At 40.6% G+C, this 121,896-nt stretch overlaps 1 long non-coding RNA gene and 1 pseudogene across 2 annotated transcripts; one reads left to right on the forward strand and one right to left on the reverse strand.

The window, feature by feature from the left end:
• Positions 1–48,452: 48,452 nt before the first annotated feature.
• On the reverse strand, positions 48,453–119,318 carry LOC139029652 (uncharacterized). Of its 2 annotated transcripts, none has more exons than XR_011491445.1 (5): positions 119,185–119,318; positions 104,731–104,848; positions 58,720–58,896; positions 53,614–53,688; positions 48,453–49,377 (listed from the first exon to the last, which is right to left on the reverse strand). It is a non-coding gene; the product is annotated as an uncharacterized lncRNA (long non-coding RNA). The 2 variants fall into 2 exon arrangements; XR_011491444.1 differs by having other exon boundaries at positions 58,720–58,899.
• On the forward strand, positions 86,430–86,608 carry LOC139038534 (U2 spliceosomal RNA; annotated as a pseudogene).
• Positions 119,319–121,896: the final 2,578 nt, after the last annotated feature.

A 121,896-nucleotide genomic window follows, 5' to 3' on the forward strand; every position in this document is an offset into this window, starting at 1 on the left:
TAACTTGAAGACTTCAAGAGCTGATTTAAACTTTTGATAATTTTGCTTGGGATGTGTTATTATATGGAAAGATTTCCTCAAGCTGTCATTTGCAAATACATAGTCTAAGATACTGCAAATATATTAAAAGTAGCAAAAATACAATAACCACAAATAAAAAGGTGGAAAATAAACACAATAATGTGTTTGCCAAATCCTTTTATCTTATTTTCCTTTCACCCTGGCATCTTTTACATATGGCAATGCTAATGTGAAAACAAAGGCTCTTGCCGATAAACCTCTTTAATTTTGCTGTTGCTGTTGTTGTCTCTAAGTCTTGACCAACTCTTTATGACCCCATGGACTACAGCACACTAGGCTCCTCAGTCCTCCATTATCTGCTGGAGTTTGCTCAAATTCATGTCCATCGAGTCAGTGATGCTATCTAACCATGTCATCCTGTGTCACCCTTCTCCTCCTGCCTTCAGTCTTTCCCAGCCTCAGGGTCTTATCCATTGAGTCAGTTCTTCGCATCAGTTGGCCAAGTATTGGAGCTTCAGCTTCAGCATCAGTCCTTCCAATGAATGTTCAGGATTGATTTCCTTTAGGATTGACTAATTTGATCTCCTTGCTGTACAAGGGACTCTCAAGAATCTTCTCCAGCACTATAATTTAAAATCATCAATTCTTTGGTGCTCAGCCTTCTGAATGGTCCAATTCTCACATCCTTACATGCCTCTTGGAACTACCTGCTGTAGTCTGTATAAAATATTTAACCTCTCTAATCTATTCAGTTCAGTTCAGTCACTCTGTCATGTCTGACTCTTTACAGCCCCATGGACTGCAGCACGCCAGGCTTCCCTGTCCATCACTATCTCCCAGAGATTACTCAAACTCATGTCCATCGAGTCAGTGATGCCATCCAACCATCTCATCCTCTGTCGTCCCTTTCTCCTCCCACCTTCAATATTTCCCAGCACCAGAATCTTTTCCAATGAGTCAACTCTTCGCATGAGGTGGCCAAAGTATTGGAGTTTCAGCTTCAGCATCAGTCCTTCCAGTGAACATCCAGGACTGATCTCCTTTAGGATGGACTGGTTGGATCTCCTTGCAGTCCAGGGGACTCTCAAGAGTCTTCTCCAAAAGCGTCAATTTTTCGGCACTCAGCTTTCTTCACAGTCCAACTCTCACATCCATACATGACCACTGGAAAAACCATAGCCTTGACTAGATGGACCTTTGTTGGCAAAGTAATGTCTCTGCTTTTTAATATGCTATCTAGGTTGGTCATCACTTTCCTTCCAAGGAGTAAGCGTCTTTTCATTTCATAGCTACAATCACCATCTGCACTGATTTTGGAGCCCCCCAAAATAAAGTCTGACACTATTTCCACTGTTTCCCCATTTATTTCCCATGAAGTGATGGGACCAAATGCCATGATCTTAGTTTTCTGAATGTTGAGCTTTAAGCCAACTTTTTCACTCTCCTCTTTCACTTTCATCAAAAGGCTTTTTAGTTCCTCTTCACTTTCTGCCATAAGGGTGGTGTCATCCTCATATCTGAGGTTATTGATATTTCTCCCAGCGATCTTGATTCCAGCTTGTGCTTCTTCCAGCCCAGCATTTCGCATGACAAGACAACCTCTAATACCACTTTTTAAATATTTTATTCAGATTAGAGCAGGCAGTTCCTATGCAGGGCTGTGAATAGTTCTGAAACCTTTCCTTCACAGAAACTCATCCCACACCCATCTCTAATATTTCACATTAATCACTCTTTAGGCAAAAACTTTCAAATGTGCCTGAGATGCCTGAGAGGAAACTAGGAAGGAAGACTAGACTAATTCATCAATCCTAAGATTCATTTAAAGGATCATAGGGTTTATGAAAAATGTTTATTCATAAAGTTTGGCCAAATGTGTTTGATTAATCATTTATTTAAGACCCAGTTTAATTCCACATCCACATATTCACTCACTCCATGACTGCTGTTCCTGCCGTGTACCAGGCACTGACCCTACTACAGTAACGGTTGAGGTACATTCTCCAGAAATGCATCTTCTTTTGCTCAATGCCATGGGACATCTTGGTTTTTTCTGCAGTCCTCACAATGCATGCTTCCTGCTGGTCACTTAGCCTGCACTGACCCACATTGTATATTCCATGTGGAGTCCACCTCTTCTACCTGAACTGTCAGCCCCCGGAGGGTGGTGGTCTTATTCAGTACACAGCAGGGTTCCCAAACTCTGGGATCTAATGCCTGATGATCTGAGGTGGAGCTGATATAATAATAACAGAATCAATGTGTGTGTTAAGTCACTTCAGTCATGCCTGACTCTTTGCAACCCTATGGACTGTAGCCCACCCGGCTACTCTGTCCATGGGATTCTTCAGGCAAGAATACTAGAGTGGGTTGCCATGCCCTCCTTCAGGGGATCTTCTCGACCCAGGGATTGAACCCATGTCTCTTTTGTCTCCTGCATTTGCTGACAGGTTCTTTACCATCAGTGCCACCTGGGAAACCCAAACAGAAGTGTACAATAAATGTAATGTGCTTGAATCATCCCCACTCTTGGTCCCTGGAAAAGGGGTCTTCCAAGAAACCAGTCCCTGGTGCCAAAAAAGTTGGGGACCACTGAATACAGCACTGATCAGCATCTGTGAAGATGCTGGGGATGCTGTTAGCCTAGAAGTTGAAAATGTGTTATCTATGTGTATGTTCTTCAGCTTTCAACTATTATACAGTGTCTTCCTGCTCTATTTCCCAATTCCCTACTTGGGCTGACTGGCTTGTTGCATGCATACTCAGTTGCTTCAGTCGTGTCTGACTCTTGCGACCCCATGGACTGTAGCCTGCCAGACTCCTCTGTCCATGGGATTCTCCAGGCAAGAATACTGGAGTGGGTTGCCATTCCTGTCTCCAAGGGATCTTTCCAACCCAGGGATTGAACCCCATCTCCTGAGGATCCTGCATTGCAGGTGGGTTCTTTACCACTGGGAAGCCCGCCACTGACAATTTGAACCTATTCCAGAATATCCTGAAAAATTAACAAATAGGGCAATATTTCAAAATCTATTTTCCAATTCCAATCATGACAGAAATTTTTCATAATATATTTACATCAGAGACTTTTAAAATATTGATTAGGGGAGGAAAATTCATTTAGAAGGAGTATAGTCTCTAGTATATTGTCACCCTGCTTATTTAACTTATATGCAGAGTACATCATGAGAAACGCTGGGCTGGATGAAGTACAAGCTGGAATCAAGATTGCCGGGAGAAATATCAATCACCTCAGATATGCAGATGACACCACCCTTATGGCAGAAAGTGAAGAGGAACTAAAAAGCCTCTTGATGAAAGTGAAAGAGGAGAGTGAAAAAGTTGGCTTAAAGCTTAACATTCAGAAAACTAAGATCATGGCATCTGGTCCCATCACTTCATGGGAAATAGATGGGGAGACAGTGGAAACAGTGTCAGACTTTATTTTTGGGAGCTCCAAAATCACTGCAGATGGTGACTGCAGCCATGAAATTAAAAGACGCTTACTCCTTGGAAGGAAAGTGATGACCAACCCAGATAGCATATTAAAAAGCAGAGACTTTACTTTGCCAACAAAGGTCCATCTGGTCAAGGCTATGGTTTTTCCAGTGGTCATGTATGGATGTGAGAGCTGGACTATGAAGAAAGCTGAGTGCCTGAAAAATTGATGCTTTTGAACTGTGGTGTTGGAGAAGACTCTTGAGAGTCCCTTGGACTGCTAGGAGATCCAACCAGTCCATCCTAAAGGAGATCAGTCCTGGGTGTTCATTGGAAGGACTGATGCTGAAGCTGAAACTCCAGTACTTTGGCCACCTCATGCGAAGAGTTGACTCATTGGAAAAGACCCTGATACTGGGAGGGATTGGGGGCAGGAGGAGAAGGGGACGACAGAGGATGAGATGGCTGGATGGCATCACCAATTAGATGGGCATGGGTTTGGGTAGACTCTGGGAGTTTGTGATGGACAGGGAGGCCTGGCGTGCTGCGATTCATGAGGTTGCAAAGAGTCAGACACGACTGAGTGACTGAACTGAACTGAACTGAGAGACTCTAGAGTGAAAAATTATTGCATTTAAGCTCTAGTTACATGGCTTTACACACAAAGTATCTTCAGCTAACAATGTTTACTTAGTATGTACTGTGTTCAAGTTTGTATCTCATTATGGTTTTGATCCTTTATATATCTTTTTTGGATACAATGTCTAGTCAGGTATTTTGCCCACTTTTTCAGTTGGGTTATTTGATTCTTTTACTATTAAGTCATAGGATTTCCTTGTATATTTGGATATTAACCTCTTATTGGATTATTCTTATAAATATTAAATTAATTAAATTTAATTATTAAATATTTTTGTAAGTTAAATGTTAATTAATATTCTTATAAATATTCTCTCACAATCTATAGATGTTGATTGTTTCCATTGCTATGGAAAAACATTGAAGTTTGATGTAGTCCTGTTTGTTTATTTTTGCTTTCTTTGCCTGTGCTTTTGGTGTCAAATACAAAAACTCAGGGCCAAGATTAGTGTCAATGAGCAGTTACCCTACATTCTCTTCTTTCTGGACACCTTAAATATGTACAATATTTACACATGATCATACTCCAACCAGGCTGGGGAAAGTAAAGAAAAATTATTCAACAAAATTGAAAACAAAGTGCAAAACATAGATGTTATCATTGTAAAAAGTACAGCACCCTTGTCAGTACACTAAGGGTCTAGGAACAGCTAAATAAACCATTACAACAATGACATTAAGGACTGTCTTGAGGCTTGTGTGGAAAGCAAAGGAAACACATGGGAAGCACATCTATTCTATTTTGTAGGATTCTTTGGAGAAAGACAGCAAGAAATTAGCTGAGAAGAGGGAGGTAAAGGGCAAGCGTGGTGTCTCAGGAGGAATAAACGGAAAGTCCATCAATGAGAAGGACTAGAGTTTATTGATTAAGCTCATGGGCATGTCCATATTCCATCTTAAAGCAGAGGAGATAAGACTTATGTATGCATCGCCCTCAGGGGTTTTGCTTGTAAAGATCAAATCCAATGAAAGTATGAGTGTGCGTGAGCTTATGGGTCTTTCTAACTTCACTAAGGCAATTTCTATTTATAATAAAGACTTATTTTTAAATTATTATTCAATTTACTTAATTTATAGAAATACAAGTGAACATAATTTTAAGTTATTAAATCTAGTTTATAAATATCACTCTATTTATAAATATAGTACAATTTATCAAGTCATTTATAAGGATTTTATATCTTAGATAATTAAAATCCTTTATACATTGTAAACATTATAAATTTAACATATCCAATTTCCTAAATACTTAATTGTCTATCTAACAAGCAAAATGCTTCCAATTATTAAGTAAGTCTTATAAATCTAATGAGTTATGCTCATAAAGTTGATATATTACAAGTTCTTCTAAATATTACAAAACTGCTTAAAATCTTTGTGAACATTCCTTTATAGTTTTCAATCATAAGTGTTAAGGTAATTAATCTTGTTACACATTTCAAATAGAAAAATAAAGTTTACCTGTTAGGCCTCTAACATTCCAAGTTCTTTAAAGCATAAGTGGGATATGGTGTGCATGCTCAGTCATGTCCACCTCTTTGTGACCCCATGGACTGTAGCCCACCAGGCTCCTCTGTCCATGGGATTTTCCAGGCAAGAATACTGGAGTGGGTAGCTGTTTACTACTCCAGGAGATAATAAATAAAGCAATACTAAATGTTTTCAGTTGTTCTAAACAGAACACAAAATTATTCAGAAAATGGGCTTAATTTTCTTCATGTTTCATATTTCATTTCAGTTACTCTGGAATTCATATTCAATGTGCTTACCCACTGACAATTATTTACCATTCCAAAGAAGTCAAAATTTCCTTTTCAGTATTTTTATATCACCCTCAGACATATTTGACCAGGATGATGGCTTGATTCTTGCTCTAGACACTGGTTGAGAGCAGGAAGCCCAGTGGTTATAAGAACAAAACTCCCTAACCACCGAGGACCACAGTGTCTACAGACTTATTTGACTTTTATCTGAAACTTACCAACCGAAGCATGCCATCCATTGATTGAATTAAACAAGTCTATTTACTGCTTAACTGTGTCCTGAAGTAATATTCCTCTTCTTCCCATCTGGTTGGACCACAAGTTCTTTAGCCAGTTCCTGACACCCCCACTGGGCTCCCTTCAATCCTGGAGAGTCCATCATCTCAGCCACATCACTGATGTGTAGTCCTGCCAGGCACTGCCCTGAAGACTGAGTACAGCTGACAAATGCAGGACTTTCTTCCATGAGGCTTATGTGCTAGTGGGTTAGTGTCCCGCTAGGAGTTAGAAAATTAAATGAGATCATAGAACAGTAACTAGTGACTCCTTTCATCAGCTGGTCAGGTAAGCCCTTTTCAAAAAAAAAAAAAAAGCCAGATCTGTTAAAATCAGAGCATAGAGCTACCTGGAGAGAGGGAGAAGCTAGTAATTTGGGGTTGAACATACCATACTTCAGCGTCTGAAAGTAAATCAGTCAGTCAGGCCGGGACACAGTAAATTAGAGAGAGAAAGGTTAGAGAGAACCACAGCCAGGTCTTGCAGACACTTTTAGGCAAAGATAAATTTGGGACAAAAGCCATCAGGCTGTGACCAAGTGTGGTGTGATCACATTTTAGAAAAATCTCTGCATTGATGACTGTGTGAAAAATGGGTATTAAAGATTTAGAATGGAAGTAGTGAGACAAGGATGCAATTAATCAGGCGGTGGATGGTGGTGAAATAAACATGGATGGTGAGACACGCGGACTCAGGCTGTCTCCTGGGCACAGAATAAGTTAAGACATGCTGACGGCCTGAGTCTGAGCACTGGCCAACAGGAAGAAATCAATTACTGCTGGGGTATTACTTCAAAACTTATGCTTTGAGAAGCACCATTGTGGGAGCTCTACCTGGAGAGTGTTGAGTTTGAAATGCTTATTTAACACCCAACTGGAATTGTTAACCGGCTATACCCCAATACTGTGGTGTTGGAGAAGACTCTTGAGAGTGCCTTGGACAGCAAGAAGATCCAACCAGTCAATCCTAAAGGAAATCAGTCCTGAATATTCGTTGGAAGGACTGATGCTGAAGCTGAAGCTCCAATACTTTGGCCACCTGATGCAAAGAACTGACTCATTAGAAAAGACCCTGTTGCTGAGGAAGATTGAAGGCAGGAGGAGAAGGGGACGACAGGGGATGAGATGGTCGGATGGCATCACTTGACTCAATGGACATGAGTTTGCGCAAGCTTTGGGAGTTGGTGATGGACAGGAAAGCAGTCCATAGGGTCACAAAGAGTCAGACATGACTGAGCGACTGAACTGCTACCTCAACACAAAATAAAAAGTTTAAAGTTTGGGGGGGAAAAAACACCCAATTGCAGACATCAAGGGCACAAGCTGATATACAGGTCCAGGATGTACAGAAACGTGTCAGGACTTGGGGATATATTGGAGAGTCACAACCTATAGGTGTATTTAAGCCATGAAACAGTTGAGATCACAGACAGAGCAAGTGGATGGCCAAGATAAATGTGCCCAAGAGCCAGAGCAGCTACATTTTAAAGACAAGAAGAAAATGGTGAAAACAAACAAGGGAAAAGAAAAGAAAGGAAATCCATGGGAAAATTGTATAAGAGGAAAAACTGAATTTTTCTTTGGACAGAATCTCAGGGGAAAAATGGGTTCAAGATGGAAGACACAGTGAAGTGTGTCAAATACTGAAAAGCATCTGGGTGAGCTGTAAACAGAGAAGCAAGTGCTGGATTCGTGAGGACACAAGGTGAGGCCAGAGCCTGGCCAGGGAGGGTCTGGGAGTGTGCAGGGATAGACGAAGACATTATTTTGACCTGATTCAGGAATCAAGATCAGTGTCTAAAATCCCTCGAGAACGTGGCCCACACTGATTAGGTGATCACTTGAGCCGTGTGCATGGGCATCCACTTCCCTGGTGCTATTGCTGAAACCAGCTGAGCCCAAACTGTTGTGTCTTCCATTAGCCTGTCAATTCAGTGTAATGACCTGTCAAATGGGCTTTCCCGGTGGCTCAGTAGTAAAGAATCAGCCTGCAATGCAGAAGCCATAGGAGATACAGTTTCAATCCCTAAGTTGTGAGGATTCCCTGGAGGAGGAAATGGCAACCCACTCCAGTATTCTTGCCTAGATAATCCCATGGACAGAGGAGCCTGGTGGGCTATAGTCCATGGGGTTGTGAAGAGCACCTCTCAAATACGTCTCCACTGAGGAACACCATGAAACGACCTCAGAACTTCTTTGCGGTCTTTGTGAGAGGACTCATCACTAACACTGGGTCACCAGGACACAGACTGAAAACCCCAGAGAAGTGACTGGGCTAAAGGAGGTATTTCCCTCAGGCCAGAAAATTTCCATTTCTGATTTCCCTGCAGGTGTCTCATTCCCAGACAGAGTCTTTCATACAATAGAGCTAATCCGGTCCTTACGTGCTACTTCATGTCATACACAGCTGATGCCCCAGCAACAGAACATCTTGATTCACAGCCACATGGAATGTGACAGCTCTACCATGTGGCCTTTTCTCCCGAGATGGTGGTGGCATTTCTCTAGGTCCCTGGGAGAGAACTAGGATCATACACATGCCCTGGAAGCCAGAAACTGGGAGCATGTGGTCAGTTACCCAAAGGATGAATCAGGAGCATCTCATCACTTCTTTTCAGCAGATTATCCAGGCGGAGTATTTAGGCAGTAGAAAAATTCCTCTCCCATGATGAAACAGAGATTTCTCCCTGTGCTGGCTTTCATTCGGCACCAGGTCCAAGAAGGTCAGCTCAGTGTATTGCTCCCTGGTGCTGAGTTACTCTCATGGAAACCTGCGGTCACATACTCCTGGGACCATGACTGGTGTGTGAGTCACTGTCTGTTTGCCATGGTCTTCCCTCGTGCTTTTGTTGTCTGTCTCAACCCCATCCTTGGCCAGAAGGGGTCGTTTATCCACTTCTAACATAGAGCTTAACCAGTGGGCCTGCAACAGTCAGGGCCTCATAAGAAGCCTTGACCCCATGCTGAGGAGGGGTCCTAGGATTCAGCAGTTACAGAGTTTCAGCGTGTGCTCAGTCCTGTCCAACTCTTCATGACCGCATGGACTGTAGCCCCCCAGACTCCTCTCTCCATAGGATTTCCCAGCCAAGAATACTGGTGGGTTGCCGTTTCCTCCTCCAGGGGATCTTCCCAACCCAGAGATCCAACTCAAGCTTCCTGGGGCTTCTGTACTGTTAGTTGGATTCACTACCACTGAGCCACCTGGCAAGCCCCACAGAGTCACAGTCCTGCCTAGTGAGTTGCTTACTGTTGGAGCCATTTTCACAATTACCTGTAAACTGGTGACGTTATGACCTCTCTGATATAGCTTTAGGAAATTCAAAGGAAGTCATTTAATATCAAATATAGAGTTGAGTGTCGTATGCGTCAACTGCCAGCACCTTCCACACATACGTGCAAGTTTAACCACAAACCCAGGGCCACTGAATCAGGCAGAATGAAAGGAATATTTTGAGGGGAAATAAAGATGTATACAACTGCATCCTTCCCCGAGTTTCCATCCAGAACACGGAGTCCATATCTCACACCCCCTCACATTCATCACAAAGACTCGGTCAGCTGTGAGTCACCAGCCCTGGGAACCGGTTTCCACTCTGTTTATGTAACAAGTCTTCACATGGCTCAGTGCAATTTTCAATGTGACAGCTGCTCTGAGGGTGACACAGAGTGTGGTCTGTTCATGGCATTATGTGTTATTGCCTTTTCCTTTTGTCTTAGACAACTGCAGATTGACTAGATGGAGAATTTGCTGTTTTCTAACCTTTTGCTGCATTCTCCAGGGAGGCTCGTGTTATGAGTAAAGAATAGGTCAGAATAAATGTGCATTTCAGTCAACACCGCTTGTCACCCCCACACAAAGCAGTTTAAAGGCTGGCCATACACTCACACCTCTTTTTGGGGGCCTCCATCTACAACATTGATGATGGAGGCTATTGCTACCACATCAATTGTTTCCTCTTGCCTGAGTCCACGTGTCTATAACACCACAGACTAGCGGGCTTGCAAATATCAGAAATTATTCTCACACTTATGGAGGCCAAGTTCAAATTCAATCACCAGCCTGATCAGATGTGGTGATGACCCTCTTCCCATGTCACAGCCAAGACTCCCCACTGGGTCCTCACAGGGCGCAAGAAGCAAGGGACCACCATGGGGTCTTTTTGTAAGAACACTCATCCCATTCACATGGTCTCCAACCTCAGGACCTCATTGTGCTCCCAGGGGCTCCACCTCCTGACACCAGCATCTTCGAGGGCTAGGATATCAACATTGGGATTTGAGGGGGACTCAAACATTCAGACCTCAGCACCTTGGATACAAGAAATGAGTGGTCTCCCCATGCAGGGTGAGTGAATGAAATGCCTGTCAGCCTGCATATCCCATGAACTAAGAAATGAACTATGCAACTTCCTTCATGTTGCAAACCCCCCCTGAGCTAGTAACTGGGCTTTTTTTTTTTGAGCAGGGTATTGGAGGGTAGACAACTACATGATCTAGTTGAATTGTCATACCATGGCTAATTCATTTCAATGTATGACAAAAACCACTGCAATGTTGTAAAGTAATTAGCCTCCAACTAATAAAAATAAATGGAAGAAAAAAAAAGAATTGTCATAGATGCTTACACGCATGGAACCCCATATTTTCCTGCCAGTGTATGCTTGATGTCTAGATGTAACCAGAAGACAAACTTACAATGCTTATGTTATTAATATTGTTCTTCTGTTGCTGTTCAGTCACTAAGTCCTGTCTGACTCTTTGCACCCCCATTGAACTTCAGCATGCCAGCCTCCCCATCCTTCACTATTTGTGCCACAGATTTAATGCAATATACCTATAAATATTTAAATCCCTCACTAGCCAGCAGAAATAAATACACTTCAACTTCAAAACCATTATAATATTCAGTCTCTCATCCTATAGAGAAAAGCATTTACTAGTTTAACATCAACAAAATATAAGTTCTGCCCTAGAGACTTGTGATCTCCACCACTTTCTCTGTTTTTGTTTTGTTTTTTTGGTTACTTCTTTGTTTTTACAAAATATTTCTTCCCCTTAAAGGATCTAAGGCATTTGGTTACATTATATAGCTGGCCTTAAGGTACTTTTAATAAAATTCCCCATTAAATGATCCTGATACATCTCTCTTAAATATGGAGTCTTCTGAAAATATTCCAAGGAAATTAACATGAGGAAACACAGAAGCTGCTCCTTTTAACAGGATGAAAATTGGGTAAAAAAAGAAATACCAATGAAGCATCAATACTTGTGCAATAAGAGAAAAATAATGAGATGGCAAGTGAATCCTGCAGAATACTAATGTCATGTGACATCTCTCTCAAGTCAAAGATGGGCTGATATGACTGACAGGCTCAGTCTTTGCTCTCCAAGCTCAGCAAGTACCAGTCTTCAGGAATCAGTCTGCAGAGGCAGGCAGCAGGCACAGGACTTCTTTGGCAATGCCGACATCTGTAAGAAGCCAGAAGAAATATTTTTGTCTAAAGCCTGACAAGTATGAGTTTCACAAAATTTAATTTAAAAAATCTATGCATGCCAATCTTTAAAAATAATAATAAAAAGATGATAGACTTGTGAAATAATCTCAAAAATACATCATTATTTCCAGGACAGATAAAAATGCCAAATTGGGTATAAATAAATTGCAAAAGGATTATGTCTAATCAGAAGAACTGAACCATCAAAAGAACCATCAAAAGAACTGAATATCATTAAGATTAGTGTGACTTTTTATTATCTGTATTAGAATTAATTAGAAGAATACAGGGGAAGCATCATTGAGATCAAGTTAGACTTCACATATCTGGGAACCAAAATAACCATGGTTTATGCAAGATAGTGATTTCTTTCTCTCATAAAGAATTTGAAAGTTGGACATCCAATCATATCGAGGGAGATTCCTGACTGTCATCCTAGAAGCAGTCTCCAAACCTGTATTCTATCAGCCTCAGCACAAACAGCATCCCCAAATTACCTCAAGCTCCAACATGGGTACCAGGAACTCGGTCATCCTGTGAGTTTAACAGGCTGTGAAAAGGAGAGATGATGCAGGAAAACGGACCTTAGGAAGAAAGGTTGAAATCTCGCAGAAAAATGTCACTTCAGTACATCACCTGGTTAACAAGGCCACATCTAGGAGCAAGGATGAAACCTTTTAATAAAATAGCAATATGTCAACACTAGGGTTTTACAACTAAAGAAGGAGGAGAGAAAATAATATTTTGGCAACTGGCAATTTAGGCCATAAAAAGGAAAATAAGGAATGTATGTTATTATTATAATTGCTAAGGAGACAAATTTTTGTTTGGAGTCAGACACCCTAGATTGAATGCAGGTTTTGCCAATTTCAAGGTTATAGACATGAACTAGTTATGCGTACACTCAGGCCATAACTACCAACTGTGAAATGGAAATAAATAGTGATAGTACTTCCCACAGGACAAAATAAATTAATGTATTAATGAATTGCTGGATTTGATTTGCTAATACTTGGTTGAGGGTTTTGTATCTTATTTCAAAAATAAGATATTGATCTGCATTTTTGGTGGGATTTTTTTGTACTCTGTCTAGTTTGCATGCATGTCTGCTAAGTTACTTCAGTCGTGTCCAACTCTTTGCAGCCTCGTGGACTGGAACCAGCCAGCCTCCCCTGTCTACGGGATTTTCCAGGCAAGAATACCGGGGTAATATTAACCTCATAAAATGAGTCGGTAAATCTTTATTTTTCTTCTATTTTGTGTTTGTAAAATTGGTCTTAATTCTTTAAAATTTTAGCAGAATTCTTCAGTAAAACCATGTGAGCCTGAAGAATTCTTTCTTAGGAACTTTTAAATTACAAATTCAATTTCTTCTACCATTATAGCAAGATTCAGCTATTTTGCCTTGGTTGAATAATTGTAGTTCACGGTTTTTGAGGAACTGATCCATTTCAGCTAAGTTGGCAATTTATGGAGAGAAAAAGCTGTCTGCAGAATTTCTTTATTACCTTTTAATGGCTACAGAACCTGAAGAGATCTGGCTTCATTCTTGATATTGGCAATGTTTGTCTTATCTCCTTTTATCTTTGTCAGTCTTGCTAGAGTTTTCAAACTTTGTTGATTTTCTCAAAGAAATAATTCTTTATTTCATTTTATTTTCTCTATACTTTTCCTGTTTTCAATTTTATTGAAATCGATGTTTTGTCATTTCAAGAGGAAATCTCATTCCACTTAGGTTTCTGAAATCTCCCCACATCTTAATTATACTTTTCTTAAATATTTCTTTTGCATTCAGTCAACATCCTGTCATCCTGGTGGTTATCATATTTGCTTCAAGTATAAAGTATCATTTGAGAACTTAAAAGAAAAAGAAGGGTCAATCATAGTTATCCTTATTTCCACTCATTCCCATGTTTTCTTCCATTTCTAAAGTTCTAACCCTTCCTCTGTTCAGAGAACTTCTTTAGCCATTCTTTAAGGGTAGGCTTGTTAGTAATAAATGTTCTAATTCTGCTCTGCTGAGAATGTCTTGATTTCCCTTTATACTTAGAGATATCTTTGCTGGATGGAAATCAGAGCTGGCAGCTCCCTCTTTCAGGGTTTAACACGTGAGCTGCTACATTTATGCCTCCATGGTTCAGATGAATCATCTGTTAACCTTCAAATTGCTGTTCCTGCAGGTAAAGGGCCATTTCTCCTAAGATGCATCCAAGTTTTGCTTTATTTTTGCCTTTATCATTCAGAAGGTTTAGTTATGATCTGTCAGCATGAATTTCATTGTGTTCATCATTTCTGGGGTTTATTCAGCTAGCTAACTATAAAAGGGGTCAGAATAGGCCACCCCAAAATATGCCACTTTGGGAGAAGGATTATTTTGAGCTGAGTGTTTTTGAGATGCAACAATAGATGTGGAAGGAAGCCTCCCCAGAGGTTCCCTCATCTGACTGAAAGCAGAGACTTCTGACAAAAGAGGACTGCCATAAACCCCTCCCTCAGGGAAGTTTTAGGGTCACAAAGAAGACAGGAAGCTGGCACCAGGATAAAGCTTCACAAGCAAACCTTGTGAAGAGAGTCTTTATCCTGCATATATTTTTCCTAATATAGCTACTTATCCACAGTTTACAGCCTCTATGGTGGCTTAGTTTCTCAGTCGTGTCCAAATCTTGTGACCTCACGCTCTTCAGTCCATGAGATTTTCCAGGCAAGAATTCTGGAATGGGTTGACATTCCCTTCTGCAGGGGATCTTCCTGACCCAGCAATTGAACTGGAGTCTCCTGCATTGGCAGGCGGGTTCTTTACTACTTTGCTACCTGGGAAGCCCTTTTTAGGCTCCTGGGTCAGGAAGATCCCCTGGAGAAGAAAATGGCAAACCACTCCAATACTCTTGCCTGGAGAATCCCCATGGACAGAGGAGTCTGGAGTGCTGCCGTCCTTGGGGTCACAAAGAGTCAGACACAACTGAACCCACATGCACATTCAGAAGCCTAAAAACCCTTTTCCTTTGTCAAGTCACATCTTTACAATTTATCACTCCATATTAAAAAGGGTATACAAGCTCTCAGACCTTTTCTAGGAAGTTCCCTGTGTCATGTAAAAATTAGTATTAAGTAAAATGCATACTTTTTTTCCAAATACCTGTTCTATCTGTCCATCTTCTTCCACTTATTGATTCATACATGCACACATCTTTTATTCATATTTATCTCAGTTATTTTGAAAACTATTTCCAGTGAAAAATAATATGATGAATTATTAAATGCAGCACATATTCCTCAAGGCTGAAGATCTAAATTTTCTTATCGGGGAGTGCTTTAAGCACGAGTTTTCACAAACCAATCACCTACTTTCTTTGTCTTTGCCTTTTTTATATATGTCATTGTTTTTGAAGATGCCAATCTCATCCGTGGTTTTTTTACAGAACTTTTTGAAATATTTGCTTCAGGTGAGAGTTGTTATTTTGACAGAGTCCTTTTATATCCTTGGCCTGATGACAATATAGCAATTTAAAGCAGCCAAAAATTCTCTTTTGTCATTTTCAAAAGAATAATCTCCACTTGCATTGTACTACCTACCAGTGTATCAAAACAATTCACTTTATTGTATGAAGGAATATGTCAGAATCCACAACATGAAATATACAAGTTTAAGGAAAGATTTTATTTGACTTTATTCTACATATAGAATAATTAATAGCCAGAATACAAAACTAAACACTCACTTGTACTTTCTGAGGAAACACATTTTCTCTGTCTTCTCTTCACATTGAGAATTTTTATTTATTGAAGTCAAATCCTTAAAAATACCTTGGAGTCCTCAAAATTTTCCTGGATGGCACTCGACATTGCTGATGTTCTCAGCTCATTGCCTGCAGCTTACGCTGAGGCCTCACTTTGGCACCCTCAGTCACTCTGGTTTCCTTTGGTTGGATCAGGTTAGGTTAGGTAAAGATAGGGTCAGCAAGATTAGGTTAGGTTAGGACTGGTTAGGTCAAGTTAGGTCAGGTTAGGTTAAGTTAGCTAGGATAAATTAGGTTAGGTTAGTTTAAGTTAGGTTGGGATTGGTTAGGTTAGGATTGGTTAGTTTAAGTTAGGTTGGGATTGGTTAGGTTAGGATTGGTTAGTTTAAGTTAGGATTGGTTTCAGTGTGAGTTTCGACCTAATGAAGGGACTACACTGCACATCTCTTCCATACAGACTTGTCCTCTTCTCTGTGGTTTACACAGTAGATATTCATCATCTCTAAAATTCAGTGATCTATTTTTTCAGCGACTAATTTGTCACTCGCGGAACTCATCACTGAACACCTAAATCTGATACTAAACAGTTGCTGGTTTGAAATATTCTACTTAGAAAAGTAATTAAGTTCATTTTGTTCCAGATATTGTTGTTGAGTCACTAAGTCATATCCGACTCTTTGCGACCCCATGGACTGCATCACACCTGGCTTCCCTGTCCTTCAGTATCTCCCGGGTTTGCTCAAACTCATACCCATTGAGTCAATGATACCCTCTGACCACCTCATCCTCTGTCACCCCCTTCTCCTGCCCTCAATCTGTCTCAGCATCAGGGTTTATTCCAGAGTAATGTTATCACTCACAGGTGTGTAAGACCTTTTTCTACAGAATTCCAGTAAAACACGCATAATGGACCTGCTCTTCCTCGTGAATAAAGCAATGGCCTGCCCTCTGGGGAGCATCTTTCTCTGCAGAGCCAGCAGTAAGGATGCACTCGAGCACCCACAGGTGCAGGAGGTCAGCAGGTCTAGCTGCAGCAACAGCCTGTGATCTGACCCACACCGTTTTGCGTTCCCAAATAACAAACAAACCCTGATAGCAATTCATACCAAAGGGAATTCATACCATCCGTTCATAAAAATAAATGAACACACCAAAAACATTTGGTGTTTCTCCCGTCTACAGTGAAAGAAGTGTTAGTTGCTAAGTTGTGTCAGACTCTTTGTGATCCTGTGGACTGTAGCCCATCAGGCTCTTCTGTCCATGGGATTCTCTAGGCAAGAACACTGGAGTGGGTTGCCATTTCCTTTGCCAGGGGATCTTGCCTACCGAGGGTTCAAACCTCCATCTCCTGCATTGGCAGGCAGATTTTTTGCCTCCTGAGCCACCAAGGAAACCCTTATTTGAAAATAAATGGTGTATATGTACCACAGCTTCCTTATCCATTCCAACTAATAAAAATAAATGAAGAAAAAAAAAAAAAGAAATGGGGCTTCCCTGGTGGCTCAGAAGTTAAAGCATCTGCCTGCAATGCAGGAGACCTGGGTTTGATCCCTGGGTCAGGAAGATCCCTTGGAGAATAATCTAATTCTAAAATATGAGCATTTATTTAGAAATAAATAAGCAGTGTAGCAATAATGTGAAATTAGGTGCTCATTTTGTAATCACTAAATCCATATTATTGAGTCTTAGAACTCTACTGTGAAATTTTTTTTAATTAAAAACTTTTATGTCCTTAAAAACACTCTTTAAAATTTTCAGGAAAAGGTATTCTATATGTGTTCCTTATTCTTACACAGTATAAAGATTTTAGGCAACTGAGGTTCCTGTTATAGGGAAAACTCACCTAATAGCCTTGTTTAGTAAACTGCAGGTGAATATGTTTTATGCTACAATCTATATACTTTTTAATTAAGTCAGTTTGTAACTGGGTCAGCAAGTATTGTGAGATGTCTACTAAGGAAATGGGCAGTAGGTAAGACCAAAGGTAGATAAAGATAAAAGGGAGTGTTTATTAGCACAAAGATGACAGTCTCTTGCAGGAGAAAGGTATGGAAAAATGATTACAAGGTTACAAACCTGTGAGAGCTGATGTCGCCTTAGGAACAGTGAGCTGCAAACCCACCTGTGCGTCTCACCTGAGTATGTGAACAGAATGGAGGTGTGAGAAACATGGTTATCCAGGGTGGGTTTTAATGGGCCTTTAGATAGTATCATAGTCGACTAATGTTTATTCAACTTCTCTCTTAAGGAGAATTTCCGCTGATACACGTTGAAAATCTCTTTTCTTTTTTTTTCCTACTATGTATCAAAGCCATTATGATGACCACAGATGAGCCTTTATGGTCACTCACAGAAGAAAACTGTTTCACTTCTGGCATTGTATGACATTTCTTATCTTTGCTGCCTAATAAGCAAGAGTGAAAGCTCTGTATGAGACTGAAGGAGAAGCAAGACTATCCCCACCAGGTAGAGAGGAAGCAGCAGCCCTGCTGGGGCAGCTGTGATGTTAGAAAGAATTCATCCACCCATAGAAGCCACATGCCAAGGGTCTCCTGGAATAAGGATGTGTACGGGCTTCAAAACTAAGATCAACCCACTTAACTGTTTCAGTGCTGTCACTATAGAAATTTCCAGATTAAAGCATACAAACATTTTTAAAGAAAAGTCCATTGCAAGAATTGGCTAATATTTGGAGGGATCTCTCTGAAAGTTCTGTTGGTAAAGAATCTGCATGCAATGCAAGAAACCCCAGTTCAATTCCTTGGTCAGAAGATAACTGGAGAAGGGATAGGCTACCCACTCCAATATCCTGGGTTTTCCTTGTGGCTCAGCTGGTAAAGAATTCACCTGCAATTCAGGAGACCTGGGTTCAATCCCTGGGTTGGGAAGATCCCCTGGAGAAAGGAAAGTGATAACTCCAGTATTCTGACCTGGAGAATGCCATGGACTGTGTAGTCTGTGCAGTTGCAAAGAGTTGGACACAACTGAGGAAATATCACTTCACTTCACTTTGTTTTTATGGCACATAAATGTCTCTTTCACTGAATTATAAATAGGTGACTTTTAATCTTCTTCCTTCAATGTCTTGTTTTTACTTCATACAATCATTTCATATCCATTGGGAAAAAATGACTATTTGGACAGAGACTAAACAAGTGATAGACTTAAAATATATATTGGTAATTAAATTTACTGCTTATACATAGCAAGTTTTTCTCATCATACTTCTTTCAGTTACTTACTTACTGAAAATCACTTGACCGGTTACACCTTTTGAGACTTCACAATAGAATCGCTAGTTATGATGTTTGCCAAATGGGCCGTTGCACCGTAACCTGGAGGTGAAGGTGACTTGGGTCTGCAGACGTGAGGGGGCACAGGGCTGGGCCTCTGCTGAGCCTCCGGGCAGCTCAGCAGCCTGGGTCGGCGCCTGCAGCACATCTGGGTGAAAGAAGTCAGGTCACCTTCTTAGATGTGCTGTCTGTGAAACTCCCAGCTCCAGCTGAAACATCTGTGGTTTTTTAAGTTGTAAGCTCCCTCTGTGATATCAAACTTGCTCATCTGTTAGTTTTCTGCTCTTTATTTTGAAGTGGATATTCAGTAAATACATGTCAGCAGAGATACACAATTTGTCATTTCTCCTATCTCGTAACATCTATATCAACAACGTGTCAATCCCATTAACAGCCCTGTTGATCCCACATCCGTGATCCTGTTGTCCAGATATGAGAAGATGTTGTTAATGAGACCAAGACAGTGTGTGTGATTCTTCCAGAGAATGAATGGAGATGCTAGTTTGACCTTGACTCTCTCAAAAAATGTCCTGTTTGAACTAAAGTGGAGACAAATATGGGATTGAGAATGAATTGGTAAAATTACAGCTCCAGTGCCGTTAAAACAAAAACAAACTCGTTTTTAGTAAATGTACTGGATTCATTATTTTGGTAGACTCTATTTCAGGAGATTCATTATTTCATCCCCACATCCATTTTGGTGACTGAAGCTGATTTGAAAGTTTATTTCACCCGATTTTATAAGTTTTCCAACATGTTATGTGGCATTTTTTCTCTCTTCTCTACTGGACCAAAGAGTTTTTGCTCTTCTTCCGAATAACCCAAAGTTTTTCATTAAATATTCTAGCACAATCAGCATTTCCTGCACTCCTTTCACACATATTCACACACATATTTTTGGCTAATTCATAATTTAGGATGATTTGTAATTCTCCCAGACATTGCAATGATTCACCTAGTGCTGTGCTTGCTGTGTGCATGCTTAGTCATTCAGTCATATCCAACTCTTTGTGTACTGAAAACTAAGTTAAAAACATTAAATTATTCCAACTTCAGTTATGAATTTTATCGAGATGGAATTTCTTCTTAGAACATTTCTACAAATTGAGATTAATGTTAAATGAGATATTTGAATCACTTATTAATAGTCTATAAATACAAACCTTAGAATTAGCTGACTTGAGGTACTGGCCGTTCCCCTTTTTAGCTATACATTTGCTTAAGTCTCTTGTGCATGCTAATTCTCATAGTTGTGTCCAACGCTTTGCGATCCCATGGACCATAGCCTACCAGGCTCCTCTGTTCATGAAATTTTCCAGGCAAGAGTCATTTCCTACTGCAGAGGATCTTCCTGACCCCAGGATTGAATCTCAGTCTCTTTGGTCTGCTGCATTGGCAGGCAGATTCTTTACCGCTAGTGCCATCCGGGAGGTCTTAAGTAAAAGATGTCATTTGTAAACCAGGTGCACGGTTGGCACTCACCTCCCTGGGATATGAATATTAAAGACAGTTGAGTTAGGATCAGAGTATAGGTGACTATCACAGAACACTAGGTAAAGCCTGAAAAAAAAAATGGCAGTTGTAGTCATAATGAGAGCAGTAGAGACAGGAGAAGTAGTGGTCTTGCCAATTTACTTCTAAAGTCCAGATGAACATTGAGGAGGGACCAGTGTGGTGGTTGGTGAGGATGCAACACTGAATAAGGCTACCCAAGGAGAAATGACGAGTAAGCAGAGAGTGAGGTGAGGCTGAACCTGAAACAACTCCCACAGTTGAGAGAAAAGTGAAGGAAGAGGACCCAGCATCAAAAAACACCAACGACAAGATGTAAGTCCAGGAGGAAGGAACAGTGAACCTTGCCAGATTCTGAAGGAAGTTACAATAACAACCCTGGAAAAGTGTGGAATGGACTGAAAAAGTATATATACATCCTCCAAATTGTGAGGGTGGAACCCAGATGATAATGGACTTTAAAAAAAAAAAAAAACTAAAATAGAGGCAGTAAAAATAATATATCTTGAGATGTTTCATGGTAAAAGAGAAAGCAAAGATAAATATGAGTATTGGGAGATTTGGAGATGAGCTACTTTGCGACTAAAGTTTTACTGAAACACACCTTTGAGTGGGTCTTCCTGACTATCTCGTGGGGACAGAGCTGAGAAGTTGTGACAAACATGACCTACACAGCCTAAACCATCAACTACCTGGCTTCCTACAGAAACAGTTTACTGGCCTTTACTCTAAGTGGTCCTGGAAATATTGACTTCGGAACTCATAGAAAGAAACGTGTTCTTCCTTGATCATATGTATTTTAAGATAAAATACTTATGCAGATTTATTACTTTATTTGTGTAGCTACTCACTCTCCCTTCTTGACTAATTAGCATCTAAAATCCGTGAAGAATACACTCTGTACTCTGATAATATATTTTTAGTGTCTCACAAAACAACAAAAACTAATGTTATTCCTTCAACTGTATAAAAATAAATGTAATTTGAAAGTAAAAGTACTTTCATCAAAATATACTTAAAAAAAAAAAACCTTATGAAGGTACAATGGCTTCTCTTACCTCCTACCATTTGGAGTTTCTTTTTAGAGTATTGACAAATGATTGAATTTAAGTCATGTATGATAAATCACAATTAATCAGTAAGTATGTTTAATCACTCCTATATTGATTTTTAACATTGAGTTATTCAATAAATTATCATTCAGACAGGTAAAAAACTATTTTAAAATGTATTTTTCATGCAGATGTGTATAATGTGTTGAGCATACAAATCAACAAACTTGGTTCTGTAAACACCATCTTGGTGAGTTACAGTTTCTATGGTGCCCAATAAAAACATATGCCAAATTCAATTCCATTTAATTGCAAATTCCTAAGGATGTGTTGGAACATATTGGATTCTAGAAGTGCTAAAAAAATTACTTATTGGCTCCAGGCACAAACATTAGCTATTTCTTAAATCTTTTAGGAAGTGAAAAATAATATCTGACCTCTCAAATAATTGCACAAGAAGCAAAATTGAATGTGCTGTTAAAAATCTTAATGGTGTATGTGCCTCAGATGCCAAATACTGAAATTTCTGTTTGATGAGTATGCAATGAAGATTATAATAATAGAGCAAAATAATTAAGAATGAAGCATACATATGGCTTCCATGGTTTTAATGAGGCTTTTAGTCCTTGCAAAGACTAAACCTGTAGCATTACTGTCATTGAGAAAGTTTTCTTTTTTATTACTGTCCTTCAGACAGTCTGGATGTTCTCTATAAAAAAGGAGAGTCATATATTTCCAAAGTGAAATGGGTGCAAGTGATTTGCAAGTGTATATATATATATACATATATATATATACACACACACAGGCAAATGTAACCCGCATGCCCAAAGTTTAGAATGTTTTGAATCTCTAAATAGAACAGAAATATTTGGATATTTGGAAACAATTACGAATCTTAAGTGGGCTTCCCTGGTGGTGCAGATGGTAAAGAATCTGCTGCAATGAGGAAGACCCGTTCAATCCCTGGGTTGGGAAGATCCCCTGGAGAAGGAAATGGTAACCTGCTCAGTATTCTTGCCTGGAAAATACCATGGACAGAGGAGCCTGGTGGGCTACAGTCCATGGGATCACAAACAATCAGACACAACTGAGCAACTAACTCTTTCTTTTCTTTCTAAGCATGTAAACTTCCTTATGAAAGTATTTTTAAAAATCATTTTTGAAATGTAATCTACACTTTAGCCAAAATCACTCTTCAAATTATTGATTCTCCAGTAGACTATAAAGTATTTTTTAAATTGACCTAAAAATCAAAAGTTTATCTATTTGTGTATTTTGTAATGCAGTTAAATGTACTACTATTTAAAAAAATTCATAAAAAGAATTCATTTGAATCAGTTCTAATGAAACTGGAGCCAATTATACAGAGTGAAGTAAGCCAGAAAGTTAAAGACCAATACAGTATACCAACGCATATATATGGAATTTAAAAAGATGGTAATGATAACCCTATATGCAAAACAGAAAAAGAGACACAGATGTACAGAACAGGCTTTTAAACTCTGTGGGAGAAGGTGAGGGTGGGATGTTCTAAGAGAACAGCATTGAAACAAGTATACTATCAAGGGTGAAACGGATCACCAGCCCAGGTTGGATGCATGAGACAAGTGCTCGGGGCTGGTGCACTGAGAAGACCCAGAGGGATGGGATGGAGAGGGAGGCGGGAGGGGGGATCGGGATGGGGAACACACGTAAATCCATGGCTGATTCATGTCAATGTATGGCCAAAACCACTACAATATTGTAAAGTAATTAGCCTCCAACTAATAAAAATAAATGGGAAAAAAAAAAGAAAAGACCATGCACAGCAACAAAGACCAAGTGTAGTCAGCAATAAATAAATAAATAAAAACTAATAAGTATAAAATAAATAAATAAATGTACTACTATTATCTTCATCAAGCTCTTTAGAAGTCCTGTTTTTCCAATTTTACATCAATATATTTTTATAGATTTATCAGAATTCCCAGCATCTAACAAACTTGTTAAGAATTTTTTTTTTAATGATCAAATATGACTTGGCTTTCATTGATATATCTGCCCCTGGAAACACGAGAAAAACCGTCCTGGGTGATAACACAGAATTTTTTTTTTCTTTGGAATTTGGAAAAGGTCTTAAGAGGTAAGTGGTTGATGTATCTGAGCTGCTGATCATGTTTCCACGTCCTGGTTGCAGGAACTTATTAACTCTTGTTCAGAGACCTTCTCAAGGGCACAGAACTTCTGGCTCATCTATGGCACCTGCATCAAGGACAAGCCAGCCTCAAACAAGACATTTGCTACTCAGGCTATGTTGTTCCTGGGAATGTGAGTCTCCAAAGCAGATACTTCAGAAGGTTTGTTATTGTTGTTGTCACTCTCTTTGCAACCTCATGGACTGCATGCAGCACAACAGGCTTCCCTGCACTTCGCTATTTTCCAGAGTTTGCACAAACTCATGTCCATTGAGTCAGTAATGCCATTCAACCATCTCATCCTCTGTCACTCCCTTCTCCTCCTGTAGTCCATCTTTCTCAGCATCAGGGTCTTTTCCAATGAGCCGACTCTTTGCATCAGGTGGCCAAAGAATTGAAGCTTCAGCTTCAGCATCAGTCCTTCCAGTGAACATTCAGGGTTGGTTTCCTTTAGGATTGACTGGTTTGACCTTCTTGCAACCCAAGAGACTACAAGTCTTATTCTTACTGAATAAGAAAAAGAGAATCTCTGGGTTTTGTCAGTAGCTTGATTAAGAGGGTCCAGGCTGAGTGGGTACAGGTCCTCTGAGCCAGGCAGGCTAAGACAGCGTGAACCCAGGTCCATAGTTTTTAGCCCACCACCCAGGCCAGTTCATGGGCAAGAAAGCCTAGAATTCAGTAAAAGCTTTAAAACAGAAAAGGGACTGTGCTAGAAGGAAAGAATGTTGGTGTGCCCTTCTCACACATTCCCTCATAAGCACCCAGAGACGGGACTTCAGACGGGTCTGTCCCCCATCGGGACTGATGGACACAGGGGAGACTCCTGACAGCTGAGTCCAGGTGGGGATCAGAGAGAGCAGAGCACTGAGTGTGCTTCCCAAAAGTCAAATATGGAAACCTCATGGTGGGACCCACTTGAGCACCCCAGACAGATACCAGGGTGTCCAGGAGGCCAGGAGACCCCAAGCTGCCAAATCTAGGCTAAGTTCTGGGTTACGTGCTTCCCCCAGAAAGTCTCTCCTGATCAGACCATGATCAGCTGTCTGCTGGGAAGACTGAGAAGGGTTGTTTCCACTTCTCTTGGAGATCCATCAAAGTACCAAGAACACCACTGTAAAACTGACAGAGCCTCTACTCCTGACACCCTCTTATCCTTACTTTCATCTCAGTGGAATATCTTTATTTCCCACTATTAAAATTAATCATTCCCCCTGTGTGTCCATCATCTCAGTGACCTTCTTCCTAATATGCCCATCCACTCCCAATTCCAGGCCTTCCTTTGCTCTCTCCCCCAACCCCCATTATGCTCCCAAGGATCAGCAAACATTCAGTAGTCTCCTCGTAAACCTTACAAACAGAAACAGATGAAAGCTTGTTTAACCTGTTTTCTCCTCCTAAATTTGAAGGGATTTTTCATTTCTCTATTTCAATCATAAAGCAAACGGTCTACACCCATCGCTTCTGGCTCCTCACCAATGACTCAATTTTTTATGTAGAAACTATGTTCTTTCTTACACTCTTACTTTGTTCAACTCACAGATTTGGGGATTAACATATACAAACAACTGCACATAAAATAATCAACAAGGACCTACTATTTAACACAATAAACTCTGTTCATCATTGCGTAATAACCTAATGGGAAAAGAACGTGAAAAAAGACTAGATACATATATATGTATAACTGAATCACTGAGCTCTACACCTGAAATTAACTCAACAATGCAAATCAACTATACTCCCATATAACATAAAAAAGTTTTGGAAAATGTGTTCTTTCTTACTCTGTCAAAATCACCTTTCAAAGACTTTTCACCATTTGCAGTTGTACCTTTAAAAAGGCCCACATTGGGTACTCTTTTGCCCCCTTCTGATGCCTATATCAGAAGCTTTCTCTATCTTCTTTATACTTTAATAAAACTTTATCACACAAAAGCTCTGAGCGATCCAGCCTCGTCTCTGGCCCCGGATTGAATTCGTCTCCTCCGGAGGCCAAGAACCCTGCATCTTATCGTTCAGCAACAACCTTTCATCTTGGGGGCTCGTCCGGGATCCTTCAGGACAAGATGGGCCTGACAATCTATGTGAGCCTACTTCTGCTGACTCCAGAAATCCTGAGTCTGCCGTTTGATCCTCAAGACAATGCCTTCCTGTCCTGGGCTCACTCCTATGCTGCATTCCACAATCAGTCTAACTGCTGGGTCTGCGGAGCACTCCCCTCTTCATCAGTGGAAGGCTTCCCGTGGTGGACATATCCATTTCAAGGAAAAGACTTTCTCCAAGTCTGCAAATACCTTCAACAATCGCATGTGATGCCTCTTCTTAAACTGATGACATCTAACAACCTTAAGATGGACTGATGTAACTATGGACATAATGTGACTTTTCATTTTGATTTTAACTTGGTTTAATGACTATTTTGCCTTACATCTATCACTGTATAATTGGGTTTTCTAACCGTCTAAAAGCTTTTAATTTACAAATAGTTGTCCGAGCTCCTATGAGTACCACAGCCTCCTCCAACGATTACTTGGAGCCCCTGGATCAGACATCCTCACTATGAGGATTAGGAGAATATGTTGCCTCACCAATTTAGGGACAACGCCCCTTGTCAGCTGGGAAGCAGTTATGGAATGAGAACGACGCCCCTTTTCCCTAGGCAACATAATTCTCCTAAAAGAAAAGGGGGGAATGAGAGAGTCATTTCCTAGGCAGGTTGATAAGAAGTCTAGGGGTCCCCAAGGAGAAGGAGGTCTGGGATATTCAAGGAGGAAGAAAGGACAAACTTTTTTACTTTTTTTCCTCTACATTCCTTAGGATTATATAACAATAATGTATCCTGCCTGAGGGCAGTCTTTGGATTAAACCCTCTGGCTAATTCTGTTATTTTAAAACATAAATTATGGGAGTAGGTCTGGTCTTTACAAGGATGTATCCTGCCTGAGGACAATCTTTGGATTAAACCTTCTGGCCAACTCTGTTATCTTAAAATGTAAATTATGGGAGTGGGTCTGGTGAGGTCTTTGCAGCCTCCAGACATTCTTTGGATTCATTGGAGAGTATATAACTCCATTGCTAATACTAGCAAAGGGGTACTCTTTTGCCCCCTTCTGATGCCTATGTCAGAAGCTTTCTCTATCTCCTTTATACTTTAATAAAACTTTATTATACACACACACAAAAAAAGGCCTACATTCTTTAAAAAATTATTCTTGATCACTTCTTAGTGGTACCTCTGTAGTGGATATTGAGAGTCAGAAATATTGAGCAAAGTCTCATTTCTTCTAGGATAGGTCTATTTCACCCAATTTTAACACAGAGAAATAGAAAAATAATGATTTAGAGCAATACACACACACACACCCACACATGCACATATGATACTTTGGCCACCTGACGTGAAGAGCCAACTCATTGGAAATGACCCTGATGCTGGGAAAGACTGAAGGCAGGAGGAGAAGGGGACGACAGAGGATGAGATGGTTGGATGGCATCACCAATTCAGTGGACATGAGTTTTGAGCAAACTCCAGCGGAGAGTGAAGGACAGGAAAGCCTGGTGTGCTGCAGTCCATTGGGTTGCAAAGGGGTGGACACGGCAGAGAGACTAAAAAACAACACACACACACACACACACACACACACACACACACACACACACATATACACTTGAGCTCTAGTTTAGGGATTCTTCTGAATTTCTAAAATTGGCTGAAATACTGGCAGGCTAGCCTTTATGGGGGCTTCCCAGGTGGCACAGTGGTGAAGAATCTACCTGTCAGTGCAGGAGACACAAGAGACACAGGTTCAATCCCTGGGCCAGGAAGATAACCTGGAGTAGGAAATGGCAACCCACTCAGTATAAGAGCCTGAAGAATCCCATGGACAGAGGAGATCAGTGGTCCATGGGGTCACAAAGAGTCAGACATCTCTGGGTGACTGAGCATAGCACAGCACAGCCTTAATGAATCACTTCCCTTGATTTAATTCTGACCTGAATCTCCAGTGTGAGCCAGAATTCCTGGGGCCCAGAGAACCTGGGAAGCAGACTGAGGGCAGGACACCCAGAAGATGAATATAAACCCTGGAAAGTAGCAGAGTGCTCCCTGGGGGAGAGGCTGATTTGTTTATTCCCAGGCCCTAAAGGAGTAGTTACTGTCATTAAAGTGAGACTATACTTGGTTCCTAATGTTTGCTAAGTATCCTTTTGCATTTAATTTGGGTTGATCAATATTCAATCTAAGTTTCCAGATATTTAATTGTATCCTGCTCAACCATTAAGTAACTGTTGTGATGGATTATCAGGGTAGATCCGATCCTGTCGTACATTATGTGTTTGTGTCAAGGAGTTATTTTCAGTGGTTTTCCCACTCACTTTTTCAGGATGCAGAAGCATAAATAACTTCGACATGAATAATGCATCGAACAAAGTTTGGCTCGATAGCACTAATCTACTTTTATATAAAAATCAATTGCTCCTTTTTTGGCATTCAATTCCAGTTTACTGCCTCATCAATATCTGCTCGTTTGACATTCTTGAGGGAAAAAAAACAACCAAGACGGCTGAAACGTACCGCTATTTCTGTAATAAAGAGATGAGATACACATATATCTGTCAGGATACATCTTCTCAATATAACAAAGGGACACTCAAAAGCCAGAATAATTGGTTTAACTTGTACACCTGATCGATTCTTGGCTGGAAATATTCAGTAGGACCCAATCTCTTCAATAATTTCTTCACCAATTTCATAATAACTGTGATCCATGGAAGAAGCTCATGTGGCCATGACAGACACTGAAGGTCCTCTGACTAGCACTCACCCCCAACCTCTTTCTCCCAGGCATCTGTTCCCACCAAGAAACCAAGAAGGCTGACCAGCATTTCCCAAGGTTCCCCTGCTGGTGTGGGTCAGCTGGCATGCCGCCAGCCAACATGGTCAGAAATCCGCTGAAAACAGGGGCCTCTGGGCTAGTCCTAATTTTCTATTAAAAAGGGCAAAAAGCTTTGAGCACAGGAGTCTCCTGGTATCAGCACAGTTTTACCAAGACCCTGAGACAACAGACAGGAGGGGCAGAGAGGGTGGCCTTGTCACTACACCAGTGCCAACAGCCACCACATCCACAGTCCTTGTTTTTAAAGTGTTTTTAATCAAGGCTATGGGCTTCCCAGGTGGCTCAGTGGTAGAGAATACACCTGCAATGCAGAAAATGCAGATTCAATCCCTAGGTCGGGAAGATCCCCTGGAGGAGGAAGGGCAACTCCAATATCCTTGCCTGGAGAATCCCATGGACAGAGAAGCCTGGAGGCTGCAAAGAGTTGGACACGACTGACTGACTGAGCATGTTTGCCTAATGGCTCCACGATATCAGGCCGTGACTGTATGTACAAGGTATTTAATATAAAACAGGCACTCACGGTGTGACCATCATTCTCTCCTCTGATTTTGAAAGACACCATTTCAAGTTCTTTGTCATTCACAACAGCAGTAACACGTCAATAGACAGGTCTAGTCCAAGACCATTAGCAATTAGAAAAGTGTACTTAAGTGGGTCCCACCACTGTGTTGCTCAAATCTCGCCTAATTTTGTCTGCTTGATGTTCCCAAGTTTCTGAGAGAAGTGAATGAAAATCTGAAGAAGGAGGAATTACAGTTCATAAATTTCATCCTGTAAATCTGGCAGTTTTTAACGTGAACATTATGATGTTTCATGCATATTCAGGTACAGGATTGCCGTATATTTCTGATGAATTGTATTTTCTTCCCTACTAAATGACCATATTTGCCCCGTATTATTTTTCAATGGCAGTTGTAATAGAGTTCTGTATTTCTCCTTCTGTATTTTGTTCCTTCTTTGGAATTGACCATGCTTTTGTGAATGAAAATCATACATATCTATTATTCCAGTCATTACACTTAAGTTTCTGAACACATGCTCAATTTAGAAAATATCATTAATCAATACTTCTATACACTTTACAAAAAAAAATAAGAACTTTGGAATTCTTCCACTCTGAATGCCTCTCACATGGTTATGTTATATTCTTTAATTCATTAGTTTTACCCTGTTTAAAAGTAGTCAAAAAGTAGTCATTATTATTGTTATATTGTAAAATCTCTTTAACATTTTCTAACTCTATCATGCCCTGTTGCATTCTGCACAATTCCCTTTCATCTATATTACAGTTAAAAATGTTCTTAAGCATTGTCTAAATCTTCTGGTTAAGCCAACTGATATTTATTTTGATCATTATATTTTCATTTTTATACACCGTATTTGTTTCTTTCAAAATCTGTCTCAAATTTATTGTGTCCTATTTGACTACAGCTCTGTTCCTCCTCTTCTTTATTTAAACCTTTAAAGTTGGCATTGTTCACTCTCTTCCAGAATGTTCTATCATCTCAGATCCTCGGGGGCACTAATCCTTATGTTTGAGAAACTGTTCCCCACTCTTTGATGAGCTGTTTATAGCATGGTTGGTGATGTCTCTATTGGAAAAAACCAAGGGTTTTCATGCATTTCTTGGTCTGGGGTGTCATCACAGGTTGGACTCCACTTCTTCATAGGGTCTTCAACCCAGACTCAATATCCTGTGTGGGTCCCGCCTGTTCTTCCAGTTCTAGCACTAAACTCTTGTCATCATACTCATACACCTAGTTCAGGTACTAGTCTTTTGCTCTAGATGACCTTCCCCTCTCAAGCACATACTTGTTAGAGAATTCTAACTCTCAAAAAATCCAAGTTTCCTTCTAACTAAACTTAGTTCCTGCCTTTGCAAAGTAATGTAACCACTAAAGGTGGGAAATATATGTAACCTTCACTCACCTGTGTGTCTGACATGGTATTTTCCTTTAAAAGCTGAAAAGTTGGTATCTCCACCCAGTCAAACTTCTCTAGCAAATCTCAGTAAGTCAAAGAGCAAACATTCCCATTCCAGCCCGTCCCAGCCTGAGCATGCCTGTGGGTATTTTAAGTAGTTAGCAACTGCTTTTCAGGGGTGGAAAAATACAAGGCAATTTATTTTAAATGTTGAATCAGAGATCCTTCTTAAATGATCTCCATTTATTCCTCATATTTTAAGATATGTTTATGTGCATGGATTTAAGAGTGGTCTCAAGACTTCATTGACCAAAATATGAATGATAGATGGCTAGATAAATGATGAATAATTCAATAGTGTATTTCCCTTCCCAAGATAAGAATATTATTTAAAGGTTTTTACACTGGATCTTTCTCACATGCACAAATTCTAAATGTACAACAATATTTAGGTGCAAGTTATAAGAAAAGATACTATTTTAAAATTTGTTTACATATATTACATGTATTATATGTGTGTACAGTATTTTTATGACTGTAATAAACCTATACATATTTATAAATGTATTGTTTTATATAGATACATGTTCTGAGTCTTAAGAGTTGAACCAATTTTATTAATAATTAATTAAAAGACATTCTCATTTGTTTTACAAAGTATATTAATAGAGCAGAAAATGAGCTTCATAAATTTGGGAGAAATTATATATTCTCTCTTAGTTTATGTTTGAAATGCAAATTTAAACATCAATTTATTTCTGTTGCTTCAAACAAAAGTCAGCAAATTATCTGACACAAGGGATAAAAATACAGCATATGGAGTTATATTTAAGCTACAGATTTTAGCACTATTTATACATAGTACATCATCCCTCATTTTGTATATTCATGAAGAACAAATAGGTTTTACATTGTTTTTCACAAATTCCATCAAGCCAATCAGTGCTGGGGACAGTCAGTTAACCACGCAGTAAGTAACTAGTGCAGTAAGTAACTGTTAGCCACTAAGTCATATCCAGCGCTTTGTGACCCCATGATCACATAGCCTGTCAGCCTCCTCTGTCCATGGAATTCTACAGGTAAGAATACTGGAGTGGATTGCCATTTCCTTCCCCAAGAGATTTTCCTGACCCAAGGATTGAACCCAGGTCTCCTGCATTGCAGGCAAGTTCTGTATCTCCTGAGCCACCAGGGAGATCTCTTAAGGTGGAATGTGGGATTTCTATGTGAGCTGAAACTTCCTGGAACTGACTTACTGGAGGATTATATTTTATTTGAAAATAAAAATGCTACACTTGACACTGTTCAAGGGGCAACTGTAGTCATTACAGACCAGTAAGTCTGTGTTAGCATCATCTCACAAACTAAATATAAATCCTTACCAGAGCCCCAAACAACTGTCCCTCCCTCGGTCCTTCAATATATGGGTTGAAGACCCTAATATTCAGTTTAGAAGATAAACAAGTCACACTGAGACACATCTTCTCGGACACCTGTTATGAGCATATTAAACTGACTGCTGGATAAATGCTGTTTTCCGTCCCAAACCACAGAGTCTACACCCTCCGACCCCAGGCATGTGGCTCCTCATGCCCATGAGCGCGGTGCACAGGGTACCAGCATAGAGGTGACCGCTCCCTTGTCACACTGTCATACTGCCAGCCTGAAAACAGCTTACTCAATCCGAGGAAACCCCTCGCAGACCGAGGCGTGCAGTCTCCTTCCTCCAGGGCACTGCCCTCCCTCCAACCCCCGCCCTTCACCACCACCATCATCTGTGCATCCTAGCCCTAGTTTGTTTATCTAAAGAAGAGAAGGAAAGGAAACCAGAAATTCAAACTGCAGCAACAGAGTCGATAAATAACACGGCTTGATGAAATGGTCTGTTCTGTAGGCACATACCCAGAAGGCAAAAGAAACTTCAAAGCCAACACAAGGTTATTTCTTCATTTTTACCCAAAAAGTAATGAATCTGAATCATTCAGTGTCTAAGCTGAGAACCAGCTGCTTGTATGTGGCAATGTATCGAATACACATCTAGTATCTGAAGCAGTGAATTTATAAAAGAAAAGAAATTAAAATCAAATGACTAGCAGGGAAGAATATACACTACCATATGTAAAATAGATAGCCAGTGGGAATTTGCTGGATGACTCAGGGAACTCAAACTGGGCTCTGTGAAAACCTGGGGGTGGGAAAGGGTCGGAGGGAAGTTCAAGAGGGAGGGGACCTATGAACACCTATAGCCAATTAATGTTGATGTATGATAGAAATCAAGCCAATATTTTAAAGCAATTATCCTTTAATTAAAAATAAAGAAAATTTTAAAAATCAAATGAATAAAATGATCTCTTTGGAAAATCTTCTCAGAGAGCATGAATACAAATTCAGCTAATCAATAGTTTATTTTTTGTTCCCCGCTTACCACAGACAGTATTCATTTAACAAATATTTGTTAAGTTTTGAAGGAACTGAAATCTGATGGGAGACAAACCACAGCCATAAGGCAGCTGGATGATGAGGGTTTGTGGATGCCTGAGAGGGGCGGGAGACGGGCCACTCCCAAGTGCTGCCTTGGGGCAATAGGGTGGCTCACCCACTGGGGAGCTTCAGGGAAGTGCGGGAGAGCGAGGTGGGGAGGGGGAGCATTTGAGTCACAAATGGAACTTTGACTATGGCTTTCAGAATAACAAGCAGGGAGTGGGGGGGGGGGCTGGGGGGAGGGGGCGGGTAAGGTATTTCAGACAAATGGAAACAAGTTTTGGCCAAACCATGGGGATCAAGAGCAGGTGAATATTTCAAGAACAAAAGCTACTGTGCAGGCTTCCCCAGTGGTGTATTGGTAGAAAACCTGCCTGCCAATGCAGGAGTTGCAGGAGACACAGGTTCGATCCCCGGGTCAGGAAGATCCCCTGGAGAAGGAAATCACAACCCACTCCAGTACTCTTGCCTGGAGAATCCCATGGACAGAGGAGCCTGGCGCGCTACAGTCCATGGGGTCATAAACGGTCAGATACTACTGAACATGTGAGATGCTGCTTCATCCAGTAGGACTGTGTCCTTGTTAGAAGTGGGGGTGAGGAGACAGATACCCACAGCAGGACAACCACGTGAGTATACAGAGGGAAGACGGTTATCCACAAGCCAAGGACACGCCTCAGAAAAAAATCAACCCTGTCAACACCTTGACTTTGAGCTTCCAGCCTCCATAACTGTGGGAAAACACACTTCTGTCGTAAACTGCCCAGACGGCGTGTGGGTTATGGCAACCTGAGCAATCAAGAACATGGGTCACTAGGACTAGACACCAGATCTCAAATGGCCTTCAAGTGTCGCTCACTCTACCTGTGCTTCATTGCGTTCCCATCCTGGAGAACGTTCCCTTCAGATTCTTCTGAATGCTGTTATGTGACTGGAGATTACAAAACAATTTCTAATACTTGGCCAAGACCGTCTATATGCGAAAGAAATTACTGCGCCCAAGAAAATGTCTGAGACAAACCATTGATCAGACTAGATTTCTTGAGGACCATCCAAGTCATGATTTATTTTTAAATAGTTGTTGAGTACCTGCTACTAGTCAATGTGGTCTAGTGAAAGTGAAAGTGTCAGCCGCTCAGTCGTGTCCGACTCTTTTGCGACCCCATGAACGGTAGCCCGTCAGGCTCCTCCCTCCATGGGACTCTCCAGGCAAGAATACTGGAGTGGGTTGCCATTTCCTTCTCCAGGGGATCTTTCTGATCCAGGTATTAAACCTGGGTCTCCTGCATTACAGGCAGATTCTTTATCATCGAGCCACCAGGGAAGCCCTTGTTACAAGGAAACATCCCCTATATGTGCTTAGTATTCTGGTATTGTGCTATATCTTTGGAGAGTTATAGGACAGGTTTCTTTATTTTTTTAATAAATTTATTCATTTTAATTGGAGGCTAATTACTTTACAATATTGTAGTGGTTTTGTCATACATTGACATGAATCAGCCATGGGTGTATATGTGTCCCTCCATCCTGAAACCCCCTCCCACCTCCCTCCCCATCCCATCCCTCTGGGTCATCCCAGTGCACTGGCTGGCCCTGAACACCCTGTCTCATGCATCAAACCTGGACTGGAGATTCATTTCACATAGGATAATATACATGTTTCTTTAGAGTTTAGGTATTCCAACCTATACGATAAGGCAAGGTACTCGGGGAATAAACAAACCTGCTTATTGAGAGCTTTAACGGTTTTTTTTAATTTCTGCTGCAAAATTGTTGAAATCCCGAGTGAATTTTGCTTTTTCCAGAAGCACCACATTCCGACCAGCTTCATCCACATTTGAGTTATCCTGTTGCCTGTTTACATAAAAAGCAGACAAAGTGCTGGAAATGGAAGCTACATGAGGATAAAAATAAAATCAGCAAATATTCCTCAGGCATTTCGGACATACAAAGCATAGGGATTGCTGCTCTGTGTGATGGTAAAAAGAAAAATATGTGACTGGAATTATAAAGTAAAATTAAGTGGCATGTGAGAAGATAAGCCAGAGTCACATCTTGCTTCACATAGTTTATTGAAAATGATAACAAAGCATTTCTTGTGGAATAAAAGGAATGTCATGTAGTAGTACATACATATTTGGTGTATTATTTAGATCTCAGTGAGTTGTTCATTTCATTTCACACCGTGAAAGAGCGATGACAAATTAAATATTACACATTATGTAGCACCCGTGTGGGAAAGTCACTCACTCTATTATAAATTCAGAGCAAGAACTAAATTAAGGACATGCTGTCTGACAAAAATCTAATTTTGTACCAGATGCAAATTAGCTCAGTGTTGTTAATAAAAGGAAATAAAAGTCTTTAGTTGAGTTTAAGGTATGTTTCTTAGAGCTTAAACATTCTCAGGAGACAGAGGGATAAAATGAATTTGAGAAATTGAAATGAAACTTCCATCCATCTACAATTATGATGTATTATTTCAAAAATGTATGGAGATTTGATTTAGTTGACATGCTATCTGTGGCTCAAGTTTTCAATTTTTTTCCAGATTTTGTTAAGAGATGTTCCTTATGAAGAAACTGTTGTTAACTTTCAAAATGGTTCTGTAAGTACGTCATCTGTGGTTCAGTAAGAGAATGGCTTCAAGAAACAACACGTCCTATGAGCTTGTGAAACAGTTTGTGAATCGGGGACATGTTGTAGAGCTGACATCAGAGAGCAAACTCAGAAAAGGAGGTGCTGAAAGAGAACAGAAGGTACGAATGCCAGTTTCTTAGCCACTAGATAAACTCGGTCCCTTACGACATTGGAAACTAGAGACCTCATGAATCACAGCTTTTACTGTGGTGCTGGGTTAAAATCGATTCCAGTTTACAAGTATTGATATGGGTAATATCCATAAAAACAGGCAATGTTAAGTAAAATTATGTGACACTTTTGTCTTCATAGCCCTCTCTCCTGTAAATCCGCAGTGTCTAATCAAAGAGGATTTAAGCACAAAGCAGTCTGGACAATTGTATAAAAATAGAACCAAGACAAAAAGCACTGAGTGTGGGAACTCAGGCACCTGCTGATGTGGGCGCAACCGAATGTCTGAGGTGGGGCTCATCTAACAACGATGCTCTGGCTGTGGTCACGAGCCATGTCTCTGCTGGGACAGATATGAGGGTGCTTCCAGCAGGCAGCTCACAGTCTCCCAGAAAACACGGTTGACAAGCAAGCAGGGGATGGAGCATTTGTGCCAGGAAGACAAGTAAGGCAGCAATGACCTGTGCCTGCAGGGGTCCAGAAAGAAGGAACGGGGACCATGTCATTGCATCTGTCCCCCCCCCCCCCGGTCCTGAACTAAGTGCTGGGGACCCACTGTGTCACTAGATCCACCCACCAGCTCTGAGACGCTTCATGCATCCATTTTTCAGATGAAATACTGCAGCTTAGAAACCATGTCTATTTCATATCCCTAATAACTGACACAGTTGTGATTCAGACCAGGATTTTAAAAAATTTCTGAAGCTCCTCACCACCACACAGACCACTCTCCATTCATGGGAAACCAAGGTCATGGGATGCCTGATCAGATGTTTTCACAAGGTGGAAGGAGAGAAGATGGACATGGTGAGGGAGATTCCTGGGGGAAAAGGATGGGCATTACGGTTGCTGCGGTATTTCAAATTCTTGTTGAAAACATGAAACTCAGCATAGAGTTTGTAAGAAAAGATAATGATGTGGATTAGGTTAAACTGAGTTTAACTCATGAATAGCATATGGAAAGGTTTCCTTGTTGGCTCAGCAGGTGAAGAATCCACCTGCCATGCAGGAGACTCAGTAGACGTGGGTTCAATCCCTGGGTCGGGAAGATCCCCTGGAAAAGGAAATGGCAACCCACTCCAGTATTCTTGTCTGGAGAATCCCAAGGACAGAGGAGCCTGGCAGACTACAGTCCAAAAGGTTACAAAGATTCAGACATAACTAAGTGTGCATGCACACACACACTGCGTGTGAAAAGGAAGCCTCCAAGACGTGAAAGACAACATTTTACAGAGCATACTTTCCTTCTGCCTCTCCTGGTGGGTGGGGCTGCAGCTATTTGGGGAATTTAACGCTGCAAAATCTGTGGAGTGGTTACTGAGTGAAATGGATACATCCAGGCAAGAGCCTGCTCTTGTTTCAGAAGCTTCGAAGTGGAGGGTGAGGAGGAACTTTGTAGAGAAGTAAGTAAAAGGAAGCATTCAGTTGTCACAAGAGCAGTCCTGAGAGATTTCAAAGGAATAAAATGGACATTTCTCAATTGTTTAAAACTTCAAAAATATCCCATGTTGTGACTTCCCAGGTGGTCCAGTGGTCGGGACTCTGCAATTCCAATGCTGGGGATGTGGGTTAGAGCTCTGGTCAGAGAACTAAGATCCCACATGCCATGTAGCTTGGACAAAAAAAAAAAAATTCCATGTTGGTTGCAAATTAACCCTTCCTTTAAATACCTTATGCATGAATTAAAATAATTTTATAAACATGATTATCTTTGTTCCAGACAATAGACTTTCACGTTTTTAAAAAGAATTTGAAAAATAGCAACTTACATATTTATGTCTATATACTAATGAACCTACAGTTGCCTGCTTTTACACTGTTACTTCAACCCAGTGTCTTATCTACAATAAATAATTCATAAATATTTGCAGATCTGAGTGAGGGAAATAAGAAATAGAAATGAAAACAAAAAAATACAGCTAAAATATGTTTTAATCATGTAATGAAATTCAGTTTTTCTATTTTTGAATACTGTATAATTTTGTCAATAAATATTTATGTAGAACTTTCTACATTGAGGTATTAGACTAAACACTGTAGGGAAAATAAAAATGAGTAAGGCGTGGTTCTTTGAAGAAATTGACCGGTGGGTAAACACAGCATTTCCAGTAAAGGTACATGACTCCCCTTATAATCATCATATAAAAAGGGAAAATAAATAGAGAAATGGTGCTGTAGTCAACAATCATTCTCTATTGTCTCTCGTGCATTTTTTAGAAAGACAGAACTCAAGAATTTATTTCAAAGCACCAGTAATATAGAATCATCTCCATAAGAGCCCCAGCTAAGAGTGGCCTCTTCATGTGACAGGCACACAGGGACAGACCCCGCATGCCAACCAGCGCCGGGTGTCCTTCTGCAGGGGGACTTGGTGAACAACCCTCTAGGGCCAGTTTGCTTAACGTGACAGCTGAAATCTTTTATTCCTGGAATCTATTTGTTTTAATTCACCTTGGAATTTACACCTAGTTATTATTGAAGAGGCAGAGCATCCTTGATAGCTGAATGCTTGACTCCTAGGCAAACAACATCTGAATTTAAACAGTCTGATAATTTGGTAAATGCTTTGGTTTTATATCTATGCATACATATTTTGTATAAATATGTACGTACATGCATATGTATATATCTGTGCACACATACGTGTACACACAGACACACACGTGCTCTTGGGCTTAATATAAAACTTTAATTTGAAACAATTTGAAATGTTACAGTACATCATGTTACATATTATTGTCACCATTGTTAACTTGAGAAAACTAAAGCCCAGAAGGGTTACATCACCTTCTCCAAGGTGCTTCAGCCTTCTGGTGGAAGACCCAGGATTTGAATCCAGCACGACTGACTCAAAAGCCCAACCTCTCAACCACTACACCACAGAACAGAATGAGGATCATAGAAATAACAAGATTAACACCTGATCTCTGATTTGTGCAACTTGGGAATAAAGGTACCTTATCTGTTAACTAAATAAATGAATGAATGGGTCGAGAGTGGAAGATAAAAGAGATGACTTGAATTCAGGTTGGCTCAAAACAGTTGTCAGATCTCAGGTTTACGTATGACGCGGGGGCATGAGACACAGCAGACAGTTGTTTCCAGACACTGACAGGTGTGAATGCAGACACCGCAGTTGGGCTTGTCTTCCGGAAGTGGGGTGCTATGCATGACACTGGGTACATTCCCCCTCAGCGTAGCCTTGCTGACTCCAACCTTTGCCTCTCAGATGGAGCCCTAGATCTTCCCTGGGTCACACCTGTTTACGTCTCCCGCCTCACTTCTCTTGAATGCACCATTTATGACTATGATCCAGCTCCAACTTCATTTGATCTCACCTGAGGATATGCCGTACATGTCAGGTCACCTTCTCAAGAGTGCCTCTCCTGAACTGCAGAGAAGAGGCCAGGTGGGAATTCATCACAATTCCTCAGCACCCTCTGCTCACACCTGTCCCATCACCCGCCATGGACGGAGGAGGAGGGCTCTGATCTGTCAGCACATCCTTGCCACACAGCACGAGGTCTACACAACTCACACTTGATGCAGTTCAGGGCAGGCCACCCTCAGATATGCCCTTTGGCATATTTGTTGCTGTTCAGTCGCTATGTCATGTCTGAATCTTTGTGACCCCATGGACTGTAGAATGCCAGGCTCCCCTGTCCTTCACTACCTTCTGGAGTTACTCAAACTCATGTCCACTGGGTCAACGATGCCATCCAACCATCTCAGCCTCTGTCTCCCCATTATCCTCCTGTCCTCAATCTTTCCCATAATCAGGGTCTTTTCCAATGAGTCAGATGTTCACATCAGTTCAGTTCAGTTCAGTTGCTCAGTCATGTCCGACTCTTTGTGACCCCATGAACCACAGCATGCCAGGCCTCCCTGTTCATCACCAGTTCCAGGAGTTTACCCAAACTCATGTCCATTGAGTCAGTGATGCCATCTAACCAACTCATCTTCTGTCATCCCCTTCTCCTCGTGCCTTCAATCTTTCCCAACATCAGGGTCTTTTCAAATGTGTCAGTTCTTAGCATCATGTGGCCAAAATACTGGAGCTTAAGCTTCAACATCAGTCCTTCCAATGAACACCCAGGACTGATTTCCCTTAGGATGGATTGGTTGGATTTCCTTGCAGTCCAAGGGACTCTCAAGAGTCTTCTCCAACACCACAGTTCAAAAGCATCGATTCTCCTGCGCTCATCTTTCTTTATAGTCCAACTCTCACATCCATACATGACTACTGGAAAAACCATATCCTTGACTAGACAGACCTCTGTTGACAAAGTAATGTCTCTGCTTTTTAATATGCTCTCTATGTTGGTCACAACTTTCCTTCCAAGGAGTAAGCATCTTTTAATTTCATGGCTGCAATCACCATCCGTAGTGATTTTGGAGCCCCCAAAAATAAAGTCAGCCACTGTTTCCACTGTTTCTTCATCTATTTGCCATGAAGTGATAGGACCGGATGCCATGTGTGGTAGTTCACATCAGGTGGCCTGGTATTGTAGCTTCAGCCTCAGTATCATTCCTTCCAAAGAATATTCAGGGTTGATTTCTTTTAGGAGTGACTGGTTTGATCTCCGTGCTATCTAAGGTACTCTCAAGTGTCTTTCCAGCACCATGATTTGACAGCATCAGTTCTTTGGTGCTCAGGCTTCTGTATGGTCCAACTCTCACGACCATACATGACTCCTCGAAAAGCCTGACCCCTCCATAGCCTTGACTAGACACACCTTTGTTGACAAAGTAATGTCTCTGCTTTTTAATATGCTATCTAGGTTTGCCATAACTTTTATTCCAAGGAGCAAGCATCTTTTACTTTCATGGCTGCAGTCACCATCTGCAGTGACTCTGAAGCCCAAAAAAATAGTCTCTCATTGTTTCTATTGTTTCCCCATTTATTTGCCATGAAGCAATGGGACCTGATGCCATGATCTGTGTTTTCTGAATGTTGAGCTTTAAGCCAACTTTTTCACTCTCCACTTTCATCAAGAGACTCTTTAGTTCTTCTTCACTTTCTGCCATAAGGGTGGTGTCATCTGCATATCTGGGGTTATTGATGTTTCTCCCGGCAATCTTGATTCCAGCTTGTGCTACTTCCAGCCTGGCACTTTGCATGATGTGCTCTGCATATAAGTTAAATAAGCAGGGTGACAATATATAACTTTGATGTACTCCTTTCCCAATTTGGAACCAGTCTGTTGTTTTACGTCCGGTTCTAACTGTTGCTTCTTGACCTGCATGCAGATTTCTCAGGACGCAGGTCAGGTAGTCTGGTATTCCAATCTCTTGAAGAATTTTCCACAGTCTGTTATGGTCAACACAGACAAAGGCTTTGGCATAGTCAATAAAGCAGAAGTAGATGTTTTTCTGGAACTCTGTTGCTTTCTAGACGATCCAATAGATGTTGGCAATTTGATCTCTGTTTCCTCTGCCTTTTCTAAATCTAGTTTGAATATCTGGAAGTTCATGGTTCAGGTACTTTTGAAGCCTGGCTTGGAGAATTTTGAGCATTACTTGGCTAGTGTGCAAGATGAGTGCAATTGTGGGATAGTTTGAACATTCTTTGGCATTGCCTTTCTTTGGGACTGGAATGAAAACTGACCTTTTCCAGTCCTGTGACCAGAGCTCAGTTTTCCATGTTTACTGGCATACTGAGTGCAGCAATTTCACAGCATCATCTTTTAGAATTTGAAATAGCTCACCTGGAATTCTGCCACCCCCACTAGCTTTGTTCATAGTGATGCTTCCTGAGGCCCACTTGTCTTATTCCAGGATGTCCGGTTCTAGGTTGGTGATCACACCACCATGGCTATCTGGGTCATGAAGATCTTTTTTGTGTAGTTTTCTGTGTTTTCTTGCCACCTCTTCTTAATATCTTCTACTTCTGTTAGGTCCATGTCATTTCTGTCCTTTATTGTGCCCATTTTGCATGAAATGTTCCCTTTGTATCTCTAATTTTCTTGAAGAGATCCCTAGTCTTTCCCATTCTATTGTTTTCCTCTATTTCTTTGCATTGACCACTGAGGAAGGCTTTCTTATCTCTCCTTACTATTCTTTGGAACTCTGCATTTGGATGAATATATCTTCCTTTTTCTCCTTGCCTTTTGCTTCTCTTCTTTTCTCAACTATTTGTAAGGCCTCTTCAGACAACCATTTTGCCTTTTTGCATTTTTCTTGGAGATGGTCTTGATCCCTGCCTCCTGTACAATGTCATGAACCTCTGTCCATAGCTCTTCAGGCAATCTGTCTATCAGATCTAATCCCTTGAATATACTTGTTACTTTCACTGTATAATCGTAAGGGATTTGATTCAGGTCATACCTGAATGGTCTAGTGGTTTTCCCTACTTTCTTCAATTTAAGTCTGAATTTGGCAATAAGGAGTTTGTGATCCGAGTTACAGTCAGCTCCTTGTCTTGTTTTGGCTGACTGTATAGAGCTTCTCCATCTTTGGCTGCAAAGAATACAATCAGTCTGATTTTGGTATTGACCATCTGGTGATGTCCACGTGTAGAGTCTTCTCTTGAGTTGTTGGAAGAGGGTGTTTGCTATGACCAGTGCATTCTCTTGGCAAAACTCTGTTAGCCTTGCCCTGATTCATTTTGTACTCCAAGGCCAAATTTGCCTATTTTTCCAGATATCTCTTGACTTTTTACTTTTGCATTCCAGTCCCCTATAATGAAAAGGACATCTTTTTTGGGTATTAGTTCTAGGAAGGTCTTGTAGATCTTCATAGAACTGTTCAGCTTCTTCAGCATTACTGGTTGGGGTATAGACTTGGGGTATAGACTTGGATCACTGTGATAATGAATTGTTTGCCTTGGAAATGAACAGAGATCATTCTGTCATTTTTGAGATTTCACCTAAGTACTGCATTTCAGACTGGGTGAATGATGGCTACTCCATTTCTTCTAAGGGATTCTTGCCCACAGTAGTAGATATAATGGTCATCTGAGTTAAATTAGCCCATTCCAGTCCATTTACATTCACTGATTCCTAAAATGTTGATGTTCACTCTTGCCATCTTCTGTTTGCCCACTTTCAATTTACTTTGATTCATGGACCTAACATTCTAGGTTCCTATGCAATACTATTCTTTACAGCATCAGACTTTACTTCCAGCACCAGTCACATCAACAACTGGGTGTTGTTTTTACTTTGGCTGCATCTCTTCATTCTTTCTGGAATTAATCCTCTCCTCATCTACAGTAGCATATTGGCCACCTACTGACCTGGAGAGTTCATCTTTCAGTGTCCTATCTTTTTGCCTTTTCATGCTGTTCATGTGGTTCTCAAGGAAAGAATGCTGAAGTGGTTTGCCATTCCCTTCCCCAGTGGACCACATTTTGTCAGAACTCTCCACCATGACCAGTCTGTCTTGAGCGGCCCTACATGGCATGGCTCATAGTTTCATTGATTTAGACAAGCCAGTGGTCCATGTGATCAGCTTGATTAGTTTTCTGTGATTGTGGTTTTCATTCTCTCTTCCCTTTGCAGGATAAGGATAAGAGGCTTATGGAAGCTTCCTGATGGGAGAAAGGAAGCGAACTGTGGCAGAAACTGGGTCTTGTTCTGGTGGGTGGTGCCATCCTCAGTAAATCTTTAATCCAATTTTCTATTGATGGGTGGGGCTGTGTTCCCTCCCTGTTGTTTAGCCTGAGACAAAAGTAACAGTTCAGTTCAGTCCTCAGTGTGCCTGACACTTTGTGACCCCATGGACTGCAGCATGCCAGGCTTCTCTGTCCATCACCAACTCTAAGAGCTTGCTCAAACTCATGTCTATCAAGTTGGTGATGCCATCCAACTATCTCATCCTCTGTCTTTCCTTTCTTCTCCTGCCTTCAGTCTTTCCCAGAATCAGGGTCTTTTCCAGTGAGTCAGTTCTTCCCATCAGGTGGCCAAAGAATTGGAGTTTCAGCTTCAGCACTGGTCCTTCCATTGAATATTCAGAACTGATTTCCTTTAGGATTGACTGGTTTGATCTCCTTGAGACCAAACTACGGTGGAGGTAATGAAGATAATGGCAGCCTCCTTCAAAAGGTCCCAGGGACTCACTGCCTCACTCTCTGCCCCTGACCCTGCAGCAGGCCACCACTGACCCATGCCTCTGCTGGAGACTCCTGGACACTCACAAGTAAGTATGAGTCAGTACTTGTGGGGTCACTGTTCCTTTCTCCTGGGTCCTGGTGTGCACAAGGTTTTGTTTGTGCCCTCCAAAAGTCTGTTCTCCCAGTCCGGTATAAGTTCAGGTGGGGTTAGTGATGACCTCCTCCAAGAGGGCTTATGCCATACCCAGGTCTACCGCACCCCGAGCCGCTGGCCCTGTAGCAGGCCACTGCTGACTGTACCTCTGCAGGAGACATTCAAACACTCAAATACAGGTCTGGCCTAGTCTCTGTGGGGTCTCCTGGTGTGTACACAGTTTTGTTTGAGCCCTCTGAGCGTCTCTGGTGGGTATGGGGTTTGATTCTAAAGGAGATTTCACCGTTCCTACTGTCTTGCTGGGGCTTCTCCTTTGCCCTTGGATGTGGGATATCTTTTTTTGATGGGATCCAACATTCTCCTATTGATGGTTGTTCAGTAGCGAGTTGCAATTTTGGAGTCCTCGCAGGAGAAGATGAGCGCATGTCTTTCTACTCTGCCATCTTGATTAGTGGCTCCTATACACTAAACAAATATTTAAATGAAATGATATCAAAGAAGCCAATTCATTATTTTTAAATAACCAGTTTTGTTGTTGTTGTTTTAATTTTCTGAGTTTGAGAGGATGATTTCAGGAATCAGTCTATCTGAGTTTATATCCTGTCTTCCACATTAAAAACATATTACACTGGAGAAGCTATTTAAACTTTTGGGACTTCACTCTCTTCTGTAAATGAGGAGCATATTATAATCTATTTCATGAAGTTGTTGAGCACATCAAAGGAGTTAATGCAAGTTAAGCACTTAGCAAGAATGCCTTACACAGAATAAACTCAAATGCGGCTCTTATTTTGGGAATAAACTTTAGAGAACAAGATAACTGACTTCTTCAGTTTGTAAATAACTTTTGCATAATGCCACAGTTATAAATATGTTCTTGTTCATAAACCACAGCTGCCATTCAAACAAGGTTGTTGAATGAATTAGAACTTAAGAGAATGTGTTTGCAGACTGCTTTGCAAGGTAATTCCAAATCAGTTTAAAAACATTTTTCTCCAAAATTGGATGTATGCATCTTTTTTAACTCACAATTCTTCATAGTGAAAAATAGCACAGAAAACTTTGCAGAGCTTTTTAAAGTGCAGCAATTTACTATTTAAAATTAAACCAGTAGAAACTAAATTAAATCAGTCTTGGTGGTGAGAGTTGAAGAAAGGCAACTAGTTTAATGAGTGTGTAGGTTTCAACTGTCCCAAAGAGTCACCCCCAAACTCAGACCACATCCAGTCTGACCCAGAGACAGACATGTATAAGTAGGTAAATACTTCAGGACACAGGTTATGGACATTAATGAGTCATTTAACCAAATCAGGAGATTCCAAAGACAGCAGACTGCTTTAGGAATATCCCTGGATGCTTCAGTTGTTGGAGAGAATTAACATTCCTTGGTGGGAACACAAGTTCCTTGTGGGGAGGCTGGGCTACCGTACCTCATGCATTTTTCCATGAATTGATCAAAACTCTGCAACTGTGGAACATCAGTGTCCCAATGTATTGAAAATACATTGCTACATTCCACATATTAAAAATATACCAATAATGACAGGCTTTAAAAATTGACAAAAACATGTAACACTGTCTCCTTTTATTTATCACACTTGTTTCTTACATTTTAGCACCTCTCATTTGCTTATATGGGAAAAAGTACAAATAACAATTTAAAGAAAAAATAAAAATGACAATTTGAGGGGAATTTGATAACAAGTTTATCTAATGCTGTGGATTTATATTGTTTACATATGACATAAGAGCAAAACATATGAAGGTCCTATGAAATAATTAAGTATATAAGCATTTCGTATCTTTAGATGATGTTTCATTTAAATTAGTGAGAAATACTAAGCTTCCCCCAAATTATTTTGAAGTGAAGCGTTCACAGCAGGAAAACACTGATATGTCTTCATATTGTTAATGACATTTCATTTTCTTTTCTTTATAATTGTATTAGTTATCTATTGCAGTACAACAAGTTACTGCAAACAACAGAACTTAAAAGAACACAAATGAATTCTCATGGATGGAATTGTCAATATATAACACATCACAAATTCTATCCTTTTTCTATAAGTATAAAAGTGAAAAGTGAAAGTGAAGTCACTCAGTTATGTCTGACTCTCTGTGACCCCATGGACTGTAGCCCACCAGGCTCCTCCGTCCATGGGATTCTCCAGGCAGGAATACTGGAGTGGGGTTGCCATGTCCTTCTCCAGGGAATCTTCCCGACCCAGGGATCGAACCCTGGTCTCCTGCATTATAGCTCTTTAAAAATTACAAAGTAAAATAATCACTACTAATTTTGGAAGAAGTTTAAAAAACTAATAAAAGTTCTTTGTATTAAAATTAGAAAATAATGCACCAAGAAGAAAACACTAAAAGTGTTCATAATCCTCATAGCCCCAAGGAAGAGAATTGCTATGAATATCTTCAATTCATAAATTTTAAATTCTGATATACACACTTTGATACATAATGTTGTCATTACTATTTCTTAAACACTGTATTCCACTTAACTTTCATTATCTGCTTGACAAAATATTTCTCAAATGATTTTACAATTTCTAAATAACAGTTTTAGTTTAAATGTAATCATTTAATTTTAGATTAGTTGAATTGAAGAGTATTATCCATGTGAAGTTTGTTCTGAACAATTTTAGTGTTTTTTGTGATATAACATATAATCATCTTTTGAAAATCCCCCATGAATATTTGTAGGTGAAGTGAATTTTACTTTATAGGGTACACAATTGGATACATCTCTCATAAACTATCTGTTTAATAATGCTCAAATACACTTCCGTTAAAGTGAGCTGAGTGGATGTTAATCTATTTCAAAGGTCAGAGTTTCTAATCATATCACGTGTAGATTATTAAATGAAACTAGGCTCTCTCGTCTCAGTTAATGCTTTTCTTTCTTACATTTGGATTTCTTTAATGTTATTACAGCCACTCATGTTTCTATCTCTTTGGAAATCAGCCTTACTTTTGCTTACATGTGTTTATATTTGAACATTCTCAGTATTTTGCTTATGTATGTCTCCTGTAATGGTGTAGAGCTGAAATTTGCTTATAGACACAACTAGGAGTTTTCTGTTTTTAACAATTCCCTTAACACATTGAAACTTCAGCTCTACCTGGGTCTTATTAGCTTTCTTTAACTTAATTTTTGATTCATTGATGAAACAAAAATCTTTAGTTTCGTTTGTGTCAGTCATTCTCCTTGGGATCTGCATGCCACGCATCCTGGTTTTACAGGTAAGTATATATGCAGATGACACCACCCTTATGGCAGAAAGTGAAGAGGAACTAAAAAGCCTCTTGATGAAAGTGAAAGAGGAAAGTGAAAAAGTTGGTTTAAAGCTTAACATTCAGAAAACTAAGATCATGGCATCTGATCCCATCACCTCATGGGAAATAGATGGGGAAACAGTGGAATCAGTGTCAGACTTTATTTTGGGGGGCTTCAAAATCACTGCAGATGGTGACTGCAGTCATGAAATTAAAAGATACTTATTCCTTGGAAGGAAAGTTATGACCAACCTAGATAGCATACTAAAGAGCAGAGACATTACTTTGCCATCAAATGTCAGTCTGGTCAAGGCTATGGTTTTTCCAGTGGTCATGTATGGATGTGAGAGTTGGACTGTGAAGAAAGCTGAGGGCCAAAGAATTGATGCTTTTGAACTGTGGTGTTGGAGAAGACTCTTGAGAGTCCCTTGGACTGCAAGGAGATCCAACCAGTCCATCCTAAAGGAGATCAGTCCTGGGTGTTCACTGGAAGGACTGATGCTGAAGCTGAAACTCCAATACTTTGGCCACCTCATGTAGAGAGTTGACTGATTGGAAAAGACCCTGATGCTGGGAGGGATTGGGGGCAGGAGGAGAACGGGACAACAGAAGATGAGATGGCTGGATGGCATCACTGACTCGATGGACATGAGTTTGAGTAAACTCCAGGAGTTGGTGATGGACAGGGAGGCCTGGTGTGCTGCAGTTCATTGGGTCGCAAAGAGTCGTACATGACTGAGCGACTGAACTGAACTCTTATATTTAACGGGAGAATATTTGAAGCAAAATCTCACTAACTTTCAACATCAATACTTAATAATTCCAAATAATACTAACAGGAACAAAACAAATATGGGGGGTTAAGAGACAATTCCTAATTTAAATGATTTAATGAAACACTGCTTATTAATAATCTAGGTTTGATATAAGATGTTTTCCCCTGAGATGTCATGGATCATAATAAACGCTGTATTTGGAAGAGAACTTAATATCCTTAGAACTTAGGAAAGGCTATTTTCAAGTGAATCTTTTATGCTATTTGAAAAGTGGATGTTATCAGCAGAGGCTGATTCATTAACTGTATCACCTTTTGAACACATCATGTTTTGCATCTTTCAGGGCTGTCTCATGCCCTCTGTCCTGCTGTGACGTCTGTTCTCACCTTGATTTCAACGACCTGTTCGTGGAAGCTATTTTGTACCAGCAGATCCAAGGAGAGTAGGAGATGTCCTTACAGTGTTCTGTTAAAAATAGCAACAGCTTTCAAAGACAAACCTGGGAACACTCTCGTAATTAAATTGGTTCATTAAAAGCTTTACAAGAATTGCTGAAATCTTACTTCTTAACTTTGAAGGCTTTTTATAAGTTAAACATGAAACAGCCATAACATCATGAAATATTATGGTAATAAGATTAGTCTCTTATGGAAAAAATTAAACTTTCAGTAGTTTCCAAACATAAGCACAATTTATTTGAACCGAAGTCATAAGTAAACATAAATATATTTACATTTGTGCATAAAGTAGACTGTATTTAAAATTACTGGATGTTTTAAAGACAGAACTGAATGCAAAGTACAGGGCTCAAAATTCCAAGACCAGATGGTTCTATAAATCCCAGCAGAAAATATACATCTGCTGGGTCTTTGTGAATCTGTTTTGTTTGAAGGAGGTTTTATTTCATCAAATAGCATACTGTCTCAATACATGACTGGTCTTCTCTTAGAAATGTACCACTTGTATTAGGTGCTATTGTTTGTTTCTAGAATGAGTGGAGAGAAAATAATGCTCTGTTTGACACTCAAGGAACTGTTTTATGTTCTATCTAAAGTCAATTTTATCAGTAGAATTTGATTTATTTGATGTATGGCACAAACAAATGTGCCAATTATAGAGTTTGCTGAAATTAACAGGCAGATAAGAAGGACTTTCAAAAACTATTTAATTGCATCTGTAATCTTACAGTATTATGTAAAGACCCTTCTCTATTGATTAGATGATACTGAAAATTACTTTAAATTGATGATAAAATGTCAAGTGTTGCATTTACAGTCTGTTAGCACAGGACTCCAAGCAGGAAAGTCAGGCAGCTGAGGAAGAGTTCCCATAGTTACCACAAGTAAGAGAGACATGCAGTAAACCACAGAAAGTGGAGAGAAGTTAAGCTCTAAGATTCAGAGCACGATAAGCAGAAACAAAACCAAAAACTGGATTTGGACTTGGGAGCTCTGAGTTCCTTCCCTGGTTCTTCTGAGTCAGCTGAGGGCAAGTCACTGAGATCTGGCCAACTTTAGCTTCTTCCTCTTAAAATGAGTGTTTTGTTTCATTTTTTAGTCAAATGATCTCTCAGGTCATCTCTAGCTCTGAAAACCTGTAAGCAAGAAAATTAAGGGAGGAAAAGAACCTAGAAACATAATATGAAATGCTTTACAGTTTATAAATGAAGTGGTGCAAGATATTAAATTTCAGTGAACATTTCAGAGATTTGGTGTTATCTTACATGCCAGTAAAATAAGATTCGTAGCTTTTTTATTATTTTCTTTGATTCTGTCATCTGCTAATCTTGATTGCTGTAACCTTTTGATAACTGGGTTTACATTTTCCTTGTGAGCGTCCCATGTTTCCTTTACTTTAAAAGTCAATCGAATTAGTCATTACTTTGAATGCTTGTAACTTATACCTTCAACAGTCCAGGCTCTGCCCTGAACACCTTTCTTCCTCATGCTTTGCTCCATGTTTTCAGTGAGAACCTGCTGATTCCCAGCATATATGTATGGCATTACTACCACATGAATTGATGTACAGTTTACTATGGCATTATTACTACTAGAATTACTACTTTTCTGCTGGCCAAAATAAGAGTAACTCCAAGTCAAGCAATCAACTCATCTATAATTATCCCTGCAAGCTAGTTTAATGTTAAATAGGCTTGAGTCACTTGGTTGGTTGTTTTGATATAATATAGACTTGTATCAATTGAACAGCTGGGTACACAACAAAGAAACTCAGCAGGGAACATCTAGAACTGGTCCTTGAGGGAATCATCCCAGTAGATGCACCCAGCTTATCTTTAGGTATATATAATTACATTAGGTCCCACACACTTGGGGGCTCCCCAGATGGCTCAGTGGTAAAGAATCCACATGCCAATTCAGGAGACGCAGGTTCAATCCCTGGGTCGGGAAGATCCCCTGAAGGAGAAAATGGCAATCCACTCCAGTATTCTTGTCTGGGAAATCCCAAGGACAGAGGAGCCTGGCGGGCTACAGTCTGTGGGGTTACAAAATAATCAGAACACAACTGAGAACACACAACCAAACACCCATTTGGTTGCAGCTTGTGCAGAGAGGGGACAGTGGACAGTTTTAAAGTGATACGTCAAAATACAGAAGCCCAGCAGAAAGGTAAACCCACAAGGCAAAAGCAAGAAGGTGGCAATGCCAGAATAGAACATACAGGATGCCTAAGAAAGATGGGTTCCCTGAATCTGGGGAAGTTGATAGGGTGACTTTTGCTTTTAAAACTGAGGGCCTGGGGATCTACCTTTGATTAGGAAGGGAATCCAGCTGGTCGGATAATCAGCCCGTTGTCTACAACATGCCTTGCTAACTGAGCTCACTCCTGGATGGCACACTTCAGTAAAGATTTGGATAAATTACAACGTGTTGAGAGAGTAACCAATGCACAGAATCAGAACTGCGAAGCAAGTCCAAACTGGGAACACGAAAAAATGAGTGTCAACTTAGTGAAAATGGAGACTTACTGGCAAGAAGACAGCCATCTTCAGAGAACAGGGGTCACGTGCCATGTTTCTCCACAAGGAAGCAACAGGATCAAATAGAAGCCCATCGTGGTAACTGTGGCCTCAGTGCAATATTAAAAATAAATCTAAATTACCTGTTTTTAAAGGAAATAGATGCTGAGGAAAAACAGGCTCTGACCCATGGGTTAGCATCTTCACAGACCCCAGACAGGAGGGAGGACGGGTCAGCCCACGATCAGGGTGCTTGCTTTTTTCTGGGGGTAATTCCTGAGGTTCTGTATAAAAGCAATTTTAATCCTCAAATTTTTTTAAAAAAAACTGTGTTTTACAACTCAATTCTATGTCCTACCTTCTCTTCAGAGCAAAACTGGCTTTCTCATAACTTGCTGCCTCGGCATATTTTTAGCCAAGACCCCAGTGTGCAGGAAATGATTAAACAAGAACCTCTGTGACCTTCAACAACCAACCCGCTGCTTCAGGCTGTCAAGCAGGACAGCTCCAGTCCTCATGTTTTCCCCAAGGACCTTCTTCAGAACACAGCTCATCCAAAGGCAGGAAGGAAGGTCCTCGGGTGACAAACAGATGGCTCATCGCAGGACCCCAGGAACTGTAGAAGCAGACGTGACCTGAGGTTCCAGTATCTGGAGGAGGGTCCTGCCCCAGCCCCCAGCCCCAAAGGACCTGGAGGCCAGATGTCCCCTTGTAGACAGAATGGGCTGTGCGGGACCCTGGGGACAGAACCTCAGAGCACCCTCCCAGCCTGGCCAAGGGCTCCGGGCAGCTCAGCTCTTCCAAGATCCAAGGTCAGATGTCTGCTTCTCAGAAGGTGAAGAACCTGGGTAGATGAGCTGCCTTTCTGCCCAAGCCTGGGAGGTGCTGATTTCATAGCCCAGTGCCTTTCCTCCTTCAGGGTTTCTGCTTGACCTGAACCCTAACAATCCAAGACCATCGAGTATAGAGCCTGACTGCCAGAGAGAGGTAAAAACAGAGATGAAGGCAGCAACAGAGATGAAAACCCAAGGATTTAGCCACTGCAAATACTGCAAAAAACCTTTTCAAAGTTTTAACAGATGATGTTGGAACTAAGAAACTAAACAGATAAATTAAAAAAGAAGATGTCCTCTGCTGAGATTGAAATTAATGAATCTGATATGTGTGATCATGTGAAAAAATAAATCAGAACATTTAGCAAAAAATATAAAAAAGATGTAACTATGAGGAAAAGACCAAGAGACCAGGAGGGTAGATCTGCAGGCCTAACTCTCAAGGACATTTTAAAAGGGGAAAAAATGATATTATACAATAATTAAGGAAATATGAAATACAGATTTTCCTTTGTTGAACAAAAACGTATGTCTATGAACTGAAATTGCTCACTAAGTCTGAGACTGGGTTAATGTTAAAAGTTAGATTAAGGCATCAGTTCAGTTCAGTTCAGTAGCTCAATCATGTCCGACTTTTTGCAATCCCATGAATTGCAGCACACCAGGCCTCCCTGTCCATCACCAACTCCCGGAGTCTACTCAAACCCATGTCCATCAAGTCGGTGATACTGATATAATTCTGAATCTCTCATAAAAAAAGAACAAACAGATCTAGTAGAGTAATTGCAATAAAGAATTTGAAAAACCTATATAAGCAGGAAAAAATGGTATCTAAACTTTCAACTGAACTATAAGAAGGTAAAAATCAATGAAAAAAGAAAGACCACAATCAGGAATCCTATACAAAGTAAGATAGCCTTCACTTTTCAGAAAGAAAAATATATTTGAGGATAAAAAAACACTCAAAACATTTTATACAAGTATCCAAAGTAAGAAAGAGCATTACTTGATTAAAAGAAAAAGCACTAAATAATAAAATAGAAAAGACCACTTCAAGAAAAGGCCGAAGAAAAAGAAAACTGAAACGTTAAGGCTTGGTGGTACAGTGGTTAAGACTCTGCACATCCAATACAGTGGACGAGGGCTCCATCTCTGGCCAGGGAGCTAAAAACCCACATGCCACGTGGCGTAACCAAGAAAAGAAAGAAGTAACCATATTATCTTCCACCTGCCACAGTATAAATGCATACATATGTCATTATTGTGTCAAGGTACATAACATATGTGCATATAATTAGATAAAGAAATAAGGTCAACCTCTGAGGAAAGCTCTAAATAACAGTGAATGAAGAAAGTAAGGGAAGACATTCTCATACTAATAAAATCCTCCCTCACCTTAGGACTTGAGAACCTGGCCATGTAAAGGGAGAAAGGATCTCATGATCAAAATGCAGCAGCTGAAAGAGAAGTAGAGCAACAGGAGAAACCTACATAAATATGAAGGAATATAGGGACCAAAAAGGCAAGCATGTAACGGTGAGGTAAGCCTGGGCAAATCACTCCCCGCTCTGTTGGAACACAGACATGGCCTGGCTCATACAGACTGAATACAAGTGCCCAGGCCCAGAGGGGCATCCCTAAAGCAAGCAGCCAGGCAAACTGTTGCAAACTAAAGACAAACAGGAAGTCAAGTGTGTGTTCATGGCACTGTTGGAAAAACAAAACAGCTGTATCATCCATCAACAGCAGAGAAATGGGTACTCTTGTAGTTATTCCTGGAACTATGACATTTTCTATTTTGCAAATAAATCAGATAATTTTGTAAAGTATATTCTATATTATATATATATAATATTATGTTATATTAACACATATATATGGAATTTAGAAATATGTTAATGATGACTCTATATTCGAGACAGCAAAAGAGACACAGATGTAAATAACAGTCTTTTGAACTCTGTGAAAGAAGGCGAGGGTGGGATGATTTGAGAGAATAACATTGAAACATGTATATTACCATATGTGAAACAGATCACCAGTCCAGGTTCGATGCATGAGACAGGGTGCTCAGGGCTGGTGCACTGGGATGACCCTGAGGGATGGATGGGGAGAGAGGGGTTAAAATTTAAAAAAAAAAAAAAAAAGTTAAAAAAAAAGTATAAACTTATATTCTTGAATCCACTTTACTTTTAGAATTTTAGAATAATCTAGCCAGTGGAAAAATAAGCATTGATATACAAAGTATGGTCACATAAATTTTGGTATATTCAATTTACCCATTAACCACTAAACTATATGTATATAAATTTATTATATATAATTTAAATATATATAATAAATATATAAATGGGATAACTTGGAAAAATATATTTCAGATGAGAAACAAATGAATGGCATAATAGCAAAAAAAGAAAAATCAGCTTGCTCTTTTAGAATTGTCTGCAGTGTCAATGAAAAGAAATTTCAAATTCACAGATTAAAAAAGGTAGAAACAAGTCTTCCCGGCATGTAATAAATTAAACAAAGTCTAATTCCTTAACACCCTAGGGTCCTCCAGCCTGACCACCCACACAAACCCACTTTGTAGCTCTCTGAGTGACATATTTATGATTCCATGTCCATCCTTTGTCTTACGCTTTTTACCTAAAGATTAATAAAGTCTAGTTACCCAAACCCTACTGCATTTATATTTTTTACTGTTTGTATACATTAGGTCTTAATTGCAATGTATTTATGCATTTAGGACAGAAACATTTTTCCCAGGATTTGTAGTTGTTGTTTTACTTGTAATTAAACTCAAATTTGAAGTCACCAATAATCAGTATTGGGTCTCTCAGGTGGCACTAGTGGTAAAGAACACACCTGCCAATGCAGGAGACCTAAGAGATGCAGGTTCAGGTAGATCCCTTGGGTCAGGAAGATCCCCTGGAGGAAGAAATAGCATCCCACTCCATATTCTTGCCTGGAGAATCCTATGGACAGAGGAGCCTGGCGGACTGCAGTCCATAGGGTTGCAAAAGAGCTGGACATGAATGAAGCAACTTAGCATGCATGTAATAATCAGTATTAACCAGTAGGCTATTATTCATGGAAACAGAACTGAATAAACAGTCTTGAAAAAATGTTTCTTTAAAAGTAGCATATACAGTTGAGAACCAATTTAATAATACCTTTCCTTCTAATAAGGATAAATCAGTAAGGCTGCCTGGAGAGGCATTCAGATCCCAAACAGAGTTCATATTTTTATCTAGGGTAAACTCAGCTAAAACAGCTAAGTCACTTAAACACAATTCCTGCACTAGTTTTCATCTGAGAATCATATGATCAGAGGAAAATGAAGAATCCTTTAGCAAGAATGCAAACAAGACTGAACCCAGCAATCTGACTCGTGAAGGTAGCAATTTTCAGTCCTTTCTACAGCCCTTTGTAGGAAGAAAGTCACCACTTCAGGTCTGGGGGTGGACAAAGTGGGACTCACACAAGAACCTCTGGGCCCGTTAATTCAAACCATTAAAATGCAAGACCTAAGGAAACTACAGAGCAACAATCTACAAATTATTATAATTTCTCAGCATCCAAATGACTCATCAGCCCCTGACTTACATGTAGCTGTGAATAACACATTGCTGTTCCCTGGGAGATGTAACAAGCCCGTGCCATAAGAAACTGGTTCACTTTTGAGCTGTCACTAAACACCTTCATTTAAAGTTCCTCATTTGAAAGAATGCCTTATAATTTGTTTTTCTGAAAAATTCATGCTTGTTATTCAAAAAGCACAAGAAGAAGCAAACTGGCATCCATTTACAATGGTTCTCATCATGAACATTTTCAGATTCCTTATGTTATGATTGGAACCGCATGTGACATATTTATATCCTTAGGGGATTTTGCTGCTAAAGACTTCTGAGCTCATTGTGTAAGGAAGAAGTGATGCCCTGTGACCAAGCAGTTTTGAGGATGATGGTGCCATGGAAGAATACACTGCATTTTCCATTCGGCTCACTAGATATTTACCACTGGCTGATGAATTCCCAGTTATCTTTGGATCCACTGTCAGAGAAGGGCATTCTTGCTGTTGCTCAGGACAACAAATTCAGATCTTAATAATAAGAGTGCTTCCCATATTCAAGATTCTCTCCTCCCCTTATCTGTAAACCTTCATGTTGGATTTTCCGTAACAAATATTGCTCATAACAAGCACATTACAGTGTCAGCAATGAGAGCACTCTCCTCTTGGTCCTGAGATGCCAGGGTCTGACAGCACAGTGGAGCCTGGGACGGGCGGAGAGGGAGGTGCCCTTGAGTACCTGCTCTGTCTCTGTGCCCTGCACCTGCCCCACAGGTGCCACCAGGGGCAACACCCATGAAGCACAGAGGAGAGGACTTCAGGGAACACAGGTTTCCATCCCAGCTGTGTGTCCTCAGGATGCATATTTAGCACCCAGGGACCTCACTTTCCTTATGTTAAAACAAGGATAACAATGTCCACCTTGAAAGACTCATAAAGGTCCAGTAAGGCTGATGTTATGCATGAATCCTCCATCGGGGCTGGAGGCACCAATGTCTAAAAATGGTCCAGGTGAAGTGGGCATAGTAGGACCCTAGGCTCCGAGTCCTGGACTCGAGCCCCTGCCCCCACCCAGAATACCACGGTCCTCTCGTGGCCCCCACTTTGCTCTGCACCTGACTTCCCTCCACGCAGTGGGCACACGACTGCTCTGAGGAGGGATGGAGAAGCCCTTCACCTCACTCTGTGGTTTGCCTCGCTGCTTTCATGTTTTGGAGACTTGGAGGTTTTTCAGTATCCCTGGCCATCATCACTGAGGTGAGGACAGGTACAGCGTCCTCCCACAGGACTGAATCACTGTCTGGAGAACACCACCACAGAGGAGAGGAAGGCCGGGACCCAGGGGTCACTGTGGCTCTGGGAGACAGCCTCTTGTATTTCCAATGCTTGCATCCCCACTCTGCATGTGGCAGCTGACAGTGTCCTCCCCTCCCCCGAGAATGCCCAGCACTGCTTCTGTGAGGGGGCTACCATTTCATTCTCAGAGAACACGGGAGCTGCCCGAGTCCACAGCCCCCACAGGTGGCAGGCACGAGGCCATGGTGAGGCCACAAGCATAGCGCAGTGCCCACGTGGGAAAGCCCTCAGCTCGTTCCGCTGAGGCCCATCCAGCCCTTAGTTCATTTCCAGGCATCAGCAGATGATCCACATTTTCCTGCTCCCAGGTCACCACTCACTCCATGCTATTTGATTTTTTTAATTAATTTATTTTTAATTGGAGGATAACTGCTTTACAATATTGTGTTGGTTTCTGCCACACATCAGCATGAAGCAGCCATAGGTACACGCATGTCCCCTGCCTCCTGAGCTCCCCTCCCACCCCATTCCACTCCTCTAGGTGACAACACAGGGTCTGTGCTCCCTGCATCATACGGCAAATTCCCACCAACTACCTATTTTACATATGTTAGTGTATATGCTTCAGTGCTACTCTATTTGTCCCACTCTCTCCTTCTTTTGAGCCATACTTTCCCCATCTATTGAAGGATAACAGAATCCACATCTTAAAAGCTCAACTCCAGAAAAATAAATGACCCAATCAAAAAATGGGCCAAAGAACTCAACAGACATTTCTCCAAGGAAGGCATACAGATGGCTAAAAAACACATGAAAAGATGCTCAACATCACTCATTATCAGAGAAATGCAAATCAAAACCACAATGAGGTACCATTACACGCCAGTCAGGATGGCTGCTATCCAAAAGTCTACAAGCAATAAATGCTGGAGAGGGTGTGGAGAAAAGGGAACCCTCTTACACTGTTGGTGGGAATGCAAACTAGTACAGCCACTATGGAAAACAGTGTGGAGATTTCTTAAAAAAGCTGGAAATAGAACTGCCATATGACCCAGCAATCCCACTTCTGGGCATACACACCGAGGAAACCAGATCTGAAAGAGACATGTGCACCCCAATGTTCATCGCAGCACTGTTTATAATAGCCAGGACATGGAAGCAACCTAGATGCCCATCAGCAGATGAATGGATGAGGAAGCTGTGGTACATATACACCATGGAATATTACTCAGCCATTAAAAAGAATTCATTTGAATCAGTTCTAATGAGATGGATGAAACTGGAGCCCATTATACAGAGTGAAGTAAGCCAGAAAGATAAAGACCATTACAGTATACTAACACATATATATGGAATTTAGAAAGATGGTAACGATAACCCTATATGCAAAACAGAAAAAGAGACTCAGATGTATAGAACAGACTTGTGGACTCTGTGTGAGAAGGCGAGGGTGGGATGTTTCAAGAGAACAGCATCGAAACATGTATATTATCTAGGGTGAAACAGATCACCAGCCCAGGTTGGATGCATGAGACAAGTGCTCGGACCTGGTGCACTGGGAAGACCCAGAGGAATGGGGTCGAGAGGGAGGTGGGAGGGGAGATCGGGATGGGGAATACATGTAAATCCATGGCTAATTCATGTCAATGTATGACAAAAACCACTACAATATTATAAAGTAATTAGCCTCCAACTAATAAAAATAAATGGAAAAAAAAAGATACTGTGAGAACAAAATGGGTGTGTCTATGAAGAAACTTGGGAGGCTTCAAAAGGTGATATGGTAGGTGTCACAAACCACATTATATCACTAGACAAGGTCTTCGACTAATGCTAATAGGACTCACCTCCCCCAAATTTCCAATGAGCATGGCTAGACAGCTTATATAGCATGGATAGTCTAAATCAGTTGGATTCCTGGGATGTTTTCTCTCTTGCTGATCCCCAGAAAGGAGATTTATTCAGTACCAATAAATGGTGTTTTGTCCTTGGTGTAGGCATAGGAGATGCAGTGAGTATAGGAGACCAGATCCACCATCAGGTCCCTCTCCCCCTACAAGGTTGGTGTGAGTGGAGGAGGCTGGGGGAGAGCTGCTCTGTCCTTCCTAGGGTCCCCTCCATCAACATCCACCTGCCTTCTCAAGGGAGAAGAAAGTGTGCTTCTTTGTGTACTTTTGTGCAAAGAGCATGATCCTTGACCCTGGAAGTAAAGAAATGCATGTACCTAAATCCACACCAAGCAATGACGTGGGCACTGACCTCCACAGCTGTCCGCCACACTCACACATGGGCCTTGAGAATCTCAGGGCAGCTCACATCATCCCACGGGCGCACTGCCCTCACGCACACAGCAGCCTGGGCCTGCTGAATGCCATCACCAGTCACAGCTGGGGGAGCCGTGCAGGGCTGAACACTCCAGGGCTTTGATACCAGAACCTGCTGGTGAAAAAATAAAGGTGCGTTTGAAAGTAGGGCCTGGGCTGAGTGACAGTGACGTGCCCTCAAGAGTGAAGCCAGGTCAGCCAAAGGGACGTGGAGGGAAGACGGATGCTCACTCTCCAGCCGGGAAGCTCTGAATAGGCAGCAACGATTACCAAGTTCTTAAACCCCAGACTTTTGAACTATCGCTTTCTATTTAAGTTTTACAAAATGATTCAAAGTAAAGCTCTGTCAAGATTTAAAAAAAAAAAAACAAAACACATCTTTTCATCTAAAACTAGATGAAACTTTAGATAAACTAGATAAAACTTTAGAAATTGCCTGAGTGATTTAATATTGACATGTTAACCTATAAAGGACATATTGCCCTTAACTGACATATACTAGTTGATTATATCTCTGGACTCATTGAAACAAACACATGATTTTTACATGAAAGGATACAGTTTAAGAACATTATTAAAGTGACCCTTGTTCATTCCTTCAAGAAATAACTGAGTACCGCACACCAAGCGCTTTCTCCTGCTGGGTCCACCAGAGCAGACTCAGATGCAGTATAGAAAAACTGGAGCCACGGATGTGGTCTTGAGAGCTTCGGTGGTGTCCCGCCCCCCACCACCCCCCACTGCAGATTCGCATGTGGAAGTGCTAACTCCCCGCACTTCAGAATAGACTGCACTTGGAGATACAAACTTTAAAGAGCAGTTTAATAAAAATAAGGCCATTAGGATGGACCCTAATCGAATATGACTAGTGTACTTGTAAGGAAAGGAAATGTGGACATGGGCTAGAGGGAAGACCAGTGAGGACAAAGGGAACAGACATCTGTCCACAAGGTGAGGTGGGATCCCTTGGCAGGAACAAACTCTCCCAACACCTTGGTCTTGAACTTCAGGCTCCAGAATTGTGAGAGAGTAAGTTTATGCTATTTAAGCCACCCAGTCTTGGTATGTTGTCATGGCAACCCTAGCAAACTAATCACATAGGGAAGACAGCTTTCTCAAGGAACCGAAGCTTCCCCAACTTGTTTAGTCTTTGACTACATATATTCTTAAATTATTACCCTTAAACATATTAGCCCAATTATGTGTTGCAATAAGTCCAGAGTGCTAAAAATAATTTATAAGAATTAATTAAATGAAATAGTATGTGAGTTACATCTGCCAAGGTGCAATAAAAACAGTTAAACTTTTAAGTACTTTCTTTATAATATAATTCACAAATGGAAGCTATCTGGAAGAATACTTTTAAGGAAAGAGTAATTTTTAGTATAATGCTAATTAAAAACTTAATTCTAGGCAGTGTTTGATGTCCTTCCTTTTTGAAATTTGTTGGAATTTTTTTTTCTTTTATAAGCTGTTGTTGATTGAACCCATGGATGTAGAACTGAGGATGTGGGCCTTGACTGTACAACTTTGACTATGACTCATGATAGCTGCCATCTTTGTCTTATTTATGCTTTTAAATGAAATGTTTTTAACATTTAATTAATTGTTTGTAGTGGATTTTTCTCTATTAAGTTAGGATGCTCTGTTTTTCCTAGAACGTTAAGAACTTTTCTTAAATTCAAGAGAGATGTTACACTTTTCATGGAATATTTTTCCTACAAATACTGAAATAATTTTTTTTCCTGTTTAATCTGTTCATGACATAATCATATGAATATTTAAAAATTTTGGTACCAATTTTATTCACAGAGTGAAACTGTTTGGGTCATGTTTTATATATATATTGCACAACTTGAATTTTCAATACCTTGTTTAGAATTTTTATCTAAATTTCTGTGAGATATTATCTTATAAAAGTTGCTTTCTTCATACTGCTTTTTTTTTTTTTAATTTTGAAATGTTGCTGTCCTCAGACAATAAGTGTTTTGCATTCCCTCCTTTTATACTCTCTGAATGACTCCATGGGATTTGGAACTGTCTAGATTTATTTATAAACCAAATACTAGGCTTGGTTTGAAGAACACATGTCAGAAATTTATTCTGAAAAGCTTCCTTCCCATTTGAGGTCACAACGTCTACACTATTTTGCCAAAGAGTTTTGCGTCTCTTTATTGCTTTGTACCTTGTTCTGCATTTCCAACAAGATAAGTGGATAATGTGCTACATTAATAAATAGAGTTTTATTATTGCTGTTGCCGAAATGTGTCCTCAAGAAATGTTTGTGGAAGCACTCATCTCCAGCACCCGTCCATGGGGTCTCATAATGTGTAAGCAGGATCCTTTCAGATGTTATCAAGTTGAGTCCATAAACTGGGCTCTAATCCACTATGACTGGTGTCCTTATGAGCAGAGGAAAATGCAGACACACCACACAGAGAATATACCTCGGGATGACAAAGGCCAACGGTATGTGGCAGCCACAAGCCAAGGAAGACCAAGGATTGCTAGCAAACTGCTAGAAACTAAGTGAAGGATCAACCCTTATAAGTTCCAGAGGGAGCAGGGTTCCACTGACTCCTTGAACCAGGCTTTTCTACCCTCCAAACAGAGGTCGGGACATTTCTACTGTCTTCTGCCCTCCAGCTGTGGTTCTTGTCAGGGCAGCCCTAGGAAGCTAACGTGATTATTAGCTCCCACAATTTCATGCTAAATTCACCCCTAATTTCTAAAACAGTTTTTCTGCTCATTTTTAATGTAAGGTAATTTTGATTTTTATCTTTGAAGGTATTGTTAAATTAAATGTCTTAGAATAAGTTATAAAGTTATGTTGTATTCTGAATGGTTAAGCTTAAATTACACAGCACGAGCAATAATGGTTAATGGAAATCAGAAAGTTAAAAAGGTGAAATTAATGGCCATGAGTTGCGAGAGTCCAGAAAATACATGGTAGTTTGAGGTTTTAAAAAGTAGAACACTGAGCTCCCCCTGATAGTATAATCTTGGCTTTGTTCATTTCAGTCCTTTGCTATCGATCCGTTTCTCAGGTCATAACCAATTTAGCTAAACATTAAACATGCCCGTCCCTGTTGTCACTTGCTGCTTGTACTGTGGCTCACCCCAGAGCTCTGAGAATTACTGAGAGTTTCAACCGCGCGTAGCACAGGTACCATATTGCGTAACTTATTAATGCTACAGAGCTGATGTTTGAAACAGTACCGGACGTGAGCTCCAACCTCATCAGAAACTTATTGATTCACCCACATGACTCAAGAGGATGCTAGCACTATTTTTTTAACTTTTTAAATTGTTGGCTGTCACTCGTCTTTCTTAGCTATAACTAGCCCCTGTGTGTGTATGCTCAGTGGCGTATGACTCTTTTATGACCCCACAGACTGTACCTGGCCAGGCTCCTCTGTCCATGGGATTTCCCAGGGAAGAATACTGGAGTGGGTTGCCATTTCCTTCTCCAGGGGATCTTCCCTCCCAGGGATTGAACCTGTTATCTCCTGCATGGGCAGGCGGGTTCTTTACCGCTAAGCCATCAGGGAAGCCCCAGTTAGCCCCGAGCGACAATATAAAGCAAATTCTCTATAGTATCTTTGGTATATCACTTCACTTGACAAATTTCCTCCCCAAATCTAACACTCAGCAACATATGCAAGAGTCAAATCCACATCTCTTATATCTCCTGCATTAGTAGTCAGGTTCTTTACCACTAGCGGTACCTGGGAAATCCTTCAAAATGTTAAACTGGTGTAAAGGCAGCATGGTTATGACTGTCAAGATTCGTACACTCTGAGATGGCACGTGATGGGCACTGCTCCTGAGGGTGACGGTGGTAGCGCCGACCGACCTCCTTTCTGCTGAGCACAGGCACAAAGCTGGAGCCTGCAGGTGCCCTTGACCACAGCACTGCCCAAATTAAGTACTGATTTAGAGAGCCCTGCCCAGGGCAAGCGTGGGAACTGTCTTCATGGGGTCTCCTGACTTTGATGACTGTAAAGTTTAACTGTGTTTACATTTAACTTCTAACCCTTCTATTACTGCCAAACAGAAACACTCATGGAATAATAAGAGGAAACAAAGTTAGCCAGGCTTCAAAGTGGCACTTTTGTTGCTGTTTTGATGTACAAAGAATCGAGAGAAAAGATTCACAGACCTTGAAATGAGCTATTTCATGCCCCAAAGACAACAATATCGATCCATATCTAATTTCATAAGGACAGTTTGTCTTAATGCCTGCTTGGAAACGATGGATAATAAGAAGAATTTTCATTCAGCTGGACCATTCAGAGAGGGCAGAAGCTCCTGAATGCTTCCCCCCTCCCCAGGGCTGTACCTGCCCGTCTGATTCAGGGTGAAGGACAGATAATGCAGCAATTATGATTTAAAAGAAACAAAAGCCTCTACCACAAACATTGAGGAAATGCTAAGGAATGCCATTTTGTGATAAAATGTCCTTATGGAAAAGCTTTCTGAGACTCTTCTGAATGTTTCATACAAATATGATCATTTAGTAACTTTCAGAGAGAAAATATGAATCATTCAAAAAAGCACAATGCCCTTGTGAATGTGACACAAAATCACACTTTTTCGGGGCCCAGGGTAGGTCACCCCACATGTACAGGGGTGCAATATTGATTATTCTGAATTAAAGTTAGCTAGAAGTGGTCAACACAAGAAGAACCATTTCCGTCTCTCTGAAGCAGGATATCAATCTTTCATTTGAAAATTTCTTTCTCTGCAGCCAGATAGAAGGTCGCTTTTATCACCAGAGATGGAGATGTGGGGGGAAGAAGCCTCCAGAAATAAACCTTGTGACTTTTATAATTGACTCCCCCAAGCCCAAACTCCGTTTAGATTCTTCCATAATTGGATACCAAAATCTAAGTCTCTTATCCTGTCATTCCTCACCAATTTTTTGTTTGTCTTTGTCTAAAAAGTATAAAAGCTGCCTGAATCAAAATTTGTTTCCTTTTTTGTCTGTTAACCTTTCTGGTGTCAACTGGATCATTAGTTCAGACACAGGACTCAAGAGGGGCAGGAGGGAGATGTCCCCTCCCCAAAAACCGCTTCAGCTTCAGAGAAGCCAACGACATACTGTCACCTACCATCTGAGCAGTGACATGTCTGACATGACTGTCAGATCAGAAACACGTGTGGTGTAATGTTATGGTTAATTTTTGTTGTTTAGTCACTAAGTTATGTCAAACTCCTTTGCAACCCCATGGACTGCAGCCTGCCAGGCTCCTCTGTCCATGGGATTTCCCAGGCAAGAACACTGGAGTGGGCTGCCATGTCCTTCTCTAGGGGATCTTTCCGACTCAGGCATCGAACCTGCATCTCCTGCATGAGCAGGCATATTCTTTACCACAGAGCCGCCTGGGAAGCCCTGTGGTTAACTGGTAGTCACTAAAACACCAGAAAGAAAAGTTGGTCTCTTCATCTGAAGGAAATTTGTGCCTCAAAATACTTTTCACTAAACACTTACCTCAGGACTCTAAATGCTTCCTGAAAGATTTTAATAACTCATAACATTTTCTTTTAAAATTCTTCTACAATTAAAATATCATGCATTTTGGACAGCTATAATGCTCTATCTTTAAGATACATTATCTCTGTAACTGAAATGGCACAGAAAAGTAAGCAAGTGGGGAGAATAAATTGTCTCCTTTTTTTCTTACAGCCTTATCCACTTTTTGCTTTTATAGAAGGAAGGACATTTCTTTCTACCTCCACATTACAGGAAGAAAATAATCTAAGCTACTTCACATGATAGTTTATAGAGAACTAAAAATGTAATAGTCATCCAATTTTCAAAAGCAGAATATAGAATACAGAACTCTATGCACAACAATAGTCATTCAAGCTCTACTTTGTGATCAGTTAGAGAAAGGGAGAAGAGATGGGACTAAAAATAAATTTAAAGAGAACAAGAAGAAACAGAAATATAAAAATATAAATGATAACAGAGAATGAAGAATATGACACAGGTACATCCAGGAGGTAACAGACAAGGACAGACTTCACACAGCAAAAGGAACAGGTTCACGTCCACCAGTAATTCATGTGTAAGGAACACAGGCATATTTGAAAAACCATTCAGAGAAAATCTTTCATGGACATACGATTTGGACCTTTACCACATGACAACTATTAACAAGAAAATCTCCTCCCCTTTTTCACCCCAGTGGTAAGCATGGATGAGAAATTTGCTTTCAAGATATGTTTCACAGTCAGGATAAAATACAAACACTGAAAAAGTAAACAATTTTATTAGATTTTACCAACATACAGTAACTCTTTGAAATCTCTGGTCCTGAGAAACGTTTTCTTTTTGCTTAAAAGGCTCACTAACAAGTAAGTATTGGGGTTAAAGACAGGTAAGCCCCAGACAGACTTTTCCTCTTTTCATAACCAAAAAGATAGGAAAAAAAACTGAAAAGGAAAATTAAAAAAAAAGTGAAATTATGGAAAGGAAAATAGTGAAGGATTGAAAGACAGGATAAACTTTGGTTTTCAGGGGAGAGAACACTGCCATAGAGTAACTGAAGAGATGTGAGAGGTAGAAGCCAGGGCAGTAAATCAAGGTACACTGGAAAATGTGCAACAAATGGTTCCTGCTCCTTATTTTATATATATATACACACACACATATATATATAATTATAATTATATATATTTATTTATATTTTTTATATATATTTATATTTTATATATTATATATACATATATTTATATTTTATATATAATTATAATTATATATATTTATATTTTATATATTTATATTTTATATAGTATATATTTTATATATTTATTTTATTTATATATAATTATATATAATATAATTATATATATATATACATATATATATAAAATGGGCTTCCTGGTGGCTCAAATGGTAAAGAGTCTGCCTACAATGTAGGAGACTCAGGTTAGATCCCTGGGTCAGGAAGATCCCCTGAAGAAGGAAATGGCAACCCACTCCCAGTATTCTTGCCTGGAGAATCCCAGGGACAGAGGAGCCTGGTGGGCTGCCCCATCTATGGGGTCACACAGAGTCGGACACAACTGAAGCAACTTAGCAGCGACAGCAGCACACATATATACTATAGTGAAAGTGAAAGTGTTAGTCACTCAGTCTTGTCTGACTGCAATTCCACAGACTGTAGCTAGCCAGGTTCCGCTGTCCATCGAATTCTCCAGGCAAGAATACTGGAATGGGTTACCATTCCTATCTCCAGGGGATCTTTCTGACCCAGGGATTGAACCCGGGTCTCCTGCATTGCAGGCAGATTCTTTACTGTCTGAGCCAGCAAGGAAGTCAGGTATTTATCTTTTCATTCCTAAAACACAGCTACTAAGACTCACAACTATAAAATCCATGAAACTGATGCTAAATTCAATGTCATGCTTTCAAGTGTTGAGCTCATTATTTTGCATTCTGCTTCTGCAGAATGAACAGCACCAATGTCCTCTGAGCCTGGACCTTGGGGATAACTGACTGACATCCGGATTCTAATTGGCCTCTTGTCACTTTTTATTTGCTCAACCATGTGTCTCCTTTCCTGCAGGGCTATAGAGCTGACGGAATGAGTTTTAATTTTCGGAAACCGGGGTTAAGATAATGCAAGAATCAAACATGAACGTAGTTTTCTGTCATCATTTTTCATTCCCTTTCATATAAAATTAAGACATCATAGTTGATTGATGCGAACATCAATCAACCATTGATTGACACTAACAGCTGATTCATTGGGAAAGTCCCTGATGCTGGGAAAGATTGAGGGCAGAGAGGATGGCATCAGAGAGGAGGGCATCAGAGAGGAGGGCATCAGAGGATGAGACGGCTGAATGGCAACACCGATGCAACAGACATGATCGTGGGCAAACTTTAGGAGATGGTGAGGGACAGGGAGGCCTAGCATACTGCAGTCCTTAGGGTCGCAAAGAGGTGGACATGACTGGGCCGCTGAACAACACAGTTGATTGAACCAGGTGCCTCCATCAGGACACTTGGGGCATTTGTGGAATCAAACAGTTTCACTGGTCTCAAGATGCTCGTATGCCAATTATAATAAAAACAGTGTCTCCCAAAGCCTGATGCTCACCTGTGGGCAATGGCATACAAACAGGTGCGTTCGACCTGACAAGACCTGGCAGAACCACTGGGCGGAGGCCAGTCTGACAGAGGCTGCCTGGCAGAGACTGGCACCTCGAAGCCTGCTCCTTGGGGCAGGAGCATCAGAACAGACCTGTGGTACAAATTCATGCCACTTAGATTCTGCAGGAACAAGTTTCCCTCTCTTTGAGGCTGACCAAATGTCTATGGCCACCAGTCCAAGGTAGTACCTGCACACAGACTGAAAACACGCCACACTCTTCATCCCTGTTCTGATTTACGGAGATCATTAAAAAGTAAGGAGAACTGAAGGGACAACAATTTTGTAATCAAAATAATATCTTACTGTGAAAATGCATGCCTCTGTGTGTCGTTAACTGCACTGTCAACCTTCTGCCCAGCATCAAGAGTGGATGAGTCAGCAAAGCCAGCCCCAGCTTGGCTACCCTGTATGGCTTTGAAAGTCGATTTCACGATGGAAAATATCAAACCGACCTTGAAGTTAAGAACAGTGTGCTATAAATGGTGTTGTAAAAACTTCTAAGACAATAACAACGTTATACACTGTCGACATGATACTGTCCACTGCGGACAAGTGGGCAATTATCCTAAAGTGAAGCTCCCACCAAGCATTATTTAGGGAATTAAAGCATTCCAGAATCTGGTAAAGCTATGTGAAATATTTCCTCTTTTACAACCCTGATTCAAATAGGATTCAAGCACATTAGCAATTTGTCATCTTGGGCAAGATATGAAAAGCCTATCTCTTCAGCCACCTTGCTTTAATGTTAAACATTAAAACAGAGTAAATATTATTACAACCCTATGGATATTTCTTAAAGCAAGAATTGAACTCTCAGTAACATTTCAGTGAAAAATAATTCATGCTATTTCTAGAGCTCTTGAAAGTGTGAGAATTCTGTCAAGTTAAATATTATAGACAAAGGAGCTTTTCACTTAGAGTTGATAATCTTTGACATAGTAAATTTTCTCATGATGATGGTTCAAGAAGTTTAAATTTAAAGAAAAATATAAAATAAAAATGATCATGAATAAATATTTTAAATCCATATATGAAAAATAATTAAGCATACCCATATTTTAGTTCATTTTTGAGGATATTAAAAATATAGCAAATAATCTTAACATTAACTCTCACTTGTATGTCATTTTAACTATCAATTTTTAAGTTTCTTAGTTTTAGGGTAGAATAAAGTAACCTTTTTATTATTCATTTGGTTTCAGTATTGTTTTTTTTTTTTTTCGTACACATTGCAAAGAGATTTCCTCAGAGCAGCACTGTTTTATGCAAAACAAGTTCAGTTTATTGGGGCACATTAGAACAAAACAATACTATTAATATCTTATTTGTCTCAGAAATCTTCTCAATTAATGACATACAGAAGAGGATAATCAGGAATTCTGAGCATATTTTCCATCTTTTCACACATAGTTTTGCAGAGATGGAGGAGGAAGGATATCGTTTTCCTTTGTTAAGTCTTGGCATTAACAGAAAAGGGGGAAAGATCTCAGCCAGGTTACAGAATAAACTCTCAAAAAAAGAAAAAAAAAGGTACAGATGACCCTATCTGTAGGGCAGGAAGAGAGATGCAGATGTAGAGAATGAACATGTGAACACAGTGGGGGAAGAGGAGGATGGGGCGAATTGAAAGAGTAGCATTGCCATATACACAGTACCATGTGTAAAGCAGACAGCTGGCAAAGGCTGCTGAGTAACACGGGGAGCTCGGCTCGGCGCTCTGTGATGACGTAGAGGGGTGGGGGTGGGGTGGGGGGAGGGAGACTCAAGAGGGAGGGGTATATGTATACTTAGAGCTGATTCACTTTGTTGTGCAGCAGAAGTTAACACAACATTGTAAAGCAGTCATGCTCCAATGAAAAAAGAAAAACCCACCAGAATGTCAATTTATAGCACAGGGAGCTCTACTCTATGCTCTGCAATGCCTATATGGGAAAAGAATCTAAAAAAGAGTGGATATATGTGTACATATAAGTGATTCACTTTGTTGTACAGTAGAAACAAATACAACATTGTAAAGTAATCATACATATAAAAAAAATAAAGCCCAATGGACATCCATTTTCAACACCGCCTGCATGTCTGTGACACCCCCCACCCCTACCCCATCACTTCCATGGAGGATAAAGTCAAGGCTGAATGTGACTCCTTGCAGGAAAAGGGAGCTGGATGTGGGGACAGCCAACTGCTCTGTGCCCACCACGTTGAAGGCCTGGCTCTCAGGACAGGGGACAGACCTGGGCGGAAGGACGGGACCTGTGCCCCTGAGGCCAGGCTCACCACAACGTACTGAAAACTCAGCCACAGCAGCTCCTGCCACAGCTGCGGAGAGGACTGAGTATTCTCACCCCTCTCCCTGCCCTACAGAAAAGCAGCCAGAAAGTAATGCTCACAACCAAACAGGTCTTTTCACATTAAATCTCCCTGACAAAGACAACCCCTGACAGTTGAGGGTTGTCCTAGGGAGCCAGGTATGAATACCTCTGAGCACACATCCACTAGCGACTGCCTCTGTGATGTGACTGCCTTTGAACAGAACAAGGCTCCGTCTCTCACCGTCTCGCATCGTTAAAAGCACAGGTAGTCATTTCCTTGCAGGCTCCACTGTTTCTTCAGAGACTGGGAAAGGACAGACAGCAACTATCTGCTTTCAGATTTTGATGTTTGAGAGATGTTATTTATTTTGATGATTTTTTTCTTTATAATTTTTAAACTATCCAAAATCTGGAAATGCTAGTTACTGATCTTGAAATTTAAAGTTTTGAAAACACATGGCTATCTCAGAACAGAACCCATAGATTTTAAATCAGAAAACACATGAACTCGTAGAGAATAACAGAATAAGACCAGGATTTTGTAACATGAAGAATTACCATTTGATAAAGAATTTCTGATCCTACTAGAATAAATAATTGCTGGTTACTAGCTACACTGTCATAATTCAAATAATAATGATCTACAGAGAATTCATTTTTACCATACACCATTATAAATATGTGAAGATTGATATTGCACTAATAAAAATATATTGGTTATATAAAAGACCCAAAGAAATGGAGTATGCACAAGCTTGATGTCTCAGAAGAATTTGCCAGTGGAAAGACCTGAACCTATAAATATATGACTTCCTATATGATAACAAAACAGTGACATCTTCAAAGGGTGCAATTGGAGTAAAGAAACCTATTGTATAACCAGGCCTGTATTTATAATGAGAAAAGTTACTCAATATCTTTTAGAGACCCATAAGATCTGGGAAAACTAAAAGGAAAAAAATAACTATTCAAAACCCTATTTAGGAAATCTGCCTATTTCTAAGAAAACCAAAAAACAGGCAAAGCCCATAACAGCACTCCATTTGCTGAACTCATTTATTTCAACTGCTGATGGTCAGCAAGGCAAAAATGCCTAAACTCATCTGCAAAAAAGCAATTCTGGTGTCAGCTCACAAGTGCAGACAGGCTCCACGCAGGGACATTGCACTCAGGCATCTGCATTCCTAGGACATGGCCAAAGCTGGGTTCAATCTCCAGGAGTCTGCCTGTAAATGGACTCTCTTACCTCCAGGTTGAGCTGACTGACTGAGAAAAAGGATTTCATTTTGTATAAATCTATGACAATCTATCTTTTTAAACAGTCACCACTAATAATCAACTCACAGAGGTCTATAACACTATAACCAGAGTGATGATAAGATGTAAAGCAATACCAATAACATTGGCCAAGTATAAATGCTTCCAAATATTGAGACAGTTGTGCTTACAGTGGCAAATCTTACCTTGAAGCTTCATTAATTAATTACTGATTTTAATGTGGGATTAAATATACCAGGCCAGAGTAACTCATGTGTGCTGAATTCCATTCATCCTTAAATCTCTGGTTCCACAATTGTTTGGCTATAAATACATCTTATGTTCTACCATTTTTCAATCCTTAAGAAAATACAATACACATTTGCAAATTCCTGCTTTTCCTGTTTCCTATGGCATTATTTTTTTTTTGCTGTTTGACACCCATTTAACATAATTTACACTGAAGAGCTTACTTTAAAAACATTAATATAGTTTTGATCCACCGTTAATGTATAAGGGAAGGAGGGCAGTGAGGTGAATGGTTAGGACTAGGAGCAGAAACTGTCCAAGGATACTCCCTCTTGCACGTGAGGAGCTTAAACACTTTCCAGTGATGCCAAGAATCACTGGCCACAGTTAGACCAAAAGGAGTCAAGTTACACGCTCATATCACCCTTGGTCAGTGGGTCTGACCTCCACTGAGGACCTGGAACTCACTGCCCTCGGGTATGGAACCCTGCCTAGGGGTGAAACAGAATGGTCCCTGGAGGAAAGATGACTCCTTTCAGAATAACGTCTAATTGATACAGTGTCGTTTGTTCAACAAATATCCCCTGAGCATGTACTGTGTGTCAGGCAGTGGATGAGAAGCTGTATCATTCCAGTGAAGGAAAGGGGATGGAGGGAGGGAGAGAGAAATGGGGGTGGTTTCCAGGAAATGTGGTGTCAAAATAAATATGACATGCAAAAGTTCATGCATGTGATTGTTCAGTATGATGATTATTTTAAAATTACATTTCAATGTCTATAAATATTCGTTCATGCCCTACTTACTTCTAAAAAAGAATTTCTGAAATCAATAAGGGTAAAACCTGAAAAGGAGAAAACTGTTCACAAATTCACCAACTAAAATATATCAAAAATATTTTCACATTTCTGATTTGCTTCTATTCATTCTTTCTATGTACTCACAAGTTTTGTACAGCTGTATGGTAACTATAATAATTAGCCAAGCTGTTTCAGAAAACAGCTTTGTAACACTTCACACACTTTTATTTTGTCCAAACTTTCATAAAAACTGCCATTCAAATGTATGCAGGTTTGTGTATACTTTAGGCACACTAGAATCTGAGGCCAATCACCTCATGTTGATGAAAAACTTAAAATGGAAGAAGCAGTTATGTTGAAACTATATGACCCAAAGGAAGTAAGACATATAGTAAGGAGCTATTATTTCTTTAAAGTCACTTAAGTTTTGAACACACAAAGTCCTGTTTTTCAAGTCAATTTGTTTTAGTACCAAGATTTTTATCCTCTTTTGTTTCAGCTCATGACCCACTTTCAAACCACTTCTGAGTTATTAATTCAAAATGGTCTCTTGCCAGTCACTAAAACTCTTAATTTATGCAAGACAAAAGCAATTTTTCCTTAGAGGAATTTAGTTTCGCTTATGAAGCTTTCATCATTGAGCAAATGAGAAAGAATAAACTTTATCAAAAGCCCTGAGGCAAAATCAGACACAGTCACTTTTAAAAAAAGAGAGAGAGAGAAAGGAGAAGGCAGCAGATCTATTCAGTGTAAAAAGTATTACTTGCTAGAAAAAATCACAACGCCAATAAATCAAAGAATCATTACTTCATGTCAGCTAGGCAATCCATCTGCCAGTGTTCTAACACTGTGGTACTTTTAGTTGAGATCTTACCTTATTCCATGTAACTGTCAACTGTGGTTCTCCCTGAGCCTGAATTGACATGTCCACATTATTTCCATCTTTACACATGTGTCCCTTGATATTTGAGTAAACACTGGGAAAGCTTCAGACACAACCCCAAATAATGTCATGTGATATCATTTTTGTCAATACGTGCCAATCAAGTCAAGCAGTTCAAGCAGCATAAATCTGGGGACTGTATTGGTCAATCATTAAAAGTTTTTTTTTTTTAAATCAATGACTTTGACATCTAAGAGAATAATAAACATCAAACCCAGGGTAGTGGTAATAATGCTAGAGGTGAGAGCAAAGAAAAAGCAAGTAGAATGCACAGCCTTTAATCATATTTGTATATTTATTTCTTAGCTGAGAAGTGGCTACAGGATTTTCATTATTCTTTCTCAGCATCTTTTTTATCTTTGAAATAAGGGTATATGGTAACATCAAAAATTTATCACTGGCTAGGATGAAAAGATTTAGTCTTCATTTTCACAAAAAATGCAAATTACCATGACTCGCTTAATAATGAAATAGATAGTTGAAATAGTCCTATTGCTACTTAGAAAGTCAAATCTGTAATTTTTTAAACACCCAAAAAATAAATCTCCAGGAAAATCTTTTTACTGGAGAATTTTACCCAACAATTTAAAATGAGTGGTATATATGGTTGAGTACCTTTTATGTTCACCTGAAGCTATCACAATATTGTTAATTGGCTATACTTCAATACAAACTAAAAAGTTTAAAAATAAATAAACAAGAAGAATGAACACTGACTCTATATAATCTCATCTAGAAAATAAAAGAAGAAAGCATCTTCCTGACTCTTTTGAGGACATGAAGACAGGAAGAAAAATAAGCAGAAAAAGAAGATACAGAACCAGTATTTCTCATGAGTGAAGACAAAAACTTCATTAGCATAGTGCATTATTCTTTCATAAGAAAGAATATTGAAAATCCTTGTATCCACTACTCAGTTAAGAAATAAATATACAAATATAAAATCCATTAATTGAAAAAGATTTATACACTATGACCAAGAGACTCTATTCATTTGAAGGTGATATTATTGTCTGTGTAGAAAATCCTAAGAAACCTATAAAAATACTTCAAAGTGGGCTCAGCAAGATTGCAGGATAGAAGATAAATGTAAAGGAAAAATCAATAGCATGTGTATATTCAAGCAATGAGCATACGGACACAGACATTTTTAAAATAATACCATTTACAAGTGTTTGAAACATTAAAATATTTAGGCAATATATAAATCTAACAAAACATATATAGAAATTATTTGCCAAAAACTGAAAAATGCTAATGTAAGAAATGAAAGGCTAAATAAATAAAGAGACATATTGTCAATGCTTGGACATCTCAAGATAATAAAGAAGTCGTTTCTCCGTAAGTTGACACTAGGTTTAACACAATTCCTATCAAAATTTTAGCAAGACATTATTTGAAGAATAGACAGGATTATTCTAAAATATATATGGAAATACAAAGGAACTGGAAGAGATAAACAATTTAGACCAAGAAGAATAAAGTAAGAGGAACCAGCCCACCAGATTTTAAGACTGATTCTACAGCTGCAGTAATCAACACTGTATGGTACTGATGAATGGTAGACAGAGACATGTATGTCAGTGGAACAGAGTAAAGAACTGCACAAATATGCCTAACTGGTTTTGACAAAGGTACTAAAACAACTCCATGGAAGCCTTTTCAACAATGATGCTGGAGTGACTGGGTATCCATAAGCAAAATAATGAACAGCAAAGTAAGTCTCACCCTTTACACAAAAATTAACTCAAAAAGGACAAAAAACTTAAATATGAAACAGAAAACTTTTAGGAAAAAAAATAGGAGAAATCATTGGAATCTAGGGTCAGGCAAACACTTTGCATTAAAATCACAATTCACCAAAGAGAAAAATGACAAAGTGGACTTCACCAAAATTAAAACCTTTTGTGCAGGGCAGAAGAAGATGATGGAGGAATAAGATGGGGAGATCGCCAGCCTCCCACAAATACATCAAAAACTCATCAAGATATGGAACAGCTCCTACAAAGCAACCTCTAGGCAACAGCAGAAGACCCCAGGCCTCCAGGGGGACAGGCTAAGCTCCCTGAAATGAGGTGGGAGAGAGGATGGAGACATGAAAAGGGAAAACATGGAGAATTTCTGGAGAGGAGCTTGGGCCCCGAGGGAGGGAGGGAGTCCTGAAACAGGAGTTCACGTGAACAAGGAAGCTCCCTGACAGGCAGGCCCAAGGGGGCGCTGTGGAATCTTGGCAAACCGAACAAAGCAGGGACTTAGAGGGCAGAAAACGGAGAAAGCTGCACTTCTCAGCCCGGTAATAGCTCACAGACTGTGGCCCCAACCAGACGGCAGGCTCGGGGATCCGAGAGTGGGGAGGCATATAAACCTCACCAGCACACACAACCCTTGCAGCACAAAGGGCCGGCCGGGGGCGTCGAGAGGGGAACACACAAGCCCCACAACAAAAAGGGCAGGCCGGTGAGACAAAGTAAGTGCACACAAGCCTCTCGACGCAGCGGGCACATTGGGGAGCTGAGAAAAGGTCCACCCAAGACCCGGCCTAGCAGGCTTCAGCCAGCAGTGCAGGGCAGAAGCACCGGCAATGATCCCAGAGACAAGTGGGGAGCTGGAGGCTGTGAAGATATGCTGAGGGGGCCACTTTGAAGCGGCTGCAGAAATAGATGTCTAACACTACCAAAACCAGGACTACCCAAAGATACACTGAGCCCATAGACACCAGAAAACTTAGTATTGGACGCTGAACTGTTCTTCAGAGAGATGAGATCCAGCTCCATCCACCAGAACACAGACACAAGCTCCCCCAACCAGGAAAACACCATGGGACACCAAGCCAACCCCATCAACACGGGCAGACTCCACAACCAAGAAGAACTACAACTATGAGAACCTTTTTATTATTTTTTTTTAATAAATCACACTGTTTATTCCCCCTGAATATTTCTACCTTCATATAAGCCTTTTGTGGTGCTGTGGGGTTTTCCTTTTTATTTTTCTTGTTTAAAAAACAAAATCATTTTAAGATTTTTTTCTTTTTTTAACCTTTTTTTTTTTTTAACGAGTTCTTTGATTTTGTTTTTTATATATTCAGCTGTTTTTCCTATAGTTCTTTACTGGCTGTAGCTATTCATGAATATATATAAATCTTTTTCACATACTATTTATCTAGTATTCACATTCTATTTATCTTTGCTTTTCTATTTTTTCTTTTCTCTCTTTTTTTTTACCCACTTTTTCACTCCCTCATTTTCTCTGTTCCCTCCCTTCTCTTTTTTTTCCTCCTTTTGTCTTCTCCCTTGTTTCCTTCACTCTTTCTTTTTTCACCAAATAAGTTAAACTGTTGAGCTCTCTTTGCTATATTCCCCAATTGGCACTCTGTTCATTCTCAGATTTCCAGATTGAACATTGGCTAGCTCTGGTGTTAATTGGCCAATATCATTTTTGGTTTCCCTTGTTCACCAAGTCAATGTCCTATACTCTTTTCTTTAGAATACTTCAGTTATAACTATATGTGTGGAAGTGTGTGTACATGTCCCATTATGTCTATAATTACCTGCTTGATCTGCTTGATTTCCTCCCATTAGAACACAGGCACAAGTCACCCCTAACAAGAAATCAACACAAACCACTCAACCAACCTTTCCCTCCAAGGGCAAAAACCAAAAGGAAGAAGGAATACAACACTAAAGCCTGGGAAAATGAGACCTCAAGAGGAGCAAGTTAGAAAAAAAAATTATGAAAAGACAGAGAAATACAGCACAAATGAACAAACAAGATAGAAACTCACAAGACCAAATAAACAAAGAGGAAATAAGCAACTGATCTTAAAGAGAATTCAGAATAATTTGGAGTAAAGATGCTCCAAAGACTTGAAAATAGAATGGAGAAAATGTAAGGACTATTTAACACAGTTAATACAATCACAAAGAACATAGAAGAAATAAACAATAAGCAAACTGAGATGAATAATACAGTTACTGAAATTAAAAATACTCTAGAAGGAACCAGTAGCAGAATAACTGAGGTTATTCCTCTGAATGAGGAGTGAGCAGGAAGAGAGAATGGTGGAAATAACTGCTGAAGAGCAGAATAAAGGGAAAAGAGTTGAGGATAGCCTCAGAGACCTTTAGGACAATATTAAATGCACCAACATTCGAGTTATAGGGGTCCCAGAGGAAGAAGAAAAAAAGAAAGGCACTGAGAAAAAATTTGAAAAAATTATAGTTGAAAAGTTCCCCAACATGTGAAAGGAAATAGTCGATCAAGTCCAAAAAGTGCAGACAGTTGCTTACAGGATAAACCCAAGGAGAAACACATCAAGACACATATTAATCAAGCTAACAGAGATTAAGCACAAAAAAAGAATATTAAAAGCAGCAAGGGAAAAAGAACAAGTAGCATACAAGGGAAAACCCATATGATTAATAGCAGATCTTTCAGCAGAAACTCTGCAGGCCAGAAGGGAATGGCAGGATATATTTAAAGTACTGAAACAGAAAAATCTGCAACAAAGATTACTATATCCAGCAAAGATCTCACTCAAAATTGATGGAAAAATTAAAATCTTCACAGACAAGCAGAAGTTAAGAGAATTTAGCACCACCAAACTAGGCTTACAATAAATACTAAAGGGACTTATATAGCAAGTAAACACAAGAGAAAGGAAAGACCTACAAAAACAAAGCCAAAACAATCAAGAAAATGCCAATAGGAACATATGTATCAATAATTATCTTAAATGTAAATGGATTAAACATACCAACCAAAAGATATAGATTGACTGAATGGGTAAAAAAGCAAGACCCATATATATATTGTCTACAAGAGACCCATTTCAGACCTAGAGACACATACAGACTGAAAGTAAAAGGATGGGAAAAGATATTCCATGTGAAAAAGTCAGAGTGGTAATCCTTATTTCAGAATAAACTTTAAAATAAAGAATATTATAAGAAACAAAGAAGGACACTATATAATGATCAAGGGATCAGTCCAAGAAGAAGACATAACAATTGTAAATATGCTCCTAACATAGGAGCACCTCAATACATAAGGCAAACATTAAGAGGCATAAGGGGAAATCGAAAGCAACATAGTAATGGAAGGGGACTTTAACACCCCACTTACACCAACAGAAAAATCATCAAAACAGAATCAATAAGGAAACACAAACCTTAAATGAAACATTAGAGCAAATGGATCTAATTTATATCTTCAGGACTTTCCATCCAAATGCAGAATATACTTTCTTCTTACGTGCACATAGAACATTCTCCTGGATAGACCACATCTTGGGCCACAAATCAAGCCTCAATAAATTTCAGAAAATCTTATCAAGCATCTTCTCTGACTATGACACTATGAGGCTAGATATCAACTACAGGGAAAAAAAACTGCAAAAAAACACAAACTCATGGAGATTAAACAATACATTACTAAATAACAAAAAGGTTACTAAAGAAATAAAAGAAATCAAAGGATTCCTAGAAACAAATGACAAAAACACAACGACCCGAAACATATGGGATTCAGCAAAAGCAGTTCTAAGAGGGAAGTTTATAATGATACAATCCTACCTCAAGAAATAAGAAAAGCATTGAATAGACAACCTAACTTTACATTTAAAGCAACTGGAAAGAGAAGAACCAAAAAAAAATCCCAAAGTCAGCAGAAGGAAAGAAATCAAAAAGATAAGAGCAGAAATAAATGAAAAAGAAATGAAGGAAACAATAGCAAAGATTAATAAAACTAAAAGCTGTTTCTTTGAGAAGAGAAAGTTGACAAACCACTAGACAGACTCATCAAGAAAAAAAGGGAGAAAATCAAATCAACAAAATTAGAAATGAAAAAGGAGAGGTTACAATAGACAACACGGAAAGACAAAGGATCATAAGAAAATATTATGAGCAACTATATGCTAATAAAATGGACAACCTAGAGGAAATGGGCAAATTCTTAGAAATGTTCAACCTCCCAAACCTGAACCAGGAAGAAATAGAAATAATGAACAGGCCAATTACAAACACTGAAATCAAAACTGTGATTAAAAAAAAAAAACCTCCCAAAAAACAATAGCCCAATGCCAGATGGCTTCACAGAGGAATTCTATCAAACATTTAGAGAAAACTAAGGTTTGCTTTTCTGAAACTCTTCCAAAAAATTTCAAAGGAAAGAACACTTGAAAACTTATTCTACAAAGCCACAATCACCCTGGTACCAAAACCAGGCAAAGAAAACACAAAAAAAGAAAATTACAGACCAATATCACTGAGGAACATAGATGCAAAAATCTTCAACAAAAGTCTAGCAAACAGAATTTAACAACACATTAAAAGGCTCATACACCATTATCAAGTCAGATTTATTCCAGGGATGCAAGGATTCTTCAATACATGCAAATCAACCAACGTGATACACCATATTAACAAATTGAAAGATAAAAACCATATGATAATCTCAATAGATGCAGAAAAAAGCCTTTGACAAAATTCAGCATCCATTTATGATTAAAACTCTTCAAAAAATGGGCATAGAAGGAACTTACTTCAACACAGTAAAGACCATATATGATAAGCCATAGCAAACATTATTCTCAATGGTGAAAAACTAAAAGCTTTCCTTCTAATATCAGGAACAAGACAAGGGTGTCCACTCTCACCACTATTATTCAACATAGTCCTAGCTATGGCAATTAGAGAAGAAAAAGAAATAAAAGGGATCCTGTTCAAAAAAGAAGAAATAAAACTCTAACTGTTTGCAGATGACATACTATACATAGAAAACCCAAAATAAACTATCAGAAAGTTACTAGAGCCAATCAGTGAATTCAGCAAAGTCGCAGGATACAAAATCAATACATAGAAATCTCTTGCATTCCTATATACGAACAATGAAAAATCAGAAAGTGAAATTAAGGAATCAATCCCATTCACCACTGCAACAAAAAGAATAAAATATCTAAGAATAAGCCTACTTAAGGAGACATAAGACCTGTATATGGAAAATTATAAGACATTGATGAAAGAAATCAAAGATGATATAAACAGATGGAGGGCTATTCCATGTTCCTGGGTAGGAAGAATCAATGTTGTGAAAATGGCTATACTACCAAATGCAATCTACAGATCCAATGTGATCCCTATCAAATTACCAATGGCATTTTTCACAGAACTAGAACAAAAAAATTTCACAACTCATATGGAAATACGAAAGACTCTGAATAGCCAAAGCTGTCTTGAGAAAGAAGAATGGAGCTGGAGGAATCAACCATCCTGACTTCAGGCTCTACTACAAAGCTACAGCCACCAAGTCAGTATGGTACTGGCAGAAAAACAGAAACATAGACCAATAGAATGAGATAGACAGCCCAGAGATAAACCCATGCAACTATGGGTACCTTAGTTTTGACAAAGGAGGCAAGAATATACAATGGGGCAAAGACAGCCTCTTCAATAATTGGTGCTGGTAAACTGGACAGCTACATCCAAAAGAATGAAACTAGAACACTTCCTAATGCTATACAAAAAGATGAACTCAGAATGGATTAAAGACCTAAATGTAAGACCAGAAATTATAAAACTCTTAGAGGAAAACATAGGCAGAACACTCAGTGACATAAATCAAAACAAGATCTTCTATGATCCATCTTGCAGAGTAATGGAAATAAAAACAAGAATAAACAAGTGGGACCTAATTAAACCAAAAACTTTTGCACAGCAAAGGAAACTACAAATAAGATGAAAAGTCAATTTCTCTGAATGGGAGAAAATAGGAGCAAATGAAACAACTGACAGAGAATTAATTTCCAAAATATACAAGCAGCTCATACAACTCAATACCAGAAAAACAAACAACCCAATCAAATAGCAGGGAAAAGTCCTAAACAGACATTTCTCCAAAAAAGACATACAGATGGCTAACAAACACATTTTAAAAAATGCTCAAAATCACTTATTATTAGAGAAATGAAAATCAAAACCACAATGAGGTATCACCTCATTCCAGTCAGAATGGCCATCATCAAAAAGTCTACAAACAATAAATACTGGAGAGGGTGTGGAGAAAAAGGAAGCCTCTTGCATTGCTGGTGGGAATGTAAATTGAAACAGCTACTATAGAAGACAGTAGGGAAATTCCTTAAAAAGCTAGGAATAAAACCACCCCCAGCAATCCCACTCGTAGGCATATATCCTGAGGAAACCAAAATTGCAAAAGACACATGTACCCCACAGTTCATTGCAGCCTTATTTACAGTAACTAGAACATGGAAGCAGCCTAGATGTCCATCAACAGATGAATGGATAAAGAAGCTGCGGTGTGTATACACAATGAAATACTACTCAGCCATAAAAGGAACACATTTGAGTCAGTTCTCATGAGGTGGACGAACCTAGAGCCTATTATGCAAAGTGAAATAAGTCAGAAAGACAAATATAAATATCATACACAGACACATATAGATGGACTCTAAAAAGATAATACTCATAGATTAATTTTCAAGGCAGCAATGGAGAAACAGACATAGAAAACAAACTTATGGACATGGGGAGAGGGGAGGAGAGAGAGGGTGAGATGTATGGAGAGAGTACTATGGACGTTTACAATACTATATGTAAAATAGATAGCTAATGGGAATTTTCTATGTGACTCAGGGAACTCAAACAGGGGCTCTGTGACAAGCTAGAAGGGTGGGATGAGGGGGAAGATGGGAGGGTGGTTCGGAAGGGAGCAGACATGGGTGTACCTATAGCTGCTTCTTTTTTTTTTCCCCATTTATTTTTATTAGTTGGAGGCTAATTACTTTACAATATTGTAGTGGTTTTATCCATACATTGACATGAATCAGCCATGGATTTACATGTATTCCCCATCCCAATCCCCCCCTCCTACCTCCCTCTCCACCCGATCCCTCTGGGTCTTCCCAGTGCACCAGCCCGGAGCACTTGTCTCATGCATCCAACCTGGGCTGGTGATCTGTTTCACCCTTGATAATATACATGTTTCGATGCTGTTCTCTCTGAACATCCCACCCTCACCTTCTCCCACAGAGTCCAAAAGTCTGTCTGTACATCTGTGTCTCTATATGCAAAATAGGAAAAGAGACACAGATATAGCTGCTTCTTTTTGATGTATGACAGCAAACCACAAAATTCTGTAAAACAATTATCCTTCAATTAAAAAAAAATTTTAATTTAAAAAAACCTTTTGTGTTGTGATAGACCTTGTTAAGAGGATGAAAAGACAAGTTACCAACTAAGAGAAAATGTTTGCCAACGACGTACACAAAAAGAGTTAGTATCTAGAATATACAAAGAAACCTTAAAATTCAACAGTAAAAGACCAAACAATTCACATAGAAAATGGACAAAAGGTATGACCTTGCATGAACAGACTATTCAGATGACAAATAGGCACGAAAAATGCTCAACATCCCACCCAGTCACTAGGGAAACCAGAAAAAATACATATCTGGTTTGCAAGCAGAAAAGCAGTCATCAATAAGAAGGAATTATTCCTAAATCTTGTGGGAGCTGCTCATATAATTGAATACTCACAGTTGTTATTTATTTAAATGTCTACTTAAATAATAGACATTTAAATACAAATCATAATTGAATCATTGACAAAATTTTCTACAGTCTCTCACACAGTAAAATTTAAAACAATTTGCCCTATTTATTTCAGAAAGAACAAACATGCTCCTTAAGATGAATGAATGTCCATCCATCTAACAAATGATAGGATCCTTTTGAATAAATCACATTCAAGTCAAATTCTAAGGATTTCCAAATATTCAGATCTTTTACACTTGAGTTTTTTGTGAATAGCCAATAGCTACATAGACAGTTATAAAATCTGTTCATGACTCCTGAATTAATATAGAAAACAAATCCACAGAGGCCATTTAACAAGGACTCTATGATCAATAATAATATCTAAGTGATGACTTTCCCACAGAACTTTCTGAGATGACCTGAGAGATCTCTTGTCTTTGTTGCTCCATCTTCCCACAATCCCTGCCACTCCTTGCACTTGCACACCCTCTGGAAATACAAGAAAATGACAAGATAAATAATATTTAGCAAAGTGTACTTGTTTCAGGTTTCACCTTGTGTGCAAGTAAGAAAGCTTTTTAAAAATCTCCAATTCTTAAAAAAAAAAATCTCCAGTTCTGATGGCAGACAGTCTTAGGTCCCAACTCCACAAAAGCCCCTGGGAATGCCTGCAAGATATTAGGAATCAGGTCCCAGAAGAGCCGACATGGTCCCTGTTCCACGGATGAAGGAATTCAGGCCTGGAGAGGCTGGGGAACAACCCTCACAGCTAATCCACAGTGGAGACAGTGTGAGAATCTAGGTCACTCAACTCCTGGTCTGCTGCTCTTTCCAAAACATTACACTCATTCTTAGAATTACCAGGAATCACTTCCAACGAACAAAAATATTTCTACATTAAAACGTGGATTAGTGACACAGTGAAAGCAGGTGGTAAGTAGTCATCTAGTCAAATCATCTAGTCAAGGCATCAGTGTTGGGAAATGCAATTTCAACTTTTTAATGGTAACTAATATTCACAATAAGCCAAGTCAGGGTGAAACTCTTGTTAGTCAATGTGGTCTCATACACAAAATATTTTTTTATTTCCTGGTCTCAACATCCTACCAAAAATAGAAAGAAAAAAAAACCCACTAAAATGACCAACTTGCTAGATCATTGAAGAAATCTTGATATAATGGTGAGAAAATCCAAAAGATCTAAACATGGAAAGTAGGAAGTATGGGCTAGAGGAATTAGACTGGAACGGTGTGCTGACAATTCTGGGTCTTTTCCTCTCATGATAGTGGCCAGGAGCCCCACTCTCAATGTTATTTTATTAAAACTCACTCTTCTGGTGGATTTTACAAAATCCATGACAATGATGCCTGCCGGAGCCTGCCGGCAAACGAACTGGTCGAGAACGCAATTACCAGAGTACCTGAGAAAAATAAGACTTAGACAGACTTCGAAAGATAGGGTTGAGAGGGACAGAGTCAGCTTGCGTCTGACTCTGCCAACTTTATTGAAGAATACCACACCTATATATATGCTAACAGGAGTTGCTAATAGATCAAAGGTTTGCATATGTGCAGAGCTACAGGCACAGATGTTTTAAATTCCTCCACTTAAGATCGGTAAAGCATCACCCTAGCGCCCAACATGATTAACTAGATAGAAAACAGGCTTCAATCATGACGAGTTTATCAGCAACAGGTGAAAGCAACAGGTGAAAGATCGCTACAGCAATTTCCTTGAGGGAGGTGAGAAAGGCCAACCTGTGCTTTAATAAATCAGGGGTGGCGGGACAGAGAGGGACCTCTTGATCTCTCTCAGAGCCAAGAAGGAGCCTGAGCAGTCAGGCTGGCTCCCCACAGATGCCACTCCCAGAAGAGTATTTTTATTATTCACACTGTTGATGACTATAGGCTTGTTCACAAAAGTGCCCACACTAGGATTCACACCTCTCTTTGAAGCTCTTTTAATTTTTAATTTTATTTATCACTTGCTCAGCCAGTCTAGGGAATGGAATTCATCTTTGGGTAATTGTGATCTTAGCTTAAAAGGACATTAAAATAACTAAAGAAAATAGATAGAACATCTGTTAGGATGACACAAAAAGGGTACTTCTTAAAATATTTAGCCTATGCACCAGTCAAATAAAAGAATCCTCTTTTGTAAATGTAGTGAATGATTAATGGGCCATTTCAAGGCCAATTAAAAATCTCGATACACAGATCTACAAGCAACACAAGTGCACGGCTGCAAGAGACAAAAGATAAGCAGATGGCAATTTCAGTGCCAACTGACTGGCAGAAAGAAACCATTAGCATATTGTAGCTTGAAAAATGAACAGGACCAGAAAGGTGATCAGAGTTCAGTTAGACATCAGCTGATGCAGATGAGCAAACAGAAAAAAAAAACAAAAAACAGAAACTAATGCAAGAAAGTAAGAACCAAAAGGACTAGCTGGGTGTGAAATGAAGGAGCCAGTCACAGGACAGATGTCTAAACAGGCACCTAGCTTCCCAAAAGCACCCATTAAATACAAAATAATGCAAGTGAAACAAAAGCCGGCACCATTCCTCCAAAAGGATTTTTCAGTCTCGACACATTGAAAGTCTGAAAATAATGTCTGGGTCTTTTAAAAGTAATTTCCCCCAGGAGTTACCAGGAAAAAATTTCATTTCTATACCTTCTTCTCAGAGCACAGAAAAGGTTTTCATGATATTAACATTTCTAGGGGAAAAACAATTCTTTACTCAGATATGTCAATGGAAACAAGAAATTATTGATCTATTGCTACTTACGGTGTGAGTTAGTTGCTCAGTCGTGTCCGGCTCTTTGCAACGCCATGGACTATAGTGCGCCAGGCTCCTCTGCCCATGCAAATCTCCAGGCAAGAGTAGCAGAATGGGTAACCGTTCCATTCTCCAGAGAATCTTCCTGACCCAGGGATTGAACCCAGGTCTCCTGCATGGCAGGCAGATTCTTTACTGCTGAGCCACCAGAGAATTGATGCTTTGAGAAACAGTTCAGTGCAGAAGACACTGACTGGTGAGTTGATCCAGGCTGGTTATAGTATTGCACCTGGGATGTGGGCATGAAGCTGGGTTACAGGAGCTACTTTATGGCCAAGAAGCAACTGCTATGAGGAGGAAAAAGAGGCTAACATGAAAGGGACTGAATAAGGAAAACATATCACTGCACCTTGAGTAATGCAGCAACTCTAAGCAGACTTACCCAGCACTATGAGGGGCATATGAATAAACCATACACATGGACCCACAGGTACACAAACACATGCACACACCCATTATGCATTTAAGACATCTAATCAAGTTCTCAGTTACTCTCAGCCAAACACATTGCAAATTGATTCACCAAGTATTCTTGAAAACACCTAAGTTTCAATTTCCATATAAGGTGTAGATTGATTCATGAATGGAGTTCCACCTTTTCTGGGAATTTCAAGCAGAAATTAAAGACTTATTATGGTGTTAAAGGGCTTCCCAGGTGGCACGAGTTGTACAGGACCCACCTGCCAATGTAGGAGACATAAGAGACGTGGGTTCAAGCCCTGGCTCAGGAAACAGTTCCTGGAGGAAGGCATGAAAACCCACTCCAGTATTCTTGCCTGGAGAATCCCATGGACAGAGGAGCCTGGCCAGCTACAGTCCATGGGATTGCAAAAAGTCGGACACAACTGAACAGACTTAGCATGCACACTCGCATGCAGAGTGTTAAAATGCCTAATTTGGGGGGCTAAGTTTGGGGGAGTCCTTAATTCCTGAGATGAATATACACGGAAGAGTAGAGATATATTGACTTAACCTATTTCAGCAATAAAAACTTGATGGATTTTGACAATATCAATGCCTTATGCATGTTAGTAAAATGATGGATACTGGACAGAGATGAAGATCACAAATATCTTCCCTCACATGATCCTGCTGCAGCCACAGGGACACAGGACAGGACACAGAGCCCATAAGACTACAGTACTGCTTGGCCATCAGGATGTTAGGCTTCCGTGTAAGCTGCTGCAGAGAAATAAAGGGCCAGCAAAAGGGAAGGGCGAGCACAGAGAAAGCTACTAATAACCCAGGTAGAAAGGCTTGGACGTGAGTGCCTGACAGCAGAGGTGGAAAGAAAGAGAATCTGATATGTGTCAGAATTAAACTTCTAGGGACTTGATGAAGAAAAGGTAGCTGAGAGGATGACTGCCTTTAATAAAAGTTATTGATCATTCTTCATTAAACCAAATATGCTTACTGGCATATTTTCAAGGAAAAAAAAAAGCCACTAAGTAAATTCTACTTACACAAACCTGAGCGTTTTTACATCAGACACCACTTTATCTTTAAAATTATCTCTCCCCCACCCCCATTGCTTTTTGGCCTTTTGGCCAAGATCAAGTGTAATATCTGTTCTTAATCAGTTTAAAATTATCTTTCCTTCCCTGGTGGCTCAGACAGTAAAGAGTCTGCCTGGAAGGCAGGAGACTCAGGTTTGATCCCTGGGTTGGGAAGATTCCCCTGGAGAAGGGAATGGCAACCCACTCCAGTATTCCTGCCTGGAGAATTCCATGGACAGAGAAGCCTGGCGGGCTACCGTCCACGGGGTCGCACAGTCGGACACGACTGAACGACTAACACTTCCCTTTGATTAGACTGACACAGTTTTCTTTATGTACTCTCCCTCCTAGCATGGAAGTGTTATTCTCTTCTTATTTTTTAGTACTTACATAATTTTTAGGAAGCCATCCTAAGTTACCAAAATCCAGAGTTAGTATCACTCTCCACCACAGAAAAGAGGCATGGCAATGATTTAGTGATGTCTTCTGTCCTTACAATGTTTACTTCATGTGGTCTAACTGTTCACTTCTCCCTCACTTAAACTTGATCAGTGCTTAATCTCAGCTCATTCATATTTATCAACGTGTTTAAAAATGCTCTGCTTCTGCTTCCACCTTTGCTTCTTGCATTTCGTATCTTATGGACTCAATTTCCTACTTACTGAGACACATGTATTTCTAGTGCTTTTAGCACATACCCCTAAGCTTCTAATGAACTCACAGTGTAACTTATGAAGAATTAGGTAGCTTCTAATGAATTGACAGTGGTTTTTTTTTTACCACCTGCTTATGTTAAACAGATATTTATTCAAAGTAATTGCTATGGCTTTCCTGGTGGCTCTGTGGTAAAGAATCTGCCTACCAAAGCAGGAGACATGGATTCGATCTCTAAGTCAGGAAGATCCCCTGGAGAAGGAAATGGCAACTCACTCTTGCCTGGGAAATTCCATGGACAGAGAAGCCTGGTGGGCTCTTATAGCCTGTGGGGTTGCAGAAGAGTCAGACATGACTTAGTGACTGAACAATAACAATTTTCTACACTATGTTTGACTTTTCATGAACTTTCAGTATATGTTTTATCTTTCTATGAAAAAAAGTGCTCAATAATAACAGTAAGTTAAGATGATATCTGGATATTAGACATTTCTTGATATAAATCCATCCCTTTCACCTGTAATTTTTCTATATGACATGGCTAGTATTTTAACACATATTTCCACTTCTACTTCACTTTTCCCTCATTTTATTTCTTCCTTTTAAATGTTTTGGTTTCCTTTTTAATGATTTTAGTTTCTTTACTCATTGTACTTAAAACCTTTACATCCTACTCTCCATCAGGCAACATGATTCTTGACTTGTCCCTTTCTGAACACTAGTCAGTGCCCTTGTAACCTTGAACACATAATGACTGAATTTAAACTATAAGAAGCCAGAGCAAGCAGTTTTAGGATGTTATAAGCAGCAATTTCTGTTTTCCAAGCATTCCTGAACACTCTCCAGATGGAAATAAATTGGAGTCTTCTATCAATTGAAGTCTTTTTCCTGGGCTAGATGCCAGATTTAATAGTATTCATAATCACCTTCTTGCCAAATTGTTTTTAACCTACATTTGTTTTTTGTAAGAATTAAAAACACATTCTACAAACAAGTCTGAGTTTCTGACTACAATTACAAATTCAAATTATATACAAAAAAATACAAACTATTTATAATATATCTTAGAATATTACATGAAGAGAAGCATAAAAATTCATAGTTGATTGTATGCTGACTTGTCAGTAAATGGAGCATTAGAAAACAAATTTCCATCAAAAGCTACCATACAAGTAAACTTCCAAAGATCCCAAATGTCACACTCATACCTACACATGGGCATGTACACACACATACACACATACAAGTACGTATGTATGCATTTATATTTGTTGATTCGTATTTAAAACTTACATATGAAGTGATGTGTTAGCCACTCAGTCATGTTCAACTCTTTGCGACCCCATGGACTGTAACCCACTAACCTCCTCTGTCTATGGAATTCTCTAGGCAAGAATATCACATATAAGGATATATAAAAAGGTAGATAGATAATTTATAATTTATATTAAAAGCTTGAAATGAGAATCAAATAATATCCTAAGAAGTAATAGTCAGCTCTTTAAGAAAGATCTGATAGCTTAAATAAAGCTGTTGAAAACACATGCTTGCTTAACCCAAAATTTGCATTATCTAAAATATACAAAGTGAGATTAAAACAAATTTTCATACACTAATGATATCTGTGGTCCTATCTTACATGAAAGAAAACATGGATTTCTTGGATGTTTCTCCTAGCAATGAATATTCATGATATTTGACTTAAAGTTGGGAAATATAATTAATTATTAGCACTAAGTGATACTAAGTTATAAATGGAGCCTTTAATATTGGTCACAATATCCTGTGATCTTGTTGAAACATAATTTTCCTCAAGATTTTTTCCTTTGAAACTTGGGAGTTGGATTAAATGATCCTCAAGCATTCTCTCAGTTTTAACAGTTTATGATGATAAAAAGAAAAAATTCCTTAAATAAAAATGCAGATGATGAAAAGGAAATTGACCATATTTTTCACTAAATCACTAAAAAATCATTTCTGACATGATGCTCTTCCAAAAGCAAGTTTATATAACACACTTTATAGAATGTGGACAAAGAAAGGCATTTTACAGGCACAAAGAAAATTACACACTGCCACTGAATTCCTCCACTGTAACCAACAGACGCGGCCGCCAGTGAAGTCCTCTGGGGTGTTCACACGTGGCCACCTCGGGCACCGTCTCAGTGAGCTCCCCCGGCCACAGGAAGCCATGGTCACACTACAGCCCTGAACCCGGATGCTTGGGCTGGCATGCAAGGCTTTCAACTGTTAAAAGTGACTATCGATGTTTATTTTAAATCTCCTGAGTTAAAGTCTTTGATTTCTTCTAGTTTACCTTCTCTGTGCATTTTGACTCCAGTTTTAGTTACCAATCAACAGGTAAAACAGAGGCTCACCTGGCGACATATTCTCAACAGAGTAGATACATTTCTGTATCTTTATGTTCCTTTCTATAATTTTTAACTCATTTATGTATTTCTGGCTGTGCTGGGCCTTCATTATTTCAAGGGCTTTTTCTCTAGTTGCAGTGAGTGGGGGCTACTGTCTAGCTGCAGTGCATGGGCTTCTCTGTTCCCTGGCTTCTCTCGTTGCAGGGTATGAGTTCTAGCGTGTGCAGGCTCAGTAGTTGCAGCCCTCAGGCTGCAGAATACAAGCTCAATGGTTGTGGCACTCGAGCTTAGTAGCTCCAAGACATGTGGGATCTTTCCAGACCAGGGATCGAACCTGTGTCTCCTGCATTGGCAGGCAGATTCTTTACCACTGAGCCACCAGAGAAGTCCTACATTTCTATATTAATGTGATTTTTGTAAAGCACTGTATTCATTGATTATAGATAAATAACTCAGATGAAATGAACACACATTCGCCTTTTAAAGGTGCTCCTGCATCCTTATCCCACCAGCTGTGCTGAACAAAAGACACCTGCCTTCTGACAGTGTCCAGTCAACAGCCACCAAACAGAAAGCCTGACTCACCGGGCCCCTTCACTGCCCAGCGGGCAATCTCAAAAAGTGAAAATGAAAGTGTTAGTCGCTCAGTCAAGTCCAACTCTTTGTGACCCCATGAGCTGTAGCCCGCCAGGCTCCTCTGTTTACGAAAGAAAAAAAAAAGCATCAGATAAATTAATCTCTTCTATTTGAAAATAGAGGAATATATCAATTGACTTAGAAAATCCCTTTCACTTAAAGGTCTCAAGGTACTTTTTAAAAAGCATTGCTTTAACTTTCCCATAGGTGTGTGAAGAACACAGTGGTCATGAGTTAGAAATGACAGAGAACAGGTGGAGAAACCAAGGCAGGTGCACACGCAGACCCCAGTGTGACTCCCAGTGAGGAACCCTCTGGGTGAGGATGACATCAGTGTAGGTCCATCACTTGTAACACGTGTGCCAGCTGGTGGAGACATTGACAGGGAAGGCTGTGCGCAGGTGGGGAAATCTCAGTCTTTCTCTTCAGTTTTGTTGCAATCCTAAAGTCCTTTAAGAAACAAAGTCTATTCAAACACCGAACAAATGAGAATGGGTGTGTGTGTTACCGCACAAGGCTGTGGTGCAACCCATTCTGACAAGTGAGAAAAGTCTGGCTGAAAAAGAGGATCGTCTGGAGAGACCAACAGGACAGGCGGAGGAGGAAGGCCTGAGGCAGTGACAACAACCAAGAAGAGAGGGAGCATAAACCTGGAAAACTGGGCCAGGACTGAACGGGTGGTCCCTGAGAGCCTCTAAACACAAAGATTCCGAGCACTATTTCCAGGCACCAATTAAATAGAAATGTGTCACCCCAGTGTCTGATTTGTAATATTTAATCTTCACCTCCCCTTGCTCACAGTCCTTGGACTGCAACAGGATCAAACCAGTCAATCCTAAAGGAAATCAACCCAGCATATGCATTGGAAGGACTGAGGCTGAAGCTGAAGCTCCAATACTTTGGCCACCTGGTGCGAAGAGCTGACTCACTGGAAAAGATCCTGATGCTGGGAAAGACTGAGGGCAGGAGAAGAAGAAAGTGGCAGAGGATGAGATGGTTGGATGGCATCACCAACTCGATGGACATGAATTTGAGCAAATTCTGGGAAATAGCGAAGGACAGGAAAGCCTGGTATGCTACAGTCCATGGGGTTGCAAAGAATCGGACATGACTTAGCAACTGAACAACAGCCACCTTCACACCCATGTACTAATGGTCCTGAATCTGGGCATATGGCATCTTAAGGGCAAGGGTGGCAGAGTGGCCTTGGGTGGGAGACACCCCCTGTGCTCACTTCTTCCACGTGGTACCCCCAGCAGCTAGCATCGGGAGCAGAACGCTGATCATCACCTGATAATTTGTGGTTTTTTTGGTGTGCAGGAAAAAGTCACAAACAGGAAGACACCAAGAGTGCTAAACGTACACACAGATGGGGTGAAGGACAGATCAGAGCAGAGGAGTGAGAGTCGCCTGGCAGGTCTGTGAGATGAGGGGCCTGGATGGGGATTTCGTTCAGTCTGCCTAACGAAGGAAGAAAGGAACTGAACTGACATCCGCGCGAGAGACGAGGAAAGCTTTGCGGCTTGGCCAGCGGGTCAGGCTGTCTTTGGAATGTCTCTCATCTCTTCTTTAATAAAAAGTTAAAGAAAAAGGAAGTCTTGGGAATCTTTAGATTTATCAGCAAGGAAATTGCTGAGAACCGAGGAAAATGTCTGTCTTCACCATTCCCTTTGAAAGTCACTTCTAAGAGAACACATGAAAGTGCAGTGCATGATCTGGGTCCTGCGTGAATCTGGAGCTCACAACAAAAGCTTTCTACCTAACGCGCTGGACTCGCAATAACCTCTCTTGGCAAAAGGAAACGAAGGCACACCATAGACCGAGATTTATGTATTTTGGAGAAAATCATAGGTTTTTGTACTTATGCATTTGCTTTCACTTATAATCTCTTTAATGAGTCCACGTGAAAAGAGCTCCCAGCAGGATGTTAGACAATTTGTTATCATGCAAAAATCTGAAAAATGAAAAATAACTTTTAGCTACCACTGAGTAATGATGAGTTTAAGGGGCAATTTTTTTTTCACTTAATTATGAATGTAAATACATTTAAAAGTATTGTCCTATACTTCTCAATATCGTACATTTATAATCTTTGATAATTAAAAAAAATTCAATAACAACAACAAAAAAGTATTTGGGGGAGAAGGGTGAAAACAAAGCAGAATGTCAACTATGCAAGGATTTGTTTTAAAGAGTTACATGTACTCATCTCTCGCTATTTGATATTTTCTCCTTGCTCCTTTGAGTTTTTTGTTTTGTTTATTTAGACATCACAAATGCTGAAGAAAAATTCACAGAAATAAGGTTTTAAACAGATAGGAAATCAATATGGATGGTGTATTCATCAAAAAGAACAGCACAATAAAACATTCATGATGCAGCAGCCTGCAGAGGAGCGCAGGTTACGGGGACGTGGTGGATGGCAACCCTGTGCACTTCAGCTTTCAGCCAGCTGACGTTTTACTAAACTAGAGTCCCAGCTGGTGCTGCTGTGGTCACTGGTCCCTCCAGGCCAGTCCCCTCCCCGGGCCTGGTTATGCTATCCAGGGTGCCTCCAGGCTTCCTCTCCCTGGTCAGATTCCACCAGGAAGTGATGGAGAAAGTTGAAGGTAGTGGAGACCCAGAACACAGGATTTCCTCCTCTCTGCTCCTCGGACATCCCTGCACCATCTGGCCATCCCACTTCCCCTGCTGTGGCCAGAGAAACTATGGCTGCACTGGAATCAGCTAGGGACGGTTGGGTCTCCAGCACCAGCAAACGCATCTTCCACAGAAATCACAGGGCTGAAGGAGGACAAGACAGCAGTCTCCACAGCACAGGGGAAAGACAACTCCAGGCCACTCACCTCTGGAGCCTGGAGGATGGGAGCAGAGACCCTCAGACATGTCTAGGAGATGCCAACAGTCATCCACACCAACTTCTCGCTGAATCCTCCTTCACAACAAGTGTTCCTGCCTCAAAATGAAGTGAGGTCATCTGACCACGCTCACTCATCAGTGCCTGTAGCTTCACTCTGACTGTTTTACCTGCTAGAGGTGAAGGTGAAGGGCAGCCACCAGAGCCATTCTTTTTATGGGTTTAGAGACATGATGCACAGCTGAGTAAACAAACATTTTCCCCTGACTCTATTTTGATTCCTTATACTCATCTTCCCCCACCCCACCCCATTCACCAAAGTCCTAAGCAATGATTGGAGAAGAGCAGTGGACAGTTAGGTTAGGGAGATGTGCATGAAATTCCTCCCCTATCACAAACCCTAACCCTATCTTAGGGAATACTGGAACGGAATCTCAACAGTGGATGGAGAAATAGCTCACAGCACATGGTGGCTCAACCTTGGGGAAAGCCACATCATTTGGACAATTTATGCATATTTCATTTTTGCCAGGCTACAAGCTCACTTCATTATTTTACAACTAGTGTAGTTCAATGTGATAACAACAGAAAAATAACTGTTGTTCATTCTCTCACCATCTTTAAAAGGTTGGAAATTGCATCAATGATCAGAGAGAATAAGATGTTATTTACTTTCTGAGACAGTGGGTGGTGGTGGTATAGTCACTAAATCGTGTCTGATTCTTGGGATCCAATGGACCATAGCCTGCCAGGATTCTCTGTCCATGGGATTCTCCAGGCAAGAATACTGGAGTGGGTTGCCATTTCCTTCTCCAGTGTATCTTACTGACCCAGGAATCAAACCCAGGTCTCCTGACAGTAGACCAGAATTAACTGTTTATCCAGCAAAACAAATCAAGGAAGAAAAAAAAAAAACACAGCATTTCCATCATTACTGATTTTGAATCAAGGTATATAAATATTGAAAAATCACTATCAAAACCTTTTCTTAATTTTATGTAAATGGTGACAAAATGTCCAAATTCATGTTATTTCAGCATTAGTCTGTGTCATACACTTTATTATGCTCCCCAAATCAAAGATTACTTCTACTTGTTAATTCTGTAACTGCTTGTCTCCAACAGATTAAAGATCACTCTTTAAGTCTCAGTATCTTCTATAAAATTGGGACCTGATATGATAATAATTATTTACCCCCTATACTACTGTCTCTGCAACAGCACTAAAACAGTAATATTGTTTTGGGAGTCTGTTTAGCAGGGATGCAAAAATGTATGCCTGTATTCTGTTTTTTCTTTCTTTTGTCCAGCTTCCTGAAGTTACTCTTCAGAACATTTCTGCAATGTTTCTGGTGATTTCTGCTTGCAGAAGCTTTCCTTTGATTGCTTTACTCCCAACACAGACTTAAAGAGCACTTCTTCCTATATTGGGAGGGTTGTGTAATTATTTGCTGCTGATGTCGTCTGTCAAACGATACTTGGTCAAAAAAAAAAAAAGATACTTGGTCAAAAAAGTAATATGTTGGCAACATCCTCTGCCTGAAAATTAATATAAGGACTGACCGCTCTCCTGGGCAGAAACATACATGTTAAGATAATAAAACTGTGAATGAGTTTTCTTAGGAAAAAGTTCTGAGAAGGAGAGAAAAATGAATCTTCGGTCTGAATTTTAGGTGAATGTTCCGAAAAGCACCCATTGGAAATTAAAGAGACTTCTGAGAAGGAGAGAAAACTTCATACTCAGCTAAGACTCCCTGAGAAAGCCTCTTAAAGATGCCTCGGCCGTGGTAAGGTGAATGCCTGGTAATGAAGTCATCTCCTGGGCTGGCCGGCTCTGGGTCCATCCACGCCACTTCATAAACCCCTAGCAGGACGTGGTTAGGAGTCTGTTCTCTTCAAAGCAGCAAAATCAAGGTGTTTGCAGGCACGACCAGTGTTCCTTCTGGACACAGAATACCAAGGTTTTCTTCTTCTTAATGTTTTACTTTTTAAACTTTTTTACAGACAGAATCACTAAAGATTCCAAAAGAAGCATACAGCAATAGAGATGCAGATGTAGAGAACAGATGTGTGGACATGGAGGAGGGTGGAAAGGGGAGGGTGGGATGAATAGGGAGAGTAACACTGACATAAATACACTTCCATGCATAAAAAAGACAGCTAGTGGGAAGCTGCTATATAGCACAGGGAGCTCATCTCGGTGTTCTGTGATGACCTAGAGGGGTGGAACTGAGGTGGGAGGGTGGCAGGGAGGCTCAAGAGGGAGGGAATGTAAGCGTACATATGGCTGATTCACACAGGTGTATAGCAAGAACTAACACAACATTCTAAAGCAACCATACCCCAATAAAGAGGGGAAAAAAAGAAAAAATACGGCACTAAAGCAATACTGTTTCAATTTTATAAAAATAAAAGTGTATGTAAATATGTATCAAAAAGAGAATAAAAGTACATACACCAAGAACAAAAAAAAACATGCAAAACACTTGGCTTGATGAGGTTAGGGTACACGTGCAAGATAAACACAAGGAGCCGATGAACCAAGGATGCCCAGATCTCACCATTCTGCAAACCGCAGGTGCCACTGGAGAAGAACAGCCCAGCTGTCAGGGTCCCTAGTACCAATTGGGAGTTATTAGACCAAACGTCAGAATCCTGAGCAGTTTGGCAGAGGCCTTCCTGCAATTTCCTGCCTGTGTGCATCAAGCTCTAAACCTGCTTGAGCATTTCAAGCCATGTGGCTCCAGCAAATGTGCAGAGATTCCTTTCCTTGGCAATGTGATTTTAAAAAAAAAATAGTTTATGATGCTTAAAGATACAGCTTATCTACCAGAGAAAAGCCTAACTTTGGTAAAGTTCCAGGATTTTCTACCCATTCCTTCTGTTCACAGGGAAGATGAAGACACAGGTTTTGTGCTGCCTGTGTGGGCCTCCTGTCTCGCTTAGAAGGTTGTTCCCATGCAAGTGCGGGGTGGGAGGGGGAGGACCTGTCACAGGACTGTCCCGCAGGGCCTTCCATCAAGTCCCACCAATAAGGACCTAGTCTCTGTATCCTGCTGCTGCTAAACTGGTTATGTGAGGATGTGGGGTGACAGGCAGAGTCATCCTGAATTTCTTCATACTGAGAAGAAAAGCTATGACAAATATAGACAGCATATTAAAAAGCAGAGACGTTACTTTGCTGACAAAGGTCTGTCTAGTCAAAGCTATGGTTTTTCCAGTAGTCAAGTATGGATGTGAGAGTTGGACCATAAAGAAAGCTGAGCACCGAAGAACTGATGCTTTTGAATTGTGGTGTTGGAGAAGACTCTTGAGAGTCCCTTGGACTGCAAGGAGATCAAACCAGTCAATCCTAAAGGAAATCAGTCCTGAATATTCATTGGAAGGACTGATGCTGAAGCTGAAGCTCCAATACTTTGGCCACCTGATGTGAACAACTGACTCATTAGAAAAGACCTGGATTTGGGGAAGATTGAAGGCAGGAGCAGAAGGGGATAACAGAGGATGAGATGGTTGATGGCATCACCAACTCGATGGACATGAGTTTGAGCAAGGTCTGGGAGTTGGTGATGGATAGAGAAGCCTGGTGTGCTGCAGTCCACGGGGTTACAAACTGTTGAACCCGACTGAGCAACTGAACTGAACTGAGAAATACCTTAGTAGAATAATTTTACTTTAATATTTAACGTCTTATTTCAACAAACAATTTCAAAGTTAAGGGGAAAAAAATTCTGACTTGAAACTGAGCTGTGTACACCAATTCGCCTCATTCTCTTTCGAGATTCCACGGAAATAACAGCCCAGATGGTCAATGCAAATAAATAAACACATAACAATCAAAAGGCCAGAATGGGGGAGATCACCAACAGGCAGAAGATTTCAGCTAATTCTGGAAACACATGAAATTCATGGGAGAAGGCTGACAGATGAAACGGATGAGCTGCTCCTGCTCAGAGATCCCTGAGGCAGGAAGCACCTGACTGTCTGGGCAGAGACTCCGCCCTCGAGGGTGGGGGCAGGCATGGAGGAGGGACTGCCGAGGGGCTCACCAAGCCCTTGGTAGAGAAATACAGCTAAGTGGTACCTGGCTCGCCTATAAGGACACCAGCTGCTAACAGGAAAATATATGTACATGCCCAGTTGCTTCAGTCCGACTGAAGTGTCCGACTCTTTGCAACCCTATGGACTGTAGCCAGCAAGGCTCCTCTGTCCACGGGGATTCTCCAGGCAAGAGTACTAAAGCAGATTGCTTTCCTTCACCAGGGGATCTTTCCAACCCAAGGGATCAAACCCAAGTCTCCTTCATTGTAGGCAGATTCTTTACCACTGAGCCACCCGGGAAGCCCAGTAGGAAAATATACATATATAATCCTTATTGTTAGTATAAATGCCTCTCTAAAGAAGCTGAACAAACTGACAGAAGAGAAGTAATGGATTTTGGATGAAGCTGGACTTGAGAGAAATCCCCTCTTAGTATGTTGGGAGGAGAAATCTGCCATTTTCCCACCCAATTATCCAAACTAAAACTCCCACCAAGGGGAAATTTTGTAAGAAAACAGACCTGCCTAACAGAGGGCAGGAGACATTCAGACCACCTCCCCAGTAGCTTCAGTTATGAATAGACAACCAAAGAGAGCAAGAAAGAGCAGGTTAGTCAGGACCAGGACAAAGACAGGCCAAGACAGACAGAAGAAAACTAGGCACGACTCTGAGTCCACCCATGCGTCTATCCATACATACTGTACCCTTTTCCTCCCAATAAACACTCCATTTGTTTCACTGCTTTCTATCCCTATGTGGAAATTCCTTTCTACACAGCTGACGCCTGCCCCCCCCCCCACCCCATCACCTTCCCAGGACCATACCCTTTATCACAGGACTCCAGCAAGACAAACAAAACTAAAGTTTATTAAAATAAATTAATTAAAAAATTTAAAAAAAATTTAAACTAAAGGCTGTGATTATATACGTTATGATTCCTCTGCTTCTCTATGCAAACATGCATGACTGGAACAAAGACTTGAGGAAGTGGCTAACTAGCTTTTAATTTTACCATTTTGTATATTAACATTAAAGGACATCCTTGCAGAAACCTTCAAACTACTAGTTCACACTGCTTTTCAGATCTATTTTAATTTAGATAGATTTCCGATTAAGTTGAGCTGTGTAATTCCTCATTTGCTTTCTTTTTGGAAGACATACCATATTTTCAGGACTCGAGCAGAGTCACCACTTAATGCCTCGTCCAGATTGTAAAAGCGAATATTCTGGTTTACAAATAACCTAGGCCTGCTTTTCCTCTTTCCCACTTTCTAAGCTTTTGAACAAATTCTTTATTAGAATTGTCACCATAAATAAAACTGAAGTTTAGCAGAGGTACTTTTCATTAGCACTATTCCCTCCACCACCATCAGCCGTGCACCCTGTGTGGTCTGCATGGGTACCTGGTCCCCAGACAGAAGGTCCCAAAATCAATAGAGCTCTCTGCTGGGAGGGAACCTCACACACCGAGCCCACTACAAGCAGGGCCAGAGACAATGGAAGGGTCAAAAGAGCACGCAGTGTTTTATTTGATATCATACTGTGATATCAGGAACAAGTCATACAGTTACACTTCTCATCAATAGAATTGTATTCCACAGGAATGAAAAGAATCGACAAATATTAACTTTCACAGTTGAATATTTTATACGAGCAATTTATACTAAGTCCTTCATAGGAACACAAAACTTCTTCCAGCACAGACCTACTAAGAACCTGCTAATCACAGCCTATTTGTTTCCTCCAATGTGCCCCTGGAATAAACCTCCCTAGTTCCAGACTCACCTACTAGGATGGCTGGTAGGTTGAATGCTTTCTGCTGGACTTCAATCTCATACACGGTAGGATACGCCACTAGTGTTTGAATTCACTACTAATGAATGTGGAAAATGCACAAAAGCAGATTTTGTTCCCAGCAGGGAAATAAGACAACCCAGAGAGTTCTATCTGATTATAAACCAGACGTATTTAAACTGTTTGTCCACATAATTTGACAAATTTCTAACAAAATTTTTTCAAAAAATATTTTTATTACTTTATACTAATTCTAAAGTGTTAGTCACTCAGTTGTGTCCTACTGTCTGTGACCCCAAGGACTGTAATCCACCAGGCTCTTCTGTCCATGGAATTCTCCAGGCAAAAATACTAAAGTGGGTTGCATATGATATTTCCAGTTTGGTTTGTTTGACGTATGTTATGGCTTTAGCCCTGTCAAGTAAGGAGAGATTTAACTTCAGTTTTCACTGTCTTCTCAACTTGATAACATAGCCAGCCTACCCTCTCCTGTAACCTTATTTTTACTATGCTATTGAAAATCCTGACATATCTAGGCATACATTACAAGTAGATAAATGTAAATGGTGACTTGAAAGAATCTGAAATCTGTTTAAATCATTTCAAAGAATTTCGACATTAATGAATTAGTAGCTATTTCTTCATATGTTGAAAGCAGAAAGCCATCACTCATATAATTTTGAAAGTTAAAGTGTGAGTCTCTAAGTCATGTCCGACTCTTTTCCATCCCCTTGACTGTAGCCCACCAGGCTCCTCTGTCCATGAAATTCTCCGGGCAAGAATGCCAGTATGGGTAGCCATTCCCTTCTCCAGAGAATCTTCCTGACCCAGGGATCGAACCCATGTCTCCCACACTGCGGGCAGACTCTACCGTCTGAGCCACCTGAGAAGGCAGAAAGTCATCACTGTTGTCATTTTTTTATTTTTCCAAATACAGCCTCCTCAGATAATTTCATCTATACCCATGGCTTCAGTTAGTACCTCTATGCAGCAGGCACAGAAACTACATCTCCAGATTAACCCCTAAGATCTAGATTCATACACCCAACAGCTTTTCCATATCCCCTGGATACCTACCATGGTGCCTCAAACCCAGTGTGTCCAAAACCAGGTCATCATTCTTCTTCACAGTACCTGTTTTGCTCAGCTGTTACTGTCTAGTCAATGGAGCTATCATGTAGCCACATGTGCAAATGAAAAAGTAGCATCACCACCTCTTCCCTCACTCCATTGTTCTATTCAGCTCCACATCATTTTGATTTTGCCTCCACACATCTCCTGAATGCATCCCAGTCTCCTCCAACCAATCCTTCCAATCTAGACCAAACTTCCCCTTGGCTGCTGTGACATAAGAACCACTCTATTGGTCCCATATCCTTGTGCCCCTCTCCTGTGCAAACACTTCTTGAAGCTCTTAAAGCTTTCAATTTATAACAAAGGTACAATTAATTCCTCGATGGAGCCCAAGTCCCTTCATAATCCTGCCAAACACGCTTTTCCAGCCTTCTCTCCAGCGTCTCTTGCCTCTTCCCACTCCACCCTGGCCTCTCAGTCTCGTATTTGCCATACTCTGCACAACTGTCTTCTCAGCCTGGTTACCTGTCCCTCCGTGTTTTCCCAGTGAATTCCTACCCAGGCTGCGGGTCTCAGCTGTGTCTTCTTCTCCGGTAAGCCCTCCCTGAGCGCTTGTCAAGTCCCCCTACTCCAGGTTCTCATAGCAACACACAGTTGTGATTTTATTATACCTGAGCGAGTCTCTGACCCCCATCTCTCTCCCCCAACTAGATTCTGAGCTCCATGAAGACAGGCCATGCCAGGCGTAAGCTCATCTCCACATCCCCAGGGTCTTAGCACAGGCTTAGTAGACAGCCCTCAGCTTACAGAGAATGAATAACTAGCCAGTGTTTTTATACAAGCTTCACCTTCACAAACATGAACTCTTAGCCACATCCTATGGAATAAAACAAAAGATGGGTTTATGAACCTTAATAAAAAATTAATACAGGCTCAGCATCCTATTTCCCAGGGGTTCAGTGGTAAAGAATCCACTTGTCAATGCAGGAGACCCAAGAGACATGGGTTCAATCCCTGGGTCAGGAAGATCCCTTGAAGAAGGAAATGGCAACCCACTCCAGTGTATTCCTGCCTGGAGAATCCCATGGACAGAGGAGCCTGGCAGGCTATAGTCCATGTGGTCGCAAAGAGTCAGACACTGATTAAGAGATTGAACAACAAAGTCTCTGAGAAGGAGCACCGAGGTGGCAGCTGACTTGGGGATCCACTGTGTCCTGTTCCCACATCCACATGCTGGATGCCCCCTGTGACTCCAAGTCTCCATACAAATCAGGTAACATTAAAATATGCATTTTCAAGCTTCACTGGACAACAGCAAGTAAGAACGATGTGTTACAGCAATAAATTATTCATACAGTTTAGAAGTTAATTAGGTTTCTGAATGGAGATCCTTATTTCAGAGCACAGTAAATTATTCTAAGTGATTTTAAAGGAAAAATAGACTGAATTCTCATTATCCATTAGGTTCAAGAGAAAAGCTTTCTAGTATCTTCTTTGCATGCTGTGCCAGAATCAATAACAGTGGACACTACCAAGATGTATCCTACAAGTACTGTGTTTATGCTTAAATAGTTAACATCAGTTAAAAATCACACAAGTTGGACTCCTCAAGAACTTACTTCAATCCGAAATCAGAATAGTTTTCAAAAAAGTCATGATTCTAACACACTTTAGCTATAGTCCAATTGAGAGTTGTAAAATTCTTAATTCAAGTCTATATTTCTTTTTGCCTGAACTAATAGCTATAACTGACTTGATGGACATGAGTTTGAGCAAGCTCCAGGAGTTGGTGATGGACAGGGAAGCCTGGCATGCTGCAGTCCATGGGGTCGCAAAGAGCTGGACACAACTGAATGACTCTGACTAACTGAATAGCTATAAATGGTCCATCTGAACCATGTCTTCTTCCCCGTCTGCCATATTGGATTATCTGGTAACTCTGGCAGAACACATGTTCATGATACCATGGCCTCGTTAGGATTCCAAATGTCTCCCCATCTTCCACTGGAGTGAAGGGTCCCTAAGATCTAGTGCCAACATGTGACTCCCCTCAACCCTCATGGTCTAATAACTGCTCTAACAAAATGTCTACATGCCTATCTCTGAATTGACCTGACTCTTTTCTTTCTACAATCTTTAATGCTTAAAATATTTTCTCATGCATTTAGGCTCAATTCAAATGGCACTTTCTCCACTGAGAGCTAGATGATTTCTCACGCCAAAGGTAACTTCACTTCACCTCAATCCTCTAGCACATTAGACACTAGTGAGCTATACTGAGCATCTGTGAAGTGTGAGACAAGATCTTGACCTTCTCAGAGATTAGAGTCTGGCAAGAGGAAAAAGACAAGAAATCAATGATCAAATCTAACAGATATGTGTTCTGATAATGGGATGCAAAGAAGACCACAAGAGGACAGAGGACTTGAGTCTGATTTAAAGATAAAGGTGTGCAGAGAATAGGATTCTTTAGCTAGTTTTTATGGACAAGCTATGCTTACTGGATGTGAAAGAGGAAAGACAGTTTAAGAAGTGGGAAGACAAGTCTATGTGGGCACTGAGGCAGGGAGGCAATGATTCCTACAGATCAGAAGGCATGGGTCAGAGGCCTAAGAGCTTCAGAGCTTCAGGATGATAAGCTGGGCGGGGAGACCATTCATCTCTTTTGTGCTCAACAAGGAAGCTTGAATTTAACCCTGAAAGTCATTGGGGCACATTGAAAGTTTTAAAGAAAAGGAACTTCTTTTTAAAATGTATTTATTTGGCTGCACTGGTTTCTGGCTGCTGCATGGGCTTCTACTTGTGGTGAGAGGGTCTCTCACTGTAGTGGCTTCTCTTGTTGCAGAGCATGGGCTCTAGGGTGTGTGGGCCTCATTAGCTGAAGATCCTGGACTCTAGAGCACAGGCTCTGTAGTTGTGGCACATGGCCTCAGCTGCTCCACTGCTGTGGGATCCTTCCGGACCAGGGATCGAACTCATGCCTCCTGCATTGGCAGGAGACACCAGGGAAGCCCCAAAGGAAGGGAATTCCTTAATGAAATTTTCATTATAAAAACATTATTCTGGTAGCAGTGTGAATAAACTGGAAGTTAGCTTAAGAAAGAGACATACACACACAAGCTAGACAAGTGGTTTCAATTCAGGAGCAAGGGACATTTCGCAACATGGGCAGCTATGGCTGTTGGTTACAACCAGAGCTGATGGCACTATGGGCATCTCATGGGAAGAGATCAGGAGGTCATTCAGAGTCCCACACTTGCAGGATGGCTCATCTGTCCACATACCCAGGCAGCAAAGTGCTGAGCTGGAGCCTGGCTTGATCTTTAGACAGAAAAGGGTGGTGGTGACTTCTGATGACTCAGAAGTCGGATCGGATGGCTGCTTCTGAGCCCAGAAAAAAAAAAACAGAACAGGAAGCAATTAAAATGGTGCCAGAGAAGATGATGTGGTACATATACACAGTGGAATATTTGTTCAGTCACTCAGTTGTATCTGACTCTTTGTGATCCCACGGACTGCAGCACACCAGGCTTCCCTGTCCTTCACCATCTCCCGGAGCTTGCTCAAACTCATATCCATTGAGTCAGTGATGCCATTCAACCATCTCATCCTCTGCTGTCCCCTTCTCCTCCTGCCTTCAATCTTTCCCAGCATCAGGGTCTTTTCTAATGAGCCAGCTCTTTGCATCAGGTGGCCAAAGTGAAATGCTACTCAGCCATAAAAAGGATGAAATCATGCCAGAGTGTAGGCATGTTGTGCGGACAGTGTAGACGAGGAAGATGTTTGATTCGGAACCCAAGGTAATGACAAGCATCCTGGAAGCGGTCAGGCCCACTTGTCGTGGGAGGAGCTCCTTCTCCTGAGCCTCTAATTTCCATGCAGATAAAATTAGTCTTAGAGGAGCACCAGGAAGTTGAGGTTTGTCTAAACAGAATGGACTCCGGCCGACAGGGAGAGTCACAGGTGACAGGTGAGGTGGCAGGACGCTGGGGCCACAGATGCCGAGGGCTCCTGGCCACTCCAGGCCCTGGGAATCCTGCCTTGTCCCCCACCTAAAGGATCAGATTAAAGGGCAGGATCTCTGAGGACAGGAGCGAAGAGCAGGCGCAAGAGGCCAGCATCCAACTGCCCCAGCCTCACATCTGAGCCTCCCCCAGCTCCAGGTCCCTGTCCCTTCTCTTCCCTGAATCTCACTTCATCAACAGCTAAAATAACCTGAGGTGAGGTTGGAGGCTCGGCTAAGGGATTGGGGGTGCTGAGTCAGGCTTGGGGGGGTGGGGTTGGCAGAGAACCTCAGTCCTCACCAACACACCCTCCTGGTTTTCACCACTAGATCCAAGTATGACATGTGACCACTACACCCACAGCAACACTCTTCAGAAGAAAACAGGATGAGGCTATAATAAAAAGATCCTCAAAAATCAACATGGGTCACTGGATGCACAATATATACAAATTTGCTATAAACAGCTCTGCTCCAACAATGAGAGAATAGCGCACTATGGGTGATTGTCCGCATGTGATGCAGACCAAACCAAAGCCAGCCTCCTTTGGTTTTAAATTGGCTGCAAAAACCCAAATTCACTCTCAAAATGCATCTATAGTAATAGATTTTAGTCTGTTCCATGAGACTCTTACCAACTCTTAAAATTCCACAATTCTTTCAACGTTATGGGCTGGAAGACATTTTCAACTGAACCGTTAAATCCAATTTCCGACCACGGTTGATTACCACGTGGGGATTTACACCTCAGAGGGAGCTAGAAATGCCTTTGACCAAAGCTTCCCATAAATAGATACTGTTTCCTCTTTGCCCATAACAAGGGCTCCATTTTATATTTCGTTTCCAGATTTAAGTCACATATACATTACAAAAGGCCTGTCAGCCAAGAATAGAGCACTTACCACAACTGGAAAAGAACCCAGAGCTGTATTCTTCACCAATGAGGCTTCGCAGCTATTTAAAATCCTGGGAATATTAGCACTTCTTTAAGAATCAATTGCTTCTGTCTTGGATGGAAGCCTAAGAAGTAAATGAATAGTGGATAAGCTTTTAACATGTAGAAGATAAGAGGATAGGAAAATATATGAAGACCAAAATCACACAGTAGTTGCAGGAAATAGTTAATGAATAGAACTGCAAAAATGATTCAATTGTTCAATCATCAATGTGACTTATCTCTAAATTATAATCCTTGTTACTGTCAAGTCATCCATTCTAAATGTAGAAGAAAGTGTCAGATTTCTTAATGTGGACTGTCACTGGAGGGAGCTTTCCAAATGCAAAATTTAAGACCCTCTTAGGTATAGTCAATATTATGTTTTGAAAATTCATATGATTTGGTCATTGAGAGATTTTTTATATACTTATCTGTAACACACTGACCTTCCAGGTTACCCTTTGCAATAGCACCATCTAAATCCCTTCCCATACAGAGGAGTAATAAAGGAAGGTAAAGTAAACCAACTTGGGTTGCTGAGCCTCTGAAAATCTAACACTTCAAACAAATGGCCTCCACCTACGGGCGGGCACTGCCCCCACACAGGGCGTCACCCCAAGGAGAGTACAGGCATGTAAGAAGCTCCAGGGCTCTGTGAAGGACCAGCAGTCCCAGTAAGCACAGTCCTAGAAGATGGAGGGAAATTACATCCCCACATTGATCTCTAGAAGCCAATAGTAGTGAAGAAGAGATGCATTTGTGAAAAGTCAATGTTCCTCTTCTGCTCTAAATCACTGCTGCTATGTGCAAAATTCCTGTTTGCTAGCATGCACTTTGGAGAAACATGCTTTGAGAAACATTGGTCAGAAGCACCATGATATTGGGCTTCCCTTGTGGCTTGGCTGGTAAAGAATCTGCCTGCGAGATGTGGGAGACCTGGGTTCGATCCCTAGGTTGGGAAGATCCCCTGAAGAAAGGAAAGCTATCCACTACAGTATTTTGACCTGGAGAATTCCATGAACTGTACAGTTCATGGGGTCTCAAAGAGTCAGACACGACTGAGCGAGTTTCACTTTCACTTTCACCATGATATTATCTCAAACAGAGAAACACAAACACAGTAAAAAATAAGAAAACTGTCAGACCCGAAATCACACAAAATCAACTGAAAGGGCCACGCGGAGCTGGCAGCAGGCTGCATCCTCATCTGAGCCGAGCTCTACCAGGCAGGGATGGAGAGTGCCAGGCTTGGAGAAGCAGAGCCCAATTCCAGCGGCTTGTCTCTTCAGGGTGGTGTATGTTCCTTCATGGAAAAGCCTGGAGCTATGGAAGCAGTAGGTCTCCAAGCCTCACAGTCCTCCGGGGCACAGTGGACGGGAGTGTGGGCGGGGGATATAAAGGGAAGATGGGAAAGGAGGTGGACACCCCCTAGGGAGGGTCAAAGGCAAGCAGCACAGTCAACAGGAAGGTGACACCCTGGGGTGCCTGGCATAGATGTTTTCATGCAGTTTATGCACACATCCATCCAACATTTATCCAGTCCCAGCAGAGAAGCTTTTGGGGATGTCCATCTCCCTGCTCCAAAGCTGACATCCCTGGGAGCTGTGAGGAAACATCATCTTCTCCTTCTCTTTCTGCTCATCTCTTCCCTCCCTCCCTGCAGAATTTAATGCAGGGCTGCTAGGAGAACAGTCCCCCACAGAGAAACACTGTGATCTCAGCGTAATCTGTGTCACTCTGGTGCAAAACCAAAACTCTGTGAGATCTAGCACCCTCGCTTGTGACAAGTGGAAATAATGTTTTGGAGGTTCAATGAGGGTGAATAAAACATAATTTATATCATCACAGACACACAGTATAGACTGACACTTAAAATCTGTGACCATCTTGACATCATATTTCTATTACTTCCTTTTCCCTCACTTTATATTTTGTGAGATTTTAAAGTACTCATGTGGTTCAAGTTTTTATATTAATAAAGATATACAACAGTTTTTGAAACCCAGTAACTTTTTAAGCCACCTGGATGTGAAACTTCAATTTAGAATCATAACTGAGGTATAATAAGTCCTATTCTTTTCAATAATAAAACAATTGAAGGGCTAATAAAGTCAGCTTTAGGTAGATTTTCTTTCTCTATTTCTGACTCAGAAAAGATATTATTAAAGCTTTCTCTGAAACAAAATTATGTAGTTTTAAAAAGTCAATTTTATATTTATAAAAATCCTTCTGAGATAAATGACAGGATCACACAATTCAAAAAGCCCGGTCTTATTTCTTCCATTCAATTTATGTGGAATAGCATGGTGCACAATGGAACTCTGAGGGTGAAAATACTGCAGAGCCATTTCTGATTAGAAATGTAAGTTCAAGTCAACCCTAGAAGGAAGTTGATTTTCACTTGGCCCATAGAGCAGATAAACTGGCATTTAAGCCTGAGTCCCTGAGAATCTTGGCTTTGACAGACATAAATTACAGTCCTTCCAAGAATATACTTTCATTTATATTTCTCCTTCAAAGTAAAAGGATTGATAGTCAGAAAATCCACTGTGATAAATAACAGGAATTTTTTCATGGCTCTTCATTTTACTTTCAATTGACATTCCATTCCAGTACATTTCTAGATAAAATTAGTTTTAACATATTAGCATTCCTGAGCGATTACGGTATTACTCTCATTTGCCAAAATGAGGTGAGAAATATAAAGAAATGATAGAATTTGCCCTAAGTCACACATCCATCCCTGTTCATGCCACTGGCTGAATTGTAAGTCACTGCTGATAGTAAATTCTGTCAGAAGGGCTTTAACTGTTTCACAACACTGGGGATCAATTAACCTGTACAAATTATGTATTAAATGGACATCCAGTGCCCTAAAGGAGTGAAAGTACTGCTAAGGCCTTAGTTTAAAAACCAAAGTTTGACAAAGAAAAGAATCAGAAGCTATCAAAAGCATAGAGCATGAGGCTGTGAACTCCTATTATTTATTCCAATTATCAAAAAGCTCTAATTTTCCAGTTTTTGTTTTAGAATTTTCCATCCTTTTCTTTCTTTGGAGAAAAAATATACAAAAGTAATTAGAACAATATTAGAAAGTCACTTCAACTCCATGTAACCTTTCATCACTAAGTCTCAACCTTGGTTGAACATCATAATTGTTTGGAGTATATTTTTTTTAATGTGGATGTGAGGCTCCCACTCTGAGAGATCCTAACTTAACTGGGGCTGGTGGGATATGCTTATTGCTCCCACCCCCCTCCCCCACCCCACAAATTCTCCGGGCGATTCTTATAAAAGCTCCAGTGAAGAACCACTGTTCTACCACAATAAGCTGTGTTGTTAGCCACTCAGTCCTGTCCAACTCTGCAACCCCACGGACTGCAGCCCACCAGGCTCCTCTGTCCAGGGGATCTCCCAGGCAAGAATACTGGAGTGGGTTGCCATTTCCTTCTCCAGGGGATCTTCCCCACCCAGGGATCGAACCCAGGTCTCCCGCGTTACAGGCGGATTCTTTGCCATCTGAGCCAATAGAAAAGCCTCCGCCACAGTACAACCAACAAAATATAATCCACACTAGGACTACAATTTGCTTAAATATACTTAAGTACTTTCTGAAACAAATGTGAATTTTTTGTCTTTTTATTTTATATTGAAGTATAGGTGATTAACAATGTTGTGTTAGCTTTCAGGTTCACAGCAAAATGATTCAGTTATATATACACATGTATCTATTCTTTTTCAAATTGCAAGTGTGAATTATATAACATAATACAAAGTGCTTTTATTGTACCAAGACTAGTTTAAAATCAACAATGCATATAATATATATATAATATGGCTCAGAAAACTAGAGTATCAGTTAATAAAACCCTTCCCTATTAGTTTCTGATGGACTTGACTTTGTCTCCATTGTGGTTCCTAAGACTTGGTCTAGCTTCTTTGCCAGAGATTTGCTCTTTCTAAAATGTGAGTGCAGAAAAAAAATTCATCATACTAGCACTGTGTGGCACATCAAAGATGAGTGATAACATAATTATATGTGTAATTGCTCTTTCTATGTTTTACCAGGAACATTTTTACACAAACTTGTTCTCTCTCCTACCTGGTGACAAGCTTCCAAGCAGCCTCAGAGGAAGAACAGAGATTAACTGCCCTCTGGAAAACTGTAACTGTTGCTTCCCACCATGCCAGAATCAGCATCTAATCAATAATATATTAATGACTGTATGTTTTGAGTCCTTGGAAATGAACAGCTAAAGGCAAAGAGCTGTTTTTATTCTCCATGCTACTCCTGTAGAGTTTAGCTCAAAATGAAAAGAAACATTGTGTGGGTTTGGGTTACTGTGAGCAGATTGCTTCTGCTCAGTGTAGTGAGTTCCTCCGTTTATCTTCCCATCACGGCAGGGCTGTGTCCCCAGCAAACGTCTCTAAGGCCACAGATTGTCTCTTAGCAGAGCTCTTCTTGGAGGCTGCAGGCAGTGTGCCTTGTCTGGGTTTTGTCACAGGTTTCCTTGACATGCTCATCTTTTCTAAGTATCACAGGTTTCCTTAACATGCTCATCTTTTCTAAGTACAAATAAGTCACAGCTTAAGGCGAGCGCACGTGAGCTTGCCCTCTTTGTACAGCAGGTCCCTCATGCCAAGAGGGAGCCTGAGCAAGGAAAGGTGGTGAATTTAAAATCAATGCAAGACTGAAAAAGACCAGGCTAGATTGATTTGTGGGTTTTTTTAATCCTAGAAAATCAGAAAACTCTTTGATGTTCCACAGATGAAAATAAAGGTTGGAACAGGAAAATCTCCAAGATTATACATTCGTGTTAGAAATGCTGCTGAGCTCAGCAAAAGTCACTCAGTCATGCCTGACTCTTTGCAACCCCATGAACTGTAGCCGGCCAGGCTCCTCTGTCCATGGGATTGCCCAGGCAACAATACTGGTGTGGGTTGCCATTTTCTTCTCCAGGGGATCTTCCTGATCCAGGGATCAAATTCACATCTCTTGCATTAGTAGATGGATTCTTTATAGCTGAGCCACTAGGGAATATTAGCAATTATTAAATCAAAGTTATTCTCCCTGAGAAACATGTCATAGAACTTAGAAATTATTTTTATTAATGGCTGGCAGGTCATGGACAATTGGACTGGTAAGCTGCTTTTCTCTAAAAGGGCAATGCATCTAAACTATTATGATATGAACTTTTTAAAAACCTGCTTTAGATGGTTCAACATCTTCACATCACTTAATATGAAACACCACATAAATAAAGAATAAAAAACACAATATCATTAATTAGAAAAGATGTTTGCACCTCTGTGTTCATTGCAGCATTATTTGCCATAGCCAAGATATGGAAGCAACCTAAGTGCCCATCAAGAGAGGAATGGGTAAAGATGATATGGTACATGGATACACTGGAATATTACTCAGCCATACAAAATGATAACATCTTGATATGGAAGTTATTTGCAACAACATGGATGATCCTAGAAAATAGTATGCTAAATGAAATAAGTCAGACAAAGAAAGACAAATACTGTATAATTTCATCAACATATAGAATCTAAAAAACAAAACAAAGGAACAAATATAAAAGAGAAACAGTCTCATAGATACAGAGAACAAACATGTGGTTGCCAGTGGGAAGTGTGAGGGCGGTAGTGAATGAAATAGTTAGGGAAGATGAAGAAAAACACAAGTCTCCAGGTATAAAATAAATGAGTCATGGGGATGAAATGCATAGTGTGGGAAATACAGTCAATTATATTTTAATATCTTTGCATGGTGACAGATGGTAACTGAATATCATGGTGATCACTTGTAATGTGTAAGAATATTGAATCACTACATTGTACATCAGAAACAGACATAATACCATAAGTCAATTATATTTCAATTTAAAAAAAAAGTCCTCAAATCTCTTTCTCTAGGCTTTTCAAAGATCATGTTGACTCTCACCACTGAGCTTACCAAGTGGCTGGATGATGAAGAATCCATCTGCCAAGCAGGAGATGTAGGTTTGATCCCTGGACCGGGAAGATCCCCTGGAGAAGGGAACGGCAACTCACTCCAGTATTCTTACCTGGAGAATCCCACAGACAGAAGAGCCTGGTGGGCTACAGTCCATGGGGTCACCAGAGAGTCAGACGCAATTTAGCAACTAAACAGCGGCAGCACAATTCTCACCTTTCAGGCAAAACTTCCCACTTGGAGTGGAGTCAAGGACACCATACAAACATGTGACTTTCATTGTGGATGTGAAATTCTTCTCCTGATGCAACCAATAAGTAAAAAGTACAGCTGTTAATATAAAACGCTTTCCTCAATTAATTCACTACTTGTCTTTCCAAAGGTGCCATTTGGACAGTTGGTGTGTGTTCTTGCAATGCTGCTCTTACTTTCAGCTTGCACCTAGTTACTGAATAGGAAATCATCAAATTCTATCATGTGGTCACTGTTTCTCTCCTGAAATAGAAACAGCACAATTTCATAGGAAATTGCTCTGGGGAGTTTTCCAACCCAAGGCTGCAATCCTGAAACTTTTGGAATCTTTGAAAAACTCTAAGGTTAGAAATGCAAACGCTCCAAACCATTCCAGAAAACACTGAAATTTTTGAATTGCACACCCTGCTTTATTGAAATGAAGGCGGCTTGAACTATTCTTGATACAGTGCAATCCCAGAAGGTTGAGAAAGAAGAACAACTTTAAAGCAAATGCTGCTTTTGTTTTTTAAAAATCGTTGGTTGAGTTTATGTGTCACCTTCATCCAAAAACATCTTCTAAAAGTCCTCCACAAGCACCACTTTTCCACCAGAGGAGAAGTACAGGAAGGCATGCTCTGTGAAGCCTATCTTTTTTTGGTCTGACCCACCCATGATTTTTAATGGTGTCATGGCTTTTGTAAAAATTACATATTGCTTTAAATGGGTGGATTTTATGGTATGTAAATTATACTTCAACAAAGCTGTTAAAAAATGGCATATAGCTTGAGAAAAATTCAAACAATACAGGAAAGTACATTTTAAAAAACTCTAAAAATTTCACCACCCGGTAATTACCAACTGTATCATTTTGGGGGTTGCCATCCTTCTGCTTTTCTCTATAATTACACATACTCAGAAATATGTATCCAGCCTAATGCTGTGCTTAGGCACTCATCGCAGCTGTCTCTTTGCAGTCCCATGGACTGTAGCCCACCAGGCTCCTCTGTCCATGGGATTCTCCAGGCAAGAATACTGGAGTGGGTTGCCATGCCCTCCTCCAGGGGATCTTCCCAACCCAGGGATCAAACCCAGGTCTCCCACATTGAGGGCAGATTCTTCACCATCTGAGCCACCAGGGAAGCCCAAGAATACTGGAGTGGGTAGACTACCCCTTCTCCAGGGGAACTTCCCGACCTAGGAATCCAACCGGAGTCTTCTGCATTACAGGTGGATTCTTTAACAGCTGAGCTACCGGGGAAGTTCAGTTCAGTTCAGTCGCTCAGTTATGGCTGACTCTTTGCGACCCCGTGGACTGCAGCATGCCAGGATTCCCTGTCCAGGGCAAGAGTTGTGCAAATAAAAGACAGGAAAGCCAACCCAGGTATACTGCTTCAAATAAGACAGCCCACTCATGGCTACAAACCTGCAGATGGGGTGAGTTACCAAAAATCCAGACATCTCTCCATCTGAAGTTTTACTCCATTTATAGTTTATCCTCCTCATGAAACTAAGAATGTCACCAAAAATTTATAAATGCCACCCTCATTTCACTAAAACACGTCCTTGGGATCTTGCTAAGGTGCAGGAGCTGGGCAGGCGGGCAGGTGTGGACTGTGAGGAAACAGCGCCACCTGCAGGAAAGATAGGGAATAACCAGGCCTCAGAGGGGCCGCCCGGCCAGTAAACCTGATGAAGAATCTGGAGGTTCTATCATTTCACGGTAGGAGACGGTCACCGGGGCAATGCCCTTGTTCACAAGAGCCTTGTTCCGGGCTCTCAGCCCGGAGAGCCAACACTGTGTAAGCCGTTACCTGACAGCAGCTGAGGTTGCAGATCGATTTAAAACAGATGTGAGGAAAGGAAGGTGTCTGTCTCTGTTTTCAAGCCTGTCCTCCTCTTCCTCCCCGCCCTCCGCTCTTCCCCTTCCCTTCCCTTCCTCCCCCTCCTTCTCGTTTATTTCTGCTGCTGACCAGCTACACCTCCTGTCACTTGCATCTGCATTTCCAAACACACGTGCCCTGCTAATCAGTCTCCCCCAACACAAGACTGAATGAACACCGCAGTGGCCGGGTAGGTGCTGTGTAAAGACGGGGCTCCCGGTGACCATCACGGACACATGACCCATGTCCACCTATGCTGACGGCGTCCCACCGTGTCCTCTCAGGTCACACCTGAGCTTCCCGCTGCCTGCCAGCACCCCCTCCCAAGGTGTCTTGTAGGCCCCTCCGGCCCAGCCTGGCATGGTGCCCCCACAGCCCTGCTGGGGCCTCATCCAAGGCTCAGCATCACTGTTCACTCGGCCAACCGCCCTCGTTCAAACCTGCCCACTCAGGGGCCCCTGTGGCCTCCAGCCCCCCCAGTCCATCCGCAATGCAGTTGTCTTCACTCTGACTCTTCTTTAAAACTAGTTCCTTTACCTACCTCTCACTTTGGACACATGCAAACATTTATTAAATAGCTACAAAAGACTTTCTTGAATCACTTCTCAACGCCTCCTTATCGACAAAACACCTTAGCACGCCACCTAGGCCCCCTTGGATCTAGAACTTCACACCTCGTCCAGCCTGCCATGAGGCAGTTCTGAAGGCCCCCAACCCACCACCCTTCAGCCCCCACACCTGGCCTCACAGGTGCCCTCGCGCTCCCATCTGCTTGCTGTGCCCCCTGCCCCGCTGTCCACCCTCGGAGTCCAGTCCGTACCTGGCGCACACTCCCTCCTCCCAGAGCGTCCCCAGAACCCCAGGAAGAGCAAACTCTGCAGCACGTACTGTCTGCCAGGCACAGCCAGACGCTTCATACACACCGCCCTGCTTACTCCTTACAGCAGCTCTGCGGGGAAATACCATCCTTATCACCGGGAGATGCTCTGGTCCACGGCTCAGGACAGCTGTCTAAGGGGCCGAGAGGTCTCTGCATAAACACCTAACGCAGTAGTAACCGCGGTCGTTAGTGTAACGCAGGTCCCCGTGATCCTCACGACCTGGAAGTGGTAGTAGAGCCCTCCCCGGGAGAGTGACACAGAGGGAGCCCAGGGGGAGAGACAGGGGCAGCTTGGCCTTGGCTTTGGACGGAGGCGGGAATGCAGAGAAGGCGGTAAAATTCGGAGAGCCTGGAAGCACAAATCTGAACCCGGACTCCAGCTCCCTGGCCGTCAGACCCTGGCCAAGGAGCTGACACATCAGTGCCCAGCTCCTGCATCTGATCAGTGGTTGTGTGCCAGGTGGTTTGAGAAAGGGAAACACCAGAGCCGTTGCGATACCATGGCCATGAGTGTATTAAAATATTCATTTTTTAAAAAGGTCACTGAACTCTTCTTTAAGTTATTAAGATCATTGCCCTAGGGCTGAAAGTGACAGACCACGGAGGACAGGACTCGAGGAGGCAGAAATGAGGATTAAATAAGCTTAGCCAGCTGGTGCCAAAAAGATGTCAATAGGTGCACTTAAGGATGTAACAAAAAATGAAGGGAGAAAGGATGTCCCCACCAGCACCCTCCGCCTGCAACCCTGATGTCCTGGGGGACTGGTGCAAGACGTGCTGTTTTCACAAGCTTGCCAGGTGGTCCCAACACGCTGGGTGAGTCCAGCTGGGTGACTCACCTCATTCAGTCTGGGTGAGTCCTGCTTTGGCATGACCTAGGCTCACTGCAGAGCAGATGAGGGTTTTAATTTAAGAACACTAATCCACAGACGACCCTCTTAAAACGGAAGTCAGAAAAAGAAATCCCATTAAAACCTCAAATGCAGGGCTTCCCAGGTGGCTCAGAGGTAAAGAATCAGCCTGTCAGTGCAGGAGACTTGGGTTCGATCCCTGATCCAGGAAGATCCCACGTGCCATGGAGCAACTGAGCCTGTCCACCACAACTGCTGAACCTGCGCTCTATAGTCCGGGCTCCGCAACTGCTGAGCCCGTGCGCCTAGAGCCTGTCCTCCACAGCAAGAGAAGCCACTGCAATGAGAAGCCCGTGCACCACAAGTAGCCCCTGCCTGTCACAGCTAAAGAAAGCTTGCCCAGCAACAAAGACTTGGCACAGCCAAAAAAATATAAATAAATAAAATATTAAAAGTAATTTAAAAAACTCAAAGGTAGGTGAAGTGTAAACAGCAACTGCTGTTTACAGAATGACTTCAAAACCTACTCAGACCCGTGACTCTTCCTCTTCAGACATCTGCTTGAAGCCCCAGAGAGCCCTTCCCCCGCTGATCCCCTGGGCCGCAGCACTCGTGTGCGGGCACAGAGACCACAGTCAGGAGACGCTCCTTCCCCAGCACCGACGAGCCCTCAGTGTGAGAGTCTGGCCTCCCCAGGAGCCCTCGGAGAGCCCAAGGGTATCAGAGAACGACTCTTCCTGACATCCACTTCCTACTGAAGAACAAACTTGGACATTTTCACAGTCAGGTTATTCTTTATCTCATACAGATTTTGTCTGGGATGGTGCAGAGATGGAAGGTCCTCAAAGCCTCCTTTCATGCAGTGCCCATAAATGGCTCCCAGAGTAAGGCTCCTGCTGGGGCGTGTCAGAGAGGAAAAAGGATGAGGCTGTAAGATTGATCAGAAAAACCCTGCCACATTGCCCCAGTGGGCAACCAGTCCTGCCTCCCAGCCAGGTGCTCTGGTATGAACCACAGGGAACACAATATCGCTGTTTTCCATCAAATGTGTATCTCAGACCTGCTTACAGAGCCAGTTGGAAAGACACAAATAATGCAAGAGCAAAACTATTCCTGGAGAGGAGCTAAGAAACTGAATTTTACTGATGCTCAGAAATAGGATCAAAGTGCAGTCCCCGAAGCTGCACTCCAGCCCCCAAAAGCCTCAGGGCCAGGACGGTCGCCTAACTGCAGCACCCAAGGTACAGGCGATGCTGCTATCTGTGGAAGATGGACTATGATTTCACCCAAACTGTTAATGCGACAAAAACGTCCTACCAAAAATAACCCATTTCTGAAAAGAGTTTGAAGAAGAATACATGTGCCTAAGTATATCTGAATCACTTTACCGCACACCTGAATCTAACACAACATTGCTAATCAACTATACTCTAAAACAAAACAGAAAGCTAAAGGCACTATCTCAACAAAGTGAGTAACCCATTCCATTCTGCCTGGTCTAAATAGACGCATGGCATGTTTGGTAATAGACGTCCCAACAAATTGACCCACAGATTCAATGTAATTCCAATCAGAATCTCAGAGGGCTTCAAAGGGGACGAGAGGGGGGATTGAAATAAACAAGCTAATTCTAAAATATATATGGAAATGCAAACAATTTCTTAAAAGAAGAACTCAGAGGCATTTTACGTCTAACTTCAAGGCTTACTATTAGCCACTCTAGAAGAAGACAGATATGGCAAATGAAAACAGGAATGAGAGTAAATTCAGAGAAATATCTGGTAAATAATAATGAGATATTTGTATGTGTCCTTTATGGTCAGCCTTATTTAGGTATGATTTAGGTATAATAACTATTCACCAGGTTTAAGTATACAAATAAATTAGTTCTGATAAACATATATGTCTTTTAACCAACATCACAACTATAGCATGGAATAGTTCCATGACCCCAAATAATACCTTCAAACCCTCTGCATCCAGTCCTACCCCTGCCCATGCCTGGTCCCAGGAAACCACTGATCTGCTTCCCATAACTACAGTTCACTCATGTGTTCTTTTGCTCCAGTCAGAATTTTCAAAGTATCTATGAATTCAAAAGTAAAATGTTAGTTATGCCATCCCCTGTAGCATTAAATTCTTAAAGAATTTTAATTGGGTTTCTGAAGAAGAAAACAAGATGCTTAAATAAAATCCTTGAAATATTAACTTTATAATTAGAGAATATTTACAAGTTTAAATTTTAGCATTTGCAGCCAGTTATGGCTTAAGAAATAAAATTAGAAAGTCCTTTAAGATAAATCAGACAGATCAAGAAAAGTCAAAGAAATAAAGTTAATGATACTTTGTATCACTGGCTCAATTTAATTTTGTATTTAAAAACACACCATTTTAAACTAGCTGTTTCTTTAAAGAAGTTGTACAGAAAGTAATCGGGAAATAATTATTACAAAATAATGATAAGAATGGCAACAAATATAATAAATATTTAAGAATTATTATTCCAGGATTTACTCTTCCCAAGGGCTCCATGTGTACCATCCCCAGATCACCGGGTCAGTCGGACAAATCGCCATGATGGTCCTCATTTAAAACAATAAAAGGAAACTAAGGCTTAGAGTTCTTAAATGAGATGCTCAAGATTAAATAGCTAAGAAGTAACAGTCACTTTCGGCCAGATCAAAGGGAGTTCAGTCTGATTTCTTCCACATGAGCTTCTCAGCAACCCAGTACTGCCTCTTTCCACAATTGCAGTCAATGATGGATAAGACATTCATGTTTAAGACACAGAGCTACTCATAACAGTTTAATGCAAGTATGAAAGCCTGCTATGACCTAATAAAGATGCTCCAGAGAGAAATATCCTGTTTAGGAATAAATACACATCAAAACAAAAGGAACAGTAAGAAATATAAAGTTGTGCATTGACAAGGAAATGCAGGTTAGAAAATAATGACAGATTAAAATGAATAACATCCCTTCTAGTTCAGTCGTCATATGAGGAACACAGCTTGAAGGTGTTCGGGTCCTACGAAGCAAACAAGGACAAAGGAAAATTCATTGGCAAAGGAAAATATGATCAATGAAAATGTGTCAGACAGAAATTTTAGCTGAAAAAGAATGGAAAGCCGGTTGATAGACTAATAAGGCAAGAAATGTTAAACTATGCTTCCAAAGAACACACCAGCTGTTCTTGTTCTGAAAGATGGGGCTCTCTAGGTCATTTGTGGAGCAAAAGATGTGCTTCAGAGGTGCGATCCACCTTTTCAGGGTGTTCAGCGATACATAAAACAGAAAACTATATATAAGACAATGGTCTTCACATTTCGTAAAAATGCATCACATTCTCACAAGTTTCTTCATTTTGATATACACTCTTCTAATATGTGATCATTCTGTTTTCCTCCATAAAAATTCAATGGTTATAGCTCTTAGAAAAGATAATTACTCCTCCCTACAACATCTACCCCTGGAGAAGGAAACGGCGACCCACTCCAGTATTCTTGCCTGGGAAATCCCGTGGACAGAGAAGTCTGGAGGGCTATAGTCCAGGGGTCGCAACTAATGACCAAACACAATGTAGCAACTAAACAATAACAACAACACACTATTTACACCCCTGACACAATCACTGTAAGAGCAAATCATGCTGAATAAATAGCTATGCCTTATTAATGCTTAAAATAACATTTGTGTTTTGGTCTAAGCCTTTGTTGTGTTTAATTACAAAATTTCTCTTTATATAACCAACATGTAGAAAATGATATAACAAAAAATCCTGTATTCTTGAAGCAGACTGTGATTTGACACTATTTTGTGTAGTAGATATCTTGGTTTTATTCATTTCAAATAACTGAAATGTTGCACCTTTTGATCGGTAATACCTTCACATTTCTTCTCTATTTGTGCTTCTAGGTCTTTGACCTCATATAAGTGATATCACAAGATATTTGTCCTTCTGTATCTGGCTTATTTAATTAAGTATAATATCCTCCAAATCCATCCATGTTGCCAAAACTGGCAGTGTTTCCTTCTTTTTAAGCTTGAATAATACTTCATTGTACGTACATACCACATTTTTTCATCCATATGTCTGTCAGTGGACTAACCGCTTCCATGTCTTGGCTACCATGAATAAAGCTGCAATGAACTTGGGGGTGCAGATCCTCTTCAAGATTTTGATTTCAATTCCTTTGGATAAACACCCAAAAGTGAGATTGCTGGATCATAGGGAAGTTCTATTTTTAACTGTAAAATGAGATCTTAGATCTTGTCTTCTGGAAGTTCCCATATCAGCTAAAAGTCTATGAGCTAGTTTCATAAATAATAATCACAACCACCAGTTAGCATCAGTAAAATGCCAATTTGGGGTCAAGTAATAAACTTATTCCTCCAGGCAACATCTCAGTCCCCAGGAAAACTGTCTTCATTTCGGAGATCTGTGATTCATGCACAATCAATCATCATGGGGCGGGGGCTCCATCTGAGTCATCTATCTTCCTGCCCTCATGCTGACCTGACCGCAAGCTCTGGTTTTATTCAACAGATAACAGAATACTCACTCATTCAAGCTGCAGGACAAAGCTTAAGATAATGGTTTGACTCTTACCAAAAGTGGCATTTCAAAGCTTCTATTTGAACCATAACATCAGTGATACAATAGGGAAGTTTTTCTTACAACTGTTCCAAGAACTTCAGTCCTTTAAATGTTTGCTTTTCTCGTGTACAAATTTCATCCTTGTAGAGGCACCTGGAAAACACAGAAAATGTCATTAAACTATAAATTAGCATAGATACCACATGTCTAGATCAGTACTTTTTAATGATTTCTTTTGGGCTGCGTCAGGCCTCAGTTGCAGCATGCGAGAGCTTTGCCATTGCACATAGGCTTAGCTGCCTCATGGCATGTGGGATCTAGTCCCCCAACCAGGGATCTAACCCATGTCCTCCTCATTGGAAGATGAATTCTTAACCACTGGACCACCAGGGAAGTCCCCAGTTAGGACATTTTAAATTACAGTGGACTTAAGGAGCTTCGAGGTCTTAAGAGATTCCCTAAAAATAGAGGGAAACTTTGATTTCATATCAATATATTCAATAGTCTGTGTAGGAGAACTCTAAAGGGATCCTGGACCAAAAATTAAGAATCACTATCTTAGCCTCTAAAACTTCAAATGGTCATGGGGAAATTCTGACTAATGAAGTCACGTGCACTGACCTCATAGAAGGTAGTAACTTCTCTAAGAAAATGAAAGTTTGATGATAATTATTTTTTAAATCCTTTCTATCACACTGAATATATTGAACTGTGAGTTATATTGCAAAGCTGGCAAATAATACCATAGGACTCAAGCAGACAGGGAAGAAAACATATTCACAGAACCACTAGATGGATTTTATATTTCAGTTCTCCCGTGGCTGGTGCTGAAAATCTGTAGGAAACGAAACTGTCATAGATTTACAGATAACGATGTAACTCATCTGAACCCAAAAGTGGATGGAGACAAATCATATCATCTGTGAGCACCTTCTCTGCCTTTTTTTCTTCAACTAGAGGATCGCAATGTTATCTCCTCTCTAAATCTCTATGGTTTTTTGTGAACATTGTGAATCTCTTTTTATCAAGCCGTTGCAAGCAGAATGGGACTGACTCCAAGTAAGTCCAGAGACTGAAGAAAGATGGCAAAGGCCAGTTAATGCTCAGTTAACAAGGACAGAGTCAACGACCCAAGAAGGTGAATTTGCAGATGGAGCCGTGCTTAGCAGCAGGAGTTCCTGAGACAATGATGCAAAAGCTGAGCCAGAAGGAGGAAGAAGCTGTAATTCGGAGAAGAAGCTGAACCCAGGAAACAGAGCTACACCAAGAACAGACTCACTGATCTGAGTACGGAATAAATTTCCTCTTTAAACACCATCGATGGGGCTCAGTGTATCTCCCACCTGCAAACCCATTTAACCGTTTCTGCCCAGTGGATATTTTTTAAATTGTTCAATGCTCATAAGTGATGAGATCATTATCACTTTGTGGATTCCAGATGTAATTAGAGGAGCACTGTTCCCAAGTCCCGTGAAAAGCTTTTTCTTGATCTCGCTCAGAGCGTATGAAGCACTTGCGCATGTAACTGACCCAGCCCCAAGCAATGTTGATCACTCATCGGATCCAAAGCTGTGTTTGTTGTTCAGTCGCTCAGTCGTGTCTGACTCTTCACAGCCCCGTGGCCTGCAGCCTGCCAGGCTCGTCTGTCCTCCACTACCTCCCAGAGTTTGCTCAAAACTAATTTCTCACTAATAGCTGTCACTGTGCTAGGGTTCTGAGTATCTCACTAGTAACAAGATTTCTTTAAAAACCATTATTTACAAGTTATAAAGTACTTTGTCTCATACTGTTTATTAATGTGTTTGCTTTACTGTTGGGGAGAAACTTCTTATACCCCAGGACCCCCAGACTGGGATGAGACACAGGGAGGTCAGGAGTAGACTGCCCATAGCACCAGCCTAGAAGCTCGAAGGATCCTTAACGACCTTTAACACATGGGGACTGGTCATGACGATTGGGAGAACTAACAGAAGGGGCTGATTCTACACAGGAACCAAGGTTTTAGGACAGAGATGAAGAGTTGTGGGGAGGCCATGTGTAATAGCCTGGGATATTCCAGGTGAACATGACAGGCTGCAAAGCTCTTGAGCTAGGGTGTGATGTGAATTCTAGTGACTCAGGAAGATGCTATGATCTTTGTACAATTTAAACATGAGCAAAAGCGTTGGGATAACATCTTCTCTTTAAAAGAATAACTTCAGGTGTTTTTTATTTTCAGCTTGTCACAAAAGACATTTCAAAAATAATTTTTATTTAATTAAATCACCCTAAAATACCCCAAAAAGAGTACTATAAACATTCTTGTTTTCCTGAAATCTATCCTTTAAAATGAAAATTATCACCATGGTCGTGCTAACAAAGGAACATATTCTTCAATAAACAGATGGAGAGTTACACACATTCAGCTTAAGCATTTTCCTTGAAAAAATAAACTGCACAGCTCTTGGCACTGAGTGAAATCTCTATGCATTTGCTGAACTGTCAAACCCAGAGTCAACTACACACAGAAGGGAAGGCTTTTATAGGGTGATCAAACGGTCCAGAAACAACCTCTCAAAAATCCAGGGAGAAAAATAACAGGTGGCAGAAATAAATTGTGTTTGAACAGTCAAACAAGTTACCAAAAAGTCACCTTTCAGCAACTTGGAAAGCTTCGGGAAATGCACTCGGGCAAATGAGAAGTACAGATTGTTTTGGATAAAAACACTTAAAATTTCAAAGTTA

The sequence above is a fragment of the Odocoileus virginianus genome, chromosome 15, assembly GCF_023699985.2.
Source record: "Odocoileus virginianus isolate 20LAN1187 ecotype Illinois chromosome 15, Ovbor_1.2, whole genome shotgun sequence".
Taxonomy (NCBI): domain Eukaryota; kingdom Metazoa; phylum Chordata; class Mammalia; order Artiodactyla; family Cervidae; genus Odocoileus; species Odocoileus virginianus.